Source organism: Mauremys mutica, chromosome 12, assembly GCF_020497125.1.
Source record: "Mauremys mutica isolate MM-2020 ecotype Southern chromosome 12, ASM2049712v1, whole genome shotgun sequence".
In the NCBI taxonomy this organism is placed as follows: Eukaryota; Metazoa; Chordata; order Testudines; family Geoemydidae; genus Mauremys; species Mauremys mutica.
In genome coordinates this window covers 4,285,870-4,422,450 of record NC_059083.1, presented here as the reverse complement: position 1 = coordinate 4,422,450, position 136,581 = coordinate 4,285,870, and the positions used below count along the sequence as shown (strand labels likewise).

Genomic DNA, 136,581 nt, shown 5'->3' with positions numbered 1-136,581 from the left:
GGTTAAATCCACCCTCCCAGAACCCCTGAGCCTTGAGCGGCTCCTCCAGGTCCGGACGCGTCTGGAGTCCCGGAAGCGGCTGACTGAGGAGCTCAAGGCCTGTTTCAATCTAGCGCTGAGCGAGTTCTCCCAGGAGCCGCTGTGTGTCCAGCAGAACGCCAGGATGACCATCCAAAGCGAGACCACGGTGCTGGTCTTCGTGTCCGGCACGCAGGAGAATGAAATATCCGTCTTCCACGTGGACGGGCAAGTCCAGTACAACATCAAAATGCCCCGGTGGGACACTTGTGTGGCCAGAGTCTTCAGCAGGAACATCGTGAAGACGGTGGCAGAGATGGTCAACTACATCCCGGCTGGGCCACTCTTGGAGATGGTGAAGAAGATGTATTAGCTACAGGGGTGGTTAGATCCTCGACAAGCCAAGTACAATGAACAAAAGAGGTTAATTGTGGAAGAGACTCAAGTAAACGTCCCAGATTCCCCTTCCCCCAGATAGTAGAAACCATTGTTGCTCCATTGTGGAAGACGTTCATGGGTGAGATATACTGGGTATAATTCTAATGGGTCTTGGGGGATACAGACAATGACCCAGATTCTGCTCTGAGCTTTGCTGGTGTGGGTGGAGTTTGACCTTCTCAGTGAGAGGTGAACCAGAGTGAGACTCAGGTTGATGTGACTTAAGGATTGCCTCCATTGACACTGGTGGATTCGCTCTGGATTCGTGCTGGGGTTCTTGGTCAGGATTCAGCCCTGTCTAACCACAACTGGTGCCTTTTCAGGATGGGATTCTGACCTTGTTTCCACAAAAATGGGGTTAATCCCAATTTACACCAGTCTAGTCATCTCTGTAGCCCTCCAGCGACCTTGGTCTTAGCCGCTATCTTCACTCCCTTTGGGATGGAGTCTGGTAGCTGTAAGCGCTTCCCTGGGTGGACACTGGACGTCCCCCCCCCATGAACATCTACTTCCGCTGCAACAGATCTTAACCCCATGTAAACTTCCTTTTGGTTTTAGCAGTTGCCAGGCTACCTGGGTGTCAGTCAGGGGCCCTCGAATAAAGCTTGAATATCTGTTGACTAGATGTGGATTTGGGGTCTGTTTTTCCATTGGGGGGGGGGTCTCCCCGATGGTGGGCTGGACAGGGTCCCTAGCGGGTGTGAATGGGCCGTAGCTCTGCTGGTGTGACTCCTAGTATGGGAGATCTCCAACATCCCAAGGGAACTAACCCGGGAGTTGAAACTTTGCCCCTGGAGATCCACAAGTCCCTCTCGGAGGTGGCTCCTGGTTTTCCTTTAATAAATAGCCTGAGAGTCCCTGCTGCTGGTCTCTGGGTTCACTCATGGGGGAGAGGGGGGTCCCTGCATTTCTGCAGATGGTGGGATCTGGAGGGTCCCCCAAATTGGACACATCCCCCTTTCTGGTTCTCCCTCCCCCACAGATGCCTCTTTCTCTCCACCTATCCCACCACCCTGTCCTTACACAGCCCATAGGCAGCGGTGTTCCTAGCCCCCTACTTCCCTCCCTGGCTCAAGAACATCCAGGGCACAAAACTGTGATAAGGGGCAAGTGTCCCAGGACCTGCTGTTCTGCAGTGAGTGCAGGGCTGGAAGCCCGGACTCCTGGGTTGTCTCCCCAGCTCTGGGAGGGGAGTGGGGGGCTGGTGGGTCAGAGTAGGGGAGCTGGGAGCCAGGACTCCTGGGTTCTCCTCGGCTCTGGGAGGGGAGTGGGGGCTGGTGGGTTAGAGCAGGGGGGCTGGGAGCCTGGACTCCTGGGTTCTCTCACTGGCTCTGGGAGGGGAGTATGGTTAGTGGGTAGAGTGGGACAGGGAGAGGCTAGGAGCTGAGCCCCACAAGTCCCCTTCCCAGCTCTGGGAGCAGAATGGGGTCCAGTGGTCACTACAGAGAGAGGCCCACCCTGACCCCCTTTCCTTGAGGGCTGTTTGGCTAGATCCAGGAGGGGCCCCACTGGAGCTGTGGCAGCAGAGGGAGCTGGGACTGGGCTAGCAGGGGGCTGTTTGCAGGGGGAACAGCAGGACTCACCCAGCTGCCAGGGGAGAGAAGGGGGAGGGGCTGAAACAGGGGGAGCCCCATAGAAAGTGTCCCTGCCCCCCCATGAAATGGGCACTGGCCAGCCAGGGGGTCGGACCTCCCAGCAGCTCCTTAGCACAGAGCCCCATGCAGCCACCACTCACCCAGCAGCTGCCAGGGCAGGGCCCTGGGGGAGGCCACTCCCTGCCTGCCCCCTCCTGCCCTTAGCATGAAGGCTCCTGCCCCACCAGCTGCCCCCAAACCACATCCAGGAACCAGCTCTACACATGAGCTTCACCCCATCCTCATCTCCTGCCCTGACCCAGAGCAGCAGGACCTGCTGCTGCCTGAGGTGGGTGAGGGACCCCCCGGGCCAGCCTGGCCTCCTGCTGGTGCCATGGGGCTGGCAGCTCCTCTGCAGAGCTGTGGGCACCGGAGCATCCCCAAGGCCCCAGCCCCTGCTGTGGCAAAGGGAGAACCTGGCACCTCTCCCCCACCCTGGCACACCCCAGCCCCAGGATCACCTTGCCAGCCTCCCCTCTGTGCTAGCCAATATGGCCCCCCAGGAGATGGAGATCTGGGGGCATGGCCCTGCCTCAGGGCAGAGCATGGGAGGGGTGTCTCTGCTCTGTCCCCCCCACTATGAGCCCCAACCTCACCCCCACGTTTTCTCTTCCCTTGTCCCCACTGCTCAGCTGAAGCCTGGGCTCAGTAGTGACTCCCACTTAGCGGAGGGGGCAGGCCCCCCACACCACCCACCCCCAGGGCTCTCAAACAGCCCCTGGACTCCCCAGCAAGGGTCAAGATGAAGGTGAGATCAGCCAGCCATGGGCCCACTGGAAGAGCGAGCAGGCTGGGGCCAGGGAATGGCTGCAGGGCACAGGGTCAGGTCCTGAGATGGGTTGTGGACAGAACTCAGGAGTCCTGGCTCCCAGCTGCTCCTGCTCTAACCCACCAGCCCCCACTCCCCTCCCAGAGCCAGGGAGAGAACCCAGGAGTCCTGGCTCCCAGCCCCCCCTGCTCTGACCCACCAGCCCCCACTCCCCTCCCAGAGCCGGGGAGAGAACCCAGGAGTCCTGGCTCCCAGCCCCCCTGCTCTAACCCACCAGCCCCCACTCCCCTCCCAGCACCAGGGAGAGAACCCAGGAGTCCTGGCTCCCAGCCCAATTGCTCTAACCCACCAGCCCCCACTCCCCTCCCAGCACCAGGGAGAGAACCCAGGAGTCCTGGCTCCCAGCCCAATTGCTCTAACCCACCAGACCCCACTCCCCTCCCAGAGCCAGGGAGAGAACCCAGGAGTCCTGGCTCCCAGCCCCCCTGCTCTAACCCACCAGACCCCACTTTCACAGATGAGAGCCAAATCTTCCTCCTCGATTTATTTTTGAAAAAAAGAAAATACTTCTGAACTTTTTCTGAGTTTTATGTGTGTTTTCTGAGAACGAAATATTAATTTAAACAACGCACCAAAGGCAACTAAAATCAGACTCGGTAAGAGGGAAGCGGGGGGGGGACTCAGACCAGTCCAAGGGGACCCCTGAAAAATCAAACCAAGGTGACCCTGTCCCAGGAGAGAATGGGGGATGGAGAGGGGCTGGCTTAGGAGATGGGGACCCAGGTGTCCGGGCGGAGGATCAGCGGATGGTTTTGACAGGGCTCTTGAAGTTGCTGGCGGCCTGCAGTTGCAGCTGATATGCCATGGGGTGGATCTTAAAGCCGTAGAGCCTACCGAAAGGAGAGAAAGGGGTTAACATTTGGGAGTGACCGGTGGGGATTACCGAAGCCTCAGCCATGCCCACAAGCCCCCCACAGGCACTAGGGATTTCTGCCAAGCAGGTGTTTGTGGGGACATCAGTAGGTTCCAGAGTGAACGCTCATCTGTAGGAGAAGGAAGAGCCGGAACTGGAGTATTCGTGCCCACTGGCATGGACTCTAGCTGCAGCCCTGGTTTGTGCATGGGAGAAGGCAGACACGGAACCAGATTCCCATATGCCCCCTGGAAAGGAGTCCAGCCGCAGCCACAATGGGAGAGGGAGGAGAAAACCCGGAGCCAGATCCAGGTGCCCAGCTGGAATGGACTCGGGGCACTGCCCCATGTGGGGCAGGAGGGAGGGGCCGGGTCCCCAGGGGGATGGATGGAAGACCTGGATGGATCCACTGGAATGGGCTGCCAGATACAGCTCTCCAGGGGAGATGGAAGAGCTGGAGGCGGATCCAGAGTCCACTGGAACGGACTCTGGACGTAGCCTGCAGGGGGAGGGAAGAAGTGGAGCTGGATCCCCTGGAACGGACTTGGGCTCCAGCCCAGCAGGAAGGGGAGAAAACCCGGAGCTGGATTCGCCAACTCGCCAGGATCGGACTCTGCCCCGGCCAATGGCAGCAGCTCACCTGGGGACGAACTGATTGGCTGGCCGCTTGGGCCTGTACTCAGGGTGCACCATGAAGAGCATGTGGGGGAAGCCGGTCCCGAAGTAGGCGCCGTCCGTGTGGTGGTGGCGGGAGGACTTGGGGGTGTAGACGTCCATGCACTTGGGGCAGTAGAGCTTCACCATGGCCTCGCCGGGGATGTCAGACAGGCCTGCGGGGGGGGGGAGAGGTCAGGGAGAACCCAGGAGTCCTGCCCCCCAGCATTCCTCCCACCTACCCCACCCTCCAGCTCTAACCACCGGGCCCCACTGCCCTCCCAGAGCCGGAAGGGCAATCAGGGGTCCTGGCTCCCAGCCTCTCGCCCTAACCGCTAGCCCCCATTCCCCTGCTGCACTTACCAATGGGCAGCATGGGCTGGTTTTCACAATAGACACGAGGACAGTAGCCGAAGTCTCCCTGCTGGTACTTCTCAAGCTGGGAAGGAGAGAGAAAGGATGAGACCCCAGGCTGGGAATGGGACCTCCCTCCTCTAGGGAGCGCCAGCTCCCACCAAGCCCCAGGGCGGGGACTGGCTGGCTCAGAGGGGTGGGAATGGGGCAGGGGGCCTGTCCCCTCTAGTGGCGCCGGCTCCCACACGGCCCCAGGGCGGGGACTGGCTGGCTCAGGGGGGCAGGGAATGGGGCAGGGGCCTGTCCCCTCTAGGGGGCACCAGCTCCCCCCAGCCCCAGGGTGGGACTGGCTGGCTCAGAGGGGTGGGAATGGGGCAGGGGGCCTGTCCCCTCTAGGGGGCGCCGGCTCCCATCCAGCCCCAGGGCGGGACTGGCTGGCTCAGGGGGGCGGGGGGCTGGCACTCACCATCTGGGCGATGCCGCGGTTGGTGAGGATGTACCGGGCGTGGATCAGCCCGTACAGCATCTCCGCCGCCTGTTCGATCAGGTCGCTCTGGTTGGGGTTGTCCTCCAGCTCCTCGTCTGCAAGGAAAGGGGCTGCGTGTGAGACGGGAGGGGGGGACCCACAGAGCCAGGGGCAGGGAATGCTGGGCACTCGGGGTCACCCCCTGCCTGACGGGATCGCAGGGGCCAGGACGACTGTACAGTCTGAGCTCCCACCACAGGCCATAACGACTGTCCGGAATTAATTCCTCCGACCGATCAGAGAGAAAAACCAGCCCCTCTGGATTTAACATCGCCAGCAACCGTACATCCACCCCGACCGTTCGCAAATCGTGCTGCTGCTTAACCCTCCTCAGTGCTAACAACGCGCGTGTTACTTCCCCTCTGAATTCATCTAGCATCCGTCCGCCTCCGCCCATGGGGTCCCCGTCTGCTAGATCGGAAAGCCCACTGCCAAATCTACCCTCCGCGGGGGCACCTCCAGACTGGATCAAATCCCCTCTTCGCCTTCCCTCTGCAAAGCAGAGCAGGGCTGGGATCCCCCAGGACCCGCTGCCATAATAGCAGGAGCGGGGTAAATGGACTTAATTTAGGGCAGGACTGGATGAGCAAAAATACAAGACTGCAGAAATTTGCAGGAAAACAAAAACGCACATTTAGCTATTTAGGTTGAGCCTCTTTTTAAGATTTATTTTGACCAAAAACCCCTAGCGCGGGGGCAGTTTTCCTGGTAAATGTTTTTCAAAAAGCCATAATAATCCCGACATATAAATAACTTGAATTGCACATTTCAACAGTCTGAAAACGGTGCTAAAGTGGTGTTAAAAAAACTCCCGGCTTTTTTTTTAAACTTACTTTTTATAAGCATTAAAAAAAAATGTGCTTACGGCAAAAATGTGGCAGAGTTTGGCTTGACACGTTGTGTGATCTACACACGACAACAGTTTGTCATAAACAGAATTTCAGCAGCGTAAAGCAAGTGCGCTTTTTTTTTTTAATAAAGGGTTTTTTAATTAAAAGTTTTAACATTTAAATTTAAGTGATGGATAGAAAGATTTGAGGTTGTTACAACAGGAGTTAAAGTTTTTTTTAACATGACTTAAGCACAATTTGTTTTATTCTTTTAGAGGTAAAAATTGTGTCTGAATTCCGTGTGTGTGTGTGTATGTATATATTTATTAAATGACCGTGCGGTTTTTTGGTTTTGGTACCATGGGGGAAATCTGTCTCACTCGCAGGATTTGCGGAATCTAAGGTTTTTTTGCAGGTGGAGCTGGGATAAAAATGCAAGAACCAATGCGGGAGCAGGTGGGAGTGGGTATTGCAAGTCAGAGTGAGATTAAAAAATATTCCCACGGCGGGTTTTAAAGCTCAACACAGTCAGCTCCTGGAATCTCTGTTTTCCAGTCCTTCGTGCATTCTCACAGCTCTTCGCCGGCCCCTCGCCAATCGATCACTCTCCTTCTGGAATTGCGGCCGCCAGAACCGGATGCAGGATCCTAGCAGCGGTCGCACCGGAGGGAAAAGAACCTCGTGATTCCCCTGTTTGTATCCAGCATAAATTCGTCCCAGGAGTGTAATGAACCACTGGCACAAGATCCGAGGTCGCAGGGGATTCTCCATCGCCAGCCATTTTGCAGTCAAGACGGGATGTTTTTCTAACAGATCCGCGCTAGGAATCACTGGGCTCCGGCCTGCGCAATCTGGGAGGGCAGGTGAGCTGAGCACCGTGGTCCCGTCGAACCCTGGAGTCGTTGAATTGACAACTCTCCTGGCTTTGAAATCTCTTAATCGCCATCCACGGAAGGTACAAATCTCCCTGCCAGCCTCGCATTCGCCCGCGTCGTGCGGGGAGCTTCCGTTCAGCTGATTCTCCCCCGGGACCCCTGTTGGCCGGCGGTCTTTATTCCTGGTCGTACGGGCTTATATTTGGCAATATTACAGTGGAAGGAAGAGGCGCGAGTGGGTGGGCCCCCAGTCCCAGCGATTAGGCAACGGACACCCCCGAGCCCAGCCCGTCGCATGGCTGAGACACCCACGCCGCTTTCGCACAACTGGCTGGGTGTGAATACAGCCATTGCCCAGGGAGGGGGTCATGACGAGACCCTTGTTGTCATGCAAAGGGTAGGCACATGCAATTCAGGCAGCGGTCGTGCAAGAGGGGACAAGGGGCTCAGAGTCAGGTGTGCCACGTGCAAACCACCATGTAATGGACCCACACACACCCCTCCTCACTTGTGCAAGACACACACTCACTGTGCAACACACACACTCACACCCATCCGTCATGCTTGTGCAAGACACACAACTCTGCAATAAATACACATCCCTGTCCTCCATGCTTCTGCCACACACACATGCTGTGCAACACACACAATCGCACAATGGACACACACACACACCCTTGTCCTCCATGCTTGTGCAAGACACACACTCACTGTACAACACATGCAATGGACACACACACCCATCCTCCACGCTTGTGCAAGACACACACACACACACACACACCCTGCAGCACACACAACCGTGCCACACGCAGCCCGGCCCGTCAGTCGTACGAAGGGCAGGTGCCAAGCATGCCAGGCTCAGGCCTGGCCCATTCGGTGGGGTGGGGGGCAGTGGCAGGGCCCCTGCCCACAAGGAAAGAGACAAAGGCCACATGCAAAGCGGGCAGGGAGCTGATGGGGCCAGGGGAGATCAGAGGGGGACCCCTCCCCCTGCCAGCGCTGGGACCCCCCCCGGCACCTGGCTCCAAGTCGAGGATCATGTCGAGCGCCTGCCGATAATGGGGGACCTGCTCATTCAGCCCCGTCAGGTTAAACTTGTCCTGGATGTAATCCTCGTCCACCTGGGGGGAGAGAGCCGGGCTGAGAACCCAGGAGTCCGGGTGCACTGCCCTCCCGCCTTCCCTCCCCCTCGGCCACTAGACTTCCCTCCCACAGCCAGGAGAGAGCCCAGGAGTCCTAGCTCCCAGCCCCCTCCTTTCCCAGAGCCAGGGACAGAACCCAGGAGTCCTGGCTCCCAGCCCCCTCCCCTCCCAGAGCCAGGGACAGAAACCAGGAGCCCTGGCTCCCAGCCCCCTCCCCTCCCAGAGCCGGGGACAGAACCCAGGAGTCCTGGCTCCCAGCCCCCTCCCCTCCCAGAGCCGGGGACAGAACCCAGGAGTCCTGGCTCCCAGCCTCGTCCCCATTCAGAGCCAGGGACAGAACCCAGGAGTCCTGGCTCCCAGCCCCCTGCCCTCGCACAGCCAGGAGAGAACCCAGGAGTCCTGGCTCCCAGCCCCACTGCTCACCTCACAGAAGAATTCATTTCCACGCAGGCCACAGAACCAGGAAATCCAGGACACTTCCTCAGAGCTGCTCATTTTCCCGTCCTCTGCAGAGAGAGGCGGCATCAGTCCAGCCAGCGCCAAAGCCCTGCTCACTTGTGTGATGAGCGTGGGGGGGCTCAGCCTGCAGCCCCACAAGCCAACACTCTCGCAAGCTCCCAGCACAGACAGTACAATGTCTCCCAGCCAGCGCTGCGATGCGCCCCCTCTGGGGTGGGGCAGGGGGCTAGTTATACAGGGACCCCTTGCCCAGCACTGAGATGCAGCTGGCTCTGGGGTGGGGCGCAAGAGGGGTCAGTTATATGGGGAACCCTTGCTTGGCACCAAGACACAGCTGGTTCTGGGGTGGGACCCCTCGCCTCTTACGGAGATGCAGCTGGCTCTGGGGAGGGGAAGGGAGTCGGTTATACAAGGACCCCTTACCCGGCGCTGAGATGCGGCTGGCTCTGGGGTGGGGCACAGGAGTCAATTATACACCTCTCTCTGACCCCCCGAATCAACATAGGAAATTACCACTGGCCCAGGAACGACAGGGCACCCCTGCCTCTTCCACCCTCAGGCTGGGGCTCCCCATTCCCAGCCACATGGGGGGAGGAGGGGGCTCCCTGAACCATCCACCCCTAGACAAGGGGGTCCCCCATACTGTGCAGTAGAATGACCCTCCATGACCCCCGCACCCCTTCTGCATTGCAATGGGGGAGGGGGGAATCACCGGCCCGTGGCTCCCCCCCACGGCACTGGGGGTAAGTCACCCCACCCCTCCCCCTCCAGAGGTGGGGGAGGTGAACGGCCCTTCCCCCACTGCAGAGGAGGAGGTGAGGGGTAAATCCTCCCCCGCGGTGCACTGGGGTGCAAATCCCTCTCCCCCACTGGAGGCTCAGCTCCCTCCTCCCCGCCCCCTTGGCACCGGGGGGAAGCTCCCCCCCCCGCTCGCTTTGCGCTGGGCAGATCCCCCACCCCTGCCCCCTTTACACGGGGGGGCCGCGCCCCACTCACCCCCGGGGTCTCAGCTCCCGTTCCGCAGCAGCAAGCGGTGCCCAACGCGCACAGGCCGCGGCCGCCCCGCTTGTCCCCCAGCGCGCAGACGCGCCGGCGCGCGGGGCATCACGGGGGATGTAGTTTTACAGCCGGAGGCGCCCCATAGGAGAAGACGGGAGCGGAGCCGCCCCGGAACTGCCGCTCCCACAATGCAAAGCGGGGAGACACGTGGCGGGCGAGGGGCGGGGAATGATGGGAGGCCGCGGGGCATGGCGGGAGATGTAGTTCTCCAGCGACCCGAGACTCATTGGGTTGACTGGGCAGCGGGGCCCCGCGGAACTACATCCCCGGGCGTGGGGCGAATGGGGGAGCCCCGGTACGGGGGCGGTGCCGCAAGGCAGCATGGGACTGGTAGTCCACGGGCTGCGTTGGCCTCGTAGAGTTCCATGGGCGGCGGGGTCTCCGAGAACTACATCGCTCCCCATTGCAGATAGGGGACCTGAGTGACGCAGGGTGTGCCGCAAGGCATGATGGGAGTTGTAGTGCCTGCGCTCCCTGAACTCCGTTGGTTGGAATGGGACTTTGGACTCAAACTACAACCGCCATGATACAAAAAGTGTCCGATGGGGGGGGGGGCACAATCAGGTGATGTAGCCGCAAGGCACCATGGGAATTGTAGTCCTGTAGCTGCCTGGACCTGACTGCAGTGAATGGGGGGTTGGACACTGTGAAACTACAGAGCTCAGAGGGGGGGGGCGGGGAAGGGAGGGACCCTGGGGAAGGGGCGTGGAGGCTCATAGGAACAGGAGAGCGGAGAACTAGAGGCAGAGACGTGGGGGGAGGGGGACCCGGACTCCTGGGTTCTGTCCTGGCACTGGGAGGCGGGGGTCTAGCGGGTCAGAGCAGGGGGGAACTGGGAGCCATCCGAAATGGGCGTGGCCTAATCAAAGAGGGGGCGTGGCCTCTCTTAAAGGAGTGTGCATAGTTGGGCGCGGTCTAATCCCCATGAGGGTGTGTCCTCTACTGGGGTGGGTGGGGCCTGTCCAAAGGGGCGTGGCCTGCACAGTGAATGGGCGTGGTCTAACCCCCTAGGGGGCGTGGTCTCCTGAACCCCTCGCCTTATTTTACCATCTCTGACGCTGCTGCTGCTCCGCCGGTTGCTGGCTCGGCTGTACTCCATGGTGCCCCTTATGCTCATCCGCCGCCAGAATGTTAATTAACACCCAGCATCTCCTACTGGTCAACTAACTAGTCCCCTAACGATTACTTATGAATATGTTAATTAGACCTTAATGCCTAGGTATATTTCGAATATATGTCCAAGTTAGGGTGAGGTAAATAATTCTGAGTTACTGAAGTGATATTTGGGTATCATCACATAGTTACTGGCAGTTCATATTTTTTATTTTTTTTCAGTTAATTTTTCTCATTGAAATGGGGTAAAATGACGCTATTTGGCGGGGTTTGAGGGAAAACGGCATGCTGGGAAATATGCAAATTACGTAAACGGCCGCAGGCACTACAGTTCAGGCGCCTCGCGCTGCCAGGCAGTGGCCGTTAGGAGGCTTGAGAGGGGTAGTTGGGAGATGTGCGCATGCGCCATATTTCAGTTTCTGTTCCCTCCCCAGTCGGGGGTACGTGCGCCCATTCCCTTCGTTTCTCTGCGTTCCAGTGCGCATGCGTCTAGACGCTCACAGGGCTTATTCCTGAGTGCGCATGCGTAAAACCTGCTTTTTTTACGCACTGCGCGTGGGCAGTCGCCACTTCGGGGGCGTTTAATCCGCATGCGCGCCGATCGCTATTCGTTGCCCAGAGTAACTAGCCCGCAGGAGGACGCGTCCGAGCCTCCTTCCCTATTGAGCGCGCGTGTCCAAATCCCGCGCGCCTTCCCGGTCCACCCCGCGGTTGCGCGCTGCTCTCCGACCGACGTCGGCCCTCACGCGCCACTGCCGCGGCGGCGTCTAACGCGCGTGCGCCTCCAGCGCCCCGGCGTCTTCTAATGCGCATGCGTCACCTCTTCGCCTGGGGGCGGCGGTGCGCTGCTCCGGCCTCTCTATGGTGAGTCGGGCCCGGAGGCTTCTGGGTGAAGGCCAAGGGGAGCGGGAGTTTGGTCAAGGCCGGGGCCGGGCTCCAGCCCCGCCCCCCACCGCCCCAGGGGCCTAGCCCCCCCCTGCAGGGTCACAGCCCTTCCCCTGCCCCCCAGGGACCTAACCCCGCCCCCCACCGCCCCAGGACCTAGCCCCGCCCCCACAGGGCCCCGGCCCCGCCCCTCAGGGTCACAACCCTGCCCCCCCCCGCTCCCTCCAGGGACCTAGCCCCGCCCCTAAGGGCCTAGCCCTTCCCCTGCCCCCCAGACACTTAACCCCGCCCCCTAGGGCCCCAGGGTCACAGCCCTGCCCCTCAGAGTCACAGCCCTGCTCCTGCCCTCCAGGGACCTAACCCCGCCCCCCCTGCCCCAGGACCTAGCCCCGCCCCCACAGGGCCCTGGCCCCGCCCCTCAGGGCCCCAGCCCTTCCCCTGCCCCCCAGGGACCTAACCCCGCCCCCCCTGCCCCAGGACCTGGCCCCGCCCCTCAGGGCCCCAGCCCTTCCCCTGCCCCCCAGGGACCTAACCCCGCCCCCCCTGCCCCAGGACCTAGCCCCGCCCCCACAGGGCCCTGGCCCCGCCCCTCAGGGCCCCAGCCCTTCCCCTGCCCCCCAGGGACCTAACCCCGCCCCCCCTGCCCCAGGACCTGGCCCCGCCCCTCAGGGCCCCAGCCCTTCCCCTGCCCCCCAGGGACCTAACCCCGCCCCCCCTGCCCCAGGACCTAGCCCCGCCCCCACAGGGCCCTGGCCCCGCCCCTCAGGGCCCCAGCCCTTCCCCTGCCCCCCAGGGATCTAACCCCGCCCCCACTACCCCAGGACCTAGCCCCGCCCCGACAGGGCCCCGGCCCCGCCCCTCAGGGTCACAACCCTGCCCCCCCGCTCCCTCCAGGGACCTAGCCCCGCCCCTAAGGGCCTAGCCCTTCCCCTGCCCCCCAGCCACTTAACCCCGCCCCCACTGCCCTGGGGTCACAGCCCCACCCCTCAGAGTCACAGCCCTGCTCCTGCCCCCCAGGGACCTAGCCCCACCCCAAGGGCCCAGCCCCGCCCCCCACCTCCCCAGGGTCACAGCCCCGCCCCACAGGGTCCCCTTGCCTCCTCCATACTTAACTGTAGCCCCGCCCCCACAGGGCCCTGGCCCCACCCCTCAGGGTCACAACCCTTCCCCTGCCCCCCAAACACTTAACCCTGCCCCCTAGGGCCCCACCCCAAGACACCTAGTCCCACCCCTCCCCTCACCATCTGGGCCCTGGACTAGACCACAGGGACCTAGCCCTGCCCCTCCCCCTGGCCCCCAGAGACCCCTGCCCCCCACACATCCCCCAGAGACCTGGCCCCATCTCCCACCCTCCCGAGCCCTGCACCCCCAAGAGCCAGACCTGCCCCCACCCCCATGGCCCTGCCCTCTGTTCCCCCGAGGACGCTAGTGCCCCCAGTGAGGATCACCACTCAGTGCCCTTCATCTGCTGACTTTGTTCCTGCCCCCAACAGGTTGATCCTGCCCAGTGACCCACCTCCATCCCCCGTCTCCACCGCCCGCCATGAACCACGGCCCCCAGCTCATCACCTTCACCCGTGCCCGGGAGCAGTCGGACTGCTGGAAGGATGGGCACCTCCGGAAACAGGTCGGCTCCCCTGCCAACCGCCGGGAAAAGGAGGGGGACGGGGAGGGCGAGGACGCCCGGAGCTTCTACGAGAGTCTCCTGGCCTCGGGCGAGAGCTCCAGCCTCCCACGGAAACGCAAGGCTCCACTGACGCACTCCAGGGTGCTTGAGCCACCCATCGCCCGGCCAGAGCAGACGGACCCTCGTAGAGGGAACCTCCTGCTGAGATCGGCCCAGGAGGGTGACATGGGAACCCTGCGGCGGCTGCTGGAGAAGGAGGGGTGTGATGTGAACTACCGGGACGGTTACTACTGGACGGCGGTGATGTGTGCCGCTTACGCAGGCCAGGGGGAGGCCGTGAGGTACCTGCTGACCCGGGGAGCCGCATGGGTGGGAGTGTGCGAGTCGCAGGGGCGGGACGCGGTGGACTTAGCCGAGGAAGCCGGGCACCAGGACGTGGTGAGGATCCTTCAGGAGCGTGAAACGGCTCAGCCAGAGGAGAGGATGGCCAGGTGAGTCTTCTGTTCCCCTGCCCTGCACCCAGCCAGTCCCCCCACCCTGGGGCTGGATCAGAGCCAGCACCCTCTAGAGAGGAAAGGCCCCATGTCTCATTCCTCTCATGCCTGAACCAGACAGTTCCCCCAGCTTGGGGCTGGATGGGAACCAGCGGCCCCTAAAGGGGAAAGGCCCCACATCCCATTCCCCACCTCCCTGAGTCAACCAGTATGCTCATCCTGGAAGCTGCTGACCCTGTTGTCTCCCCAGCAGGAGGACTCCAGTGGAGAGGAAATACTGCACCGTGTGCCAGACACATTACAGTGAAGACAGCGTGGAGCTCCACGAACGCTCCACTGCCCACCTCTTCAACCGGCGCGACCCGCTCCCTCCAACCCGCTACCACATCCCCGAGAGCAACGTTGGCTTCCAGCTCATGGTCAAGGGGGGCTGGGACTGCGAGGCTGGGCTGGGGCCTGAGGGCACCGGCCGTAAATTCCCCGTCCAGACTGTCCTCAAGAGGGACCAGAAGGGCCTGGGTTTCCGTAGCGACCTCCGGCCCAAGGTCACCCACTTCAACGCCAATGACCCCAGTGCCGTGGCATGGCCCAAGAAGCAGCCTAGGACGGAACGGGCAGCTACAGTGGGGAAGAGAGAGGCCCGTCGCAGAGAGGCCAAAGCAAAGGCCTGGGAGCGTGACCTCCGCACCTACATGAACCTTGACCTTTGAACTCTTGGGATCAACAGCACCTGTTGTCATTCAGGTACTGGGATTGCTTGGATGGTGCACCGTCATGAGCTTTGACCTTTAACCTTTCATGATCAGTAGCCCCTATAACCATTCAGCTATTTGGATTGCCGGGATGGTGTGTCTACACAAAGCCTGACATTTAACCCACAGTGACTAATCAATAACTCTAAAACGGTGTCACCAATTGGATTAACCAGATGGGGTCCCTTCCAGGAACTTCAACCTGTGGTACTTCTGACATCTGTACCGTTAACCAACAAACCTACAGCCTCTGAAACTGTTTAGCCAATCAGATCCCTCATGTCTACATGAACGCTGACCTTTAAACTGTGATGTCATCTCTGTGGTGCACCATTAACAATACATGCACGGTCCTTGAAAGTGTTCAGCCAGTTGACTTCCTTGACTGGTTGGACGCCAACCCCTAACACAATGTTGACCATTAACCGTGGGCATCTCAGTGGCATTGCTGTACCGTTAACCAGTGAGCCTACAGCCCTTTAAAGCATTTGGCCTATTGGATTCCTGGATTGGCAGGATGATATGACCTCACTTGTCTTAAAGGGCCAGTTGTGATCAGGGAAGAGACACATCTCTGCACTCCTGAGGGTCTTAGAACGCCAGAACTGCTGACCAAAGCAATGCGCAGAAGCTCTCGTTCCTGTAACCCAAGAGGAGATAATTCAATGATGGGAATGTGGCCTGTGCTCTGTTCTCCCTTCCGCTTAGAAAGCAGTGAGATATTTGGGTGGGAAAAGACACCAGCAGGACTTTTGGATCTCTGGGGATTTTGCTGCATTCACTGATTGGTGCGGGGCAACCAGTCTCCTCACTTGTTGTCAGGATTCTGTTTGATCAGAAATCTTTGAGAGAGAATAAATATGGTCCCTCACTGATTGTTTTAGGTCTTTAATAATTACCCCTTTCAAAGCAATCTGGATTTCCTAATTACTCTAAGATCAGACTCCAGCCCTGACTCTCTGTTACATTCCAAATTTACCCCATGTCTCCCTGACTCAGGTGGTGTCACTCTGGATTCAGTGAGGGCAGAACCAGGCCCTGCCTCCATTGACATCTGGATTTAGCTCAGGGTCACTGAGATCAGTGTCCAGACCTTTCTTTTTTATTTTTTTGTAAAGTCAACAAAACGGACCTTTTATTTCTTCCAGATGCCTTTTCTTGCTGCTGATGCTTCCTCTGCTTTGTTCACAAACCCTGACCTCATACTCTCGGTCTCTTTGATTTTTTGTTTGATAAAGACACAGAAACTCATTCGCTCACAGCCCACTACGTGGCTGTACTAACACCCAGCAGAAGCCATCAAGTTGGTTGTGACCTAGAAACATCTTTCTGCTGGTCAGTTTTATTCTTTCAAGAAAGAGGCAGCAGGGGGGAAAAAATGTAATCTCAGATTTAGAGTTGGCTGGAGAAAAGGATTTCCCCCCCCCCCCCCCATGGAAAATTTCAACACATTACATTTTACACTATCATTGATTGTTTTCTGCAGAGAATTTCAATGTTGGGGCGAAATCTCAAAAACTGAATTGTTTTGATTCAAAGCAGGGCCGTGTAGGAGTTGTCATTCCAGGGCCTTGTTCTCTTTGGGCCAGAGTGGATCTTCTATGATGCATCCCTGCTAGGGACTCCTATAACACCCACCCCTCATCCAGAGAAGAGAACATGGTGCATCATGGGAGATGTAGTTCTTCCAAAGAGCATGCCCATAGAGAATGTGGTACCTGAATTACAACTCCCATGGGCACCACTTGGAAGTTTTCTGTGGGCCAGGTTCCTGGGCTGAACTGTACCTCCCCTCTTGCTGAGAGGAGTGACACCAATTCACACCAGCTGGGGTTCTGATCCCATCAACATCCCCAGAGGAGCGGCTGATTGACACCAGCTGGGGATCTGGCCCAAAGCCTCACACATCTATCACTACGGTCATCTGTAAGTAACTGTCCAGAAGCAACAGGCTTTGTGCATAGACAGCACTAACTGTGGGAGACGCCTCCAAGGTTGTGTGATGAAGGGATCTCCTGCCATTCCCTGCATCTCCCTTTGCTTCACAGTCAGATCTGACTCTTCAGAGCCGCTGGGTCCGGACGGAAGCATATTCTGTGTGAGCCGGAGCCTTGAAAGTGATCTCAGCGTAGTGCAGATCCTTGCTCGCGTTACCACCAGCTCTGCTGTGCCCCTGTTGAAGACACAAATCAAGTCACACAAGCTCCATCTCCCGCTGCCGTCTTTCCAGCCCCGTGAGTGCATTTAAGGGGGAAATGGGTAAAATGGAGACCCCTGGCTGTGTGTTGGGGGATCCGTGTGTGCTATTGTCCCCAGCACACATAGCCCCACGCCGGTGTGACTCAGCCCTCAGAGAGACCCCCCACAAAGTGGACACAGGTCAGGATTGAGAGGCACCGGCAGACTGTGTGCAGAGAAGGGAGCCCAGGGCTGGAATAGCAGAGGGGCTGCAAGTTGAGATTCGATCTATCCACCTGTCTTTGTGCACAGTGGTCTGTATGTACATACATGTCTGCCTATCCCCATGTGCACGTCTGTCTGTCTAGATCAGGGGTTCTCAACCTCTCCAGGCTACTGTACCCCTTTCAGGGGTCTGATTTGTCTCGCATTCCCCAAGTTTCACTTCACTTAAGAACTTCTGGCTTCCAAAATCAGACATCAAAATACAACAGTGTCACAGCCGCACTATTACTGGGAAATTGCTCATTGTTACCGTATAATTCTAAAAGAAATCAATTGGAATATAAATATTGTACCTACATTTCAGTGTAGAGTGTATAGACCAGTATAAACAAGAAGCTGTATGAAATTTTAAGATTGTACTGACTTTACTGGTATTTTTTATGTAGCCTGTTGTAAACCTGTGCAAATATGTAGATGAATTGATGCACCCACTGAAGTGCTGAAAACCACTGGTCTAGATGATAGATAATCTGGTACTTTTGCAGCTTCCGTTACTGTAATATTTAACGGCTAACGCACCCCTAACCCTCTCCCGTGTTCCACTGGTCAGGTTTCTACCAGAGTCACACGGACCACGCGTCAGCACTGTCTTGAAACTGACGCCACCACCCAGTTAAACTCAGGCTCCAATTTGAATGGTCTCACCTTTGCCGGCTGCTGCTGTTGGGTGTCTGGGGAGGCTGCTGGGGAGGAAAGAAGGAGGCCTGGGTTATTGTTGGAAGAGATGACTGGAGGTGTAGGAACTGAACAGAGGACTGGAGAATGTAGATCAGGGGCTCCCGTTCCCCCTTGCACCAGTAGGACGGAAGAGAAGTACATTTTGAACACCGGAAGAACGGGCAGGTGGAGTGAGTGCGGAAGGAGGAGTAAATACCTGTGCGTCTGCGCAGCAGGAGGGCGGTAACTAAGATGATGATGCTGACGCCTGCCAGAGCAATCGTGGCTCTGTAGATGGTGAGTTCTGTGCTGGCGTCCAGCTTCATTTCCTTTCTGTCCTCTAAATAAAAGGAAGGAGGTTAATGTTTCCTGTGGCAAGAATCTCTCCTGGGAAGAGCCATAGAAAGCCATTTCCGGTGTATTTTGTTGTAGCACTGGATTCTGATCTCATTGGTACTGTACCGGTGTGAATGCAGAGTGACTCCGCTGATGCTAATGGAGTCAGGGCTGGATTCCGATGTCACTAGCCCTGGTGTGAATCCAGAGTGTCTCCATTGACACCAGTGGAGTCAGGGCTGGATTCTGATCTCAGAGCTCCCAAAGTGAATCTGGAGTAACTCCATTGCAGTGAATGGAGTCCACTCTGGATTCTAATCTCCATGACCCCAGTGTGAATCCAGAGCGACCCCACGGATGTCAGCGGAGTCAGGGCTGGATTCTGATCTCTGTGAGTCCGATGTAAATCTGGACTGACCCCACTGATGCCAAAGGAATGAGGGCCGAATACTGATTTAAGTGATTCTGGTGTGAATCCAGAGTTAGCCCACCGACACCAATGGAGTCAGTCCGGATTCTGATCTCAATGAATCTGGAGTGACCCCAGTGATGTCTGTGGAGTTGCTCCCAAATGGAGGCCACAGAGGCAGGTCCGGTTATGTTGGTGCAGCGTGTTAGTGGCCAGCTGCCCTCCTGGGGTCTGGGCTAATGGCCGGCAACCTCCATTCATACATGGGACCAACGGGAGAGAATCCCAAGTGACTGGTGCAGCAGAGCGCGTGGTGGTGCCATGTGGGTCAGGGGCTGTTCTGGTCTCTCTCTGGGTCTGTGGCTGCATGTCTATGGGGCTGTGGGTGGCTGATTTCTGGGGCTCCGTGTGCCTCTCTGGCTCTGGGGTTGTGTCTCCCTCACTCACTCCTGCATTAAACAACTAACTTCCTCTTCAACAAACTCTGCAAAAAAACTCCCCCGTCTCCACCGGCGCCTATTGCAAAGCCCTTCGCAGCTGCCGGCATGAGTCTGATCTTCCCGCAGTGAGTCACCGGGGCCGGGTCATAACCTCACTTGCAGCAGGCCAAAGAGCTCCGAGCCAACCTGGGCCAATAGCGAGAGAAGAGAGAGGCGTCTCTGGGCGAACTGTGGCTCTCGGGAGAAGTGGGGGTCTGGGTTTCTGAGCCCCTCTCTCACCTCGAGATGCTGACAGGATGTGAGACAGGCCAGAGCTGCAACCAGCGACAACTTGGCAGAAAAGCCGCCTCGAATCGGCCGGGAGATTGTTTAATATAAACCTGACACCCCCACCCCACCCCCCACAGCATGGGCGTTGGTCAGATATTCCTGATCTCCACTCCTGCTTGGAGCCAGCCCCATCTCCCATTCCCTGCTCCCAGAGCCAGCCCATCCCCAACCTTGGGGCCGGATTGGCGCCAGTGCCTCCTAGAGGGGACGGGTCCCAGGTGCGCCCCCCTCGACTCTCACCAGTCACACTCTGGTTTCTCCTCATCACTGTTAGATTGGTGCCTCCTCCCATCCCTGTCGTCTCATTGTGGATTTCGATGCAGCACTGATAGAGGCCAGAGTCTCTCTTGTCCAGTTTAGACAGCGTCAGCGTCGCCTTCCCCTTACTGATCTCATCCAGCCTGGACACATGGAGTCGCCCCTGGTAGAAGGGGTGGTTAGCATCCAGCACCACGTCTTCTCCAGAGCCCCTGAACCAAAGCACCTTGGCTCTGCTGCCATATCTGCTCTGGAAGGTGCAGCTCAGGGTCACGTTCTCCCCAGCTGTGGCGTGGAGGGATCTGGGCTCCTGAGAAATTTTCAGACTAGCTAAGGAAGAGAGAGAGAACCCGCATCATACACCGGGCAGCACCGGGCGTCAGGAGAGACCCGTCCTGGCCCTTAGAGAGAGCGTCAGCTGCTGTGTTCCTATGTGCAGAGCTAAACTTTCACCTCTCTCTAGTTTAGTAGCAGTGTCTGTCTCTCTGTTCCTGGATTCACTTTTGATTCATCCATCCATACTCTGACCCTAGATCCACCCATCCATTATCCATCCTAGCTCTAGCCATCTATAGACCCATCCAGCCATTCTCCAGTCTAGAGCCGTCCATCCAACCTTTCATTCCTAGACCCACGTCTCTCAATTCACATCTGTTCTCCATTTTTGTTCCTCGTTCCCTAGATCAACATCGATTTATCTATCTCCAGGGAAGATCTGCAATCCTAGATGCTGGACAGATCCAGTGATGTGTTCACCTTATTGAGAACCATATCCCTGAATTGTGCAGGAAACTCACCTGGTTTCTGGCCAGATGCTCCCACATTTGGGTTCGGCTCTCTCTTGCAACCAACTGGAATTTCTGCGACAGCTTCATTTGAATGCAAAAACAGGAGTGGGTGGGTGAGGTTCTGTAGCTTGCGATGTGCAGGAGGTCAGAGTAGGGAATCAGGAAGGAACCTTTTAGCTTTAAAGTCCAGGAGAAGAGTTGAGTGCGTTTCTGATGGCCGCCACCTTGGCTAACATGCTGCGGATTGAACTGGGGACTTCAACATCTGAAAGCACAAGTTGCTACAGCTTGAGCTAGAAGAGCTGGGGGCTGTAACAAGTTGTATTCTGAGTAGATCGGCACAGAGTGGGATCTCCTAACTCGCACTCTCCAGTCGTGAGACATTCAGTAAGGAAATGAATGATCCAGTCTGCACAGAAGCCCCGGGTTGGCTAATCCGATATTAAATCCAGTCTAGTTTACCCTGCTCCACATTTTCTGTTTGCAGCATGCTAAAGATTTGTGTGGGGAGCGAGAGATTAGAGACATCTCGAGGAGAGAGGGAGGAATAGATAGTGTGGGTGGAAGGATGGAGGGACAGATACTGTCAATGGAAGGATGGATGGAGAGCTAACAGAAGGATGGATAGATAGAGGGAAGGATGGGTGAATGGATAGATAACAGAAAGCTGGAGGGATACTGCAGAAGAAAGATGGATGGATTAGATGAGCTAGATGGGGATGGCTAGATATGGCTGTGGGGACGGGGAGGGATGGACAGATTGACCTGGTGGAGTAGACGGACTGACCCCCAGGTTAGCTAGCTAAGATTTGCTGACATACCTGCTGTCCAGGCGGGGATGAGGAGGACAATGCAGAGGACGGGGCTCAGAGCTTGCAGCTGCTCCATGGTCCCCACTCTCTGGGTGGCTCCGCAGGGCCCGCTCAGCTCAGCCTCAGCATCCTCCGGAAGCGTCAGTCTACGAGGGCCGGTGGAAGCATTTGTGGTCAGCACCTCTGAGATGGGCCGGATAAGGGGGGGAGGAGAGTTAGGTGTGTGCCTGTGCTACTAAACGTAACAGAGGCCTGTGTACGTATCTGTGAGCATGTGCGTCCCCTGCTGCCATGGATCAGCCTGGCTCCTCCATGGGTCGGTTTGGCCCCATGTGTTTTACTAGCAGGAGGAGGTGGATGGAAGAGGGTGGAATGCGGCAGGATGGATGGATCGATCCGTCCTCCGCGCCTTTGGTCTGTCTGTCAGTAATTCATCCCGTCCATCTGTCTGCGGAGAAGGCCCTGTCTGCATCCATCCATCCTTCGCTCTGTCCATCTGTCTGTGGTAGGGTCCTCTGTCTATCCAGCCAGCCAACCATTGCTCCATGCATCTGTATGTGGAGAAAGTCTTCCTTCCATCCATCCACCCATTGCTCCATCCATTCCACCACTCCATCCATCTGTCTGTGGTAGGGCCCTCTGTCCGTCCATCCATGGATCAGTCTGTAGCTAGAATCATAGAAGATTAGGGTTGGAAGAGACCTCAGGAGGTATCTAGTCCAACCCCCTGCTCAAAGCAGGACCAACCCCAACTAAATCATCCCAGCCAGGGCTTTGTCAAGCTGGGCCTTAAAAACCTCTAAGGAAGGAGATTCCACCACCTCCCTAGGGAACCCATTCCAGTGCTTCACCACCCTCCTAGGGAAATAGTGTTTCCTAAATGAGACCTCCCCCACTGCAACTTGAGACCATTGCTCCTTGTTCTGTCATCTGCCACCACTGAGAACAGCCAAGCTCCATCCTCTTTGGAACCCCCCTTCAGGTAGTTGAAAGCAGCTATCAAATCCCTCCTCACTCTTCTCTTCTGCAGACTGAATAACCCCAGTTCCCTCAACCTCTCCTCGTAGGTCATGTGCCCCAGTCCCCTAATCATTTTCATTGTCCTCCGCTGGACTCTCTCTAATTTGTCCACATCCTTTCTGTAGTGGGGAGCCCAAAACTGGACGCAATACTCCAGATGTGGCCTCACCAGGTAAGGCCCTGCATCTATCCATCCATCTGTAATACACTCTCTATTTGGCTATAGCTCTGTGCCCTTCTCCCTGTAATTCGCTCACTCTCTCTCCATCCCTCACATGCTGTTTTCCTTCTGCACTCCTGTCACCTCCAGCTCTACCCGAGCACCGATCTCTGCCCTGACAATGGAAACCCCTTGATGGTTCTGCCTCTCAGACCTAGCTCCCAGCTGCCCCTGGGACCGCTGATCTCCACTGATCTCCTCCTCTGGGATCCACTGGGGGATCATTTTGGGGCAGTGGGAGGGGGCTGGGACCCACGGAGCGATAAGGACACCATCACCAATGGGGTGCCCCAGCCCTACGGCCAGCGGCTGCATCAGTGAGGCCGGGGGCCCTGGGGATGCAGAAATGAGCCCGTCCTGCTGCTGAACGCAACAGCCCTGGTCAGTTTCGCTTTCACACTCACCTGCCCACAGGCCCAGTGACCTCCTGGCTGCCTGGTATCTGAGCAGGCGCCTCCCCCTCGCCAGCCACAAGAGTTTCCATCAAGCGCCCGGGCTGCTCGCTCCGGAGCAGCCGTTACATGCCGTCCCTGGGTCCCGTCTGCTCAACAGTCCTGGTCTGTGACTCCTGGGGCGACTCCCAGCCCGTGGAGAGCATGGGGCGGCTGCCAGCCCCTAGCATCATCTGCTTTATCGACTTCATCATCCCCTCCATAGCAGCTGGTGAGACAAGCTCAGATTATGGGGGGAATGAAGACAGAACCCAGGAGTCCTGGACTCCCAGCCCCCCGGCTCTAACCCACTAGACCCCTACTCCCCTCCCATAGGGGTATGGAGACATGATCTCAGAATACATAGACCGCTGAGGATGGCTAGCTGGATGGATGGAAAGGGAGGGGGAGGGATAGAGGGGAAGGGGTGTTTGGGGGTGGATGGATGGATAGGGAGAGAGGGATGGATGGATGGATAGATAGGGGAATACGTGCAGGGGATGGACAGGTTTATTCTAGAGGACTGTCTGCCCTACCATCGTTAAGGTTTAGACCAGCTTCCTCTTTAAAACTTGACTCTCCTAAGTGCTCTAAAGTCCGCACGGTTCCTTGCGTTGCCTTGAAATGCGGTGTGCTTCCCGGGGCTGCAGGCTGGGGCTCATGGGTAGTGGGGTGTGGAGGGGAACGGGTGGTGCAGGTTAGCGGCAGATGCATGGATAGACGGACAGAACTGAGCATGGATGGAGGGAAGGACAAATAACTGAGGACAGCGGGATGGACAAAGCTGAGGGTGGATGGATGGAGCTGAAGACAGCTGGACGGAGCTGAGGGTGGATGGATGGATGGAGCTGAAGACAGCCAGACGCTGGATGGATGGCAAGGTGGAGCTGAGGACAGACAGAGGAGCGGATGGATGGACAGACAGGTGGACGGACGGAGATAAGGTCAGATGGGTGGATGAATGAGAGAGCTGAGGATGAATGGATGGTTGGACGGACAGGGCTGAGAATGGGTGGGTGAGTGGATGGACAGAGGAACAGATGGATCTGAGGATGGCTGGGTGGGGCAGGCGATAAACAAGTGGATGGATGGACAAACAGCTGGACAGAGCTGAGGACAGACGGATGCACAAAGCTGATGGTGGATGGATGGAAAGTGCTGAGGACAGACAGGTCTCGGGCTGGGTAGAGCGATCGAGCGATAGATGATAGACACACAGACTCTGCTGTGGGAAGGCCAGGGGGACAGACAGACGGATGCAGCCAGCGCCCCGGGACAGAAGCGCAGTCCCTGCCCTGTGTCTGTCACGTGGCTTGTTCTGCTCCCTGCAGGTCTCGGGGTTCAGCAGCTGCCCCCCACGGCGAGCGTCCCAGCCGGGGGCAGCGTCACCCTGAGCTGCACCTTCCACAGCCGCAACCAGACCGGGACACAAGTCACCTGGGCCAGGGGCTCCCGGGAGGCCGTCGTGCTGGATCCCGCCCACCCCTTCTACCAGAGGCGGCTGGCCCAGAGCCAGCGGGACCAGCAGGGCCGGGCGGAGGCCACGGTGACCCTGTCGGAGCTGATGGAGAGGGACTCGGGTCTCTACCACTGCTACATCACCTACCCGCAGGGCGAGCAGGCGAAGGGCACCGGGACCACCCTGACTGTGATGGGCAGAGGTGACTTGGGGGCCTTGGGGCACGGGGCCTTTCCCTCTAGGGGGCATCGGCTCCAATCCGGCCCCAAGGGCATGGACTGGCTGGCCCAGGGGGGCGGGGAATGGGGAATTTCCCCTCCAGGGAGTGCCAGCCCATGAATCTCCTAACCCCTCATTTCTCTTGTCTAGAGTCCCAGGGGGACGTGAGCTCTGTTCCCAGAACAGCCAACCCGGGGCTGTTGGGTGGTCGGGTCATTCATTTGTGCATTGACTGCGCTAAGTTCTTTTATTTTTAATTCAAACGAAGCTGTTGCAGAAATTCCAGCCGGCTGCAAGAGAGCGCTGGTCCCAAATCTCGACGCGTCCGGCCAGAAACCGGGTGAGTTTGCCACGGAGTTCGGGGTAATGGCTCTTGTTGGGGTGAAGAAATAACTGGGTGTATCCAGTCTCCAGCATTGCAGCGCTTCTCTGGGGACAGAGAGAGCAGTGTGGACGGAGGGCAGGAGGGATAGAAAGGGAGGCTGGATGGCTGAATTGACAGACGGTGTGACGGGTTGGATCACAGAAAACCCCTTGGGAACTGCCAGCTGATGTTCTGAGATACCCCTAAGCCCGTTTTCCCTGCCAGCCTGGGACTTCAGTGCCCTGCCTGGTTCGAGCCAGACACGCCAGCCTGCTGCAACCCAGACCCAGGTCTGAACCACGTCCCCCAGAAGCTGCAGGCTTAACCGAAAACAGCTTCAGAAGTGCTCCCGTCTCCAGCACCTGACACCCAGGCAGCTCCCAATGGGGTCCACCCCCAAATCAATCCGTTTTACCTTGTATAAAGCTTATGCAGGGTAAACTCATCAATTGTTCACTCTCTATAACCCTGACAGAGAGAGATGCACAGCTGTTTGCCCTCCCTCTGCCATTAATATGTACTCTGGGTTAATTAATAAGTAAAAAGGTGATTTTATTAAATACAGAAAGTAGGATTTAAGTGGCTCCAAGTAATAACAGACAGAACAAAGTGAATTTCCAAGCAAAACAAAATAAAACATGCAAATCTAAGCCTAGTACCATAGGAAAGTGATCACAGATGAAATCTCACCCGCCGAGAGGTTCCAGGAAGCTTCTTTTACAGACTAGCCTCCTTCTAGCCTGGGTCCAGGAATCACTCCCAGCCCTGTCGTTACTGCCCTTTGCTCCAGTTTCTTTCAGGTTTCCTTTTGGGGTGGAGAGACCATCTCTTGAGCCAGCCTGAAGACAAAATGGAGGGGTCTCCTAGGATTTTATATAGTTCCTCTCTTGCGGGTGGACCAGGGCCGGCTCCAGGCACCAGTTTAGCAAGCAGGTGCTTGGGGCGGCCACTCTGGAGTGGGGCAGCACGTCCAGCTATTCGGCGGCAATTCAGCAGAGGATCCCTCACTCCCACTCGGAGCGACAGACCTCCCGCTGAATTGCCGCAGATTGCGATCACGCGGGGCAGGGGGTGTTGTTTTGTTTTGCTGCTTGGGGCAGCAATACCCCTGGAGCTGGTCCTAGGGTGGACACCCTCCCTTCCCCATGTAGAAATCCAGCTACAAGATGGCGTTTTGGAGTCACATGGGCAAGTCACGTGTCCATGCATGACTCAGGACTTTACAGGTGGCAGCCATTGTTCACATGCTACCTTGGTAGACTTCTTATGTGGATTGGAGCCTTCCAAGTTTCCATTGTCCGTTAAGAGTTTCTTGATTGGGCACTTAACTTGCAAATTAATTTCTTAAGAAGCTGACCACAGGCCTTACTGAGGCTACTTAAAATCAAACAAGTACACAATCAATATTCATAACTTTGAATACAAAAATGACACATGTATACAAATAGGATGGATAGATTCAGTGGCTCATAACCGTTGCAGAGATTTGTTACATGGCGTATGTAGCATAAAACATACTCCAGTTATGTCAGAGATACATTCATAAGCATATTTCCATGAAGCATTATGGGGTACAAGGTCACAGGTGGATCTAGACTGAAAGGGTGGCTAGATAGCTGAATGGATGGATGGCTCCAGGACTGGAGAATGGATGGACCTAGGGTCAGAGGATGGGTGGATGAATCAAGGAGAATCCGGGATCAGAGAGACAGACACTGCTACTAAGCTAGCGAGAGGTGAACGTTTAGCTCTACACACAGGAACACAGCGGCTGACACTCTCTCTAGGGCCAGGACGGGTCTCTCCTGCCGCACGGTGCTGCCCGGTGTATGATGCGGGTTCTCCCTCTTCCCTAGCTGGTCTGAGAGTTTCTCAGGAGCCCAGGTCCCTCCACGCCACAGCCGGGGAGAACGTGACCCTGAGCTGCACCTTCCAGAACAGAAACGGCAGCAGAGCCAAGATAATTTGGCTCAGGGGATCCGCAGAGGATCTGGAGCTGGATTCTAACCACCCCTTCTACCGGGGGCGGCTCCGTGTGTCCAGGATGGACGAGCACAGACAGGGGAAGGCGACGCTGACCCTGGCTGAGCTGCAGGAGCGGGACTCTGGCCTCTATCAGTGCTGCATCGAACTCGACCGTGGGGAGACAGGGATGGGAGGAGGCACCGAGCTGAGAGTGATGGGGAGACACCAGAGTGCGACTGGTGAGAGTCGGGGGCAGGGAATGGGGCACGGGGCCTGTCCCCTCTAGGGGGCGTCATCCCAGGGATCTCCTAACCCCTCATTTCTATTGTCTAGGGGCTCCAGGGGGACGTGAGCTCTGTCGGGACTCGGGGACCCTCTTTTACCGAGCCGTCATCTCCCTGTCGCTCGTCGTTCTCTTCTCCCTGGGAATCATCCTCAGCCTGTGGCCTTGGAACGGTACCGGCTCCACACGGGTTCTGCCTTCACTTCCTGTCCCAAATGGTTACATGGCATCATTACGTGTGCTGGTAACCAGCCCCTGCCCCACCCCAGAGCCAGCTGCTTCTCAGCACTATGCGAGTGATCCCCATGTAACCAGCCCCTACCCCACCCCAGAGCCAGCTGCTTCTCAGCACTATGCGAGTGATGCCCATGTAACCAGCCCCTGCCCCACCCCAGGGCCAGCTGCTTCTCAGCACCGGGCAAGGGGTCCCTGTATAAACAATCCCTGCACCCTACCGCAGAGGGGCTGTGTCTCAGCGTTGGGTGAGGGGTCCCTGTATAACCAGCCCCCACGTTCTACCCCAGAGGTGGCTGCATTCCATCCCTGGTGGAATCAGTCTCTCTCTGTTATTTATAGGGCTCCAGCCCCATAGCGTTTCCCCCCAGTATGTTCGGTGACGCTCTTGTTCTGTTTCCCAGGCGTCTCAGTGGATCCCGCGGTGGGTGCTGGCTCCAAGCCGCGCCCGGCACCGGGGCAGGTGTCTCTGATTTAGCCGCTCAGGGGGCCGGTCACAGGCAGGATTTTCCCAGCTCTGGGTTCAGAAGCCGTCAGACTTTGCTGGACTCTGAGCCGCCAGCCGGGGGCTCCTGTGGGGCCAGGACTTCTCCGCTCTCCTCTGCTTCTGTCTGTGGGTCTGGCCGGTACAGCTTGGGTATGAGAAGAACAGTAAAGAAAAGGAAATATTTCTCCAGAGTCATTCCTCAGGGGACAATATTTTTCCATTTACAAATCTACATTGAACGCTGTAACGGAGTCAGCTGCCAGAAAACCGAATTCTAGAGAAAATCTACCTGGTTTATACAGGACAAAACTGTCTGGAGCAGGCTTGATTGGTTAGAAGGAATTTGCTGCTTGAAAGAGAGACGTGTTGCAAAAAATAAATATATTTCAATGTGTGGAAATAAAATCTGTTACGCAAACATTCCTTTCTTCAAAATCATGTTATTCCTCGTGGGAAATAAATGACAGAAGGAACATGGCCCAGGATGAGACACCGACTGAGGACAGAACCCAGGAGTCCTGGCTCCCAGCACCACTGTACCCACTAGGCCCCACTCCTGTCTCAGAGCTGGGGAGACAACCGAGGAGTCCTGGCTCCCAGACTGAGCCCCCCTCCCCGCTCTAACCATTAGACACCACTTCCCTCCCAGTGGGATGCAGCTGCACACACGCACCAGCTGGCCCCTCACACAGGGCATAGCACACTCCCACCCCCCATCCATCCCTTGTACCCGCCTCTCACTGCCGCCATCTCAGAGGTGCTGAGCACAAAGCCTTCCACCGGCCACCCTCTGGGGCTGACGCTTCTGGAGGATGCTGGGGCTGAGCTGAGCTGGGCTGTGGAGCTGCCCAGAGAGTGGGGACCAGCTGCCAGCCCTGAGCCCTGGGAGCAGTATTGTCCTCCTATCCCCACCCGGGGAGCAGGTATGTCAGCAAATCCTGGCTAATTTAATCTGTCCACCTGCCCCACCCCTAGATCCATCTCCGTCTGTCCATCTGTCCACCTACCCAGGGCTGGCTCCTGGCACCAGCGCAGGAAGCAGGCGTTTGGGGCAGCCAATGGAAAGGGACAGCACGTGGTCTTCGGTGGCAATTCGACGGCGGGTCCCTCAGTCCCTCGGAGGGAAGGACCAGCTGCTGAATTCCCACCAAAGAATGAAGCAGCGCGGTAGAGCTGCCACCAAAATGCCGTTGACCACTCCCCCGCCCCCCCCCCACAAATGGCACCCCTGTCGAGCAGCCCCAGGGCTGCTGGTGTGATCCTTGTTCAGAGATCTCTAGGGCCAGACCCCAAGTGGTGTCAGTCGTCTGTGGCTCCTCTGGCTTCAATGCAGCGGATTGCCAGAAGCCACTTGACAGCAGCTCGGATCCTGCCCAGAGGCTTTGACAGAATAAACCTCTGTGAACTGGTCTCGGGGTGGGGTTTGAGCTGGTCTCGGGGTGCAGAGAGTTACATTTTCTGAAGGAACCCTAGAAAATCAAACCGGAATAGGCCCTTTACAGGGCCGCCCAGAGGCCCTGCAGGGGCCCCCACGAGAATAGAGTATTCTATAGTATTGCAACTGTTTTTTATGGAAGGGGTCCCCGAAATTGCTTTGCCCCAGGCCCCCTGAATCCTCTGGGCAGCCCAGGCCCTTTATGCTCGCCAGAGGGTGACACCCACGTGCTTAGCACTGCACATACACGGGGGAGCGAGTGGGGTCTTGTGGGTTCAGAGCAGGGGGCTCAGAGCCAGGACTCCTGGGTTCTCTCCCCAGCTCTGGGGTCTAGTGGGTTAGAGCCCCCCCTAAGCCAGCCCACCTCCATCACTGCCTGGATGATGCTGGGGGCGGCTCCCCCCTCTCAGAGCGACCAGCGCAGGATCTCTGCAGACTCAGGCGTGGGTCCCACCCGCCCCGGTCTGGAGAGATTTCTGTGCACCCGTGAGAGCTAGAAGCATTTTTGGGCTCTGCAAGCTGAGTGCCTGGAGATCGACTCCAGCTCGTGGACGGAAACCGTGGTCAGTTATTTGTGCATCACACACCGCCCCGACTCCAACACTTCTGTTCACCCCCAGCCCCATCTGCAGCTCCTTTGCACAAGCTGCGGCCTCGCACGATGCTGAATTTCCTGTTTCTCACCACGATACCCAGGAGCTCAAGTGCAGACGGAGCCCCAGGCCACTCGGTGCGCTCCGGCCTACCACAGAAACTGCAGCGAGTACCACAGTCAGACCTGAACTGAATAATGACAAAAGGTTCTGGACTCTCAAATCTAGAAGAGGAGTGGGGTGGAGAAGGTTAGAGCAGGGGGCCTGGAAGCCTGGGTTCTCTCCCTGGCTCTGGGAGGGGAGTGGGGACTGGTGGGCAGAGCGGGGGGGGGGGGGGGGGGGGGGCCAGGGAGAGAAGCAAGCTAAAGATAACGAGGTTAGTTCAATCAGGGAGGATGAGGCCCTCTTCTAGCAGTTGAGGTGTGTTAGCCAAAAGGGCCCGTTCTCCCCGGAGCTTACCCAATTACACCAAGGAGGCACGGAGGATCAGAGAGACGAGTACCATTATCTTTATTGATCGGTCAGCTGAGCGGGTGCTCTCATCTCGGCTCGTGCCAAAGAGAGAGACACACCTTACATGGCCAGAGGGGCTTACCTTTATACCCCGAAACAAACAACCTTGTTGACGTCTTATTTGCGTTACTTGGCTGACCCTATAGGTCCTGTAAATGTATCTATAGGGAATATTGAAGTACATAGAATACATATATCAATCAAAAAGGAACAAGATATGCATAACTGTCACAGATACATCCATCATGATAAGGGTGCAGCTGCACGGATACATTTATCATTGTAAGGAAGACATAAGATATCTCCTTTAACCTCCTATCCTATCATACTAACTACTTTTGGCTTCATGCATGAGAAGATGACCCATTAGGCTAACTGCTTTTGGCCATAAGCATAAAAGGGACAGCTGCACATATGTTATGCCAAGCGTGGGCCTAGCTGATAAGCATGAACTAGTACAAACCAAGCATAAACTGATAATAGCTGACACTTGCTTTTCTCTCTGCTTTCATATCAAGGCCTTGATTTTACTTATGCTAAAGGCCTTGATTCTACTTATGCTAAGGGCCTAGTCTTGCTAACAGGCTTGTATTGGCCTATTTTTCTAACAGCTTTCCCCCCTTAAAGCATTTTAAGAGCTTAAACTTCCCCACTCCTCTGCTTCCCTTGGCCGATCCTCAGGCCGATATAAAGTCATTATTTGCTGATAGGTAACATGGGTAGCCAGTCGTCGGACTATAGCGACCAAGCAGGGGGTAAAGCAAGCAAAGGTTACAAGGGTAACTATAACAAGCATAAAAAGCAAAAAGCCTTTACGAAGCCATCCCATTTGTGGCAACCAGGATGTGAACCAGTCTGTGTCCCACCCACCCCAGGTTTGGACTGGGACGTGGGCGAGTTTTCTCATTTCTTTGGTCAACTGTTTCACTGTTTGCCCATTGTCATCTATTTGCAGGCAGCAATTAGACTCATTAAGTTTTGCACAGAGGCCGCCTTCCTCCGCCAGCAAGTAATCAAGAGCTATATGATGTTGGAGGATGGCATTTCGCATTTGGGTTGACTGATCTGCCAGCAGATCTAACGCTGCAGCTGTCTGGTTGGTTAATATTTCCAGGATAGCTTGCAGCCTGATAATGCGGTTCAGATTGTAAATCGGTTCCCTAGCTCCCGTGACCAGCTCGGTGGGATTCCAGGTGGCAGGCCCATAATGTTTGATGATCCGCTCTGGGGGCCACTCCTGAGCTCCCCAGGCCTGGGAACTTCCGGCAGTTAAAGTGGAGTCCACAAACCGCTTTTCCCTAACGAGATCATCATATACTCTAATGCCTAATGTGTTTCCCTGGTGCTGGGGCAGGAGAAAGAATAAGGGCCGAATATATCCCACATAACATATCCCCGACCAATTTGGCGGCAATCTGCGATAGGCATAAGAGCCACAGATCCAATAATGGCCCTTTAGGGCCCAAGTCCCCTTGGCAAAAGGGCCATCCCAAGTGTCGGGGTCCAAGGGTCGTTCATAGTATATGTGGTTGCCTGTTCCTAGGGGTCCTCCGAATGGCCCCCCCATTACGGAGGACGGTACCCCATCAGAAGCACAGTATTCACATTTCCATGCACCAGCTCCTGCCTTCCATGCACACCTGCAACCGGATTTGGGTCTGTCGGTGTTAGACCAAAAGTGTCTGAAATGAGTTACCCGAGTTCCATTAGAGTGCTGCCATGCCCATTGATACCACCGTATTACATGTTTTCTGCTAGTGGTATTATCGCGTTGACAGGCTAGGAAGAGGGAATCAAAGAACCCATCTAGTCCCACTGCCTTACAACCATCACCGGTATGGTGTTGATAGGAACATCGTACCCAGCTGTTATTGGTTAATTTTACATGGGTATGGTTCCATCGCCCCCGGTATTTAGAGCAATCATAGGTGTGACAGCCAGGATGATGGTAGCAATCATATCCCCGGGATAGGGTCCAAAGACATTTACTTTCCCCCAGGGACCGGCCCCCGCGTCGTGTCCGATTAAGGCAAAAGATACCCATGCCAGCCGAATAGAGGCGCCAGGGGCTACTATCCGTGGACCATAGCTCCGTGCCATTATGCACGATGCTGAGGTTACTCAGCAAGTATTTGGGCTGCACTGGCTGGGCTACCCAGGGCCATTCATCCAATTCCCCTGGGCCGCCGCACACCCAGCAGTTAGTGAGGTTAAAGGAACTTGCAATTATTTCTCCTAACTGCAGAAACCTGTTTTCCCAACCATAAGAGCAAGCAAGGAAACAAAACAGAAACAGGAGGAACAACTTCATTGTTTCCTTCGTTTAAAGAGTCCCTTTAAGCCCTCCAGTCCTTGATACTCCCAGCTGGAATCTTCACCTGTGACACCCTGGGCGTCCGGAGCCGGGGTGAGCAGAGGGCCGTTGTCCTCTTCAGTTGAGGCGTCCTCTGGATCCGAGCTAACAAAGCGTTTAACGCGCGTGCAGTGCGTCCATTTGTCGCTTCCAAGAACCTTGACGGCAGCTTGGCTGATGAGCGAAACAGTATGTGGGCCTTCCCACCGTGCTGTAAGAGGATCACGCTTCCACTTCTTGATAAAGACCCGGTCACCGATTCGGAACGAATGCACAGGTCGATCCAAGGGAAGCGCCTGGAAGGGTGCTGCGTACCGGTGTAGCTGAAACAAGACAGATTGCAGCGCAGAGACCTGTTTCCACAAAGAGTCATTCCCTACCTCCCAGCTTACATTTTCCCGGAACCCGGGGATGAGTACTCGGGGAGGGAACCCGAAAACCAACTCAAAGGGTGAGAGTCTCAGACCCTTACGGGGGGCCCTTCGAATGCGAGTAAGCGCAAGCGGCAAGGCATCAGGCCACTTTAAACCAGACTCTATACAGAGCTTTGTTAAAGTATCCTTGAGAGTTCTATTCATTCTTTCTACCTGGCCTGAGCTTTGTGGCCTCCAAGGAGTATGCAGCTTCCACTGGATACCAAGGGCCTGTGCTACCTGTTGGACCACTTGGGAGATGAAATGACTTCCCCGATCTGACTCAATGACTTCAGGGAGGTGGTATCTGGGAAGTATTTCATGCAGCAGGGCCTTAGTAACTGCTCGAGCCTGACAGTGTCGGGTAGGGAAACACTCCACCCACCCGGTAAGCTGGTCAACAAAAACAAGCAAGTATTTGTAGCCTCGGCAAGGGGGTACTTCAGCGAAATCCACTTGCCACCTTTGAAAGGGGTAGGCAGCCCAGGGTCGGCCTCCCAGTGGAACAGGGGGGCCAGACCCCTTCTGGTTAGTGCGCTGACAAACAGAGCAATTATTGACAATTCTCTGGGCTTCTGTATGCATACCCACTGCTCTAAGGGATCGGGCAGCCAAGTCAACCATCGCTCCCGATCCTAAATGTCCCTCTTTATGCAGGGATTGAAGAATTTCCTGGAGCACCGGACGGGGTACGAATATTTCTCCCCCGGGTAGTTTCCACCACCCAGAGGGGGTTTGCCGGGCCCCTGCAGCTTGGGCGCAGGATACCTCCTCTGTCGTATAACGGGGGACAGGAGTTTCGGCCTCAGTGTCCTGGACTAAAAGAAGCCATACAGTTCCCCTGCGTGCTGCCTCCTTCGCAGCCAGATCAGCCAAACGATTATACTTGCGCTGCTCTGCATCAGGAGCTTTCCCATGTGCACGGACATGGATTACGGCGACCCGCAGGGGAAGCATTAAGGCTTCAAGCAACAATTTGATAAGGGTCCCATGGGCAATTCTCTGGCCCGAGGCTGTAATGAAACCCCTTTCTTTCCACAGGGTCCCATGAGCATGTACTACCATGTACGCATAACAACTGTCAGTGTAGAGATTTATGGTCTTCCCAGCCCCCAATCGAAGAGCCTCGATGAGAGCTACTAGTTCTGCTGCTTGAGCGGACAGAGAGGGGCTGAGTTTAAAGGGATACACCACCTCTGTGCTTTTAATTATCACAGCAGCCCCTGTGTACCGCTTCCCATCTAGTATATAACTAGAACCATCGACATATGCCTCGAGATCAGGGCTGGGCCAGGGCAAATCCGAAAGATCGGGACGGGGTTTAGTCTCTTGCTGCAGGACTTCGACACAGTCATGGGTCGGAGCAGCAACACCGGGAGCCTGAGAATCAGGCAGTAAAGTAGCTGGGTTGAGAGAACTAACTGTTTTAAAAGTTAGGTTGGGGGCTAGTAAGAGTCCCACCTCATACTTAGTGTGCCGACTGGGGTTCAAATGTCTATCCCCCGCCCCTGTTCCTAGTATCTGGGGTACTCCGTGAGGCACCACAACCTCAGTGTCCCCACCAAGGGTTAACTTTTCGGCTTCCTGTACGAGGAGAGCAGTTGCAGCAACAGCCCGCAAGCAGGCTGGCCACCCCCTGGCAACTGGATCTAAGACTCTGGAATAATAGCCGATGGGTCTCCAGGTCGGTCCTGACTTTTGACAGAGGACCCCAGACGCTACCCCGGCTCTTTCGTGGACATACAAAGTAAATGGTTTCCGTGGATCTGGGAGAGCCAGAGCAGGAGGCTGAATTAAAGCTCTCTTAAGCTCTTGAAATGCTTTCTCTTTGTCCTTAGTCCACTTCCAATGCAGCAGACCATTTTTAGTAAGGGCTTCATATAGGGGTCTGGCTTTTCCCCCATAGTCAGGGATCCAGAATCGGCAAAAGCCAGTCAGTCCCAGAAAAGCTCTTAATTCTCTGGGGTTTCGGGGCTGAGGGCAATCGAGAATAGCTTGGATTCTATCGTTACTTAAACTTCGACTCCCCTGACTAAGCCGATACCCTAGGAAAGTGACCTGCTGTTTAACCAGTTGTGCTTTTTCCTTAGAGGCTTTGTATCCCTGTGCCCCCAGGAAATTAAGAAGCTCTACAGTTTGTTCCTTACAAGTCTGCTCTGTCTCAGTACTTAAAAGTAAATCATCACAGTACTGGACTACGTTGCACGCAGGGTGTCGAGCTAGGAAGGGAGCAAGGTCCCTCCGTAGCTGACTACCAAAAATTTCCGGTGCACAGGTAAGGCCCTGCGGAACAACAGTCCAGAGGTATTGGGCTTTGTAATGGGTGTCGGGATCCTCCCACTCAAAGGCAAACAGCTTTTGAGATTCCTGATCAAGGGGGATAGAAAAGAAAGCGTCTTTTAAATCTATTACTGAGAACCAACCATGACTTTTTGGTATCTGTCCCAGGATCGTGTGGGGGTTTGGGACAACAGGATAAGGCGCCTCTATGAGCTTATTGACCTGCCTTAGATCCTGCACAAGCCGGTATTGTCCGTTGGGTTTAGGCACTCCCATTATCGGGGTGTTATACGGGGACGTGCCCTCCCTTAGCCACCCACATTGTACAAACTTTTGAATCAGAGGTTTTAACCCTATTTGAGTGGCCAACTTAAGGGGATACTGTCGGATGCGGACGGGGCAGCTCCCTTCCTTAAGGGTGATGTGTACCGGTGAGGCGTTTCTGGCACGGGCATGACCTCCCTCCTCGGCCCAAACTCTGGCATTAATGCCCGGCAGGCAAGCCTCACTAACCCCTTGGGGTGCTAGGGCAGGTGTCACAGCAGCATTAAGTAGGGCCATCTGATAGTTGGAAATTTGTTGTTTTGGGAGCCTAACCTCCATAGTCCCATCAGTGAACGAGATCTCCGCCTGTAATTTGGTGAGGAGGTCTCGTCCTAGCAGCGCAATGGGACAGGAAGGGCTGCAAACGAATTGATGGGATATTTGGTGGTCCCCTACTTTCACTAAAAGGGGGAGGGTTTTCTTTAGTGTGATGTGTTGCCCCTCTATTCCCTGGACCGTGACACACCCGTGGGCTCTGGCTCGTGGTGCCGTGTCAAGGGGTAGTAAACTAAGAGTAGCCCCTGTATCAATAAGGGCTGTAACTGGGCGGCCCTCTATCTTAATTTTTACCGTGGGATCCAGACTGGCGGGTTGTGCTGCCAGGAGGGGCCGTTGGGTCCCCCGGCCTCCCTATAGTGTGGCCCCTTCTCCCGTGCTACCATAGAAAACAGGCACAGGTGAAGTTCTATCCTTGTGTCCCTCTCCCCTAACCTGTCGGTGGGGACATTCATTCCTCCAGTGTCCCTCCTCCTTACAGTAGGCACACTGATTCCGACCCAACCGGGAGCCCTTTCCCCTGCCTATTGAGCCTGAGCGTCCTTTTCCCTTGCCCCCCTTTTCCTCTCTCCCCTCTCTTAGGGCCATAGCCAGTACGCGAGCCCCTTTCCTTTGTTCCTTGTCATCTCTGCGATCATATACTTTCACTGCAATCCCCAGAAGCTCTTCTATGTTTTTGCCTGCGGCTCCATCTAGCTTCTGTAATTTTCTTCTGATATCCTCATAGGACTGTCCAATGAAAAGGGGGATTAATACCTGCTTTCCATTGGCGGTCTCTGGATCGAGGTCAGTATACCTCCTACAGGTGTCGCACAAGCGCTCATAAAAAGCGGCAGGATTCTCATTTTTCTCTTGTCTAACATTATACAACTTGGCCCAATTTGTGGTTTTCCGAATACAACGTTTCATTCCCTGAACCACTGCCGTAGCATAGTTATGGTGCAGTGTCAGGTCTTCAGGCTTCGTATGTCCCCACTCGGGTGGTGCAGTGGGGAGCTGTGCAACCAGATCCTCCTCCGCCACCCCCGATTCTCGTAGACACTTACGGGCTTGGGAGAAAACTAAACGTCTCTCCTCTGCAGTAAGAAGGGTATTTAGGGCGACCCTCATATCCCCCCAGGTGGGCTTATGGGCTGTGACCAAGGTCTCAAAAACGGCAGTCAGCGGGGCAGGATTTTCCGTAAACGGGGGATTCTGGTTTTTCCAGTTATATAGATCACTGGTGGTAAAGGGGACATATACCATAGTCAGGACACCAGCACCCCCCTCACCGCCAGGAAGCCTAGTCTCCCGTAAGGGGCACTGAAAAACTGGGCCAGCCTTACCCGGGGAGTCCCCGAAAGGGGCAACAAACGTGGAGCTTCCTGTCCCCTGCGCCTTGAGGCTTGCCCTATGATTCTGTTTAACTCGGTCTGCCACTGAGCTACTCTTATCAGAGTGCTCTGAAACACACAGCTCACCCCCTAGCTCTGTGGCCGGGTCTGTCCCTGCAGCTTCCTGTGTGTCGGGCAAGGGTTCTACCACTACGACCGGGGCTTCCGCCTTCGGGGGAGGGAAAGCAAGAGCTTGAGCCAGTGGAGCTGCTGCAGCTGCCAAGACCGGGAGACCAGGGTAAACAGGGGGAGGAGGCATCGGGTCTGGGGCAGAAGGAAGCACAGCAGGTGGACGGGGGGTATCATAAGGGGGACAGGGCTTTTTAACAGGGGCGCGGGCTAATAAGACTCTGATAGCTTGAGCCCTGCATTCCCGTAGCCACGGGGGGGGATTGGCCACGAGATCCTGCCAAATATCTATATAGGGGTATTGATCCCAATGCCCATCCCGAGTGACAACGTTATGTGTAGCCTGCACTGTTTCCAGTTTGAGTGTTCCCCCTGCGGGCCACCCCACCCCAAACGTTGGCCATTCTAAGGTACAGAATTTCTCCAGATCATCTTTACACAGTACAATTCCATAATCTGCTTGGCGTCTAAACTCCGGCCAATTTTCTAACATACATCCTAGGGGTGTCCGGGTAGACAAGCTTTGTCCGGACCCCATTACACCTAGATATCAGCCTGGTCACGGGTTCGGCCAACTCCCCTTGCTTTCAAGATATTCCGGTCCCGGGGGAAATTCCCCTCGCGAAAGTCTTGGGGCGGCTAGAGTTGGCTTAAGTCCTAGACCAGGCTAGTGCAACCGCGGTTTCCAAGTTGTCAGTACAATGTAAAACACAAGTATTGCTATTAAAAACAAACACAAGAGGGTAGTATTTACATTCCAATATTCATTCAGCACGGTCCACGAATCAGTGGAGTTAGTAAAGTTATACATTTGCCGTGCCTGAACCTAGGTACCTTAGTCAGAAAACTTTTACCCACACACCTTCCTATCTGTGGGTTCTTTTACCATTAGGGGCCCAATGTCCCAACCCTCACTCTTCGGGGGCGTTAATCCTCAAACCCAAGAGGTAAACGCACTTACCGCGCCCGGAGTGGCCGCGTCCGGCAGGTGGACTCCCCTCTTCTGGTACTGTCTTGCTTCCGTGTCGGCTGGAGTTCTCTGTGGAGGGGGCGTAGCCGTCCCGGCCGATTGCGGCGACCCGGAGCTCGAGCAAACCAATAGCTCAAGGTGGCCACTCTCCTAAGCCGTCCTCGGCCGCCGGTCAACGCCCCCAACAGGGAGAGAAGTCCCGGCGGAGTCGCCAGTTTGTTAGCCAAAAGGGCCCGTTCTCCCCGGAGCTTACCCAATTACACCAAGGAGGCACGGAGGATCAGAGAGACGAGTACCATTATCTTTATTGATCGGTCAGCTGAGCGGGTGCTCTCATCTCGGCTCGTGCCAAAGAGAGAGACACACCTTACATGGCCAGAGGGGCTTACCTTTATACCCCGAAACAAACAACCTTGTTGACGTCTTATTTGCGTTACTTGGCTGACCCTATAGGTCCTGTAAATGTATCTATAGGGAATATTGAAGTACATAGAATACATATATCAATCAAAAAGGAACAAGATATGCATAACTGTCACAGATACATCCATCATGATAAGGGTGCAGCTGCACGGATACATTTATCATTGTAAGGAAGACATAAGATATCTCCTTTAACCTCCTATCCTATCATACTAACTACTTTTGGCTTCATGCATGAGAAGATGACCCATTAGGCTAACTGCTTTTGGCCATAAGCATAAAAGGGACAGCTGCACATATGTTATGCCAAGCGTGGGCCTAGCTGATAAGCATGAACTAGTACAAACCAAGCATAAACTGATAATAGCTGACACAGGCTTTTCTCTCTGCTTTCATATCAAGGCCTTGATTTTACTTATGCTAAAGGCCTTGATTCTACTTATGCTAAGGGCCTAGTCTTGCTAACAGGCTTGTATTGGCCTATTTTTCTAACAGGTGTGAAAACCAAGGGAGGAGAAACTGGTTTTGTAATTGGCAAGCCATTCACAGTCTTAATCCTGAGCTGATGGTGTCAAATTTGCAGATGAACTGAAGCTCAGCAGTTTCTCTTTGGAGTCTGGTCCTGAAGTTTTTTTGCTGCAGGATGGCTGCCTTTAAATCTGCTATTGTGTGTCCAGGGAGGTTGAAGTGTGTCCTACAGGTTTTTGTATATTGCCATTCCTAATATCTGATTTGTGTCCATTTATCCTTTTCCATAGGGACTGTCCAGTTTGGCCGATATACATAGCAGAGGGGCATTACTCCCTAGGCTTTCACACCTCAACTGTTAGAACAGGGCCTCATCCTCCCTGATTGAACTAACCTCGTTATCTCTAGCCTGCTTCTTGCCTGCATATATATACCTGCCCCTGGAAATTTCCATTACATGCATCCGACGAAGTGGGTATTCACTCACGAAAGCTCCTGCTCCAATACATCTGTTAGTCTATAAGGTGCCACAGGATTCTTTGCTGCTTTGACAGATCCAGACTAACACGGCTACCCCTCTGATAAATATGAATATGTTAATTAACCGTTAATTCCTAGGTATAGTGTGACTATATCTATTGGTTAGGGTGAGATAAATTTGGGTAACATCGCACAGTTATTGACAGTTAATATCTTTTTTTTTTTTTTTTTTTTTTTTGTTAATGTTCTCACTGAAACGGGGTAAAAAAGACGTCATATGGCGGGGTTTGGGGGAACGGCATGCTGGGAAATATGCAAATTGGTTAAACGGCCGCAGCGACTGAAGTTCAGGCACCCCGCGCTGCCAGGCAGAAGCCATTAGGGGGCGTGAGAGGGTTGGTTGGGGGCGGGTTACGTAGGCATGCGCCGTGCTAACCCCTAGGTCGGGACACGGCGATGTGCGCATGCGCCTGGTTTCAGTTTCGATTCCGTCCCCAATCGGTGGCACGTGCGCCCACTGGCTCGGAGTCACTACATTGCAGTGCGCATGCGTCTAGCCCGTCCCTCTCACTGGGAATATCCCTGAGTGCGCATGCGTAAAACCTGTTCTCCGACACCCCCCTTTACTGAGTACGAAGTGCATGGACAGTCGCCACTTCTGGGGCGCTTAATACGCATGCGCGCTGGAAGCTATTCGTTGCCCAGAGTAACTAGCCCGCAGGAGGACGCATCCGAGCCTCCTTCCCTATTGAGCGCGCGCATCCAAATCCCGCGCGGCTTCCCGCTCCCCACTGCGCATGTCGGGAACAGAACCCCGCGGTTGCGCGCTGCTCTCTGACCAACGTCGGCCCTCACGCGCCAGTGCCGCGGCGGCGTCTAACGCGCGTGCGCCTCCCGCGCCTTCTAAGGGCCCCAGGGACCTAGCCCCGCCCCTCTGGGTCCCCCACCCCGAGACACTTAACCCCGCCCCCTAGAGCCTCCTGCCCCTCAGGGACCCAGACCCCCTCCCCGCCAGGGACCAAGCCCCGCCCCCTAGAGCTTCCTGCCCCTCAGGGACCCAGACCCCCTACCCCCAGGGACCAAGCCCCGCCCCCTAGGGCCTTCTGCCCCCCAGGGACCCAGACCCCCTCCCCCCCGAGTCCCCTGCCCCCCACACAATGCCCCCAGCTTCGCCCCCTCCCCCCCCAGGGCCCAGCCCCTTTCCCTCCAGGGCTCCCTGCACCCCAAGAGCCAGCCCTGCCCCCTGTCCCCCTAGGATGCGAGTGCCCCCCCCGCGACGATCCCCGCTCAGTGCCCTTCGTTTGCTGACTTCCCTCCCCTCGAGTGGGGCCTGGCCTGGAACCGGCTTTCACCGGGTCAGGTTTAGTCTTTCCAGCAAGAGGCATCAGGAAAAACTGGAATCTCAGATTCAGAGTTGGCCGGAGAAAAGGATTTATTCCCCCACTGAAAACGTCAGCACATAGATTGTGCACGTTCACTGGTTATTGCCTGCGGAGAATTGCAACGTTGGGGCGAAATCTCAAAAAACAAACAGTTTTGAGTCAAAGCCGGGCCGTGGAGGAGTTGTCACTCCAGGGCCGCCTTCCTTATGGGCCAGAGTGGATCTTCTATGACGCATCCCTGCTAGGGACTCCTATAACACCCTGCCTTCATCCAGAGGGGAGAACATGGTGTATCATGGGAGATGTAGTTCTTCCGAAGAGCATGTGGTACCTGAATTACAACTCCCATGGGGCACCACTTGGAAGTTTTCTGTGGGCCAGGTTCCTGGGCTGAACTGTACCTCCCCTCTTGCTGAGAGGAGTGACACCAATTCACACCAGCTGGGGATCTGATCCCATCAACATCCCCAGAGGAGCGGCTGATTGACACCAGCTGGGGATCTGGCCCAAAGCCTCACACATCTATCACTACACTCATCTGTAAGTAACTGTCCAGAAGCAACAGGCTCTGTGCATTGACAGCACTAACCCTGGGAGATGCCTCCAAGGTTGTGTGATGAAGGGATCTCCTGCTGTTCCCTGCGTCTCCCTTTGCTTCACAGTCAGATCTGACTCTTCAGAGCCGCTGGGTCCGGACGGAGGCGTATTCTGTGTGAGCCGGAGCCTTGAAAGTGATCTCGGCGTAATGCAGATCCTCGCTCGCGTTACCACCAGCTCTGCTGTGCCCCTGTTGAAGACACAAATCAAGTCACCCGGGCTCCATCTCCCGCTGTCGTCTTTCCAACCCCGTGAGTGCATTTAAGGGGGAAATGGGTAAAATGGAGACCCCTGGCTGTGTGTTGGGGGATCCATGTGTGCTATTGTCCCCAGCACACACAGCCCCACGCCGTGTGACTCAGCCCTCAGAGGGACCCTCCCAACTGGCTATAAGTCGGGATTGAGAGGCACCGGCAGACTGTGTGCAGAGAAGGGAGCCCAGGGCTGGAATAGCAGAGGGGCTGTGAGTTGAGATTCGATCTATCCACCTGTCTTTGTGCACAGTGGTCTGTACGTACGTATATGTCTGCCTATCCCCATGTGCACGTCTGTCTGTCTAGATCAGGGGTTCTCAACCTCTCCAGGCTACTGCACCCCTTTCAGGGGTCTGATCTGTCTCGCATTCCCCAAGTTTCACTTCACTTAAGAACTTCTGGCTTACAAAATCAGACATCAAACTACAAAAGTGTCACAGCCGCACTGTTACTGGAAAATTGCTCATTGTTACCCTGTAATTCTAAAAGAAATCAATTGGAATATAAATATTGTACCTACATTTCAGTGTAGAGTGTATAGACCAGTATAAACAAGAAACTGTCTGTGTGAAATTTTAGTTTGTACTGACTTTGCTGGTGCTTTTCATGTAGCCTGTTGTAAACCTGTGCAAATATCTAGATGAATCAATGCACCCACTGAAGCCCTCAGTGCTGAAAACCACTGGTCTAGATGATAGATAATCTGGTACTTTTGCAGCTTCCGTTACTGTAATATTTAAGGGCTAACGCACCCCTAACCCTCTCCCGTGTTCCACTGGTCAGGTTTCTACCAGAGTCACACGGACCACGCGTCAGCACTGTCTTGAAACTGACACCACCACCCAGTTAAACTCAGGCTCCAATTGGAATGGTCTCACCTTTGCCGGCTGCTGCTGTTGGGTGCCTGGGGAGGCTGCTGGGGAGGAAAGAAGGAGGCCTGGGTTATTGTTGGAAGAGATGACTGGAGGTGTAGGAACTGAACAGAGGACTGGAGAATGTAGATCAGAGGCTCCCGTTCCCCCTTGCACCGGTAGGACGGAAGAGAAGTACATTTTGAACACCGGAAGAATGGGCAGGTGGAGTGAGCACGGAAGGAGGAGTAAATACCTGTGCGTCTGCGCAGCAGGAGGGCGGTAACTAAGATGATGATGCTGACGCCTGCCAGAGCAATCGTGGCTCTGTAGATGGTGAGTTCTGTGCTGGTGTCCTGCTTCGATTCCTTTCTGTCCTCTAAAGAAAAGGAAGGAGGTTAATGTTTCCAGTGGCAAGAATCCTGGGAAGAGCCATAGGAAGCCATTTCTGGTGTATTTTGTTGTAGCACTGGATTCTGATCTCAGAGTTCCCAAAGTGAATCTGGAATAACTCCATTGCAGTGAATGGAATCCAGTCTGGATTCTGGTCTCCATTACTCCAGTGTGACTCCAGAGTGACCCCACTGATGCCAAGGGAATCCGGGCCGTATACTGATCTCCGGTGTGAATCCAGAGTGAGCCCACTGACCCCAATGGAGTCAAGTATCGGGGAGTAGCCGTGTTAGTCTGTAGCCACAAAAACAATGAGCAGTCCAGTGCATCTGAAGAAGTGGGTTTTTTACCCAGAAAAGCTTATGCTCATATAAATCTGTTAGTCCTTAAGGTGCCACCGGACTCCTTGTTGTTTTTTTGACCCCAATGGTGTCAGTCCGGATTCTGATCTCAGTGACTCTGGAGTGACCCCAGTTAAGTCTGTGGAGTTGCTCCCAAATGGAGGCCACAGAGGCAAGTCTGGTTAGGTTGGTGCAGCGTGTTAGTGGCCAGCTGCCCTCCTGGGGTCTGGGCTAATGGCCGGCAACCTCCATTCATACGTGGGACTAGCGGGAGGGAATCCCAAGTGACTGGTGCAGCAGAGAGCGTGGTGGGGCCATTTGGGTCACGGGGCCATTCTGGTCTCTCTCTGGGTCTGTGGCTGCATGTCTATGGGGCTGTGGGTGTCTTATTTCTGGACCTGTGTGTGCCTCTCTGTGTCTCTGGCTTTGGGGTTGTGTGTGCCCCTCACTCACTCCTGCATTAAGCAACCATCTTCCTCTCCAACAAACACTGCAAGAAAACTCCCCCGTCTCCACCGGCGCCTATTGCAAAGGCCTTCGCAGGTGCCGGCATGAGTCTGATCTTCCCGCAGTGAGTCACCGGGGCTGGATCATAACCTCACCTGCAGCAGGCCAAAGGGCTCCGAGCCAACCTGGGCCAATAGCGAGAGAAGAGAGAGAGGCGTCTCTGGGCGCACTGTGGCTCTCGGGAGAAGTGGGGGTCTGGGTTTCTGACCCCCTCTCTCACCCCGGGGCGCTGACAGGATGTGAGACAGGCCAGAGCTGCAGCCAGCGACAACTCAGCAGAAAAGGCGCCTCGAATCGGCCGGGAGATTGTTTAATTTAAACCTGACGACCCCCCACAGCATGAGCATCGCTCAGATATTCCTGTTCTCTACTCCAGATTGCAGCCAGCCCCATGTCCCAATCCCCGCTCCCTGAGCCAGCCAATCCCCCGCCTTGGGGCCGGATCAGAGCCGATGCCCCCTAGAGGGAAAGACCCCGAGTTCCATGGCCCCCAAGTCACCTCTGTACATCACAGTCAGGGTGGTCCCGGTGCCCTTCCCCTGCTCGCTCTGCAGGTGGGTGATGTAGCAGTGGTAGAGATCTGAGTCCCTCTCCATCAGCTTTGACAGGGTCACTGTGGCCTCCGCCCGGCCGTGCTGGTCCCGCTGGCTCTGGGCCAGCCGCCCCTGGTAGAAGGGGTGGGCGGGATCCAGCATGACGGCCTCCGGGTAGCCCCTGGCCCAAGTGACTTTTGTCCCGGTCTGGTTGCGGCTGTGGAAGGTGCAGCTCAGGGTGACGCTGCCCCCGGCTGGGACGCTCGCCGTGGGGAGCAGCTGCTGAACCCCGAGACCTGCATGGAGAATGAGCCACATGTCAGGGACTTCGCTGCTGTCATGGGGCGCTGGCTGCATCCATCTGTCCGTCCCCCTGGCCTTTCCGCAGCAGAGTCTGTGGGTTTATCATCTATCGCTCGATTGCTCTACCCAGCCCGAGACCCATCTGTCCTCAGCTCTGTCCATCCATCCGTCCTCAGCTCTGTCCAGCTGTCCATCCATCCACTTGTTTATCGCCTGCCCCACCCAGCCATCCTCAGATCCATCTGTTCCTCTGTCCATCCACTCACCCACCCATTCTCAGCCCTGTCCGTCCAACCATCCATTCATCCTCAGCTTTCTCATCCATCCACCTATCTGACCTTATCTCCGTCCGTACACCTGTCTGTCCATCCATCTGCCTGTCTGTCTGTCCTCAGCTCCACCTTGCCATCCATCCACCGTCTGGCTGTCTTCAGCTCCCTCTATCCATCTCTCCTTCCATCCATCCACCCTCAGCTCCGTCCAGCTGTCTTCAGCTCCATCCATCCACCCTCAGCTTTGTCCATCCCACTGTCCTCAGTTATTTGTCCTTCCCTCCTTCCATGCTGAGTTCTGTCCGTCTATCCATGCATCTGCCGCTAACCTGCACCACCCGTTCCCCTCCACACCCCACTACCCACGAGCCCCAGCCTGCAGCCCCGGGAAGCACACCCCATTTCAAGGCAACGCAAGGAACCGTGCGGACTTTAGAGCACTTAGGAGAGTCAAGCTTTAAAGAGGAAGCTGGTCTAAACCTTAACGATGATAAGCCAGACAGTCCTCTAGAATAAACCTGTCCATCCCCTGCAGTATTCCCCTATCTATCCATCCATCCATCCTCATACACCTCCCTCTCTAACACTCCCTCCATCTCTCTAGTTATCCATGCATCCCCATCCACCCCCTCCCTTTCTCCTTATCCATCCATCCCCAAACACCCCCCTCCATCTCGCTCCCTTTCCATCCATCCAGCTAGCATCCTCAGCTGTCTATGTATTCTGAGACCATCTCTCCATACCCTTATGGGAGGGGAGTGGGGGGTTAGTGGGTTAGGGCAGGGGGAGGGAGTCCAGGACTCCTGGGTTGTATCTCTATTCCCCCCATAACTCTGAGCTTGTCTCACCAGCTGCTATGGAGGGGATGAGGAAGACGATGAAGCAGATGATGGTAGGGGCCAGCGGTCGCCCCATGCTCTCCGCAGGCTGGGAGCCACCCCAGGAGTCACAGACCGGGACTGTTGAGCAGACGAGACCCAGGGACGGCAAGTAACGGCTGCTCCGGAGTGAGCAGCCCGGATGCACAATGGAAACTCTTGTGGCTGGTGAGGGGGAGGCGCCTGCTCAGATACCAGGAGGTCACTGGGCCTGTGCACAGGTGAGTGTGAAAGCAAAACTGACCAGGGGTGTTGCATTCAGCAGCAGGACGGGTTCATTTCTGCATCTCCAGGGCCCTCGGCCTCGCTGATGCAGCCACTGGCTATAGGGCTCGGGAGCCCTGGTGTTGACGATGTCTTTCTGGCTCCGTCGGTCCCAGACCCCTCTCACTGCCCCAAAATGATCCCCCAGTGGATCCCAGAGGGAGCTGCTGGCTCCAGGGACCACTGGAGGAGCTCAGGTATCCCAGGGGCAGCTGGGAGCTATATGTCGGTGACAGGATCATCGGGGAGTTTCCACGGTCAGGGCGGAGATCGGTGCTCGGGGGGAGCTGGAGGTGACGAGGATGCAAAGGGAAAATGTGCTGTGCAGGATGAAGAGAGAGAGCATATTACTGGGGGTTGGGGGACAGAGCTGTATACAAATAGAGAGTGTGTTACAGACGGATGGACGGACAGAGGGCTCCACCCCAAACAGATGGATGGAGTGGTGGGTGTATGGATGGAACCATGGATGGAGACAGGGTCCTACCACAGACAGATGGACAATGACGGATGGATGGACAGAGCAATGGGTGGACGGATGGAGACAGGGCCTTCTCCGCAGACAGATGGACAGAATTAATTGCTGACAGCAGACTGAAGGCGCTGAGGACGGATTGATCCATCCATCCTGCCCTGTTCCACCCTCTTCCATCCACCTCCCCCACAATAAAACACATGGTGCCAAACCCGCCTACCATACAGACAGGCCAGCTGTCCCTCTGCTACATCCCAGGGCTGATGGGGAGCTATGGGGAGGTGGGGGGACCCTGTTCCCCCTTCTCCCAATTCACAGGCCACCTCATCTCTGAGTAGAGGGGAATTCCCCGCAGCTGTGGGCGGCCTGGGGTCCAAGACACAGGGAGGATCAGAGCTGATCCATCCCAGCAGGGGGCGATCATGGTCACAGACTCGTAAGGGGATAGAGAATGAGACTGAGAATATCTTATTGCCCTTATATAAATCCATGGTACGCCCACATCTCGAATACTGTGTACAGATGTGGTCTCCTCACCTCAAAAAAGATATTCTAGCACTAGAAAAGGTTCAGAGAAGGGCAACTAAAATGATTAGCGGTTTGGAGAGGGTCCCATACGAGGAAAGATTAAAGAGGCCAGGACTCTTCAGCTTGGAAAAGAGGAGACTAAGGGGGGATATGATAGAGGTCTATAAAATCATGAGTGATGTGGAGAACGTGAATAAGGAAAAGTTATTTACTTATTCCCATAATACAAGAACTAGGGGTCACCAAATGAAATTAATAGGCAGCAGGTTTAAAACAAATACAAGGAAGTTCTTCTTCACACAGCGCACAGTCAACTTGTGGAACTCCTTGCCTGAGGAGGTTGTTAAGGCTGGACTATAACAGCATTTAAAAGAGAACTGGATAAATTCATGGTGGCTAAGTCCATAAATGGCTATTAGCCAGGATGGGTAAGGAATGGTGTCCCTAGCCTCTGTTTGTCAGAGGGGGGTGATGGATGGCAGGAGAGAGATCACTTGATCATTGCCTGTTAGGTTCACTCCCTCTGGGGCACCTGGCATTGGCCACTGTCAGTAGACAGATACTGGGCTGGATGGACCTTTGCTCTGACTCAGTACGGCCGTTCTTATGTTTTTATGTACGTAAACAAACCCTGTCACGTTTAATACCACAAACACACACCCAACTCTCCTCCCCCCTTATCCGGCCCATCTCAGAGGTGCTGACCACAAACGCTCCCATGGACCCTTGGAGGCTGATGCTTCCGGAGGTTGCAGAGGCTGAGCTGAGCTGTGTTAGAATAGAGCTATTCAGGCTGCCTGTAAAGGCCTAGATTTTAAGAACTTAGGTGTATTTTTATCACTTAGCTAGTTACAGGGGTATAAAAACAAAGAATCAAAATCACCGTCTGCCTGTGTATGGGCCTTCTCTCACTAGGATAGTCTGAATCAGAGGATCATAGAAGGGACCTCAGGAGGTATCTAGTCCAACCCCCTGCTCAAAGCAGGACCAACCCCAACTAAATCATCCCAGCCAGGGCTTTGTCAAGCCGGGCCTTAAAAACCTCTAAGGAAGGAGATTCCACCCCCTCCCTAGGGAACCCATTCCAGTGCTTCACCACCCTCCTAGTGAAATAGTGTTTCCGAATATCCAACCTAAACCTCCCCCACTGCAACTTGAGACCATTCATTGCTCCTTGTTCTGCCATCTGCCACCACTGAGAACAGCCTAGACAAAAAATTCCCGCCTTGTGCAAAAGATCCATAAGGGGGTGGAGCAGAACAAAGGGGGCGTCAGTCATGAGAAATCCCCTAGTTACCAGCTGTGGTGGAACAAGGCCTGTCCCAGGGGAAGGGACGGGCCCAGGCTAGGAGGAGGCTGGTCTGTCAAAGAAGCTTATTGGATCATCTCTGCGGGTGAGATTTGCCTGCATTTATTTTTCTGCTGTATTAGGCCTAGACTTGCGTGTTTTATTTTGCTTTGCTTGGTAAGTCATGTTTGCCCACAGTCTTGGTGCATCGCTCTGCAGGGTCCGGGTGGGAAACAGGCAGCCGAAAGGGAAAGTTGCGGGGTGTGTTTGGTTCTGCAGGGGTTAAATCGCTCCAAGGGCAGCAGGTGGTGCGGGAGGGGGAGAGAAGACCGTACAGGAAGTGGACCCAAGGCAGAGCAGAAGTGGACCCGATGTGGCATCAGGACTGTAGCCCTAGATGACTTGCCCACAGTTGGGTGTGACGCTCTCGATGATCCGGGTGGGAAACACGAGGGGGAGGGTTCTGGGGTGTGGTGGGTCCCGCAGGATTTAAAGGGCGGTGGGTGAAACTGAGATTAACGCTCCAAACGGAGGGGCAGACAGCGGAAGTGGATCTCAGTGAGGGCAGAAGTAAACCGGAAGTGGCATCAACCCCTCTACCATGCTCTTTAATGAGATCCCGGTTGGAAACAGGATCCACGTTGGAAGGTTCCGGGCTGTGTTTGGGGCGGTATCAGAAAGGGGGTGAGTCCCCTTCCCCAGGCCAGGGACGGTGGGGAGTTGATAGGTGGGGAGGGGAGAAAAGTGGGGGTGGGGGGAAAGGAGGAGGGACAGAAATCCCACAAAAATGGTAAATACCCACAGGGAAAAAATCAGAGACCAATTTCCCCGGGTGTTTCAATTACTTCTCTACATTGTTGGTTGATTTGCCCCAATGATTTTTATGCCGTGCCTTTTTCTGTCTTTTCCCCTTGAAAAGGAGACTGAGAGAAGAGGGAAGTGATGGAAAATAGCACAAGTTTTTACCCAAACACATTTTTGTAAAAAGTCAGAAAGAGACAATTTTTCACACAAAGAAATTATTTAATTTTTAGACCAAAAAAAATCACTTTCTTTGAGCAATTCCAGCCGGCTGGAGCTGTCATGCTGGACACTCAGACTGACTCCACTGCCCACACGATGCTGAGGTGGGCTAGTGTTTCTCTTTCAGCTCAGTTAGGAAGAGGGACCAGATGCTGGGTTAATTACCCCCACCTGGTCATGCTCCATAGGGAGGCGTTTCAATCACTCCAGAGAGGCCAGGGAAATAACGCACAGGGGGGGTTATATAGTTATACTTCAGGAGGCCTCGGAGAAGGCATTTCCTGAGGGTAGGACCATGCCCTAGTAGATTATTCCCTGCCGTACAGAGGGGTAGTTGGGTTTTGTTGGGGTTCACAGGGACCTTCACGCCCATCATTTTCTTCTGCTGTCCCTCAAACCCTGTGAGGGTCTCCTCCTGTGGGGAATTCCCCCGTGGCTGCGTGGCTCTGGGTGTGAGGGACTCAGCGCCGCTGGCAGTGCTTGGACGTGTGGTCCCTGCGTCCTGGGGTCTGGATTTTAATCTCTGCGTAGTGCAGGTTCTCGCTGTCTGTGGCCGCCTGGCTGCCCTGGCCCTGTGTTGGACAGACACACAGTGAGGAGCCGTCACCCCACATCTGGCCTCTTAATTCTGGCCAATTTAAGCAGCTCCCAGGGAGCAAATCCCACAGTGTTACCCCAGATTGGAGGGGTTGGGAGGCTGTGAGCCAGGACTCCTGGGTTCTCTCCCCACCCTGTATTGTACCAGTCCTTATTGGCACCCGGAGACCAGACCCAAGCACTGGCTGGAACAGGGCCCAGCCTGCATTGTCTCACCTTTGGCTGCCGCTGGCGGGGCTGCGAGTGGGGCGGCGCTGCGGAAGAAGGGAGAAGGAAGGAACGTTAAAACGGAGGAGTGTGAGAGAGAGTCTGGGGTGAAGAGGGAAGCTGCAGAGATGTAGGGATGGGGGAAGAAGGAGGGAGAAGGAAGGATGGGGGGGGGGATGGATATATGGACAGACAGCCCAGCATGGACCACAGAGGAGAGACGGCCGCTCGGGGGTGTTCAGTAGCAGAGGCCCTGGCCCGTGGGGCCCAGGAGGTTAGCGGGGGGAAGGCTCCGGTTTGGTACCTCGGTGTCTCTTCAGGAGGAGGGTGGCCGCCAGGCCAAGGATGAGAAGGAGCCCCAGGGCGATGGTGACCTGGTACAGGAGCTCCCGGGCGCAGCTCTCTGAGGGGGCTGGTCCTTTATCTGGGCGATGGAGAGGAGCGTTAGGGGATTCTCAGCCCCTGGAGCCAGCCAGTCCCCTGCCCTGGGGCCGGAGCGGGGGAAGCCCCGTGCCCCCATTCCCCACCTCACCTGTGTCACTCTGGTTTCTCCCCATCACCTGCAGCTCGGTGCCTGCTCCCGTCCCGCTCTCTCCCAGGTGGATGCTGATGTGACACTGATAGAGACCAGAGTCCCGCAGCTCCAGCTCCGACAGGGTCAGCGTGGCCTCTCCTTTCTGGAGCAGATCCAGGTGGGACACGCTGAGCCGCCCGCTGTAGAAGGGATGGGCAGAATCCAGCACAACTTCGGGTGCTCTGGTCCAGGTCGCTTTGGCTATGCTGCCCTGTTTGTTCTCGAAGGAGCAGCTGAGTGTCGCGGTCTCGCCGGGGGACACTCGGAGGGCAGCAGGGCTCTGAAGGACTGTGAGACCTTCGTGAACCAGGGCAATAAACGTTATAGCAGCAAAGGAAAACTACAACGAGTGATACCGAACCACACCTCAGCCACCAGAAACCTTAGCAGCACGGAGATAAGAAGCTAAGGGGAAAGAATTGTGCGTCCGGCCCACCTTCCTATTGCTCACAACACTGTCGATCACACACTGGACAGGGCTTTCACGTCCACCTCCAGCAGAGACCCCACATCAGCACTGCGATGTGAACGGCAGATGTTCACAGAGATGCTAGATGTAAAATCCCTCAGGACAGTTACGTCCAAGGCAGATTGTGCAGAGTTGCAAAGCGACCTCACTAAACTGGGTGACTGGGCAACAAAATGGCTGATGAAACTCACTGGTGGTAAATGCAAAGTGATGCACATTGGAAAACAGAATCCCAACTATACATACAAAATGGTGGGGTCTAAATTAGCTGCTACCACTCAGGAGAGACCTTGGAGTCATTGTGGACAGTTCTCTGCAAACATCCACTCAATGTGCAGCAGCAGTGATCTAGATCTAGGGATGGGGCAGATGGACAGAAGGACAGACAGAGATGGATCTAGAGATGGACAGAAGGACAGACAGAGATGGATCTAGGGATGGGGTAGGTGGTTGGGCAGACAGAGATGGATCTAGGGGTGGGGCAGCTGGACAGAAGGACAGACACGGATCTAGGGATGGGGTAGGTGGACAGAAGGACAGACAGAGATGGATCTAGAGATGGACAGAAGGACAGACAGAGATGGATCTAGGGATGGGGTAGGTGGATGGACAGACTCAGATGGATCTAGGGGTGGGGCAGGTGGACAGATTAAATTAGCCAGGATTTGCCGACATACCTGCTCCCCGGGTGGGGATGAGGAGGACAATGCAGAGGACGGGGCTCAGGACTGGCAGCAGCTCCATGGTCCCAGCTCTCTGGCCAGCTCCGCAGCCCAGCTCAGCTCAGCCTCAGCATCCTCCGGAAATGTCACCTCTGGGGGGCTGGTGGAAAGTTTTGTGGCCTACGCTTCTGAGATGGCTGCAGCGAGAGGCTGGGGATGAGGGCCGGATGGGGGTGTGTGTATGTGCATTCCTCTGGCCCCTGCTGGGAGGGGAGTGGGGTCTAGTGGTTAGAGCAAGGAGCGACGGGGGGCTGGGAGCCAAGACTCCTGGGTTCAGTCCTCAGTTCATTGTCGCATCTTGGGTCATGCTCCTTACCCTCTCTGTGATATTTTTTCATGAGGAATAACATTACTTTACATAAAGGAATTTTTGCTCAATATATTTTATTTTCACATACTGAGGTCTATTTATTTTTTGCAACACGTATCTCTTGCAATCACCGTATTCCTTCTAAAAAACCAAACATGCTCCAGACTGATTTTATCTGCTTTACACAGAAATGTTTTCTTTAGAATTTTGTTTTCTATTACTTTCTATGATTATGAGGAGAGGCTGAGGGAACTGGGATTGTTTAGTCTGCAGAAGAGAAGAGTGAGGGGGGATTTGATAGCTGCCTTCAACTACCTGAAAGGGAGTTCTAAAGAGGATAGATCTAGACTGTTCTCAGTGGTATCCAATGACAGAACAAGGAGCAAATAGGGGATTTCTCATGACAGAAGCCCCCTTTGTTCTGCTCCACCCCCTTATGTATCTTTTGCACAAGGCGGGAATTTTTTGTCTAGACTGTTCTCAGTGGTGGCAGATGACAGAACAAGCAGCAATGGTCTCAAGTTGCAGTGGGGGAGGTTTAGGTTGGATATTCGGAAACACTATTTCACTAGGAGGGTGGTGAAGCACTGGAATGGGTTCCCTAGGGAGGGGGTGGAATCTCCTTCCTTAGAGGTTTTTAAGGTCAGGCTTGACAAAGCCCTGGCTGGGATGATTTAGTTGGGGTTGGTCCTGCTTTGAGCAGAGGGTTGGACTAGATACCTCCTGAGGTCCCTTCCAACCCTGAGATTCTATGATACGGCTGACTCTGTTGCAGCATTTAACGTTTATTTCTAAATGGAAAAATATTGTCCCACAAGGAATTAATCTTGAGAAATACTTTTCTTTAATGTTATTGTCAGGCCCAAGACATACAGGACAGATCCACAGCTGGTGTAAATAGGTGTTTCTGAGTTTATTCCAGTGGAGCTACTGCCGATTGACCCCAGCTGGGATCCCAGCAGCAGCCCTGCAGGGTGCACATTCCCCTCCCCGGACCCACCCACACCCCGGAGCCCGATGCCCAGAGCCACAGGCCATTTCCTGTACCAAGGAGAACTGTAACGGCAGCGGCCACTAGGGGGCGACAAAGCTCCAACGCTCCCATTGCTGCTGCACGGCCCCTTCGCTCGGTTCCCTGGGCCGAACGACCCACAGACAGAAGCAGAGGAGAGCGGAGATGCCCCGGCCCAGCAGGAGCCCCAGGCAGGCGGCTCAGAGTCCAGCGAAGTCTAACGGCTTCTGAACCAAGAACTGGGTGAATCCTGCCAGTGACCGGCCCCATGAGCGGCCAAATCAGAGACACCTGCCCCGGTGCCGGGCGCGGCTTGGAGCCAGCACTCACCGCGGGATCCACGAGGACACCTGGGAAACAGAACGAGAGCGTCACCGAACACGCTGGGGGGAAACGCTACGGGGATGGAGCCCTATAAATACCAGAGAGACACTGATTCCACCGGGGATGGAATGCAGCCACCTCTGGGGTAGAACGTGGGGGCTGGTTATACAGGGACTCCTTGCCTGGTGCTGAGAAGTAGCTGGCTCTGGGGTGGGGCACTAGCTGGTTACATGGGGATCCCTCACACAGTGCTGGGAAGCAGCTGGCTCTGGGGTGGGGCACGAGCTGGTTACATGGGCATCACTCACACAGTGCTGGGAAGCAGCTGGCTCTGGGGTGGGGCAGGGGCTGGTTACCAGCACGCGTAATGATGCCATGTAACCATTTGGGACAGGAAGTGAAGGCGGAACCCGTGCGGAGCCGGTACCGTTCCAAGGCCGCAGGCTGAGGGTGATTCCCAGGGAGAAGAGAACGACGAGCGACAGGGAGATGACGGCTCGGTAAAAGAGGGGCCCCGAGTCCCGACAGAGCTCACGTCCCCCTGGAGCCCCTAGACAATAGAAACGAGGGGTGAGGAGATTCCTGGACCAATGGCCCCTAGAGGGGACAGGCCCCGTGCCCCATTCCCCGTGCCCCATTCCCCGTCCCCCTGAGCCAGCCAGTCCATGCCCTGGGGCCGGATCGGAGCCGATGCCCCCTAGAGGGAAAGGCCCCGATTCCCACGGTCCCCAAGTCACCTCTGCCCATCACAGTCAGGGTGGTCCCGGTGCCCTTCTCCTGCTCGCTCTGCAGGTGGGTGATGTAGCAGTGGTAGAGATCTGAGTCCCTCTCCATCAGCTCCGACAGGGTCACCGTGGCCTCCGCCCGGCCCTGCTGGTCCCGCTGGCTCTGGGCCAGCCGCCCCTGGTAGAAGGGGTGGGCGGGATCCAGCATGACGGCCTCCGGGGAGCCCCGGACCCAGGTGACTTTTGTCCCGGTCTGGTTGCGGCTGTGGAAGGTGCAGCTCAGGGTGACGCTGCCCCCGGCTGGGATGCTCGCCGTGGGGGGCAGCTGCTGAACCCCGAGACCTAAAGGGAGAATGAGCCACATGACGGACACATGTCAGGGACTGCGCTGCTGTCATGGGGGGCTGGCTGCATCCATCTGTCCGTCCCCCTGGCCTTCCCGCAGCAGAGTCTGTGTGTCTATCATCTAGCGCTCAATCGCTCTACCCAGCCCGAGACCCGTCTGTCCTCAGCACTTTCCATCCATCCACCATCAGCTCTGTGCATCCGTCTGTCCTCAGCTCTGTCCATCTGTCCATCCATCCACTTGTTTATCGCCTGCCCCATCCAGCCATCCTCAGATCCATCTGTTCCTCTGTCCATCCACTCACCCACCCATTCTCAGCCCTGTCCGTCCAACCATCCATTCATCCTCAGCTCTCTCATCCATCCACCCATCTGACCTTATCTCCGTCCGTCCATCCATCCGCCTGTCTGTGCTCAGCTTCACCTCGCCATCCATCCACTGTCTGGCTGTCTTCAGCTCCATCCATCCATCTCTCCCTCCATCCATCCACCCTCAGCTCCGTCCAGCTGTCTTCAGCTCCATCCATCCACCCTCAGCTCCGTCCATCCCACTGTCCTCAGTTATTTGTCCTTCCCTCCTTCCATGCTGAGTTCTGTCCGTCTATCCATGCATCTGCCGCTAACCTGCACCACCCGTTCCCCTCCACACTCCACTACCCACGAGCCCCAGCCTGCAGCCCCGGGAAGCACACCGCATTTCAAGGCAACGCAAGGAACCGTGCGGACTTTAGAGCACTTAGGAGAGTCAAGCTTTAAAGAGGAAGCTGGTCTAAACCTTAACGATGATAAGCCAGACAGTCCTCTAGAATAAACCTATCCATCCCCTGCAGTATTCCCCTATCTATCCATCCATCCATCCTCATACACCTCTCTCTCTAGCCAGCCATCCAGCCTCAAACACCCCCTCCATCTCTCTAGTTATCCATGCATCCCCATCCACCCCCTTCCTTTCTCCTTATCCATCCATCCCCAAACACCCCCCTCCATCTCGCTCCCTTTCCATCCATCCAGCTAGCATCCTCAGCTGTCTATGTATTCTGAGACCATCTCTCCATACCCTTATGGCAGGGGAGTGGGGGGTTAGTGGGTTAGGGCAGGGTGAGGGAGTCCAGGACTCCTGGGTTGTATCTCTATTCCCCCCATAACTCTGAGCTTGTCTCACCAGCTGCTATCAAGGGGATGAGGAAGACGATGAAGCAGATGATGGTAGGGGCCAGCGGTCGCCCCATGCTCTCCGCAGGCTGGGAGCCACCCCAGGAGTCACAGACCGGGACTGTCGAGCAGACGAGACCCAGGGACGGCAAGTAACGGCTGCTCCGGAGTGAGCAGCCCAGATGCGCGATGGAAACTCTTGTGGCTGGTGATGGGGAGGCGCCTGCTCAAATACCAGGAGGTCACTGGGCCTGTGCGCAGGTGAGTGTGAAAGCAAAACTGACCAGGGGTGCTGCATTCAGCAGCAGGACGGGTTCATTTCTGCATCTCCAGGGCCCTCGGCCTCGCTGATGCAGCCACTGGCTATAGGGCTCGGGATCCCTGGTGTTGACGGTGTCTTTCTAGCTCCGTCGGTCCCAGACCCCTCTCACTGCCCCAAAATGATCCCCCAGTGGATCCCAGAGGGAGCTCCTGGCTCCAGGGACCACTGGAGGAGCTCAGGTATCCCAGGGGCAGCTGGGAGCTACATGTCGGTGACAGGATCATTGGGGAGTTTCCACGGTCAGGGCGGAGATCGGTGCTCGTGGGGAGCTGGAGGTGACGGGGGTGCAAAGGGAAAATGTGCTGTGCAGGATGAAGAGAGGGTATTACGGGAGGGTTGGGGGGGGACAGAGCTGTATACAAATAGAGAGTGTGTTACAGACGGATGGATGGACAGACGGACAGAGGGCTCCACCCCAAACAGATGGATGGAGTGGTGGGTGTATGGATGGAACCATGAATGGAGACAGGGTCCTACCACAGACAGATGGACAATGACGGATGGATGGACAGAGCAATGGGTGGACGGATGGAGACAGGGCCTTCTCCGCAGACAGATGGGCAGAATTAATTGCTGACAGACAGACCAAAGGCGCTGAGGACGGATCGATTCATCCCTCCTGCCCTGTTCCACCCTCTTCCATCCACCTCTCCCACAATAAAACACATGGTGCCAAACCCGCCTACCATACAGACAGGCCAGCTGTCCCTCTGCTACATCCCAGGGCTGATGGGGAGCTATGGGGAGGTGGGGGGACCCTGTTCCCCCTGCTCCCAATTCACAGGCCACCCCATCTCTGAGTAGAGGGGAATCCCCCGCAGCTGTGGGCGGTCTGGGGTCCAAGACACAGGGAGGATCAGAGCTGATCCATCCCAGCAGGGGGCGATCATGGTCACAGACACGTAAGGGGATAGAGAATGAGACTGAGAATATCTTATTGCCCTTATATAAATCCATGGTACGCCCACATCTCAAATATTGGGTACAGATGTGGTCTCCTCACCTCAGAAAAGATATTCTAGCACTAGAAAAGGTTCAGAAAAGGGCAACTAAAATGATTAGGGGTTTGGAGAGGGTCCCATATGAGGAAAGATTAAAGAGGCTAGGACTCTTCAGCTTGGAAAAGAGGAGACTAAGCGGGGACATGATAGAGGTATATAAAATCATGAGTGATGTGGAGAAAGTGGATAAGGAAAAGTTATTTTCTTATTCCCATAATATAAGGACTAGGGGTCACCAAATGAAATTAATGGGCAGCAGGTTTAAAACAAATAAAAGGAAGTTCTTCTTCACACAGTGCACAGTCAACTTGTGGAACTCCTTGCCTGAGGAGGTTGTGAAGGCCAGGACTATAACAGCGTTTAAAAGAGAACTGGATAAATTCATGGTGACTAAGTCCATTAATGGCTATTAGCCAGGCTGGGTAAGAATGGTGTCCCTAGCCTCTGTTCGTCAGAGGATGGAGATGGATGGCAGGAGAGAGATCACTTGATCATTGCCTGTTAGGTTCACTCCCTCTGGGGCACCTGGCATTGGCCACTGTCGGTAGACAGATACTGGGCTGGATGGACCTTTGCTCTGACTCAGTGCAGCCGTTCTTATGTTCTTATGTACGTACACAAACCCCTGTCATGTTTAATAACACAAACACACACCCAACTCTCCTCCCCCCTTATCCGGCCCATCTCAGAGGTGCTGACCACAAACGCTCCCACCGGCGCTCGGAGGCTGATGCTTCCGGAGGCTGAGCTGAGCTGTGTTAGAATAGAGCTGTTCAGGCTGCCTGTAAAGGCCTAGACTTTAAGAACTTAGGTGTATTTTGATCACTTAGCTAGTTACAGGGGTAAAAAACAAAGAATCAAAATCACCGTCTGCCTGTGTATGGGCCTTCTCTCACTAGGAGAGTCTGAATCATAGGATCATAGAAGATCAGAGTTGGAAGGGACCTCAGGAGGTATCTAGTCCAACCCCCTGCTCAAAGCAGGACCAACCCCAACTAAATCATCCCAGCCAGGGCTTTGTCAAGCCTGACCTTAAAAACCTCTAAGGAAGGAGATTCCACCACCTCCCTAGGGAACCCATTCCAGTGCTTCACCACCCTCCTCGTGAAATAGTGTTTCTGAATATCCAACCTAAACCTCCCCCACTGCAACTTGAGACCATTGCTCCTTGTTCTGCCATCTGCCACCACTGAGAACAGTCTAGACAAAAAATTCCTGCCTTGTGCAAAAGATCCATAAGGGGGTGGAGCAGAACAAAGGGGGCGTCAGTCATGAGAAATCCCCTAGTTACCAGCTGAGTTGGAACAAGGCCTGTCCCGGGGGAAGGGACGGGCCCAGACTAGGAGGAGGCTGGTCTGTCAAAGAAGCTTATTGGATCATCTCTGCGGGGGAGATTTGCCTGCATTATTTTTCTGCTGTATTAGGCCTAGACTTGCGTGTTTTATTTTGCTTTGCTTGGTAAGTCATGTTTGCCCACAGTCTTGGTGCATCGCTCTGCGGGGTCTGGGTGCAAAACAGGCAGCCGAAAGGGAAAGTTGCGGGGTGTGTTTGGTTCTGCAGGGCTTAAATCGCTCCAAGGGCAGCAGGTAGTGGGGAGGGGGAGAGAAGACCGTACAGGAAGTGGACCCCAGGCAGGGCGGAAGTGGACCCGATGTGGCATCAGGACTGTAGCCCTAGACGACTTGCCCACAGTTGGGTGTGACGCTCTCAATGATCCGGGTGGGAAACACGAGGGGGAGGCTTCTGGGGTGCGGTGGGTCCCGCAGGATTTAAAGGGCGGTGGGTGAAACTGAGATTAACGCTCCAAACGGAGGGGGAGACAGCGGAAGTGGATCTCAGTGAGGGCAGAAGTAAACCGGAAGTGGCATCAACCCCTCTACCGTGTTCTTTAATGAGATCCCGGTCGGAAACAGGATCCAGGTTGGAAGGTTCCGGGCTGTGTTTGGGGCGGTATCAGAAAGGGGGTGAGTCCCCTTCCCCAGGCCAGGGACGGTGGGGAGTTGACAGGTGGGGAGGGGAAAAAGTGGGGGTGGGGGAAAGGAGGAGGGACAGAAATCCCACAAAAATGGTAAATACCCAAAGGGAAAAAATCAGAGACCAATTTCCCCGGGTGTTTCAATTACTTCTCTACATTGTTGGTTGATTTGCCCCAATGATTTTTATGCCGTGCCTTTTTCTCTCTTTTCCCCTTCTTCCCACGCTCGTCAGTATAAAAATATAACATTTGCATGGGGGACAAAATCCCAATTTACAGGAGAAAAAAAATTCAGAAAAAAATTAAATTTTTATAAAAGATATTGTTTTTTGGGGGGAGGGAAGTGTCCCAATTTTCAGGGATAAAATGACACTTTCATTGGGGAAAAAATCATGTTCTAAAAATATCAAATTTACAGGAAAATATCTTTTTTTTTCATGGGGAAAAAACATGATTTTCGAAAAAGCAAATTTTAAAAAACCCTTGTAAGATTTTGGAATATGACAAGGAGACTGAGAGAAGAGGGAAGTGATGGGAAATAGCACAAGTTTTTACCCAAACACATTTTTGTAAAAAGTCAGAAAGAGACAATTTTTCACACAAAGAAATTATTTAATTTTTAGACCAAAAAAAATCACTTTCTTTGAGCAATTCCAGCCGGCTGCAGCTGTCACGCTGATCACTCAGACCGATTCCACCGCCCACACGATGCTGAGGTGGGCTAGTGTTTCTCTTCCTGCTCAGTTAGGAAGAGGGACCAGATGCTGGGTTAATTACCCCACCTGGTCATGCTCCATAGGGAGGCGTTTCAATCACTCCAGAGAGGCCAGGGAAATAACGCACAGGGGCGTGATATAGACTTCAGGAGGCCCCAGAGAAGGCATTTCCTGAGGGTAGGACCATGCCCTAGTAGATTATTCCCTGCCGTACAGAGGGGTAGTTGGGTTTTGTAGGGTTCACAGGGACCTTCACGCCCATCATTTTCTTCTGCTGTCCCGCAAACCCTGTGAGGGTCTCCTCCTGTGGGGAATTCCCCCGTGGCTGCGTGGCTCTGGGTGTGAGGGACTCAGCGCCGCTGGCAGTGCTTGGACGTGTGGTCCCTGCGTCCTGGGGTCTGGATTTTAATCTCTGCGTAGTGCAGGTTCTCGCTGTTCGCGGCCGCCTGGCTGCCCTGGCCCTGTGTTGGACAGACACACAGTGAGGAGCCGTCACCCCACATCTGGCCTCTTAATTCTGGCCAATTTAAGCAGCTCCCAGGGAGCAAATCCCACAGTGTTACCCCAGATTGGAGGGCTGGGAGTCAGGACTCCTGGGTTCTCTCCCCAGCTCTGGGAGGGGAGTGGGGTCTAGTGGGGTAGAGCAGAGGGGGCTCAGAGCCAGGACTCCTGGGTTCTCTCCCCACACTGTATTGTACCAGTCCTTATTGGCACCCGGAGACCAGACCCAAGCACTGGCTGGAACAGGGCCCAGCCTGCATTGTCTCACCTTTGGCTGCCGCTGGCGGGGCTGCGAGTGGGGCGGCGCTGCGGAAGAAGGGAGAAGGAAGGAACGTTAAAACGGAGGAGTGAGAGAGAGTCTGGGGTGAAGAGGGAAGCTGCAGAGATCTAGGGATGGGGGAAGAAGGAGGGAGAAGGAAGGATGCGGGGGGGGATGGATATATGGACAGACAGCCCAGCATGGACCGTAGCAGACAGAGGGCCGCTCGGGGGTGTTCACTAGCAGAGGCCCTGGCCCGTGGGGCCCAGGAGGTTAGCGGGGGGAAGGCTCCGGTTTGGTACCTCGGTGTCTCTTCAGGAGGAGGGTGGCCGCCAGGCCAAGGATGAGAAGGAGCCCCAGGGCGATGGTGACCTGGTACAGGAGCTCCCGGGCGCAGCTCCTTGAGGGGGCTGGTACTTTATCTGGGCGATGGAGAGGAGCGTTAGGGGATTCTCAGCCCCTGGAGCCAGCCAGTCCCCTGCCCTGGGGCTGGAGCGGGGGAAGCCCCCTGCCCCCATTCCCCACCTCACCTGTGTCACTCTGGTTTCTCCCCATCACCTGCAGCTCGGTGCCTGCTCCCGTCCCGCTCTCTCCCTGGTGGATGCTGATGTGACACTGATAGAGACCAGAGTCCCGCAGCTCCAGCTCCGACAGGGTCAGCGTGGCCTCCCCTTTCTGGAGCAGATCCAGGTGAGACATACGGAGCCGCCCGCTGTAGAAGAGATGGGCAGAATCCAGCACGACTCCGGGCGCTCTGGTCCAGCTCGCTTTGGCCATGCTGCCCTGTGTGTTCTCGAAGGAGCAGTTGAGCGTCACGGTCTCACCAGGGGACGCTCGGAGGACAGCAGGGCTCTGAAGGACTGTAAGACCTTCGTGAACCAGGGCAATAAACGTTATAGCAGCAAAGGAAAACTACAACGAGTGATACCGAGACACGCCCCAGCCGCCCGAAGCCTTAGCAGCACGGAGATAAGGAGCTAAGGGGAAAGAATTGTGCGTCCGGCCCACCTTCCTATTGCTCACAACACTGTCGTTCACCCACTGCACAGGGCTTTCACGTCCACCTCCAGCAGAGACCCAACTTCAGCACTGCTATTGCACGGCTGATGTTCACAGAGATGCTAGATGTAAAATCCCTCAGGACAGTTACGTCCAAGGCAGACTGCGCAGAGTTGCAAAGGGATCTCACTAGACTGGGTGACTGGGCAACGAAATGGCCGATGAAACTCACTGGTGGTAAATGCAAAGTGATGCACATTGGAAAACAGAATCCCAACTATACATACAAAATGGTGGGGTGTAAATTAGCTGCTACCACTCAGGAGAGACCTTGGAATCATTGTGGACAGTTCTCTGCAAACATCCACTCAATGTGCAGCGGCAGTGATCTAGATCTAGGGATGGGGCAGATGGACAGAAGGACAGACAGAGATGGATCTAGGGATGGGGTAGGTGGTTGGGCAGACAGAGATGGATCTAGGGGTGGGGCAGCTGGACAGAAGGACAGACACGGATCTAGGGATGGGGTAGGTGGACAGAAGGACAGACAGAGATGGATCTAGAGATGGACAGAAGGACAGACAGAGATGGATCTAGGGATGGGGTAGGTGGATGGACAGACTCAGATGGATCTAGGGGTGGGGCAGGTGGACAGATTAAATTAGCCAGGATTTGCCGACATACCTGCTCCCCGGGTGGGGATGAGGAGGACAATGCAGAGGACGGGGCTCAGGACTGGCAGCAGCTCCATGGTCCCAGCTCTCTGGCCAGCTCCGCAGCCCAGCTCAGCTCAGCCTCAGCATCCTCCGGAAATGTCACCTCTGGGGGGCTGGTGGAAAGTTTTGTGGCCTACGCTTCTGAGATGGCTGCAGCGAGAGGCTGGGGATGAGGGCCGGATGGGGGTGTGTGTATGTGCATTCCTCTGGCCCCTGCTGGGAGGGGAGTGGGGTCTAGTGGTTAGAGCAAGGAGCGACGGGGGGCTGGGAGCCAAGACTCCTGGGTTCAGTCCTCAGTTCATTGTCGCATCTTGGGTCATGCTCCTTACCCTCTCTGTGATATTTTTTCATGAGGAATAACATTACTTTACATAAAGGAATTTTTGCTCAATATATTTTATTTTCACATACTGAGGTCTATTTATTTTTTGCAACACGTATCTCTTGCAATCACCGTATTCCTTCTAAAAAACCAAACATGCTCCAGACTGATTTTATCTGCTTTACACAGAAATGTTTTCTTTAGAATTTTGTTTTCTATTACTTTCTATGATTATGAGGAGAGGCTGAGGGAACTGGGATTGTTTAGTCTGCAGAAGAGAAGAGTGAGGGGGGATTTGATAGCTGCCTTCAACTTCCTGAAAGGGAGTTCTAAAGAGGATGGATCTAGACTGTTCTCAGTGGTATCCAATGACAGAACAAGGAGCAAATAGGGGATTTCTCATGACAGAAGCCCCCTTTGTTCTGCTCCACCCCCTTATGTATCTTTTGCACAAGGCGGGAATTTTTTGTCTAGACTGTTCTCAGTGGTGGCAGATGACAGAACAAGCAGCAATGGTCTCAAGTTGCAGTGGGGGAGGTTTAGGTTGGATATTCGGAAACACTATTTCACTAGGAGGGTGGTGAAGCACTGGAATGGGTTCCCTAGGGAGGGGGTGGAATCTCCTTCCTTAGAGGTTTTTAAGGTCAGGCTTGACAAAGCCCTGGCTGGGATGATTTAGTTGGGGTTGGTCCTGCTTTGAGCAGAGGGTTGGACTAGATACCTCTTGAGGTCCCTTCCAACCCTGAGATTCTATGATACGGCTGACTCTGTTGCAGCATTTAACGTTTATTTCTAAATGGAAAAATATTGTCCCACAAGGAATTAATCTTGAGAAATACTTTTCTTTAATGTTATTGTCAGGTCCAAGACATACAGGACAGATCCACAGCTGGTGTAAATAGGTGTTTCTGAGTTTATTCCAGTGGAGCTACTGCCGATTGACCCCAGCTGGGATCCCAGCAGCAGCCCTGCAGGGTGCACATTCCCCTCCCCGGACCCACCCACACCCCGGAGCCCGATGCCCAGAGCCACAGGCCATTTCCTGTACCAAGGAGAACTGTAACGGCAGCGGCCACTAGGGGGCGACAAAGCTCCAACGCTCCCATTGCTGCTGCACGGCCCCTTCGCTCGGTTCCCTGGGCCGAACGACCCACAGACAGAAGCAGAGGAGAGCGGAGACGCCCCGGCCCAGCAGGAGCCCCCGGCAGGCGGCTCAGAGTCCAGCGAAGTCTGACGGCTTCTGAACCAAGAACTGGGTGAATCCTGCCAGTGACCGGCCCCATGAGCGGCCAAATCAGAGACACCTGCCCCGGTGCCGGGCGCGGCTTGGAGCCAGCACTCACCGCGGGATCCACGAGGACACCTGGGAAACAGAACGAGAGCGTCACCGAACACGCTGGGGGGAAACGCTACGGGGATGGAGCCCTATAAATACCAGAGAGAGACTGATTCCACCGGGGATGGAATGCAGCCACCTCTGGGGTAGAACGTGGGGGCTGGTTATACAGGGACTCCTTGCCTGGTGCTGAGAAGTAGCTGGCTCTGGGGTGGGGCACTAGCTGGTTACATGGGGATCCCTCACACAGTGCTGGGAAGCAGCTGGCTCTGGGGTGGGGCAGGAGCTGGTTACATGGGCATCACTCACACAGTGCTGAGAAGCAGCTGGCTCCGGGGTCGGGCAGGGGCTGGTTACCAGCACGCGTAATGATGCCATGTAACCATTTGGGACAGGAAGTGAAGGCGGAACCCGTGCAGAGCCGGTACCGTTCCAAGGCCGCAGGCTGAGGGTGATTCCCAGGGAGAAGAGAACGACGAGCGACAGGGAGATGACGGCTCGGTAAAAGAGGGGCCCCGAGTCCCAACAGAGCTCACGTTCCCCTGGAGCCCCTAGACAATAGAAACGAGGGGTGAGGAGATTCCTGGACCAATGGCCCCTAGAGGGGACAGGCCCCGTGCCCCATTCCCCGTGCCCCATTCCCCGTCCCCCTGAGCCAGCCAGTCCATGCCCTGGGGCCGGATCGGAGCCGATGCCCCCTAGAGGGAAAGGCCCCGATTCCCACGGTCCCCAAGTCACCTCTGCCCATCACAGTCAGGGTGGTCCCGGTGCCCTTCTCCTGCTCGCTCTGCAGGTGGGTGATGTAGCAGTGGTAGAGATCTGAGTCCCTCTCCATCAGCTCCGACAGGGTCACCGTGGCCTCCGCCCGGCCCTGCTGGTCCCGCTGGCTCTGGGCCAGCCGCCCCTGGTAGAAGGGGTGGGCGGGATCCAGCATGACGGCCTCCGGGGAGCCCCGGACCCAGGTGACTTTTGTCCCGGTCTGGTTGCGGCTGTGGAAGGTGCAGCTCAGGGTGACGCTGCCCCCGGCTGGGATGCTCGCCGTGGGGGGCAGCTGCTGAACCCCGAGACCTAAAGGGAGAATGAGCCACATGACGGACACATGTCAGGGACTGCGCTGCTGTCATGGGGGGCTGGCTGCATCCATCTGTCCGTCCCCCTGGCCTTCCCGCAGCAGAGTCTGTGTGTCTATCATCTAGCGCTCAATCGCTCTACCCAGCCCGAGACCCGTCTGTCCTCAGCACTTTCCATCCATCCACCATCAGCTCTGTGCATCCGTCTGTCCTCAGCTCTGTCCATCTGTCCATCCATCCACTTGTTTATTGCCTGCCCCATCCAGCCATCCTCAGATCCATCTGTTCCTCTGTCCATCCACTCACCCACCCATTCTCAGCCCTGTCCGTCCACCCATCCATTCATCCTCAGCTCTCTCATCCATCCACCCATCTGACCTTATCTCCGTCCGTCCATCCATCCGCCTGTCTGTGCTCAGCTTCACCTCGCCATCCATCCACTGTCTGGCTGTCTTCAGCTCCATCCATCCATCTCTCCCTCCATCCATCCACCCTCAGCTCCGTCCAGCTGTCTTCAGCTCCATCCATCCACCCTCAGCTTTGTCCATCCCACTGTCCTCAGTTATTTGTCCTTCCCTCCTTCCATGCTGAGTTCTGTCCGTCTATCCATGCATCTGCCGCTAACCTGCACCACCCGTTCCCCTCCACACCCCACTACCCACGAGCCCCAGCCTGCAGCCCCGGGAAGCACACCGCATTTCAAGGCAACGCAAGGAACCGTGCGGACTTTAGAGCACTTAGGAGAGTCAAGCTTTAAAGAGGAAGCTGGTCTAAACCTTAACGATGATAAGCCAGACAGTCCTCTAGAATAAACCTGTCCATCCCCTGCAGTATTCCCCTATCTATCCATCCATCCATCCTCATACACCTCTCTCTCTAGCCATCCATCCATCCTCAAACACTCCCTCCATCTCTCTAGTTATCCATGCATCCCCATCCACCCCCTCCCTTTCTCCTTATCCATCCATCCCCATCCACCCCCTCCCTTTCTCCTTATCCATCCATCCCCAAACACCCCCCTCCATCTCGCTCCCTTTCCATCCATCCAGCTAGCATCCTCAGCTGTCTATGTATTCTGAGACCATCTCTCCATACCCTTATGGGAGGGAAGTGGGGGGTTACTGGGTTAGGGCAGGGGGAGGGAGTCCAGGACTCCTGGGTTCTATCTCTATTCCCCCCATAACTCTGAGCTTGCCTCACCAGCTGCTATCGAGGGGATGAGGAAGACGATGAAGCAGATGATGGTAGGGGCCAGCGGTCGCCCCATGCTCTCCGCAGGCTGGGAGCCACCCCAGGAGTCACAGACCGGGACTGTTGAGCAGACGAGACCCAGGGACGGCAAGTAACGGCTGCTCCGGAGTGAGCAGCCCGGATGCACGATGGAAACTCTTGTGGCTGGTGAGGGGGAGGCGCCTGCTCAGATACCAGGAGGTCACTGGGCCTGTGCGCAGGTGAGTGTGAAAGCAAAACTGACCAGGGGTGTTGCATTCAGCAGCAGGACGGGTTCATTTCTGCATCTCCAGGGTCCTCGGCCTCACTGATGCAGCCACTGGCTATAGGGCTCGGGAGCCCTGGTGTTGATGGTGTCTTTCTAGCTCTGTCGGTCCCAGACCCCTCTCACTGCCCCAAAATGATCCCCCCACTGGATCCCAGAGGGAGCTGCTGGCTCCAGGGACCACTGGAGGAGCTCAGGTATCCCAGGGGCAGCTGGGAGCTACATGTCGGTGACAGGATCATCGGGGAGTTTCCACGGTCAGGGCGGAGATCGGTGCTCGTGGGGAGCTGGAGGTGACGAGGATGCAAAGGGAAAATGTGCTGTGCAGGATGAAGAGAGAGAGCGTATTACTGGGAGGGGGTGGTGGACAGAGCTATATACAAATAGAGAGTGTGTTACAGACGGGTGGATGGACAGACGGACAGAGGGCTCCACCCCAAACAGATGGATGGAGTGGTGGGTGTATGGATGGAACCATGGATGGAGACAGGGTCATACCACAGACAGATGGACAATGACGGATGGATGGACAGAGCAATGGGTGGACGGATGGAGACAGGGCCTTCTCCGCAGACAGATGGACAGAATTAATTGCTGACAGACAGACCGAAGGCGCTGAGGACGGATTGATCCATCAATCCTGCCCTGTTCTACCCTCTTCCATCCACCTCCCCCACAATAAAACACATGGTGCCAAACCCGCTTACCATACAGACAGGCCAGCTGTCCCTCTGCTACATCCCAGGGCTGATGGGGAGCTATGGGGAGGTGGGGGGACCCTGTTCCCCCTTCTCCCAATTCACAGGCCACCCCATCTCTGAGTAGAGGGGAATCCCCCGCAGCTGTGGGCGGTCTGGGGTCCAAGACACAGGGAGGATCAGAGCTGATCCATCCCAGCAGGGGGCGCCCATGGTCACAGACACGTAATGGGATAGAGAATAAGACTGAGAATATCTTATTGCCCTTATATAAATCCATGGTATGCCCACATCTCGAATACTGGGTACAGATGTGGTCTCCTCACCTCAAAAAAGATATTCTAGCACTAGAAAAGGTTCAGAAAACGGCAACTAAAATGATTAGGGGTTTGGAGAGGGTCCCAGCCTGGAAAAGAGGAGACTAAGGGGGGATATGATAGAGGTCTATAAAATCATGAGTGATGTGGAGAAAGTGAATAAGGAAAAGTTATTTACTTGTTCCCATAATATAAGAACTAGGGGTCACCAAATGAAATTAATGGGCAGCAGGTTTAAAACAAATACAAGGAAGTTCTTCTTCATGCAGCGCACGGTCAACCTGTGGAACTCCCTGCCTGAGGAGGTTGTGAAGGCCAGGACTAGAACAGGGTTTAAAAGAGAACTGGATAAATTCATGGAGGTTAAGTCCATAAATGGCTATTAGCCAGGATGGGTAAGGAATGGTGTCCCTAGCCTCTGTTTGTCAGAGGATGGAGATGGATGGCAGGAGAGAGATCACTTGATCATTGCCTGTTAGGTTCACTCCCTCTGGGGCACCTGGCATTGGCCACTGTCAGTAGACAGATACTGGGCTGGATGGACCTTTGCTCTGACTCAGTACGGCCATTCTTATGTTCTTATGTACGTACACAAACCCCTGTGTGTTTGTGCTATTAAACGTAACACCCAACTCCCCTCCCCCCTTATCCGGCCCATCTCAGAGGTGCTGAACACAAACGCTCCCACGGACCCTTGGAGGCTGATGCTTCCGGAGGTTGCAGAGGCTGAGCTGAGCTGTGTTAGAATAGAGCTATTCAGGCTGCCTGTAAAGGCCTAGATTTTAAGAACTTAGGTGTATTTTTATCACTTAGCTAGTTACAGGGGTATAAAAACAAAGAATCAAAATCACCGTCTGCCTGTGTATGGGCCTTCTCTCACTAGGAGAGTCTGAATCATAGGATCATAGAAGGGACCTCAGGAGGTATCTAGTCCAACCCCCTGCTCAAAGCAGGACCAACCCCAACTAAATCATCCCAGCCAGGGCTTTGTCAAGCCGGGCCTTAAAAACCTCTAAGGAAGGAGATTCCACCCCCTCCCTAGGGAACCCATTCCAGTGCTTCACCACCCTCCTAGTGAAATAGTGTTTCCTAATATCCAGCCTAGACCTCCCCCACTGCAACTTGAGACCATTGCTGCTTGTTCTGTCATCTGCCACCACTGAGAACAGTCTAGACAAAAAATTCCAGCCTTGTGCAAAAGATCCATAAGGGGGTGGAGCAGAACAAAGGGGGCTGCAGTCATGAGAAATCCCCTAGTTACCAGCTGTGGTGGAACAAGGCCTGTCCCAGGGGAAGGGACGGGCCCAGACTAGGAGGAGGCTGGTCTGTCAAAGAAGCTTATTGGATCATCTCTGCGGGTGAGATTTGCCTGCATTTATTTTTCTGCTGTATTAGGCCTAGACTTGCGTGTTTTATTTTATTTTGCTTGGTAAGTCATGTTTGCCCACAGTCTTGGTTCATCGCTCTGCGGGGTCCGGGTGGGAAACAGGCAGCCGAAAGGGAAAATTGCGGGGTGTGTTTGGTTCTGCAGGGGTTAAATCGCTCCAAGGGCAGCAGGTGGGGGGGGGAGGGGGCGAGAAGACCGTACAGGAAGTGGACCCCAGGCAGGGCGGAAGTGGACCCGATGTGGCATCGGGACTGTAGCCCTAGACGACTTGCCCACAGTTGGGTGTGACGCTCTCGATGATCCGGGTGGGAAACACGAGGGGGAGGGTTCTGGGGTGTGGTGGGTCCCGCAGGATTTAAAGGGCGGTGGGTGAAACTGAGATTAACGCTCCAAACGGAGGGGCAGACAGCGGAAGTGGATCTCAGTGAGGGCAGAAGTAAACCGGAAGTGGAATCAACCCCTCTACCGTGTTCTTTAATGAGATCCCGGTCGGAAACAGGATCCAGGTTGGAAGGTTCCGGGCTGTGTTTGGGGCGGTATCAAAAAGGGGGTGAGTCCCCTTCCCCAGGCCAGAGGCGGTGGGGAGTTGATAGGTGGGGAGGGGAGAAAAGTGGGGGTGGGGGAAAGGAGGAGGGACAGAAATCCCACAAAAATGGTAAATACCCAAAGGGAAAAAATCAGAGACCAATTTCCCCGGGTGTTTCAATTACTTCTCTACATTGTTGGTTGATTTGCCCCAATGATTTTTATGCCGTGCCTTTTTCTCTCTTTTCCCCTTCTTCCCACGCTCGTCAGTATAAAAATATAACATTTGCATGGGGAACAAAATCCCAATTTACAGGAGAAAAAAATTTCAGAAAAAAATTAAATTTTTATAAAAGATATTGTTTTTGGGGGGGAGGGAAGTGTCCCAATTTTCGGGGATAAAATGACACTTTCATTGGGGAAAAAATTATGTTCTAAAAATAGCAAATTTACAGGAAAATATCTTTTTTTTTTCATGGGGAAAAAAGATAATTTTCGAAAAAGCAAATTTTAAAAAATCCTTGTAAGATGTTTGGAATATGACAAGGAGACTGAGAGAAGAGGGAAGTGATGGGAAATAGCACAAGTTTTTACCCAAACACATTTTTGTAAAAAGTCAGAAAGAGACAATTTTTCACACAAAGAAATTATTTAATTTTTAGACCAAAAAAAATCACTTTCTTTGAGCAATTCCAGCCGGCTGGAGCTGTCACGCTGGTCACTCAGACCGACTCCACCACCCACACGATGCTGAGGTGGGCTAGTGTTTCTCTTCGTGCTCAGTTAGGAAGAGGGATCAGATGCTGGGTTAATTACCCCACCTGGTCATGCTCCATAGGGAGGCGTTTCAATCACTCCAGAGAGACCAGGGAAATAACGCACAGGGGCGTGATATAGACTTCAGGAGGCCCCGGAGAAGGCATTTCCTGAGGGTAGGACCATGCCTAGTAGATTATTCCCTGCCGTACAGAGGGGTAGTTGGGTTTTGTAGGGTTCACAGGGACCTTCACGCCCATCATTTTCTTCTGCTGTCCCTCAAACCCTGTGAGGGTCTCCTCCTGTGGGGAATTCCCTCGTGGCTGCGTGGCTCTGGGTGTGAGGGACTCAGCGCCGCTGGCAGTGCTTAGACATGTGGTCCCTGCGTCCTGGGGTCTGGATTTTAATCTCTGCGTAGTGCAGGTTCTCGCTGTCTGCGGCCGCCTGGCTGCCCTGGCCCTGTGTTGGACAGAAACACAGTGAGGAGCCGTCACCCCACATCTGGCCTCTTAATTCTGGCCAATTTAAGCAGCTCCCAGGGAGCAAATCCCACAGTGTTACCCCAGATTGGAGGGCTGGGAGTCAGGACTCCTGGGTTCTCTCCCCAGCTCTGGGAAGGGAGTGGGGTCTAGCGGGGTAGAGCAGGGGGGGCTTGGAGCCAGGACTCCTGGTCTCTCTCCCAGCTCTAGGATGGGAGTGGTGTCTAGTGTTCACAGCAGAGGGGGCTCAGAGCCAGGACTCCTGGGTTCTCTCCCCACACTGTATTGTACCAGTCCTTATTGGCACCCGGAGACCAGACCCAAGCACTGGCTGGAACAGGGCCCAGCCTGCATTGTCTCACCTTTGGCTGCCGCTGGCGGGGCTGCGAGTGGGGCGGTGCTGCGGAAGAAGGGAGAAGGAAGGAACGTTAAAACGGAGGAGTGTGAGAGAGTCTGGGGTGAAGAGGGAAGCTGCAGAGATGTAGGGATGGGGGAAGAAGGAGGGAGAAGGAAGGATGGGGGGGGCATGGATATATGGACAGACAGCCCAGCATGGACCACAGCGGACAGAGGGCCGCTCGGGGGTGTTCAGTAGCAGAGGCCCTGGCCCATGGGGCCCAGGAGGTTAGCGGGGGGAAGGCTCCGGTTTGGTACCTCGGTGTCTCTTCAGGAGGAGGGTGGCCGCCAGGCCAAGGATGAGAAGGAGCCCCAGGGCGATGGTGACCTGGTACAGGAGCTCCCGGGCGCAGCTCCCTGAGGGGGCTGGTACTTTATCTGGGCGATGGAGAGGAGTGTTAGGGGATTCTCAGCCCCTGGAGCCAGCCAGTCCCCTGCCCTGGGGCTGGAGCGGGGGAAGCCCCCTGCCCCCATTCCCCACCTCACCTGTGTCACTCTGGTTTCTCCCCATCACCTGCAGCTCGGTGCCTGCTCCCGTCCCGCTCTCTCCCAGGTGGATGCTGATGTGACACTGGTAGAGACCAGAGTCCCGCAGCTCCAGCTCCGACAGGGTCAGCGTGGCCTCCCCTTTCTGGAGCAGATCCAGGTGTGACATACGGAGCCTCCCGCTGTAGAAGGGATGGGCAGAATCCAGCACGACTCCGGGCGCTCTGGTCCAGGTCACTTTGGCCACGCTGCCTTGTCTGTTCTCGAAGGAGCAGTTAAGTGTCATGGTCTCGCCGGGGGACGCTCGGAGGGCAGCAGGGCTCTGAAGGACTGTGAGACCTTTGTGAACCAGGGCAATAAACGTTATAGCAGCAAAGGAAAACTACGAGTGATACCAAACCACACCTCAGCCACCAGAAACCTTAGCAGCACGGAGATAAGGAGCTAAGGGGAAAGAATTGTGCGTCCGGCCCACCTTCCTATTGCTCACAACACTGTCGATCCCACACTGCACAGGGCTTTCACGTCCACCTCCAGCAGAGACCCCACATCAGCACTGCGATGTGCACGGCAGATGCTCACAGAGACACTAGCCATAAAATCCCTCAGGACAGTTACGTCCAAGGCAGATTGTGCAGAGTTGCAAAGCGACCTCACTAAACTGGGTGACTGGGCAACAAAATGGCTGATGAAACTCACTGGTGGTAAATGCAAAGTGATGCACATTGGAAAACAGAATCCCAACTATACATACAAAATGGTGGGGTCTAAATTAGCTGCTACCACTCAGGAGAGACCTTGGAGTCATTGTGGACAGTTCTCTGCAAACATCCACTCAATGTGCAGCGGCAGTGATCTAGATCTAGGGGTGGGGCAGATGGACAGAAGGACAGACAGAGATGGATCTAGAGATGGACAGAAGGACAGACAGAGATGGATCTAGGGATGGGGTAGGTGGTTGGGCAGACAGAGATGGATCTAGGGGTGGGGCAGCTGGACAGAAGGACAGACACGGATCTAGGGATGGGGTAGGTGGACAGAAGGACAGACAGAGATGGATCTAGAGATGGACAGAAGGATAGACAGAGATGGATCTAGGGATGGGGTAGGTGGATGGACAGACTCAGATGGATCTAGGGGTGGGGCAGGTGGACAGATTAAATTAGCCAGGATTTGCCGACATACCTGCTCCCCGGGTGGGGATGAGGAGGACAATGCAGAGGACGGGGCTCAGGACTGGCAGCAGCTCCATGGTCCCAGCTCTCTGGCCAGCTCCGCAGCCCAGCTCAGCTCAGCCTCAGCATCCTCCGGAAATGTCACCTCTGGGGGGCTGGTGGAAAGTTTTGTGGCCTACGCTTCTGAGATGGCTGCAGCGAGAGGCTGGGGATGAGGGCCGGATGGGGGTGTGTGTATGTGCATTCCTCTGGCCCCTGCTGGGAGGGGAGTGGGGTCTAGTGGTTAGAGCAAGAAGCGACGGGGGGCTGGGAGCCAGGACTCCTGGGTTCAGTCCTCAGTTCATTGTCGCATCTTGGGTCATGCTCCTTACCCTCTCTGTGATATTTTTTCATGAGGAATAACATTACTTTACATAAAGGAATTTTTGCTCAATATATTTTATTTTCACATACTGAGGTCTATTTATTTTTTGCAACACGTATCTCTTGCAATCACCGTATTCCTTCTAAAAAACCAAACATGCTCCAGACTGATTTTATCTGCTTTACACAGAAATGTTTTCTTTAGAATTTTGTTTTCTATTACTTTCTATGATTATGAGGAGAGGCTGAGGGAACTGGGATTGTTTAGTCTGCAGAAGAGAAGAGTGAGGGGGGATTTGATAGCTGCCTTCAACTTCCTGAAAGGGAGTTCTAAAGAGGATGGATCTAGACTGTTCTCAGTGGTATCCAATGACAGAACAAGGAGCAAATAGGGGATTTCTCATGACAGAAGCCCCCTTTGTTCTGCTCCACCCCCTTATGTATCTTTTGCACAAGGCGGGAATTTTTTGTCTAGACTGTTCTCAGTGGTGGCAGATGACAGAACAAGCAGCAATGGTCTCAAGTTGCAGTGGGGGAGGTTTAGGTTGGATATTCGGAAACACTATTTCACTAGGAGGGTGGTGAAGCACTGGAATGGGTTCCCTAGGGAGGGGGTGGAATCTCCTTCCTTAGAGGTTTTTAAGGTCAGGCTTGACAAAGCCCTGGCTGGGATGATTTAGTTGGGGTTGGTCCTGCTTTGAGCAGAGGGTTGGACTAGATACCTCTTGAGGTCCCTTCCAACCCTGAGATTCTATGATACGGCTGACTCTGTTGCAGCATTTAACGTTTATTTCTAAATGGAAAAATATTGTCCCACAAGGAATTAATCTTGAGAAATACTTTTCTTTAATGTTATTGTCAGGTCCAAGACATACAGGACAGATCCACAGCTGGTGTAAATAGGTGTTTCTGAGTTTATTCCAGTGGAGCTACTGCCGATTGACCCCAGCTGGGATCCCAGCAGCAGCCCTGCAGGGTGCACATTCCCCTCCCCGGACCCACCCACACCCCGGAGCCCGATGCCCAGAGCCACAGGCCATTTCCTGTACCAAGGAGAACTGTAACGGCAGCGGCCACTAGGGGGCGACAAAGCTCCCACGCTCCCATTGCTGCTGCACGGCCCCTTCGCTCGGTTCCCTGGGCCGAACGACCCACAGACAGAAGCAGAGGAGAGCGGAGACGCCCCGGCCCAGCAGGAGCCCCCGGCAGGCGGCTCAGAGTCCAGCGAAGTCTGACGGCTTCTGAACCAAGAACTGGGTGAATCCTGCCAGTGACCGGCCCCATGAGCGGCCAAATCAGAGACACCTGCCCCGGTGCCGGGCGCGGCTTGGAGCCAGCACTCACCGCGGGATCCACGAGGACACCTGGGAAACAGAACGAGAGCGTCACCGAACACGCTGGGGGGAAACGCTACGGGGATGGAGCCCTATAAATACCAGAGAGAGACTGATTCCACCGGGGATGGAATGCAGCCACCTCTGGGGTAGAACGTGGGGGCTGGTTATACAGGGACTCCTTGCCTGGTGCTGAGAAGTAGCTGGCTCTGGGGTGGGGCACTAGCTGGTTACATGGGGATCCCTCACACAGTGCTGGGAAGCAGCTGGCTCTGGGGTGGGGCAGGAGCTGGTTACATGGGCATCACTCACACAGTGCTGAGAAGCAGCTGGCTCCGGGGTCGGGCAGGGGCTGGTTACCAGCACGCATAATGATGCCATGTAACCATTTGGGACAGGAAGTGAAGGCGGAACCCGTGCAGAGCCGGTACCGTTCCAAGGCCGCAGGCTGAGGGTGATTCCCAGGGAGAAGAGAACGACGAGCGACAGGGAGATGACGGCTCGGTAAAAGAGGGGCCCCGAGTCCCAACAGAGCTCACGTTCCCCTGGAGCCCATAGACAATAGAAACGAGGGGTGAGGAGATTCCTGGACCAATGGCCCCTAGAGGGGACAGGCCCCGTGCCCCATTCCCCGTGCCCCATTCCCCGTCCCCCTGAGCCAGCCAGTTCATGCCCTGGGGCCGGATCGGAGCCGATGCCCCCTAGAGGGAAAGGCCCCGATTCCCACGGTCCCCAAGTCACCTCTGCCCATCACAGTCAGGGTGGTCCCGGTGCCCTTCTCCTGCTCGCTCTGCAGGTGGGTGATGTAGCAGTGGTAGAGATCTGAGTCCCTCTCCATCAGCTCCGACAGGGTCACCGTGGCCTCCGCCCGGCCCTGCTGGTCCCGCTGGCTCTGGGCCAGCCGCCCCTGGTAGAAGGGGTGGGCGGGATCCAGCATGACGGCCTCCGGGGAGCCCCGGACCCAGGTGACTTTTGTCCCGGTCTGGTTGCGGCTGTGGAAGGTGCAGCTCAGGGTGACGCTGCCCCCGGCTGGGATGCTCGCCGTGGGGGGCAGCTGCTGAACCCCGAGACCTAAAGGGAGAATGAGCCACATGACGGACACATGTCAGGGACTGCGCTGCTGTCATGGGGGGCTGGCTGCATCCATCTGTCCGTCCCCCTGGCCTTCCCGCAGCAGAGTCTGTGTGTCTATCATCTAGCGCTCAATCGCTCTACCCAGCCCGAGACCCGTCTGTCCTCAGCACTTTCCATCCATCCACCATCAGCTCTGTGCATCCGTCTGTCCTCAGCTCTGTCCATCTGTCCATCCATCCACTTGTTTATTGCCTGCCCCATCCAGCCATCCTCAGATCCATCTGTTCCTCTGTCCATCCACTCACCCACCCATTCTCAGCCCTGTCCGTCCACCCATCCATTCATCCTCAGCTCTCTCATCCATCCACCCATCTGACCTTATCTCCGTCCGTCCATCCATCCGCCTGTCTGTGCTCAGCTTCACCTCGCCATCCATCCACTGTCTGGCTGTCTTCAGCTCCATCCATCCATCTCTCCCTCCATCCATCCACCCTCAGCTCCGTCCAGCTGTCTTCAGCTCCATCCATCCACCCTCAGCTTTGTCCATCCCACTGTCCTCAGTTATTTGTCCTTCCCTCCTTCCATGCTGAGTTCTGTCCGTCTATCCATGCATCTGCCGCTAACCTGCACCACCCGTTCCCCTCCACACTCCACTACCCACGAGCCCCAGCCTGCAGCCCCGGGAAGCACACCGCATTTCAAGGCAACGCAAGGAACCGTGCGGACTTTAGAGCACTTAGGAGAGTCAAGCTTTAAAGAGGAAGCTGGTCTAAACCTTAACGATGATAAGCCAGACAGTCCTCTAGAATAAACCTGTCCATCCCCTGCAGTATTCCCCTATCTATCCATCCATCCATCCTCATACACCTCTCTCTCTAGCCATCCATCCATCCTCAAACACTCCCTCCATCTCTCTAGTTATCCATGCATCCCCATCCACCCCCTCCCTTTCTCCTTATCCATCCATCCCCATCCACCCCCTCCCTTTCTCCTTATCCATCCATCCCCAAACACCCCCCTCCATCTCGCTCCCTTTCCATCCATCCAGCTAGCATCCTCAGCTGTCTATGTATTCTGAGACCATCTCTCCATACCCTTATGGGAGGGAAGTGGGGGGTTACTGGGTTAGGGCAGGGGGAGGGAGTCCAGGACTCCTGGGTTCTATCTCTATTCCCCCCATAACTCTGAGCTTGCCTCACCAGCTGCTATCGAGGGGATGAGGAAGACGATGAAGCAGATGATGGTAGGGGCCAGCGGTCGCCCCATGCTCTCCGCAGGCTGGGAGCCACCCCAGGAGTCACAGACCGGGACTGTTGAGCAGACGAGACCCAGGGACGGCAAGTAACGGCTGCTCCGGAGTGAGCAGCCCGGATGCACGATGGAAACTCTTGTGGCTGGTGAGGGGGAGGCGCCTGCTCAGATACCAGGAGGTCACTGGGCCTGTGCGCAGGTGAGTGTGAAAGCAAAACTGACCAGGGGTGTTGCATTCAGCAGCAGGACGGGTTCATTTCTGCATCTCCAGGGTCCTCGGCCTCACTGATGCAGCCACTGGCTATAGGGCTCGGGAGCCCTGGTGTTGATGGTGTCTTTCTAGCTCTGTCGGTCCCAGACCCCTCTCACTGCCCCAAAATGATCCCCCCACTGGATCCCAGAGGGAGCTGCTGGCTCCAGGGACCACTGGAGGAGCTCAGGTATCCCAGGGGCAGCTGGGAGCTACATGTCGGTGACAGGATCATCGGGGAGTTTCCACGGTCAGGGCGGAGATCGGTGCTCGTGGGGAGCTGGAGGTGACGAGGATGCAAAGGGAAAATGTGCTGTGCAGGATGAAGAGAGAGAGCGTATTACTGGGAGGGGGTGGTGGACAGAGCTATATACAAATAGAGAGTGTGTTACAGACGGGTGGATGGACAGACGGACAGAGGGCTCCACCCCAAACAGATGGATGGAGTGGTGGGTGTATGGATGGAACCATGGATGGAGACAGGGTCATACCACAGACAGATGGACAATGACGGATGGATGGACAGAGCAATGGGTGGACGGATGGAGACAGGGCCTTCTCCGCAGACAGATGGACAGAATTAATTGCTGACAGACAGACCGAAGGCGCTGAGGACGGATTGATCCATCAATCCTGCCCTGTTCTACCCTCTTCCATCCACCTCCCCCACAATAAAACACATGGTGCCAAACCCGCTTACCATACAGACAGGCCAGCTGTCCCTCTGCTACATCCCAGGGCTGATGGGGAGCTATGGGGAGGTGGGGGGACCCTGTTCCCCCTTCTCCCAATTCACAGGCCACCCCATCTCTGAGTAGAGGGGAATCCCCCGCAGCTGTGGGCGGTCTGGGGTCCAAGACACAGGGAGGATCAGAGCTGATCCATCCCAGCAGGGGGCGCCCATGGTCACAGACACGTAATGGGATAGAGAATAAGACTGAGAATATCTTATTGCCCTTATATAAATCCATGGTATGCCCACATCTCGAATACTGGGTACAGATGTGGTCTCCTCACCTCAAAAAAGATATTCTAGCACTAGAAAAGGTTCAGAAAACGGCAACTAAAATGATTAGGGGTTTGGAGAGGGTCCCAGCCTGGAAAAGAGGAGACTAAGGGGGGATATGATAGAGGTCTATAAAATCATGAGTGATGTGGAGAAAGTGAATAAGGAAAAGTTATTTACTTGTTCCCATAATATAAGAACTAGGGGTCACCAAATGAAATTAATGGGCAGCAGGTTTAAAACAAATACAAGGAAGTTCTTCTTCATGCAGCGCACGGTCAACCTGTGGAACTCCCTGCCTGAGGAGGTTGTGAAGGCCAGGACTAGAACAGGGTTTAAAAGAGAACTGGATAAATTCATGGAGGTTAAGTCCATAAATGGCTATTAGCCAGGATGGGTAAGGAATGGTGTCCCTAGCCTCTGTTTGTCAGAGGATGGAGACGGATGGCAGGAGAGAGATCACTTGATCATTGCCTGTTAGGTTCACTCCCTCTGGGGCACCTGGCATTGGCCACTGTCAGTAGACAGATACTGGGCTGGATGGACCTTTGCTCTGACTCAGTACGGCCATTCTTATGTTCTTATGTACGTACACAAACCCCTGTGTGTTTGTGCTATTAAACGTAACACCCAACTCCCCTCCCCCCTTATCCGGCCCATCTCAGAGGTGCTGAACACAAACGCTCCCACGGACCCTTGGAGGCTGATGCTTCCGGAGGTTGCAGAGGCTGAGCTGAGCTGTGTTAGAATAGAGCTATTCAGGCTGCCTGTAAAGGCCTAGATTTTAAGAACTTAGGTGTATTTTTATCACTTAGCTAGTTACAGGGGTAAAAAACAAAGAATCAAAATCACCGTCTGCCTGTGTATGGGCCTTCTCTCACTAGGAGAGTCTGAATCATAGGATCATAGAAGGGACCTCAGGAGGTATCTAGTCCAACCCCCTGCTCAAAGCAGGACCAACCCCAACTAAATCATCCCAGCCAGGGCTTTGTCAAGCCTGGCCTTAAAAACCTCTAAGGAAGGAGATTCCACCACCTCCCTAGGGAACCCATTCCAGTGCTTCACCACCCTCCTAGTGAAATAGTGTTTCCTAATGTCCAACCTAAACCTCCCCCACTGCAACTTGAGACCATTGCTGCTTGTTCTGTCATCTGCCACCACTGAGAACAGTCTAGACAAAAAATTCCAGCCTTGTGCAAAAGATCCATAAGGGGGTGGAGCAGAACAAAGGGAGCTGCAGTCATGAGAAATCCCCTAGTTACCAGCTGTGGTGGAACAAGGCCTGTCCCGGGGGAAGGGACGGGCCCAGGCTAGGAGGAGGCTGGTCTGTCAAAGAAGCTTATTGGATCATCTCTGCGGGTGAGATTTGCCTGCATTTATTTTTCTGCTGTATTAGGCTTAGACTTACGTGTTTTATTTTGGTTTGCTTGGTAATTCATGTTTGCCCACAGTCTTGGTTCATCGCTCTGCGGGGTCCGGGTGGGAAACAGGCAGCCGAAAGGGAAAATTGCGGGGTGTGTTTGGTTCTGCAGGGGTTAAATCGCTCCAAGGGCAGCAGGTGGGGGGGGAGGGGGCGAGAAGACCGTACAGGAAGTGGACCCCAGGCAGGGCGGAAGTGGACCCGATGTGGCATCGGGACTGTAGCCCTAGACGACTTGCCCACAGTTGGGTGTGACGCTCTCGATGATCCGGGTGGGAAACACGAGGGGGAGGGTTCTGGGGTGTGGTGGGTCCGCAGGATTTAAAGGGCGGTGGGTGAAACTGAGATTAACGCTCCAAACGAAGGGGCAGACAGCGGAAGTGGATCTCAGTGAGGGCAGAAGTAAACCGGAAGTGGCATCAACCCCTCTACCGTGTTCTTTAATGAGATCCCGGTCGGAAACAGGATCCAGGTTGGAAGGTTCCGGGCTGTGTTTGGGGCGGTATCAGAAAGGGGGTGAGTCCCCTTCCCCAGGCCAGGGGCGGTGGGGAGTTGATAGGTGGGGAGGGGAAAAAGTGGGGGTGGGGGAAAGGAGGAGGGACAGAAATCCCACCAAAATGGTAAATACCCAAAGGGAAAAAATCAGAGACCAATTTCCCCGGGTGTTTCAATTACTTCTCTACATTGTTGGTTGATTTGCCCCAATGATTTTTATGCCGTGCCTCTTTCTCTCTTTTCCCCTTCTTCCCACGCTCGTCAGTATAAAAATATAACATTTGCATGGGGGACAAAATCCCAATTTACAGGAGAAAAAAATTTCAGAAAAAATTTAAATTTTTATAAAAGATATTGTTTTTGTGGGGGAGGGAAGTGTCCCAATTTTCGGGGATAAAATGACACTTTCATTGGGGAAAAAATTATGTTCTAAAAATAGCAAATTTACAGGAAAATATCTTTTTTTTTTCATGGGGAAAAAAGATGATTTTCAAAAAAGCAAATTTTAAAAAATCCTTGTAAGATGTTTGGAATATGACAAGGAGACTGAGAGAAGGGGGAAGTGATGGAGAAAAGCACAAGATTTTACCCAAACACATTTTTGTAAAAAGTCAGAAAGAGACAATTTTTCACACAAAGAAATTATTTAATTTTTAGACCAAAAAAAATCACTTTCTTTGAGCAATTCCAGCCGGCTGGAGCTGTCACGCTGGTCACTCAGACCGACTCCACCGCCGACAGGATGCTGAGGTGGGCTAGTGTTTCTCTTCGAGCTCAGTTAGGAAGAGGGACCAGATGCTGGGTTAATTACCCCACCTGGTCATGCTCCATAGGGCGGCGTTTCAATCACTCCAGAGAGGCCAGGGAAATAACACATAGGGACATGATATAGTTATACTTCAGGAGGCCCCAGAGAAGGCATTTCCTGAGGGTAGGACCATGCCCTAGTAGATTATTCCCTGCCGTACAGAGGGCTAGTTGGGTTTTGTTGGGGTTCACATGGACCTTCACGCCCATCATTTTCTTCTGCTGTCCCGCAAACCCTGTGAGGGTCTCCTCCTGTGGGAAATTCCCTCGTGGCTGCGTGGCTCTGGGTGTGAGGGACTCAGCACCGCTGGCAGTGCTTGGACGTGTGGTCCCTGCGTCCTGGGGTCTGGATTTTAATCTCTGCGTAGTGCAGGTTCTCGCTGTCTGCGGCCGCCTGGCTGCCCTGGCCCTGTGTTGGACAGACACACAGTGAGGAGCCGTCACCCCACATCTGGTCTCTTAATTCTGGCCAATTTAAGCAGCTCCCAGGGAGCAAATCCCACAGTGTTACCCCAGATTGGAGGGCTGGGAGTCAGGACTCCTGGGTTCTCTCCCCAGCTCTGGGAGGGGAGTGGGGTCTAGTGGGGTAGAGCAGGGGGGGCTCGGAGCCAGGACTCCTGGGTTCTCTCCCCACACTGTATTGTACCAGTCCTTATTGGCACCCGGAGACCAGACCCAAGCACTGGCTGGAACAGGGCCCAGCCTGCATTGTCTCACCTTTGGCTGCCGCTGGCGGGGCTGCGAGTGGGGCGGTGCTGCGGAAGAAGGGAGAAGGAAGGAACGTTAAAACGGAGGAGTGTGAGAGAGTCTGGGGTGAAGAGGGAAGCTGCAGAGATCTAGGGATGGGGGAAGAAGGAGGGAGAAGGAAGGATGGGGAGGGGAGGTGGATATATGGACAGACAGCCCAGCATGGACCACAGCGGACAGACGGCTGCTCGGGGGTGTTCAGTAGCAGAGGCCCTGGCCCGTGGGGCCCAGGAGGTTAGCGGGGGGAAGGCTCCGGTTTGGTACCTCGGTGTCTCTTCAGGAGGAGGGTGGCCGCCAGGCCAAGGATGAGAAGGAGCCCCAGGGCGATGGTGACCTGGTACAGGAGCTCCCGGGCGCAGCTCCCTGAGGGGGCTGGTACTTTATCTGGGCGATGGAGAGGAGCGTTAGGGGATTCTCAGCCCCTGGAGCCAGCCAGTCCCCTGCCCTGGGGCCGGAGCGGGGGAAGCCCCGTGCCCCCATTCCCCATCTCACCTGTGTCACTCTGGTTTCTCCCCATCACCTGCAGCTCGGTGCCTGCTCCCGTCCCGCTCTCTCCCCGGTGGATGCTGATCTGACACTGGTAGAGACCAGAGTCCCGCAGCTCCAGCTCCGACAGGGTCAGCGTGGCCTCCCCTTTCTGGAGCAGATCCAGGTGGGACATACGGAGCCGCCCGCTGTAGAAGGGATGGGCAGAATCCAGCACGACTCCGGGCGCTCTGGTCCAGGTCGCTTTGGCCTTGCTGCCTTGTCTGTTCTCGAAGGAGCAGTTAAGTGTCATGGTCTCGCCGGGGGACGCTCGGAGGGCAGCAGGGCTCTGAAGGACTGTGAGACCTTCGTGAACCAGGGCAATAAACGTTATAGCAGCAAAGGAAAACTACAACGAGTGGTACCGAACCACGCCTCAGCCACCCGAAGCCTTAGCAGCCGGAGATAAGCTAAGGGGAAAGAATTGTGCGTCCAGCCCACCTTCCTATTGCTCACAACACTGTCGATCACACACTGCACAGGGCTTTCACGTCCACCTCCAGCAGAGACCCAGCATCAGCACTGCTATTGCACGGCAGATGCTCACAGAGACGTTAAATGTAAAATCACTCAGGACAGTTACATCCAAAGCAGACTGCAAGGAATTACAAAGTGACCTCACTAAACTGGGTGACTGGGCAACAAAATGGCCGATGAAACTCACTGGTGGTAAATGCAAAGTCATGGACATTGGAAAACAGAATCCCAACTATACGTACAAAATGGTGGGGTCTAGATTAGCTGCTACTACTCAAGAGAGACCTTGGATAGTTCTCTGCAAACATCCACTCAATGTGCAGCGGCAGTGATCTAGATCTAGGGTTGGGGCAGATGGACAGAAGAACAGACAGAGATGGATCTAAGCATGGGGCAGATGGACAGAAGGACAGACACGGATCTAGGGGTGGGGCAGGTGGACGGATGGACAGACTCAGATGGATCTAGGGGTGGGGCAGGTGGATGGACAGACTCAGATGGATCTAGGGGTGGGGCAGGTGGACAGATTAAATTAGCCAGGATTTGCCGACATACCTGCTCCCCGGGTGAGGATGAGGAGGACAATGCAGAGGACGGGGCTCAGGGCTGGCAGCAGCTCCATGGTCCCCGGTCTCTGGCCAGCTCCGCAGCCCAGCTCAGCTCAGCCTCAGCATCCTCCGGAAATGTCACCTCTGGGGGGGCCGGTGGAAAGTTTTGTGGCCTGCGCTTCTGAGATGGCTGCAGCGAGAGGCTGGGGACGAGGGCCGGATGGGGGTGTGTGTATGTGCATTCCTCTGGCCCCTGCTGGGAGGGGAGTGGGGTCTAGTGGTTAGAGCAAGGGGAGACGGGGGGCTGAGCCAGGACTCCTAGGTTCAGTCCTCAGTTCATTGTCTCATCTTGGGTCATGCGCCTTACCCTCTCTGTGATATTTTTTCATGAGGAATAACCTTGGTTTAGATAAAGGAATTTTTGCTCAATATATTTTATTTTCGCATACTGAGGTGTATTTATTTTTTGCAACACGTATCTCTTGCAATCGGCGTCTTACTTCTAAACTACCAAACATGCTCCAGAGACTTTTTATCTGCTTTACACAGAAATGTTTTCTTTAGAATTTTGTTTTCTATTACGGCTGACTCCGTTGCAGCATTTAACTTTCATTTGTAAATGGAAAAATATTGTCCCACAAGGAATTAATCTTGAGAAATACTTTTCTTTAATGTTATTGTCAGGCCCAAGACATACAGGACAGATCCACAGCTGGTGTAAATAGGTGTTTCTGAGTTTATTCCAGTGGAGCTACTGCCGATTGACCCCAGCTGGGATCACAGCAGCAGCCCTGCAGGGTGCACATTCCCCTCCCCAGACCCACCTGCACCCCGGAGCCCGACGCCCAGAGCCACTGGCCATTTCCTGTACCAAGGAGAACTGTAACGGCAGCGGCCACTAGGGGGCGACAAAGCTCCCACGCTCCCATTGCTGCTGCACGGCCCCTTCGCTCGGTTCCCTGGGCCGAACGACCCACAGACAGACAGGGCCGCCCAGGGGGGGGGCAAAGGGGGCAATTTGCCCCGGGCGCCGCAGGGGCCCCCAAGAGAAGAGCGGACGCTCCCGCCTCCACCCCTCTCCTGGAGCCTCAGCGCATCAAGCGCCGAGTCTCCTCCGGGGCCCCTGAGCTCCGCCCCGCTCCGAGCGGCGTGGGGAAGGGGCGGGGCAGCTCCCTCCGCTCGGTGTGGAGCTCATAGCCCCGCCCCCTCACCACGCGGCTCTAAGCGGGGCGGGGCTCAGGCCCCGCCGGAGACGCGCTCGGGTAAGAGGCTGGGGCCGGGGCGGGGGGGGGGAGCGGGACCCGCCGCCGAAGCGCAGCCCGGTCTTCGGCGGCGGGGGGCCCCTTCTGTTCCGGGACCCGCCACCGAAGTGCCCCGAAGACCCGCGGCGGGGACCCCCCCCCGCCACCGAATTACCGCCGAAGACCGGGCTGCGCTTCGGCGGCGGGTCCCGCTTCGGCGGCAATTCGGCGGCGGGGGGCTCCCGCCGCGGGTCTTCGGGGCACTTTGGCGGCAGGTCCTGGAACGGAAGGGCCCCCCCACTGCCAAAGACCCCGAGCCCCCGGAATCCTCTGGGCGGCCCTGCAGACAGAAGCAGAGGAGAGCGGAGACACCCCGGCCCAGCAGGAGCCCCCGGCAGGTGGCTCAGAGTCCAGCGAAGTCTGACGGCTTCTGAACCCGGAGCTGGGAAAATCCTGCTGGTGACTGGCCCCCTGAGCGGCTAAATCAGAGACACCTGCCCCGGTGCCGAGCGCGGCTCGGAGCCAGCACCCACCGCGGGATCCACGGGGACGCCTGGGAAACATAACGAGAGCGTCACTGAACACACTGGGGGAAACGCTACGGGGATGGAGCCCTACAAATACCACAGAGAGACTGATTCCACCGGGGATGGAATGCAGCCACCTCTGGGGTAGAACGTGGGGGCTGGTTATACAGGGACCCCTCACCCAGCACTGAGACACGGCCCCTCTGGGGTGGGGTGCAGGGACTGTTTATACAGGGACCCCTTGCCCGGTGCTGAGAAGCAGCTGGCTCTGGGGTGGGGCAGGGGCTGGTTACCAGCACACGTAATGATGCCATGTAACCATTTGGGACAGGAAGTGAAGGCGGAACCCGTGCGGAGCCGGTACCGTTCCAAGGCCGCAGGCTGAGGATGATTCCCAGGGAGAAGAGAATGACGAGCGACAGGGAGATGACGGCTCGGTAAAAGAGGGGACCCGAGTCCTGACAGAGCTCACGTCCCCCTGGAGCCCCTAGACAATAGAAATGAGGGGTTAGGAGATTCCTGGACCAAAGGCCCCTAGAGGGGACAGGCTCCGTGACCCATTCCCACCTCCTGAGCCAGCCAGTCCCCCACCCTGGGATCGGATTGGCACCAGCATCCCATAGAGGGGGAAGTCCCCGTGCCCCCTTTCCCCACCTCACCTGTGTCACTCTGGTTTCTCCCCGTCACCAGCAGCTCGGTGCCTGCTCCCGTCCCGCTCTCTCCCCGGTGGATGCTGATGTGACACTGGTAGAGACCAGAGTCCCGCAGCTCCAGCTCCGACAGGGTCAGCGTGGCCTCCCCTTTCTGGAGCAGATCCAGGTGGGACACGCTGAGCCGCCCGCTGTAGAAGGGATGGGCAGAATCCAGCACGACTCCGGGCGCTCTGGTCCAGGTCGCTTTGACTACTCTGCCCTGTCTGATCTCAAAGGAGCAGCTGAGTGTCGCGGTCTCGCCGGGGGACGCTCGGAGGGCAGCAGGGCTCTGAAGGACTGTGAGACCTTCGTGAACCAGGGCAATAAACATTATAGCAGCAAAGGAAAACTACAACGAGTGGTATCAAGACACGCCTCAGCCACCCAAAGCCTTAGCAGCATGGAGATAAGGAGCTAAGGGGAAAGAATTGTGCATCCGGCCCACCTTCCTATTGCTCACAACACTGTCGTTCACACACTGCACAGGGCTTTCACGTCCACCTCCAGCAGAGACCCAGCATCAGCACTGCGATGTGCACGGCAGATGCTCACAGAGACGCTAGCCATAAAATCCCTCAGGACAGTTACGTCCAAGGCAGACTGCGCAGAGTTGCAAAGGGATCTCACTAGACTGGGTGACTGGGCGACGAAACGGCCGATGAAACTCACTGGTGGTAAATGCAAAGTGATGCACATTGGAAAACAGAATCCCAACTATACATACAAAATGGTGGGGTCTAACTTAGCTGCTACTACTCAAGAGAGACCTTGGAGTCATTGTGGACAGTTCTCTGCAAACATCCACTCAATGTGCAGCGGCAGTGATCTAGCTCTAGGGGTGGGACAGATGGACAGGACAGACAGAGATGGATCTAGGGGTGGGGCAGCTGGACAGAAGGACAGACACGGATCTAGGGATGGGGTATGTGGACAGAAGGACAGACTCAGATGGATCTAGGGGTGGGGCAGGTGGACAGATTAAATTAGCCAGGATTTGCCGACATACCTACTCCCCGGTTGGGGATGAGGAGGACAATGCAGAGGACGTGGCTCAGGGCTGACAGAGGCTCCATGGTCCCCGGTCTCTGGCCAGCTCCGCAGCCCAGCTCAGCTCAGCTCAGCATCCTCCGGAAATGTCACCTCTGGGGGGGCCGGTGGAAAGATTTGTGGCCTGCGCTTCTGAGATGGCTGCAGCGAGAGGCTGGGGACGAGGGCCGGATGGGGGTGTGTGTATGTGCATTCCTCTGGCCCCTGCTGGGAGGGGAGTGGGGTCTAGTGGTTAGAGCAAGAGGAGACGGGAGGCTGGGAGCCAGGACTCCTGGGTTCAGTCCTCAGTTCATTGTCTCATCTTGGGTCATGCTCCTTACCCTCTCTGTGATATTTTTTCATGAGGAATAACATTGGTTTACATAAAGGAATTTTTGCTCAATATATTTTATTTTCACATACTGAGGTCTATTTATTTTTTGCAACACGTATCTCTTGCAATCGGCGTATTACTTCTAAACTACCAAACATGCTCCAGACCGATTTTATCTGCTTTACACAGAAATGTTTTCTTTAGAATTTTGTTTTCTATTACGGATTACTGCATTGCAGCATTTAACTTTCATTTGTAAATGGAAAAATATTGTCCCACAGGAATTAATCTTGAGAAATACTTTTCTTTAACGTTATTGTCAGGCCCAAGACATACAGGACAGATCCACAGCTGGTGTAAATAGGTGTTTCTGAGTTTATTCCAGTGGAGCTACGGCCGATTGATCCCAGCTGGGATCACAGCAGCAGCCCTGCAGGGTGCACATTCCCCTCCCCAGACCCACCCACACCCCGGAGCCCGATGCCCAGAGCCACAGGCCATTTCCTGTACCAAGGAGAACTGTAACGGCAGTGACCACTAGGGGGCGACAAAGCTCCCACGCTCCCATTGCTGCTGCACGGCCCCTTCACTCGGTTCTCTGGGCCCATCGACCCACAGACAGAAGCAGAGGAGAGCGGAGACGCCCCGGCCCAGCAGGAGCCCCCTGCGGGCGGCTCAGAGTCCAGCAAAGTCTGACGGCTTCTGAACCAAGAACTGGGTGAATCCTGCCAGTGACCAGCCCCCTGAGTGGCTAAATCAGAGACACCCGCCCCGGTGCCGGGCGTGGCTCGGAGCCAGCACCCACCGTGGGATCCACGGTGACACCTGGGAAACAGAACGAGAGCGTCACCGAACGTACTGGGGGGAAACGCTACGGGGATGGAGCCCTACAAATACCAGAGAGAGACTGATTGCACCGGGGATGAAATGCAGCCACCTCTGGGGTGGAGCAGGGGCTGGTTATACAGGGACCCCTTGCCCGGCGCTGAGACACGGCCCCTCTGCGGTAGGGTGCAGGGATTGTTTATACAGGGACCCCTTGCCCGGTGCTGAGAAGAAGCTGGCTCTGGGCAGGGGCAGGGGCTGGTTACCAGCCCACACAGCGATGCCATGTAACCGTTTGGGACAGGAAGTGAAGGCAGAACCCGCGCAGAGCCGGTACCATTCCAAGGCCGCAGGCTGAGGATGATTCCCAGGGAGAAGAGAACGACGAGCGACAGGGAGATGACGGTTCGGTAAAAGAGGGGCCCCGAGTCCCGACAGAGCTCACGTCCCCCTGGAGCCCCTAGACAACAGCAATGAGGGGTTAGAAGATTCCTGGACCAATGGCCCCTAGAGGGGACAGGCCCCGTGCCCCATTCCCACCTCCTGAGCCAGCCAGTCCCCCCACCCTGGGATCGGATTGGCACCAGCATCCCATAGAGGGGGAAGTCCCCGTGCCCCCTTTCCCCACCTCACCTGTGTCACTCTGGTTTCTCCCCGTCACCTGCAGCTCGGTGCCTGCTCCCGTCCCACTCTCTCCCCGGTGGATGCTGATCTGACACTGGTAGAGACCAGAGTCCCGGAGCTCCAGCTCCGACAGGGTCAGCGTGGCCTCCCCTTTCTGGAGCAGATCTGGGTGGGACGCACTGAGCCGCCTGCTGTAGAAGGGATGGGCAGAATCCAGCACGACTCCGGGCGCTATGGTCCAGGTCGCTTTGGCCACGCTGCCCTGTCTGTTCTCGAAGGAGCAGCTGAGTGTCACGGTCTCGCCGGGGGACGCTCGGAGGGCAGCAGGGCTCTGAAGGACTGTGAGACCTTCATGAACAAGGGCAATAAACGTTATAGCAGCAAAGGAAAACTACAACGAGTAGTATCAAGACACGCCTCAGCCACTAGAAACCTTAGCAGCACGGAGATAAGAAGCTAAGGGGAAAGAATTGTGCGTCCGGCCCACCTTCCTATTGCTCCCAACACTGTCGATCACACACTGCACAGGGCTTTCACGTCCACCTCCAGCAGAGACCCAGCATCAGCACTGCTATTGCACGGCAGATGTTCACAGAGATGCTAGATGTAAAATCCCTCAGGACAGTTACGTCCAAGGCAGACTGCGCAGAGTTGCAAAGGGATCTCACTAGACTGGGTGACTGGGCAACGAAACGGCCGATGAAACTCACTGGTGGTAAATGCAAAGTGATGCACATTGGAAAACAGAATCCCAACTATACATACAAAATGGTGGGGTCTAACTTAGCTGCTACTACTCAAGAGAGACCTTGGAGTCATTGTGGACAGTTCTCTGCAAACATCCACTCAATGTGCAGCGGCAGTGATCTAGATCTAGGGATGGGGCAGATGGACAGAAGGACAGAGATGGATCTAGGGATGGGGCAGCTGGACAGAAGGACAGACACGGATCTAGGGATGGGGCAGCTGGACAGAAGGACAGACAGAGATGGATCTAGGGATGGGGTAGGTGGACAGAAGGACAGACTCAGATGGATCTAGGGGTGGGGCAGGTGGATGGACAGACTCAGAGGGATCTAGGGGTGGGGCAGGTGGACAGATTAAATTAGCCAGGATTTGCCGACATACCTGCTCCCCGGGTGGGGATGAGGAGGACAATGCAGAGGACGGTGCTCAGGACTGGCAGCTGCTCCATGGTCCCCGGTCTCTGGCCAGCTCCGCAGCCCAGCTCAGCTCAGCCTCAGCATCCTCCGGAAATGTCACCTCTGGGGGGGGCGGTGGAAAGTTTTGTGGCCTACGCTTCTGAGATGGCTGCAGCGAGAGGCTGGGGACGAGGGCCGGATGGGGGTGTGTGTATGTGCATTCCTCTGGCCCCTGCTGGGAGGGGAGTGGGGTCTAGTGGTTAGAGCAAGAGGTGACCGGGGGGGGGGAGGGGGCTGGGAGCCAGGACTCCTGGGTTCAGTCCTCAGTTCATTATCTCATCTTGGGTCATGCTCCTTACCCTCTCTGTGATATTTTTTTTCATGAGGAATAACATTACTTCACATAAAGGAATTTTTGCTCAATATATTTTATTTTCGCATACTGAGGTGTATTTATTTTTTGCAACACGTATCTCTTGCAATCGCTGTATTCCTTCTAAAAAACCAAACATGCTCCGGACTGATTTTATCTGCTTTACACAGAAATGTTTTCTTTAGAATTTTGTTTTCTATTACGGATTACTGCATTGCAGCATTTAACTTTCATTTGTAAATGGAAAAATATTGTCCCACAAGAAATTAATCTTGAGAAATACTTTTCTTTAATGTTATTGTCAGGCCCAAGACATACAGGACAGATCCACAGCTGGTGTAAATAGGTGTTTCTGAGTTTATTCCAGTGGAGCTACGGTCGATTGACCCCAGCTGGGATCCCAGCAGCAGCCCTGCAGGGTGCACATTCCCCTCCCTGGACCCACCCGCACCCCGGAGCCCAATGCCCAGAGCCACCGGCCATTTCCTGTACCAAGGAGAACTGTAACGGCAGCGGCCACTAGGGGGCGACAAAGCTCCCACGCTCCCATTGCTGCTGCACGGTCCCTTCGCTCGGTTCCCCGGGGCTGATTGACCCACAGACAGAAGCAGAGGAGAGCGGAGACACCCCGGCCCAGCAGGAGCCCCCGGCAGGTGGCTCAGAGTCCAGTGAAGTCTGACGGCTTCTGAACCCGGAGCTTGGAAAATCCTGCCTGTGACCGGCCCCCTGAGCGGCTAAATCAGAGACACCTGCCCCGGTGCCGGCGCGGCTCGGAACCAGCACCCACCACAGTATCCACGGGGACGCCTGGGAAACAGAACGAGAGCGTCACCAAACATATTGGGGGGAAACGCTACGGGGATGGAGCCCTATAAATACCAGAGAGACTGATTCCACCAGGGATGAAATGCAGCCACCTCTGGGGTAGAACGTGGGGGCTGGTTATACAGGGACCCCTCACCCAGCGCTGAGACACAGCCCCTCTGGGGTGGGGTGCAGGGACTGTTTATACAGGGACCCGTTGCCTGGTGCTGAGAAGCAGCTGGCCCTGGGCTGGGGCAAGGGCTGGTTACCAGCCCACACAGCGATGCCATGTAACCGTTTGGGACAGGAAGTGAAGGTGGAACCCGTGCGGAGCTGGTACCGTTCCAAGGCCGCAGGCTGAGGATGATTCCCAGGGAGACGAGAACGACGAGCGACAGGGAGATGACGGCTCGGTAAACGAGGGGACCCGAGTCCTGACAGAGCTCACGTCCCCCTGGAGCCCCTAGACAATAGAAACGAGGGGTTAGGAGATTCCTGGACTAATGGCCCCTAGAGGGGACAGGCCCTGTGCCCCATTCCCACCGCCTGAGCCAGCCAGTCCCCTGCCCTGGGGCTGGAGCGGGGGAAGCCCCGTGCCCCCATTCCCCACCTTACCTGTGTCACTCTGGTTTCTCCCCGTCACCAGCAGCTCGGTGCCTGCTCCCGTCCCGCTCTCTCCCCGGTGGATGCTGATGTGACACTGGTAGAGACCAGAGTCCCGCAGCTCCAGCTCCGACAGGGTCAGTGTGGCCTCCCCTTTCTGGAGCAGATCCAGGTGGGACATACGGAGCCGCCCGCTGTAGAAGGGATGGGCAGAATCCAGCACGACTCCGGGTGCTATAGTCCAGGTCGCTTTGGCCACACTGCCCTGTGTGTTCTCGAAGGAGCAGCTGAGTGTCACAGTCTCGCCGGGGGACGCTCGGAGGGCAGCCGGGCTCTGAAGGACTGTGAGACCTTCGAGAACCAGGGCAATAAACATTATAGCAGCAAAGGAAAACTACAACGAGTGATACCGAGCCACGCCCCAGCCACCCGAACCCTTAGCAGCACGGAGATAAGAAGCTAAGGGGACAGAATTGTGTGTCCAGCCCACCTTCCTATCGCTCACAGCACTGTCAATCGCACACTGCACAGGGCTTTCACGTCCACCTCCAGCAGAGACCCCACATCAGCACTGCTATTGCACGGCAGATGCTCACAGAGACGTTAAATGTAAAATCACTCAGGACAGTTACATCCAAAGCAGACTGCGAGGAATTACAAAGTGACCTCACTAAACTGGGTGACTGGGCAACAAAATGGCCGATGAAACTCACTGGTGGTAAATGCAAAGTCATGGACATTGGAAAACAGAATCCCAACTATACATACAAAATGGTGGGGTCTAGATTAGCTGCTACCACTCAAGAGAGACCTTGGAGTCGTTGTGGACAGTTCCCTGCAAACATCCACTCAATGTGCAGCAGCATTTGAAAAAAGTCACCAGCCTGTTAGCATCCATTAGGAAGGAGATAGCTAATAAGACAGAAAATAACCTATTGCCTCTCCATAAATCCAAGGTGCACCCACACCTTGAACACTGCGGGCAGATGTGGTCACCTCAAATCAAAACCAGATACATTAGACTTGCAAATGGCACAGAGAAGGTTAACAAAAACCATTCGGGGTATGGAACGGCTTCCCCCTTACAAGGGCCAGGAAACCCCGTCACAAAGTAAAGTGGCAGCTTGTCGTTTTAACCATTTTAAATACAGCACAGACACAGGCCTCCACTTTATACAATTTGTGCTTCAAACTAGAGGGGTCAGAATTTTCCCTGACGGAATGTTTTTCTCTTGGGAAAAGCCGCCTCATTGAAAGGACAACAATTGATCTAAACATGGGGGAGAGGAAGCGTTTTGATAGGGTCAAAAGGGAATGATTTGGTTTTGCATTTCCAGACCTATTTGATTTGATATTATTAAAAGGAGTCAATACTGGAATGAAATATGTGTTTTATGGACACAGAATACCTGATATGACACATCCATATCTATCTATGCATCCATGCACGCATCCTCCACCCCTAGATCTGTATTGATGGATAGATGGATATTATTTTGGGGGTGGGATGGATGGGTACATAGATAAAGAGATAGATGAGATGGATGTAGGGGTAGGGATGAATGGGTAGAGAGAGATGGATCCAGGGATAGGGTATATGGACAGACGGACAGACAGAGATGGATCTAGGGGTGGGGCAGATGGACAGAGATGGATCTAGAGATGGGGTAGGTGGCTGGATGAACACATTAAATTAGTACCTGCTCCCCGGGTGGGGATGAGGAGGACAATGCAGAGGACGAGGCTCAGGGCTGGCAGCTGCTCCATGGTCCCTGCTCTCTGGGCAGCTCTGTGGGGCCAGCTCAGCTCAGCCTCAGCATCCTCCGGAAGCGTCAGCCCCAGGGGGTGGTGGAAAGTTTTGTGGCCATCGTCTGAGATGGCTGCAGTGAGAGGCGGGGGACAAGGGCCGGATGGGTGTGTGTGTGTTTGAGCATGTGCTATTCACTGTGTGAGGGACAGGCTGGTGTGTGTGTGTGTGCACGCATCCCACTGCCCCTAGAATCATCCGCATTTATCTGTGTCTCCTAGCCCCTGTACTGCTTATGACTGAGGAGGATTCCACTTACTTAGACTGGGGCAGTTGGCGTGTTTAGAGCTGGAGCATCTGGTCTGATGCCCCGCCCAGCTTCCCTGGCACAGGGTCAGCACAGCAGCAGCTGGCATCTTCTGGAGCATCCTGGCTCGGTGGTGGTCCCCAGGAGCAGCTCCCTGGCCAGGGCTGCGTCCTACACTGGGCCACCAATCCCTGCTCTGCTCTCACACCAAGGGGGCCGAGGGGCATGAATTCCCACCCTGGGTCGGCAATCTGGCCCTGTCAATTATACACGTCTTTTTCATCGGCTCTGTCACGAGACATTTCTAACCAGACCTGTCCTTACCGGCACGACCTTGAATGGTTGGCCGATAGCTACGCCACACCGCAGGTTGCAGGTAGTTGTGATGGGGATTTGGGGATAATTTGGAGTCATTATCTGTCCGAAGCGACTCCACCAAATTGTACATGTGGCTGCGGGTGGGTAAAATCTTCCCGTCAGCAGCTGTATTTCAGTCACCCCCCCCCCCCCCGGGTCGCCTCCCATCTCCCTTTACCTCAGGGAAGTCATATTTTCTTGGCTGAACTGATCTCCGCTGGCTGAGACATGCCAAGGTGCCATCGCTCCCACCCACCGCCGCGCCAATCACCCCCAGCTCGGGTGGCCAGTTTTGGTTGGAGGTTCCATCCCATGACATAACCCTTAATTAGAGATTAGCCCCAAATTCCTGGAGACTCCAGGACAATGGTGGCAGATTGGCAGCCCTAGTCCTCAGATGACAGCCTGGTTGTGGACAGGGATGGGCGGGGAAGGGATGCCGCCTAGCGACTCAGAGTGAAGGTGTCGGGTGGTAGGTGGGCTCCCGGGAAGGGGTCTGAGAGTGGAGGGGCAGACGGGGCGGTTGTGTTGAGGGGCTGTGGTTCCTTGCTTTCGTGAGGTGTTGTTTTGTCCACTGATCCTGGTTGTTTCACGACCTGCTTTGGGTGTTAAATTTGACAAGGGGTGCTTGTGAATTTCTACCGATGGGGAAATCTAGCCGCATGTGATGTTATGAGTGTAATATAATCGCTTCTCGGCTCTCTGAGCTAAGAGGTGAAAACATTATCTAAAAGTAATATCCCATTGAAGGGTGACAGGGCCAGAAAAAGTTAATTAACTCACAGACTGACCTGACCCATGGGTGAACTTTAGAGATGGGTTAGAAAGATCTGTAAATGAACAGAGCTTTGAAATGCAGCCGGCACTGCTAGAGGTAGAAGGGGATGTCAGCAAACAAGTCTGGTCTATCGCTAGAGCTTTAATTCAAAGATCAAAACAGGAATATTAACAGTTTTGATGACACTTGAGTGAAATAATATTATTGTCTCTATGTCTCTTTGAAGGTTGTGATAAATTGTAGCCGATATTAAACTTACTCTCTCAGGCCAAGAGGCTCTGGAAAATGTCTAAAAACACTGGGACACGATCCTGTTATATCTCAGATTTGCTTTGGGTTTCAAGAAGGGGAAACCCTGAGCCATAAGGATTGAGATCCCCAGTCACTGACTGGAGTCACCCTGAATATGGACATTGGACTGTAACCTCTGGACTATTTCTAAAAGGACTTTTCGCAACTACAAACTCATCTCTGCTTTGTATATGAACCTCAAGATTTGAATTCAAGTCTGTCTGTATAGTGATCTTTTAACCAACACTCTCTCTTTTCCTGTTAATAAATGTTAGTTTCGTTAGTAAGAATTGGCTGTAGTGTGTATTTTGAGTAAGACCTTAGTTATAATTGGACCTGGGTGTGTGGCTGATCCTTTGGGGTTGGAAGAACCTTTTCTTTTATATGATGAGATCAGATTTTCAGGAATCATCATCATATCTGACGTGTGTGTTGGATGGAGGCCTGATGCTGGGCACTTCAAGGGAACTGCGGGCTTTGGACTCTGAGTAACCAGTGAGGTGCTACAGACGCTGTTTTGTGCTGGTTGGTAAATCTAAGTATTGGAATAACCACCAGCGTTTGGGATTTGTCTGCCCCGGTCTGTTTGCAGTTCACCCTGATTGAGTGACCTCAGCTGGCTCCCACGGGCAGCACCGTCACAGTGGTGTAGTTTTGCAAGGATCCACAGAACCAGGTGAGTTGAGCTTTGGGTCAGAACCTCACGCTATCCACATTGGAATTTTGATATTGAGAGTTTGGTTGGTTAAAGAGCAGTTGCAATGGATGAGGAAAGCGCATATGAGACCTTGGCAGATTTGTGTTCAGAACAGGGGATAAGCTTTAGAAAGCTACAGCTCAAGAACTGAGAGAGCTGTTAATGGCCAGTGACAGGAGGCAGGAGCACAGCCCCTACCTGAGGCTGCAGAAGCGATTAGAGTGCAAAAGGCAGCAAGCAAACTGCAGCTTGAGCATGAACAGAAACTAGCAGATCTTCGATGGCTGGGAAAGTAAGAAGTAGCTGAGCTAGGAGGAGAAGCTGCTGAGAGAGAGAAAGAAGCTGATAAGAGAAAGGAGGAGGCTGATGAGAGAGAAGAAAGGGCTCGGAGGCGGGTGCACGGAGCTGTTGGCTGCAGACGAGAAGGCCCACTGACCTCGGCTCCAAGTAATGGAAGAGCGGAGAAAGTCATCGCCACCTGGTACTCACTGCCCCCCCACTGGAGAGGATGTGTCCCATTTACAACAATACTGAGGATATAGGGGAGTTTTGTCTGCCTTTGAACGCCTCTGCAATCTGTACCAGATCCCCGCGGGTCAGCGAGTGCCCGTCCTGCTGACCAGACTGACCGGAAAGCCAGGGAGGTATTTGATGAATCGGGGGAACAGGAGGCCTTGGATTATGAGCGGTTTAAAGATTCTGTGCTAAGGCAGTTCAAGGTTACTCCTGATCCTTACAGAGTGAAATCTAGGAAATGTAGCATGTCTAATGATTGTACTTTGGTGCAATGTGCCCATAGGCTGATGGGTTTTGTTAAAAAGTGGGTTGTGGGAGCAAAGGCACATGGGAGTTTTGAAAAACTGCTGAATGTAATAACTTTGGAAGAGTTGTTAGACATTGTGCCTGACCATGTTAAAGCTGCTGTTTGTGCTAGAGACCCTGAGTCAGTCCTACGGGCTGCAGAAATTGCGGCTGCCCATACCCGAAACAGGGCTCGGGAAGGTGGAAATCCCCTCGGAAAGCTAATCACCATTTGCCCCTGTTCAAGAGGAGGGAAGGGTTTAAAAGTAAACCTGGCCCTGACTCATATAAAGGAGCTCATGGGAGCTGAGCAGAAAAACTCCTACTCCAAGGGGAAACAAGTGCTCTGTCATTTGTGTGGTCCATACACCTGGGCACATCAAACCAGAGTGTCCAACTGTGAAAAACAACCCCTCAAACCCAGCAAATGCTAATCCTGTTGTTATAAACTCACGACCAGCCGCACTCAGCCCAGCGCTGGGGCCCTGTGTGGAAATGCTGTTCCTGTGGTCTCTGAAGAATTCAACCTTAAAACTCATATTAAAACTAAATATGGGAAAAAATACTGCAGAGTTATTAGCAGCGCAGCAGTGACTGGAGTGAGGTGTGTGGCAGGAGGGACACGCAGCAGATATTTCTCTGGTTAAAGCGAGTCTTGTCGGGAAGGAAGAGTATTGGCCAGGTGAAAGTGTAACTGTTGTAGCCTTAGCTGAGCATTTTGTCAGGGTGCCCTTGGCTGAAATCCACCTTCAAGGGAAGGGATCGGAGGGCAGCATGGTTGTGGGAGTGAAAACACAATCCCTGAGGAGCTTACAAGCCGTGTTCAGTCAAGTTAACATATCCAGGCACAGGGGAGCATTAATCCCGAGGTTGTGTCTAGGGAGGGTTTCTCCAAATGTTTGTCTTTGCAGAAGAGCTGTCTGGCTGTGAATGAAGTTTCTGAACATCTGAAGGGGCCTTTCAGCCTGTGATGGCTGGGAATAGTGCAGTTGTCTCAGAGTTGGTTGTGGATACAGCTAAAGCCCAGGAAGGGAATGGCCCTAAGTTTGTGTCTGCTGGGGAGACTGGCCCTGTGACTAGGGTGCATCCAGTTAGTGTCGTAGCAAAATCCCAGAGACCAGACAATTCTGGTGCTGGTAGTTTGCCAGTTGCTAATGTGCGGTTGGAAAGGGTGCAGCAGCTCTGTCTGCTCAGGGTGATACCCCAGCCAGGGCACAAGGAGAGCAGGAAGGTGATTTGATTGTGTTACCTACTGACAGTTTAACAACTTGTAGCAAGAAGGAAAAGATTCCTGCGCTTGTGTGTGGCCAAGGGAAGGAGAATGCTATGAAATCCAGCAGTTTGCCTGAAAGGGGATGGGGCAGGAATCCGCCTGATGGGCGACAGATGATCCTGGGTGAAGGTGAAACCCAGACAGTGTCTGTTGTTGCTCAGGGACGTGTTCCTTTAGAGCAAGCCCTAGGTGAAGAGGGTAAGGGCAGAATTTCTGGGAGGGGTGAACTGTTGCATAGAGAAGCCAAGGCCGACAAGAGGGAGGGAAGCTGGTACAAATTACTGGGGCCCGGTGGTCTGGAAGGGGGTCCAGGGCTCGGCTTTGTCGGCCCTGTTTAGCTGGTCCACCCTTGCTGGGGGGCCTGAAAATTGTTTTTCACCGGGGCCCGAACCCGCTGTTGGTGGCCCTGAGAGAAGCTCCTAGGGAACGGAATCCTCATGGTAACCTGGGCAAGCTGTTTGGGCGTGAAAGTGATTTAATCAAGAAAAAAGATTGAGGAGTAATTTATGTTGGTCTCTAAGGTGCCACAAGTACCCCTCCCTCTTTTTGCTGATACAGACTAACCCGGCGACCACTCTGAAATTAATCAAGGAAGTTTCAGTTCCTAACAGCCAGAACTGTTCTGTTGTGAATGGATCCACTGACTTTCCTTTTGAAAGATCCAGTGTGGGGAGCTCTGAGAAGGTCTCGGATGGAGTAAAAGCTGTTAAGGGATTCACACAGCCCTGTGACCAAGTGGCTGGGTTTGGCCAGCTTGTTGGGGAGACAGTGGTGTTGGAACAGGAATGTCTCCATGTAGATTCTGTGAGTGAACAGTCTGTGTCTCGGGTTCAGAGGGAAGACTGGGTCGCTCGACAGGCAGAGCAGAACAGCTGTGTAGTTAATCTCTCGAGAATGCAGGGGATGGCAGGTACGGTCTCATCTTTAGACACTTCAGAGAAGTAGTTTCTCAGTGGATTTAACATCTGATCCCATGTGGAAGCCGAGATTGGAATGAAAGGACAACAGAACCTTGCATCTGACATGCTAGTAAAAATGGATGGTATCTCTTAAAGACAGAGTCCAGCCTTAACATTCGTAGCAGCTGAGAATCTAAAAGCTAGTGTCTGGGCAGGTCTACACTACGGGGGAAAATCGATATAAGATACACAACTTCAGCTACGTGAATAACGTAGCTGTAGCTGAAGTCGAAGTATCTTATATCGAATTACTTACTGTCCTCACAGCGCGGGATCGATGTCCGCGGCTCCCCATGTCGACTCCGCTACCGCCGTTCGGGTTGGTGGAGTTATGGAGTCGACAGGAGCGCGTTCGGGGATCGATATATCGCGTCTAGATGAGACGCGATATATCGATCCCCGAGAAATCGATTGCTACCCGCCGATACGGCGGGTAGTGAAGATGTACGCTCTGTGTTGATGCAAATTACCTGACTGACTGGGGGAAGAAAGACTTGCCACAAATACTCCTGTTCTTTTTGCTAATAGCTGTTAGCACAGAGAGCCCACCCCCCCTCAGCCAGTGAATTTCTGTTAAGCAAGAGGAATCAGGGTTCGATCCTTCAGAACAAGGAGGAAAGAGAGAACTTAATTTTGCAAAGGGAAGCCACAGGGTAACCCTAAAATGCCAAACCCCCAATGGTATTGGGCCAAAGGTGCGACATGACAACAACAATTATAAATGGACACTTGCGATACATTTGTTGTTATTGCTAATGATGGGTTTTGTAAGTAATGTGTTGCTATTACCAAAAACTGTAAAAATGTACAATGGGCCTAATCTTTTGGCAAATCCCTTAGATATGTTAAAGTGATACATGAGAACACACTTTATGTTAGGAGGGCTTGTAATGCTAATGTTGCACTGTTAGTGCCTGTAAACAGTATTGGAACTTTTCACAGGAGAAAAGACGTTCCAGACCTGATGTGCTGTATACGAAGGGACACTGAGGCACCTGACCATATTGCTTTCACGGCCAAATGCCAAGATTCCTACACTGTGGACAACATTAACATCTACACTGACCTAAGGTTAATTGGGTTCCAAATGTTTGCCAGAGCTTGTATGGATAAAGTAGCTGTTTTCTTTAGCTCCTGGCAAGATCCCATGAGCCATCCAGGAATCCAGCTGCAACAGCAGATCCAATCCACGGTTGTTCTAACCAAGTTTTACCTTGAGTTTGTAAAGAGATTCAATCATGTTATTGAACATGACTTGGATAAACCGTTTCTGTTATCCACTGGTACGGCCTCTAGCCCAACACTAGCTGCAGTGAGACAGACCCAAGGATGGGGAGCTCTTGGGATGCACTCGGCGATGTTTTGTCATCCCTTCCAGCATCAATTTTGCGTTGGGGGTGTGACGTTATGAGTGAGTGTAATATCTCATTGAAAGGTGACAGAGCCAGAAAGAGTTAATTACCTCAGACTGACCTGACCCATAGCCGAATTTTAGCGACTGGTTAGGAAGATCTGTCAATGAATAGAGCAGGGGTAGGCAACCTATGGCACGCGTGGGCACCTGAGCTGATTTTCAGTGGCACTCACACTGCCCGGGTCCTGGCCACCGGTCCAGAGGACTCTGCATTTTAATTTAATTTTAAATGAAGCTTCTTAAACATTTTAAAAACCTTATTTACTTTACAGACAACAATAGTTTAGTTCTATATTATAGACTTATAGACAAAGACCTTCTAAAAATGTTAAAATGTATGGCTGGCACGCAAAACCTTAAATCAGAGTGACTAAATGAAGACTCGGCACAGCATTTCTGAAAGGATGCCAACCCCTGGAACAGAGCTTTGAAATGCAGCCGGCATTGTTAGGGGTAGAAGGGGAGATGTTTCCTCAGGTCTTGGGATGTCAGCAAACAAGTCTTGTCTATTGCTAGAGCTTCAATTCAAAGATCAAAACAGGAATATTAACATTTATGATGACACTTGAGTGAAATAATATGATTGTCTCTATGTCTCTTTGAAGGTTGTGATAAACTGTATCTGAACTGATTAATGGATAAATGAGCCTGTGCTAATTGCCAGGGTGGTTGGGAGACAGAAGATTAAGCTTATTCTCTCTGGCCAAGAGGCTCTGGAAAATGTCTAAAAACCCTGGGACACGATCCTGTTATATCTCAGATCTGCTTTGGGTTTCAAGAAGAGGAAACCCTGCACCATAAGGATTGAGATCCCCAGTCACTGACTGGAGTCACCCTGAATATGGACATTGGACTATAACCTCTGGACTATTTCTAAAAGGACTTTTCGCAACTACAAACTCATCTCTGCTTTGTATATGAACCTCAAGATTTGAATTCACGTCTGTCTGTATAGTGATCTTTTAACCAACACTCTCGCTTTTCCTGTTAATAAATTTTAGTTTCGTTAGTAAGAATTGGCTGTAGTGTGTATTTTGGGTAAGATCTAAGTTATAATTGGACCTGGGTGTGTGGCTGATCCTTTGGGGTTGGAAGAACCTTTTCTTTTATATGATGAGATCAGATTTTCAGTAATCATCATCATATCTGACGTGTGTGTCTGGATGGAGGCCAGAGGTTGGGCACTTCAAGGGAACTGCGGGGTTTGGATTCTGAGTAACCAGTGAGGTGATACAGACGTTGTTTTGTGCTGGCTTAGTAAATCTAAGTATTGGAAGATCCACCAGCGTCTGGGGTTTGTTTGCCCCGGTCTGTTTGCAGTTCACCCTGACTGAGTGACCTCAGCGGGCTCCCACTGGCACCATCGTCACACTGCAGCTGTGGGGAGAGAGTGAGGAGAGGTGGAGCTGGGGGGAGGGCTGGGAGTCAGGACTCCTGGGTTCTATAGTAGGTTATAGTAGTGGGGGTGGGGTGGGGTCTATGTGTTACTGGTACTTTCTGCAGTTTCTCTGGTGGGCTGAAACGTGCCGAGTTGATCGGGGCTCTGTCTTCACGTTCACCCCGAGCGTCGTGGTGAGAAACAGGAAATTCAGCATCTTGCACGGCCACAGCTTTTGCAAAGGTGGCGGCAGGTGCGGCTGGGGGAGGGGGTGAGTTACAATCAGCTACAGAAGTGTCGGGGTCGGGGGCATGTGCGATGCAAAATTCTCGGAGGTTAGCCCCCCCCGCCCTCGAGCCAGCCCAGCCCCATCACTGCCTGGATCACACGTGGGGCAGCTCCCCGCTCTCAGAGCGACCAGCTCAGGCTCTCTGCAGACTCAGGCGTGGGTCCCACCTGCCCTGCTTTGGAGAAATGTCTTTGCACTCCTGAGGGCTAGAAGTATTTTTTGGCTCTGCAAGCTGAGCACCTGGAAACCGTGGTCAGTTATTTGTGCATCACACATGGCCCCGACTCCGACACGTCTGTCGCTGATTGTAAATCACCCCCTGCCCGCACCTGCTGCTGCCTTTGCAATAGCTGCAGCCGTGAACACCGCTGAATTTCCTGTTTCTCACCAGGAGCTCAAGTGCACACAGAGCCCTGAGCCACACGGCGCGCTCCGGCCTGCCACAGAAACTGCAGCCGTAGCCAATGGAGGGGCCCCGGGCACCACACAGATCCCCTGAGAAATACCGGGGCTCTGTGGTGCCAGGTGCAGCACAGATCAGCGCCCTTGTTCAGCCAGGCTCTGCACAGACCTGAACTGAGCAATGGCACAGGGACCTGGACTCCTGGGTTCTGTCCCACAGCTAGGGGAAGAGTGGGGCTGAGAAGGTTTGGGGGGCTGGGAGCCAGGACTCCTGGGTTCTCTCCCCGGCTCTGGGAGGGGAGTGGGGGCTGGTGGGTTAGAGCAGTGGGGGGCTGGGAGCCAGGACTCCTGGGTTCTCTCCCTGCTCCTGGGAGGGGAGTGGGGTCTAGTGCTTAGATCAGTGGGGGGGCTGGGAGCCAGGACGCCTGGGTTCTCTCCCCGGCACGGGGAGGGGAGTGGGGGCTGGTGGTTAGAGCAGGGGGGGCTGGGAGCCCAGACGCCTGGGTTCTCTCCCCGGCACGGGGAGGGGAGTGGGGGCTGGTGGTTAGAGCAGGGGGGGCTGGGAGCCAGGACTCCTGGGTTCTCTCCCCGGCTCTGGGAGGGGAGTGGGGTCTAGTGGGTTAGAGCAGGGGGGGCTGGGAGCCAGGACTCCTGGGTTCTCTCCCTGCTTCTGGGAGGGGAGTGGGGTCTAGTGCTTAGAGCAGTGGGGGGCTGGGAGCCTGGACTCCAAGTGACAGTTGGCCCCGCCCCCTCCGGTGATAGTTGGCCCCTCCCCCTCTCTCAGGTGACAGTTGGCCCCCTTCCCATACTTCTCGTGACAGCTGAACCCGCCCCTTCAGGTGACAGATGGCCCCGCCCCCTCCCACCCTCTAGGGGACAGTTAGCCCCTCCCCCAGGTGACCATTGGTCTCCTCAGATGACAGTTGGCTCCTTCCCCTCAGGTGACAATTGGTCCCGCCCCCTCAGGGGACAGTTGGCCCTTCCCGCCCGTTTTTATCTCCGCGATTCCTCCCTCGTGCTGCCCCGGCTGACTCTGTCCGGCAACTAGTGATGCTCAAACACGACGGCGCCTTCTGATTGGCTGCCCCGCCCGAGCCAGCGAAGGAAAGGGAGGAGCCTGGGAGGAGAATAAGGAGGCGGGGCCACAGAGAGGGAGGGGCTAATGAGCGGGAGGGAGGGGCAGGGAGCAGGAGTGTGGCTAATAGGAAAGGGGCAGGGAGGGGGAGGGGCTATTGGCAGAGGGGCCATTGGGGGGCAGGGATGAGGGGGTAGTTGGGGGGCTCTGTCCTCCCTTCTGTTCTCTCTCCCCGCCCATCCCCCCTGTCACTCATTAGCCAGGCCCAGCAGTCAGGGCTCCCCATGGCCCCAGGGCGGCGCGAGGGGCTGGGCTGCAGGGGGCGGGTTGGGGGCAGCAGGGGGCTCCCCCCCCGGGCAGTCAGGGCTCCCCATTGCCCCAGGGTCGTGCTAGGGGCGGGGGCTGTGGGGGGGCGGGGGCAGCGGGGGGCTCTGCCCAGGCAGTCAGGGCTCCCCATTGCCCCAGGGTCGTGCTAGGGGCGGGGGCTGTGGGGGGGCGGGGGCAGCGGGGGGCTCTGCCCAGGCAGTCAGGGCTCCCCATGGCCCCAGGGCGGCGCTAGGGGCTGGGCTGCAGGGGGCGGGTTGGGGGCAGCAGGGGGCTCCCCCCCCGGGCAGTCAGGGCTCCCCATTGCCCCAGGGCGGCGCTAGGGGCTGTGCTGGGAGCAGCGGTACCCAGGCCAGAGGAGATGGAGGGGGCTGAGAGTCGGGACAGGGCCGGGTTCTGACCCTGCTGCCGGGGCTCCCCCTCCCGCGCTGCCCCCGCTCCCCGACTCACTCTGCCCGGATTGGCTCGGGCTGGCAGCTGCGGGGACAGAGCTGAGCAGAGACAGACAAAGGGAGAAGTTGGCAGAGAGGTTTGCGTCCTGGGAGGAACCGAGAGCACATGTGTGCAGCTCTGGGCCCCGGCCTCGTCCCGCTGCCCTGACGTCTGCCTGAGCCCGGATTCCCCTGCCGGGATGCTGCTCCCTCTGCTGCTACTCCCCTTGGCATGGGGGGCTCTGGCTGGTAAGTGGGGACACCCCCCCTTTTTGCTACTGGGGTGGGGGGGTATGGAGGGTGTAATGCCAGGATGGGGCAGCACCACGCTGGGCTAGTGACCCTTGCCAGGGGTGTAGGAGGAGGAGGGAGGTGGGTTGGGGTCAGCAGGGAGCGTTAAGGAGACTCATTAATCTCTCTCCCCCCCTGCTTTATCCCCCATGTGTTTCCTCTCCCCTCCCCCCAGCCTCCCCTCCTGTCCCCCCAGAGTCTCTCACCCTCCGGGTGCTCCAAACCATCATCTTCCACAATGCCAGCTCCACGGACATGGAGGGGACGGCCCTGCTGGGCGACCTGGAGACCCACTCCCTGGCCTGCAGCACCTGCAAGATCTGCTTCCTGCAGCCCTGGGCCCGGCAGGGCCTGACCCCGAAGGAGTGGCAGGACCTGGAGGAGCTGATCTATCGCTACCTGTCTGACTTCATCCGTCTGGTGAAGGCACTGGCTGCGGAAGAAGGAGAGGGCTGTGAGTATGGCGCGGTCTGAGGGGGTCCCTTCCCGCACCCACCGGGGAGCCGAGAACTGACACGCTCACAGCAGCAACTGAGTGTGTCCTGACAGGGTGGATCGGGGGCAAGACAGCCAGTCCCTGGCCCTTAGGGTGAATGGAGCCAGCGTCCCCTAAAGGGGAAGGGCCCCGTATCCCATTCTCCACCCCACTGAGCCAGTCCCCTCTCCGGGGCTGGATTGTAGCCTGTGCGCCCCAAAGGGGAAAGGCCCCATGTCCCAGCCCCTGACCCTAGGCTCATGGTCTTTCACGCCCACGTGCGCTACCAAAGGCCTCTGTCGAAGGAGGGGGAAGTGGAAACGAGGGGGGAGGCTGCTCAAGGTGCCACCTGTCCTGCCTCAACCGTGAAAACTGGCACATGGGCAGGAAATGCAGAGCTAAGCTAATGCCTCCCCCAGGGCATGGGACAGAACCCAGCTCGGCTCTGCTCAGCGGCTCAGCCCAGGGTCTGCGCTGGGTGTCTGATGCTGGAGCACTCAGAGCAGGTCCTCGGGCGAGACTTTCTCTCAGGAACCCCTTCACCACCTGCCCCCAAATCTGCTCCACAAAGTCTCCCCTGCACCTTGCTGGGCGGAGTTGGATTCACAGCAATCTGCCTGGGCACGTCTGTTTCACACACAGAAGCAAGGCCCAGGGGACTTCTGTAACCTTGGGAAGCCAAACGTGTCCTTGCTACCGGTGCGGCTCTGAGCTCAGGGGAGCCCAGGGGTGTGAGTGTGTGAGGCTCAGGGCCACAGTTTTCTCTAGAGCATCACAAATAACGTTCTAAATAATTAAGCATTTATTTGGGACGGGGTCTCTGTCTCCAGATCCCCCTGATGAAGGGACCCCAAATTAGCCCCAGAAACTCTGCCTCAGGCCCCGATGTCTCACAGCGATTGTGGAGCCAATCCGGCTATGCATGTGGAGGTTAGAACACTTTGAAAAATCAGCTTTAAACAGAACCTGCAACGTACCCTGACCTCGAACCAGGGTCCCCCCACAATCCCACCACCATCTTGTGGCCAAACATTGCCCCTGACATTATGCCTTTATTTCCCCCACCACCACCACCACTGTCCCGGTGACCTCTGGGAGGCCTGTCCTCATCACTCCTGTCCTTCCTGTTCCAGACCCCATTGTTACCCAGTTCTCCATCGGCTGCGAGCTGCACCCCAACGGCTCCTCGAGGCGATTCTGTGATGCTGGGATGAACGGCGAGGACTTTGTCAGCTTTGACACGGACAGCGGCAAATGGGTCACTCGGCAGGGGAATAAACTGACGCTCAAAGCCCGGGAGATTCTTAACTACAACAAGGTTGTGGCCATCACGCTTCAGTTTCTCCTGAGAACAACGTGTGTCAATCAGATCAAGAGCTTTGTCCAGCATGGGAATGAGTCTCTGGCGAGGCAAGGTGAGGCAGGACACCACTAAGCTCACTGCATGCAGCCACCTCTGGGGTAGGGCGTGTTTGCTGTTTACACACGGATCCCGCACCCAGTGCTCATGTGCAGCCACCTCTGGGGTGGGGCAGGGGGCTGGTTATCCAGGGCCCCCTTGCCTGGAGTACAAATGCAGCTATAGCTGGGGTGCAGCACATTAGCTGTTCATAGCCGCACTGCCCAGCAGTTTAGGACAGGAAGTGAAGGGGGATCTGTCACCACTGGTAACTGCAGGGGGCAGAATTGGCGTCTGGCCAGGACAGTGGGGCCAACGCCTGACCCCGGGGAGCGGAGCTGGGCTTGGCTAGTGAGTCCCTGAGGCTCAGGCTGAATTGTCCCCTCTCTCCCGCCCCGTCTCTCTCCTCCTGTCTCAGAGCGGCCGGTCGCCGTGGTGTTTGCCCGAGCGCCTCCCCCAGCCGGGACCCCCGCGCCGGTACTGCTGGTTTGCCGGGTTACCGGTTTCTACCCCCGGCCCGTCCGCGTGGCCTGGCTGCAGGACGGGGAGGAGGTGGTGCCGGGCTGGTGGCTGAACTCCAGCGGGATCCTGCCCAACGCGGACCTGACCTACCAGCTGCGCAGCTCCCTGGGCGTGGAGCCGGGCGCCGGGCACAGCTACGCCTGCCGGGTGCAGCACAGCAGCCTGGGGGGCCAGAGCCTGCTGATCCCCTGGGGTAGGTGCACGTCCCCGGTGGGGGGGAGGGTCATGGTCTCTGGGGGCTTTTCCTGCATGTCCTGAGTGGGACGGGGGTGGGTGCAGGCAGCGGGATTGGGGTGCAGGGAGGTTGAGGGTGTCGGTGGGTGTGTGGGGATGGGCCGGGGGAAGCAGGGTGGAGGAACTGAGGGGGACCCGACTGGGACGGGGGAGCAGGGTGGGGGCTGAGGGAGACAGGACAGGACTGGGACGGGGGAGCAGGGTAGGGGCTGAGGGGAGCATGAATGGGACAGGGTAGAGAGAGCTGTGTGGAGTGGGGCAGGGGAGGATTCGGGGGTTGGGCAGAGGGACAGGGTCTGGAGGGGATGAGACAGAGGGGAGCAGGACTGGAATGGGGGGAAGTTGAGGGGGTGGGACAGCAGGGGGAGCGATGGGAATGGGATGGTGGGGGAGGCTGAAGGAAGAGATTTGGGGTAGGGCAAAAGCTGAGGGCAGTGAGTCGGGGCAGGGTGATTGGGGGATACTGTGGGGGAGGCTGAGGGAGCAGGGTCAGAGTCTGGGGGCTGAGGGCAGTGGGGTGGGGTGATGGGCACAGGGGGGACAGGGGAGGCTGAGGGAACAGGGTGGGGAGCTGAGGGCAGTGGGTTGGGGGTGAGGGGCACAGGGGGGACACGGGGGAGCCGAGGGAACAGGGCCCACACTCCTGTCCCCGGTCCCAGCCCGGCCCCCCCTGTTTTACAGAGCAGAGCAGGCCCTGGGGCCCCGGCCTGGCCGTGGGCATCACCCTGGGGGTTGTGGCCGTAGCCGCCGTGGCCGTGGTGCTGTGGCGGAGCAGACGCAGGTGAGTCCTCCCCTCTCGGGGGTGGGGGTGGGCAGGGGCGTTACACCCCCTAACCCATCCCCTCTGCTCTCTCCTTCCAGGGGCTACCAGGACGTTAGACCAGGGGAGTCCAGGCCCTGAGGGGGCGGCACCGGCCCGGGCGTGGGGATCGGCCCCTCCCTGGGGACATGGACCTTGGGGCTGGATCCCTGCCCGGCTCCAGAGCTGAGGGCCCCAAGAACAGGACTGGATCAAAGCGCTGGGAGATCGGGGCCCTGTGTGGGGGGTGGGATTCTCCTCCCTCTGGGACATTCAGGGACACTTGGGGGACTGTGAGATCGCTGGGTTCCAGGATCTGCAGGGAGCCGGCACTGGCCTCTTCCATTCAATAAACCCTTCCGGGAGGGGCTGCCCAGTGGACCCCACCGGGGGCTGTAGGAGCCGGGGCCTGGCTGCAGGGGTCAGACACAGCTACGTACACAAAGGGGGTGGGGGGGTGGGAACCAGGAGGGCCCTGGCAGGGGGTTCAGGCTGAGCTGAGGTGCCCGGAAAGCATGCGAGTTGCCCGTGGGACATAGGCCCAGTAACGCCCACAGAGCCCTGACCACACTACGGCCTTTGGGGCGCTAGGGAGGCCGCTCCAAGTTGCTGGCTGGGCTGGGCTGAGAGCTCCTGGGGGCAGGGCCCCCCCAGAGCTGGGTGTGAGGGACCCCGTGACGGGGTTTTACCTCTCAGGGATTGAAATGAAACGGTTCGAGAACGGGCAGGAGCAGACGGCCGGGGTGGTGTCCACGGAGCTGCTCCACAACAGAGACTGAACCTTCCAGATCCTGCTGGTGCTGGCGATGACCCCCCGGCGCAGGGACGTCTACACCTGCCAGGTGAAGCACGTCAGCCTGCGGGGGCCCCTCACTGTGCAGTGGGGTAAGAGCCTCTGAGTGTAGGGCAACCCCTGAGCCCGCTGGGGCACCCCTAGCTCTGTGGAGCCCCCTCAGGGGATGGGCCGGGTCAGATCCCCATCCCCACCCCGGGGGCAGACAGCGGGGACGTGACAAGGGGAAAGAGAAGCTGGGCTCCTGTTTTCACAGAAGCACCAACTGACTCTGCCAGGGGCAAGATGCTGGCTGGGGTCGGGGGCTCCGTGCTGGGGTTGCTCTTCATGGTCCTGGGATTGCTCGTCTGCCTGAGGAACGGTGAATGGCTCCGGGATGGGGCCGGCAGCCCCAGGAAATGAGCCAACAGTGGGGCCATGGCCCAGTAGCACTGGCGGGTTTCACTAGAATGTTGATTCACCGCAATTTACATTAGCTTCCCCTTCAGGCTCAAATCCAGTTTTCTAGCGACCGAGCAACTTCCTGCCCATCTCTCGGCCCACGTCCAGGGCTTCCCATACATCTGAGTCAGACCTTTCAAACTCTGAGCTACGGTTGTGGCCTCCTGGCCTCCCCTCCACTTCTCCTCTCCTGGAACCTCAGGTAGTTACAGACACAGCTGAAGTGTTCGCAAATCAGTCAGTTCCTCTCTAGTTATGAAACAAATACACTTCCCCTTTGAAAAATATGGAGACCAAACTCACCTGAGAAACGCACCAGAAACTGATGAACTCTTGAATCTGAATTTTGAGACTTTTTTATGTTACCCTCTAAGCTGCTTCCCTTTTTGCCTAAACGTGAGAAACAACGTGCAATAACTTGCAGGTCAAAATCCTGAGTGGATGATGCTGATACCGGAGAAATTCCCCAGACTCCATTTTGTATCCCTGGCTTCCATTTTAAGTAAGCAAGAGTCACTCCTCTATTTGAAGCTGCAGGTCACATAGCTGTAAAAATAGAATTGGCGGGAAAACCAAAGTAGGGGAAAGGTCAGCAGATCATAACAGTGAGGTAAACAATGGTGGCAGACTGAAAACAGAACAGACTGTTTGGAATGTGGGCAGTTGTCATGTGCAAGAAAGTCCTGACGGGTCGGTATAAAAGTCAGTGTGTCAGCAGACAGCCATGGGGTAGGTGGAGAGCGAGTGGATGGTGAAGAGGAGGAGAGAAAAACAGAGAAGTGAGTGGCCCATCTGTCCAACAACCGAACGGAGAGCTGATGGAGCAGCAGGAGAGTGTCCTGTCCTGTCCAGCAGCAGAGGGAGAAGACACACAAACCCAAGGAGAACCCAGCAGTGGAAGGAGGCAGAGAGAGCGCAGGAGAAGCAGTCAGCAAACAGGGTCAATCGGTTGTAGATCCACTGGAAGCAATGGGACCAGAGCCCCAGCTTGTGTCAATCAACCGTAGGTCCGTCGGAGTCAATGAGGCCAGCCCCCTAGTTGGTGTCTATCGTCTGTAGCTCTTCTGACTTCAATGGAACTGATTTACAGACGCTCAGTACCTGCCCCACTGAGGTCAGTGCAGGTGCGGCTGCTTGACACCAGCTGGGATCTGGCCCCAACTTTTTCCTTAGCTTATTTAGAAATGGTTCTGTCAAATTAAACATTTCTGGGGAACAATAACTTGTGAGAAAACGTTATTTCAGTGTGTTTTAAATGCAGCATTTTTAATGAAAGCTGTCTGCTGGGAAATGTTCTTCCTGTGCTGAAAGAGCTTTGAACAGAAAACGCATCTTTGTGAACTAGTCTTCTTGACAAAAACGCTGTCATTTGAAAAAGGAAAATACTTTGGGGAAGATGTTTCTCTTTACAAACAATATTTTCAGAAAAATTCATGATGGAAAATAATGTTTTTCCTTGTGGACAAAAAGTTGAGTGTGTGTGTATATAATATAATATACACACACAATTTGTTTTTATTTGTGTATGTTTATATCTATATGTAACAGCTCACTGATATGTTCCACCCCAGTCGTAGTTACATTTATGGAACATATTTTCTTTTCCTTACAAATATTTCAATGTTATTGAAATAAACACTTTTGCACTAGGAAATATATCTGTCTCGTGAATGTACGACACACCTTGCTAAGAGGAAATTTCCAGCGGAAACAATGGGGAGAGTTTTTTAAGGCTTCCGACTTTTTGCCCAGTGCAGATGTGTTTGTTTCAAACACATTGTGGGGTGAGACTCCTGGTGGAGGAGAGATTGCAGTACAGAGGAGAGACGGTGATATGGCTGGAAAATAATGCTGTTCACGAGCAGGGATCTTGGCTGGAATTTCAAGTGCTCCCAGTTCAGATGTTAAAAAAATAGACTTTCCATCTATTTTTTAACACTTATTTTTCTTCTGAACCGGGACATGTGGGTGAGAAATTGGAAATTTGGGTGGAATGTAAAGTTCTAAAACAGGTTCTGTTTGGAAATGAAACATTTTAAGCAGTTGGATCAAAACAAGCAATTCCAGCCGTGACGCTTGGCCAGAAAGGGTTACCCGTCCTGCCAAATAAATTACTCAAATTCAACCCTTAAAGACATATGTGAAGATCATGTTTGTGGTTTTGTGTATTTACATATATACCGGTAGTGGTGAACAATGTAATCAACAGTCCTTGTCTATGCTGTATTCTGATAATTCAGAGATCAAAAGAACATCCTGGCATGTAAATGAATTGTAAACACGGCGTATCTCGGTATTCATCTCTCTTCGAAGTGGTGGAGGAACACGCCTTATGTTAATTCATATAGACTCACAGAATATCAGGGTTGGAAGGGACCTCAGGAGGTATCTAGTCCAATCCCCTGCTCAAAGCAGGACCAACCCCAACTAAATCATCCCAGCCAGGGCTTTGTCAAGCTGGGCCTTAAACACCTCTAAGGAAGGAGATTCCACCCCATCCCTAGGGAACCCATTCCAGTGCTTCACCACCCTCCTAGTGAAAAAGTTTTTCCTAATATCCAACCTAGACCTCCCCCACTGCAACTTGAGACCATTGCTCCTTGTTCTGTCATCTGCCACCACTGAGAACAGCCGAGCTCCATCCTCTTTGGAACCCCCTTTCAGGTAGTTGAAGGCTGCTATCAAATCCCACCTCACTCTTCTCTTCTGCAGACTAAAATAGCAAAGTACCAGTGATGAACCTATTTCAAAGTTGCCCTAATTACCTATGGTTCCCCGAGGGACTCCAGCTTGTCAAAGAAGGCTTGAAATTGTATAAAAGATCCTTTGGTCCCAATTCTTGTTATCTCAGATCTGCTTAAACTTCATCCCCCTCTCACAGCAACCAGCTCAGGCTCTCTGCAGACTCAGGCGTAGGTCCCACCCGCCCCGGTTTGGAGAAATTTCTTTGCACCCATGAGGGCTAGATGTGTTTTTGGCTCTGCAAGCTGAGCGCCTGCAGAGCGACTCCGGCTTACGGGACGGAAACCGTGGTCAGTTATTTGTGTGTTGCACACGGCCCCGACTCCAACACTTCTGTAGCTGGTTGTAAATCACGCCCCACTCGATGTGCTGCTGCCTTTGCAACAGCTGTGGCCGTGAACGCTGCTGAATTTCCTGTTTCTCACCAGGAGCTCAAGTGCACACAGAGCCCTGAGCCACTCGGCGCGCTCCGGCCTGCCACAGAACCTGCAGCCGTAGCCAATGGAGGGGCCCCGGGCGCCACACAGATCCCCTGAAAAATACCGGGGCCCTGTGGTGCCAGGTGCAGCACAGATCAGCGCCCTTGTTATGCCAGGCTCTGCACAGACCTGAACTGAGCAATGGCACAGGGACCTGGACTCCTGGGTTCTGTCCCACAGCTAGGGGAAGAGCGGGGCTGAGAAGGTTTGGGGGGCTGGCAGCCAGGACTCCTGGGTTCTCTTCCCTGCTCTGGGAAGGGAGTGGGGTCTAGTGCTTAGAGCAGGGGGTGCTTGGAGCCCGGATTCCTGGGTTCTCTCCCTGCTCCTGGGAGGGGAGTGGGGACTGGTGGTTAGAGCAGGGGAGACTGGGAGCCAGGACTTCTTGGTTCTCTCCCTGGCTCTGGGAGGAAAGTGGGGGCTGGTGGTTAGAGCGGGGGGGGGGAGGGAGGTAAGGGGCTGGGAACCAGGACTCCTGGGTTCTCTCCCTGCTTGGGGGGGAGGGGAGGGGAAGGGGGGCCAGGTGGATAGAAGGGGGGCTGGGAGCCAGGACTCCTGGTGACAGTTGGCTCCTAACCCTCAGGTGACATTTGGCCCCGCCCCCTCAGGGGACAGTTGGCCCCGCCCCCTCAGGGGACAGTTGGCCCTTGCCCGCTCGCACTGTCAGCGGCCGTTAGCGCCTCGCGGCGCTTCCCCTCCCGTTTCCCGCCCTTTTTTATCTCCTGCCGCCCCGGCTCACACTGCCCGGCAACTAGTGACCTAAAAAAACACGACGGCGCCTTCTGATTGGCTGTCCCGCCCGAGACAGCGAAGGAAAGGGAGGAGCCTGGAAGCAGCAGAGGCCTGGGAGGAGAATAAGGAGGCAGGGCCATGGAGTGGGAGGGGCTAATGAGCGGGAGGGAGGGGCAGGGAGCAGGAGTGTGGCTAATAGGAAAGCAGGGAGGGAGGGGGAGGGGCTATTCGGAGGGGAGGGGCCATTGAGATGGAGCGGGAGGGGCTATTGGGAGGGGCTATTGGCAGAGGGGCAATTCGGGAGCAGGGATGAGGGGGCAGTTGGGGGGGGCTCTGCCCTCCCTTCTGTTCTGTCTCTTTCCCCCCATCCCCCACGTCACTCATTAGCCAGGCCCAGCCCCACGGGACAGGACCCGGCTGTGGGGTGAGGGGGGGGCGGGTTTGCTTTCCACCCCCCCAAGTCTCCCCCCCCACGCCAGGCCAGGTCCGGGGTGCGGCGCCAGGTCACAGGGGGCAGCTGGGGGCAGGTGGAGCCCCTGGGTGGGGTGAGGAGGGGGAGGCTGGCCTGTAATTTTGGGGCCACCCCCCACCAATTCGGGGCCTAGGGCCCTGCCTGGTTTGTCTGTGGGTGAATCTGGCCTGAGCGGGGGGCTCTGCCCGGGCAGTCAGGGCTCCCCATGGCCCCAGGGCGGCGCTAGGGGCTGGGCTGCAGGGGGCGGGGTGGGGGGCAGCAGGGGGTTCTCCCCTGGCAGTCAGGACTCACCCCATTGCCCCAGGGTGGCGCTAGGGGCTCTGCTGGGAGCAGCGGTACCCCATGCCAGAGGAGATGGAGGGGGCGTCTCACACACACTTGTTGCCGACTCAAAGAGCCCAAGGCGGAGCAACAGCGGGATTCGTTGCCCGGTGTGCGTCGCACTAATTATCACACCAGGGTGGAGAAGCAAAACCAGGTTTATTTGAGCCCCAAATAAGGTGTCAGGGAGAATAGCATTCTCAAATCCTGCACACCCGCGCGCAGGCGGGGTCCCAGCATTTATACCCCCCTTGTTTGTGTAAGCCTTTTGTTCGGTTTTCCCCCTCACCCCTCCCTTCCCAGCAGCAGCTACATTAGGTATTACATTTCAGCGTGTTAGAAAAGGTTCTCATGCACAAGCTTATCTATGGCCTTCACAGAACAAACGCATACAGATTTTCCTTCCCCCTCTCCCCCTCCTCCCCGCCGCTTCTGCTGTTTCAAACTCCTACATTTGCAAGCGGAGATTGCTGACAGCTACACATTTTGCTTGCAGTCTGTTAGCATCTTAGGCTGGTTAAAGTTCACAGCATGTAAGAACTTTGGTTCACTTCAGGCCCAAAGTCACAACTTTGGTTTACTCAGGCCTAGTGGCACCAACAATTCCCCCCTTTGAGAATACTCAACAAACTTTTGGCGAGTTTTCTCAAACTTTAAAAACAAAAAAACAATGAAGCTTTACAGATATATGTACAACTGCTCTTTTGAGCTTAGTTACTCCCAACCCAGGAATGAATGCATGGACAAAAGAGTGGAATGTTTATTTAACAACTAAGGGATTGGGACACTGACTATAAATCAGGTAGGTATACCAAGTGGTTTAATTTTCCAGATGTCTCGGTGAATAATTCAGTCCCATATGCATGCTCCCCATGGACCCAGCAGGATTCGGTATGTGGGAACCACACCCACCCTAACCGGTCCATATGCTTGGAAGGAGCACTGTGAATGTCCCCACTTCCATCCAGAAAGTGTCCAAGTATGTCTTCATGACCACAGATCAGATGGTACTCCTGATGCATCTGTAAGGGCAGTGGGCCAAGTCTGGTCTAGATCCCACTGCAATACCTTCCCAGCCTCAGTGATATGCAATACCATCTCTGTCAGTAACTTCTGGGTTATAGAACTAAGGGCTGAAATGACATGTAACTCACCAACTCCAGCCTGTATTTAAGATAGCTGAGTTTCAAAAATAAGGCTAGTAGCCTTTTCTAGTTGGCCCAATTTCTTATTATGTTCTTGTCTTTTAAGATATTGGCCCTAGCCCACAGGGATCTGCTCAATTTTCTTTTTTTCCAGAGGAAATAACCCAGGCCCTCTGTTGTGCTAATCTAATGGCATCCCCTTGTGAGCAATCTGGGTATGTAGAAGTGATTTGAAAACTTGATAAGGGCAATGTCATTTAAAATCCAATTAGGAGGGCAATACATACTGAAGGATTTATCCAAAACACAGGGCACAGCCTGTAGATTAAACCCCAAAAGTCAATTAACACCACATTCTCAATCATGGGTTTTATAAATTTTTTTCTTGCCAGTGTACAATTCTTTGTTTCTTCACCAGGGTCAGTTCTCAATGTCCTTTTAGTCAGGAATTCCTGGACTTTGGCAATGTCAGTGGAGTGAGTGTTTCTTCTTCTTTCCCAAAACAATTGTGGTTTAGCATCCTACAGGGGAGAGGTTTCCAGCACATATCACTCTGTAATAGCTTTGCTTTTTCTAGAAAAGTCTAAAGGCACAGTTGGTCTGTCAGTGGACAAGGGAGAGGTTGTCCAGAAGCTGTCCAGAAGCACAGTAGAACTAGAAGAAAGAATAGGCTAATCATCAATAGGAAAATTCTTCTGATGTGGAGGGGTCTTTTTGCAGTGAGAATCCTGGGTCTAAGCAGTCAGTCTTTGGCACTTCACAGCAGTGTTGGTAGACAGGAGGACTTGGAAAGGGCCTTTCCAGCGTGGAGCCAAGGCAGTCTTTTGTTGATGGATCTTTATGTAGACCCAGTCTTCTGGTTCCAAGGAGTGGGCAGGGCTGCTAGGATCTTTGGGTTGTTTCTTCTTTACCTGTGAGAAAAAAAACCTAACACATTGCATTAGTGTTTTTGCAGATTTTACAAATTTTATAGTTGCATGGGCAAATTTAAGTCCCCCCTTTTTCTGGTTTTTAGCCAAGTAATGGTTTTTATACTTATTAGTGCCAAAGGAAGGGCATCTGGCCACTTTAAGTTTGTCTCAGCACAAATCTTGGCCAGTTTATTTTAGCATGTTAGCTATTATTTTTTTCTTCAGTTAACTCATTCTTTTTTTTTTTCTCATTTTTTTTTTTAACTTATAAAGGAAACTTTTACTTATACACCTTTTGTTAACAATAAACACATACACAGTACATTAGTTTTATTTAATGTATGCCACATATACCCTTTTAATAAAATAACCTTATTACAGAGCTTTAGAACAACAGGCCAGGACAAGCACACCCACTTTGATGAGTTCACTTAATATAACCTCTAGTCCAATAGCTTTCCACCATCCCAGCCCTCTGGCTAGAAGTCTGAGGTAGCCAGAAGGATCCCATGTACAATATGGGGAGTGGGTTAACTTTCCATGTCCTTGCTTTCAAAGACTGTTAGTATGCAAATTTTAATAACAATTCTTAATTAAAAGATTTGGCTAATAAAGTTTCTTTCTCTTACTTAGGAAAATGTATTAGACTTTAGTATATCACATTTTTCTGATATATCCAAACACTTTGTATTTTAAATTGAACAAAACAAGTATCTGCATTTCAATTTAACACTGCCACTTGATTTTAAATTAGATCATCCCATAAAAATATTAAACACAACAATTTTGGCCACTTGAGACAGACACCACAAGACAGAACATAGAACACAAAACATAATTGTTACTCTGTCAGTAAATGCATGATTTGTTGAATGCTGTTCAGCTGGCATTAGTTTTCTTTGATTATCTGAAAAACAAAGCAAAAGTCTACCCCCTTCTGGGCAGTTAATCATTACTTAAAATATACGAATACTCTTGTTAATTCAGGAGAATTACCCCATATTTTCTTTGCCTGAATTTATTTACAAACATTTTAAAGACACCAAAAACTTCTCTTTAGCATTTTTACAAAGTTCAACTGCTGTTCCCTCCAGCAACTAAAGAGTTAACTTTTTACTTTTCCTTAAAAATCACATGCTCCTCCTTTAAATTACTTGCTTTTTCCTTCAGCAGCCACTTACCAATTCAAATTATCATTTCAAATATCCTCTTGAGTATTTGAAATTTTCATGCTTATACTTACTTACTTCTTTTTTTACTACACCCTTAAAAGTTTTTAACCTGTTTTCCCATCTCTCTGTTGCCTGCCTCGCCTGGGCCCGATCCTGCTTTTCTCGCTGAATTGTCCCTATCCTGGACACAAACTTATTCCATTACCAGTTTAGCTAGGAGGGTGGGCTTTACAACTAGCCCCCACCCTTCTGGTCTTTTCCCTAAAACATTTTACTCCTAAAACTACTCAAGTCTTCCCTAGTAAGGCTTGCCACCTGGCAAAAATACACGGCCATTGGGTAAAGGCCATTTACTTAACACACAATCCAAACTCTTAAAGGGGGTCTACTCAGAGACCCACCCATTTGTCTGCTGACACTTAAACAGAAAAGAAAATTACACAGAGAGCAGAGAAAATTACAGTCAAAGCCAGATTTTTTCACTTCTATTACATTGTCCGTCACAGGGGGCGGGACAGAATTATCTCAATACAACCTCAGAGCTTCATCGCACACATGGCTTCCACCCTGAGGAATTACGAACGAGAAGTTTAGTTCCGCCCACACACCCAACGCCCAAATGAACAGAGCAGAAAAACCAACAGTAACCGGTTAAACAGAACAGAGCTAAAACTAGATAGTGCACCAAAACCAGATAGTGTTTCCTTATTCTATTAGGGCTCACCTTTAACCATACAATCCTTATTATATAATACTAAACAATACCAAACAAAGCAAACATAAAATAACAAGGGTAAAACAGATGGTGTAAATTCTGCAAGGCTTCCCAATTCTCTATTGCTCACCAAACTGACAAATTTCTGTTACGAATTATCCCTTATGTCAGGTGATCAAACTGACATTGCAGGACTGGGGGGGGGGTAGAGAAATCACACCATATATCCAAATTTTAAAGCTTCATTAAAAATAATAAAACAACAATGGAAAGTATTGGGAACACTCCCACATCACTCAGGAAAAAATATGAATGCTCCAAGCCTTAAGCCACTTTAATACTTACACATATCCAGACTGGCATGTCTGTGTATAATGTTCAGAGAAGGGAAATAGGTGGACGGGAGATTATCCTGTATACAGCTTGTCCAGCATTTCCAACATGCTTCCACTCTTGGGATGGCTGTTTTTTTACACCCTGGAATTTTCTGCGGCGTCTCTTTCAGAGATTCCAGTTCAGGTCAGCTGCCTGTCCGGCTTCAGGGTTGCAAAAACTGTTGGATCTCACTGAACCGTTAAGCTTTGCAAATGCAATCTCAGTTCTGTAACTTATACTACCCTTGGTTTGCCTCTGTTTATTTTCCACAACCAGCTGGGGCTGAAAGCAATTTTACTTAGCATAGTCTGTGTGCTGGCTCTTGACCTTGTAGCAGAGCAGCTCTCTCTTTATCTCTGGGGTTAGCCGAGTTTCAAATTAACCCGTTCCTAGACAAATTGCTCACACTGTGTCAGAGGCTTTTCTTTGTGATTAAAAGCTCCTCTGAGATATATGATCTTATCTAGATTGAAGATACCTTCTAATGGGCACTGTTTAGATGGATTTTCACACATGTGAAGATTCCAATTCTCTAAATACCTGCAGGTTTTAGGACCATAATGTACGTACATGGAACATGCTGGGGTACCCTTAGGGGGTGAGGTAGAATTTTTAGACTGTCCCTTTACCCACTTTCCACTTGCACACACAGAGAGGGTACCCTGTCCGCACTAGCGGCTCATAAACTAAGAATCTCTCCCTACAGAACAGTCACACAGGGGAGACTAACAAGGATGACTGACTTTCCTACATCCCCTTTCAGCAAAGAGCGTCGGCTAGTCTCTGGGAGACACAGCGCCGTATACTCTAATTGCATCCAATGAGATGATCAGACTGTCAGTAGCCCACACGGAAAGGAAGGGGGGGGAGGGAAGATGGGTTCACACATTCCTAGACCCAGGCAGCTTCCTCGCCGGACAATGCCAGGCTGAGTCAGCCCACCGTGGGTTGGATCTCCTAAAGATCCACTAGTTACTGGGCTTGCGTTAGACTACTCCTGATCATTAGCAATCGCTTCACAGGGCAATCTGGGCGTCTTCCAGCAACGAACACTCACACAGGTATACACACACACACACACACACCAAGGCCATTGTTTCCTATTACCACGATGCATTTTATCTTGCTGCACAGTCAATAAATTCAAATGGCATGAGCCCAGCAGAGACAGACATTCCCACGGACAGTTCTCCTCCCAGTGCAGCTCTGGGGCATATGATGAGGGATTTTTACAAGAGCTCTACATACAAACAGCTTCAGAAGCTACCCATTCGCTGACAAAACAGAAATAATTGAAGGATCATGTTGTAATTAAGTGATCCTTCTGGTGGCCACCTTTCCTGGCTCTCTAGCTGATACTGAGGCCAGTCTACTGTACAAAATCTTTTCAGTTCACTTTTAGTCATTGGATCTGATTCAAACACTCTCCAATTCATCAGAATGCATTCTAAGGGTGTACACCATACCCTGCCTGTACTCTGTTCCTGCCCCATACCACGGGCTTGCCCTTGACCCACTATAGGACGCTCTCTTGTCTAGTGGGAATTACAACGGCTGGGCGTCCCCAGCCTCAGGCAAAAGTCCACACCACTGGACTGTTCCTACCTTCTCCACAGGACCGGTTCCTCACCGTCGCCCGCAGCTGCTTCTCCACTATCTGAGTGCGTTGCACCGTTGTGTCCTCCAAGGTCAGCCTGACGTGTCTCTGCCGAGGCCCCCGGTAAAGACACCAGTGCGCGCTAGGCATCGGCTGTGACCATCGTCCACCGGCCATTGGAGGAGTCCGGGCAAGGCACAATTTTGCCTCGAGCCCACCCAGGGACGCCAAAACTGTTGCCGACTCAAAGAGCCCAAGGCGGAGCAACAGCGGGATTCGTTGCCCGGTGTGCGTCGCACTAATTATCACACCAGGGTGGAGAAGCAAAACCAGGTTTATTTGAGCCCCAAATAAGGTGTCAGGGAGAATAGCATTCTCAAATCCTGCACACCCGCGCGCAGGCGGGGTCCCAGCATTTATACCCCCCTTGTTTGTGTAAGCCTTTTGTTCGGTTTTCCCCCTCACCCCTCCCTTCCCAGCAGCAGCTACATTAGGTATTACATTTCAGCGTGTTAGAAAAGGTTCTCATGCACAAGCTTATCTATGGCCTTCACAGAACAAACGCATACAGATTTTCCTTCCCCCTCTCCCCCTCCTCCCCGCCGCTTCTGCTGTTTCAAACTCCTACATTTGCAAGCGGAGATTGCTGACAGCTACACATTTTGCTTGCAGTCTGTTAGCATCTTAGGCTGGTTAAAGTTCACAGCATGTAAGAACTTTGGTTCACTTCAGGCCCAAAGTCACAACTTTGGTTTACTCAGGCCTAGTGGCACCAACACACTGACCCTGGGAGTCGGGACAGGGCCTGGTTCTGATCCTGCTGCCAGGGAGCCCCCTCCCCAGGGTGACCAGACAGCAACTGTGAACAATCAGGACAGGGGTGGGGGGTAATAGGAGCCTATATAAGAAAAAGACCCAAAAATCGGGACTGTCCCTATAAAATCAGGACATCTGGTCACCCTACCCCTCCCGCACCGCCACCACTCCCCAACTCACTCTGCCCGGATTGGCTCGGGCTGGCAGCTGCGGGCACAGAGCTGAGCAGAGACAGACAAAGGGAGAAGTTGGCAGAGGGGTGTGGGCTGAGGAGGAACTGAAAGCACATTGGGATCCCGGACCCCTCGTCTCTCTGCCCCAACACCCACCAAAGCCCGGATCCCCCTTTTCCTGCCAGGATGCTGCTCCCTCTGCTGCTCCTCCCCTGGGCATGGGGGGCCCTGACTGGTAAATGGGGACCCCCCCTGCTGTTTTTTCTACTGGGGGGGGTGGGGTAATGCCAGGATGGAGCAGCACCACGCTGGGCTAGTGACCCTTGCCAGGGGTGTAGGAGGAGGAGGGAGGTGGGTTGAGGTCAGCAGGGAGCGTTAAGGAGACTCATTAATCTCTCTCCCCCCCTGCTTTATCCCCCATGTGTTTCCTCTCCCCTCCCCCCAGCCTCCCCTCCTGTCTCCCCAGAGTCCCTCACCCTCCGGCTGCTCCAAACCATCATCTTCCACAACGCCAGCTCCACGGACATGGCGGGGACGGCCCTGCTGGGCGACCTGGAGACCCACTCCCTGGACTGCAGCACCTGCGAGGTCCGTTTCCTGCAGCCCTGGGCCCAGCAGGGCCTGACCCCGAAGCAGTGGCAGGACCTGCAGGAGTTCATCTATAACAATCTGTCCAAATTCATCCGTCTGGTGAAGGCACTGGCTGCGGAAGAAGGAGAGGGCTGTGAGTATGGCGCGGTCTGAGGGGGTCCCTTCCCGCCCCCACCGGGGAGCTGAGAACTGACACACTCACTGCAGCAACTGAGTGTGTCACTGGGGCAAGACAGCCAGGCCCTGGCCCTTAGGGTGAATGGAGCCAGCGTCCCCTAGAGGGGAAGGGCCCCATATCCCATTCTCCACCCCACTGAGCCAGTCCCCCTCTCCGGGGCTGGATTGTAACCTGTGCGCCCCAAAGGGGAAAGGCCCCATGTCCCAGCCCCTGACCCTAGGCTCATGGTCTTTCACGCCCACGTGCGCTACCAAAGGCCTCTGTCAAAGGAGGGGGAAGTGGAAACGAGGGGGGAGGCTGCTCAAGGTGCCACCTGTCCTGCCTCAACCGTGAAAACTGGCACATGGGCAGGAAATGCAGAGCTAAGCTAATGCCTCCCCCAGGGCATGGGACAGAACCCAGCTCGGCTCTGCTCAGCGGCTCAGCCCAGGGTCTGCGCTGGGTGTCTGATGCTGGAGCACTCAGAGCAGGTCCTCGGGCGAGACTTTCTCTCAGGAACCCCTTCACCACCTGCCCCCAAATCTGCTCCACAAAGTCTCCCCTGCGCCTTGCTGGGGCAGAGGTAGTTTCACAGCAATCTGCCTGGGCACGTGCGTTGCACGACAGAGTGACAGCCGGCCGTGCGATCACAGCTCACAGCCGCAGGAACCGCTCGGTGACAGGGCTTGGATGGATCCTCCGGGGGCTCCGAGGTTGCAGCCTCTCCTGCCGAGCGAGTGTGGGACTCGGTGTATCACACCCTGTGTCGCTGCTAAGGAAAGAATCCCTCGCAGGGGTGTGAACTGTCTGTGGGCAGAGGTGCCACCGCCCGGCGTCCCGCTCCACACACAGAACCAAGACCCAGTGACTTGTGTAACGTTGAGAAGCCAAACATGTCCTTGCTACCGGTGCGGCTCTGAGCTCAGGGGAGCCCAGGGCTGTGAGTGGATTGAGGCTCAGGGCCACAGTTTTCTCTAGAGCATCACAAATAACGTTCTAAATAATTAAGCATTTATTTGGGACGGGGTCTCTGTCTCCGGATCCCCCTGATGAAGTGACCCCAAATTAGCCCCAGAAACTCTGCCTCAGGCCCCGATGTCTCACGGCGATTGTGGAGCCGATCCGGCTATGCATGTGGAGGTTAGAACACTGGAAATCAGCTTTAAACAGAACCTGCAACGTAACCTGACCTCGAACCAGGGTCCCCCACAATCCCACCACCATCTTGTGGCCAAACGTCCTCATTGCCCCTGACATTATGCCTTTATTTCCCCCACCACCACCACTGTCCCGGTGACCTCTGGGCGGCCTGTCCTCATCCCCCCTGTCCTTCCTGTTCCAGACCCCTTTGTTACCCAGTTCTCCGTCGGCTGCGAGCTCCACCCCAACGGCTCCTCAAGGGGATTCTGTGATACTGGGATGAACGGCGAGGACTTTGTCAGCTTTGACACGGACAGCGGCAAATGGGACACTCAGCAGGGGAATAAACTGATGCTCAAAGCCCAGGAGATTCTTAACTGCAACACAGTTGTGGCCATCACGCTTCAGTTTGTCCTGAGAATGACGTGTGTCAGTCAGCTCAAGAGCTTTGTCCAGCATGGGAATGAGTCTCTGGCGAGGCAAGGTGAGGCAGGACACCACTCCCCGCTCACTGAGATGCAGCCACCTCTGGGGTGGGGCATGGGAGCTATTTACATGGGGGATCCCTTGCCTAGCTCTGAGGTGCTGCCACCTCTGGGGTGGGGCAGGGGGCTGGTTATCCAGGGCCCCCTTGCCTAGTGTACAAATGCAGCTATAGCTGGGGTGGAGCACATTAGCTGTTCATAGCCGCACTGCCCAGCAGTTTAGGACAGGAAGTGAAGGGGGATCTGTCACCACTGGTAATGCAGGGGGCAGAATTGGGGTCTGGCCAGGACAGCGGGGCCAACGCCTGACCCCGGGGAGCGGAGCTGGGCTTGGCGAGTGAGTCCCTGAGGCTCAGGCTGAATCGTCCCCTCTCCCCCCCGCCCCGTCTCTCTCCTCCTGTCTCAGAGCGGCCGGTCGCCGTGGTGTTTGCCCGAGCGCCTCCCCCAGCCGGGACCCCCGTGCCGGTACTGCTGGTTTGCCGGGTCACCGGTTTCTACCCGCGGCCCATCCGCGTGGCCTGGCTGCAGGACGGGGAGGAGGTGGTGCCGGGCTGGTGGCTGAACTCCAGCGGGATCCTGCCCAACGCGGACCTGACCTACCAGCTGCGCAGCTCCCTGGGCGTGGAGCCGGGCGCCGGGCACAGCTACGCCTGCCGGGTGCAGCACAGCAGCCTTGGGGGCCAGAGCCTGCTGATCCCCTGGGGTAGGTGTACGTGGTCGTGGTCTCTGGGGGCTTTTCCTGCATGTCCTGAGTGGGACGGGGGTGGGTGCAGGCAGCGGGATTGGGGCGGAGGGAGGCAGAGGGTGTGGGTGGGTGGGTGGGGATGGGCCGGGGGAAGCAGGTGGAGGAACTGAGGGGGACCTGACTGGGACGGGGGGAGCAGGGTGGGGGCTGAGGGAGATGGGACAGGACTGGGACGGGGGAGCAGGGTAGGGGCTGAGGGGAGCATGAATGGGACAGGGTAGAGAGAGCTGTGTGGAGTGGGGCAGGGGAGGATTCGGGGGTTGGGCAGAGGGACAGGGTCTGGAGGGGATGAGACAGGGGAGCAGGACTGGAATGGGAGGAAGTTGAGGGGGTGGGACAGCAGGAGGAGCGATGGGGGTGGGATGACGGGGGAGGCTGAAAGAAGAGACTTGGGGTAGGGCAAGGCTGAGGGCAGTGGGTGGGGGGGGCACACCGGGGACTGTGGGGGAGGCTGATGGAACAGGGTGGGGGGCTGAGGGGGATGGGTTCAGGGTGGGAGGGACAGGGGGGAGTGCGGGGGAGGCAGAGGGAACACGGTCCGGGGGGCTGAGGGCCGGGGGGTGGGAGGCACAGGGGGGACGGCGAGGGAGGCAGAGGGAACAGGGCCCACACTCCTGTCCCAGCCCAGCACCCCCTGTTTTACAGAGCAGAGCAGGCCCTGGGGCCCCGGCCTGGCCGTGGGCATCACCCTGGGGGTTCTGGCTGTAGCCGCCGTGGCCGTGGTGCTGTGGCGGAGTAGACATAGGTGAGTCCTCCCCTCTCTGGGGTGGGGGTGGGGCCGTTACACCCCCTAACCCATCCCCTCTGCTCTCTCCTTCCACGGGCTGTCAGGACGTTAGACCAGGGGAGTCCAGAAATTGGGGGGGTGGCACAGGCCTGGGCGTGGGGATCAGCCCATCTCTTGGGGACCTGGACCTTGGAGCTGGATCCCTGCCCAGCTCCGTGAGGGCCGGTCTGGATCAAAACCGCTGGGAGATCGGGGCCCTGGGTGGGGGGTGGGATTCTCCTCCCTCTGGGACGTTCGGGGGGTGTGACGGAGCGATTCTGGCGGGACCCAACTGAGGTGCCAAATCAGGACCAATTGCTTAAACAGGGCAGTTACAGCCCTAGGCTGGGGTTTTTCCACTTCTAAGGCAAACCAAACCAGCCAGACAAAAAGGACTTTGGTCTCACCCCACTGGCTAACCACAAGTCACACAAGCAATTTCCTTAGACACTCCAGTCTCCCAGTATCCCCACCAGTGCACTCGTCCTGGGGATAAATGGTTATGAAAACCAACACCCCAATAAAAGAAAAAGGTTCTCTCAATCCCAAAGGACCAAGCCCCAGACCCAGGTCAATATACACATCAGATCTTACCCACAAATCACGCTGTTGCCAATCCTTTAGAATCTAAAATCTAAAGGTTTATTTACAAAGGGAAAAAGGTAGAGATGAGAGGTAGAATTGGTTAAATGGAATCAATTACATACAGTAATGGCAAAGTTCTTAGTTCAGGCTTGCAGCAGTGCTGGAGTAAACTGCAGGTTTAGATTAAGTCTCTGGAACATCCCCCGCTGGGATGGGTCCTCAGTCCCTGGTGTAGAGCTTCAGTTTGTAGCAAAGTCCTTCCAGAGGTTAGAAGCAGGATTGAAGACCAGATGGAGATGATGCATCAGCCTTATATAGACTTTTCCAGGTGTAAGAATCCCTTTGTCCTCACGGTGGAAACTTACAGCAAAAATATGGAGTCTGGAGTCACATGGGCCAGTCCCTGCATACTTTGCTGAGTCACAAGGCGTGTCTGCCTTCTCTCCATGGGTCAATTGTGTAGCTGATGGCCCTTTAATGGGCCATCAAGCCAGCTATGCCGGGCTAACATCAGCTTTGTCTGGGACACTTCCCAGAGGCAGAGCATAATACAAAATATAGACATTACAGAGCCAATACTTATACTTAAACTACAAAATGATACACAGACATACAGACAGCATAATCATAACCAGCAACCCAGAACCTGGTCTTAGACATCTTATATGACCCCCTTTACTTAGGATTTGGTGCCACCACAGGACCTTGGTTGCAACCCATGTTCTATATGGTTCCCATTTATATCAATAACGTCACAGGGGGTGTTGGACACTTGGGGACGCTGTGAGATCGCTGGGATCCAGGAACCGCAGGGAGCCAGCACTGGCCTGTGCCATTCAATAAACCCTTCAGGGTGGGGCAGCCGAGGGGAAGAGGGTTTGAGCAGGGGTGTTGGGCGCCAGGACTCCTGGGTTCTATCCCCATTTCTGGGAGGAGAGTGGAGCTCCTGCTCAATCAATGACAATAACCGTTATTTACTAATTCCCATTTGCATGGAACAGCTGCATCCTCCCCTCAGGGCCTTGTGCATCACTGTCTGTTCCCGGAGCTCTGCCCTGCCCAGCTCCCTCTTTTCTATGGTCCTGATTTGTGATCAGATGGAGGGGGAGGGTGGGACATAGAGACAGGCGGGGCCAGGGGGGTAGGAGCAGACCCTGGTCCCGAGACCCCATCTCCCCGGGGCCAGAGAGTTAGACAATCCCTGTCTCTGTGCCCATGGGCGTTTCCCCTATGAAATAGGGGTCCCAGCCCCACCCCGACCTCCTGGTTTGCTCCGTGACGGGGTTTTACCTCTCAGGGATTGAAATGAAACGGTTCGAGAACAGGCAGGAGCAGACGGCCGGGGTGGTGTTCACGGAGCTGCTCCACAACAGAGACTGCACCTTCCAGATCCGGCTGATGCTGGCAATGACCCCCCGGCGCAGGGACGTCTACACCTGCCGGGTGGAGCACGTCAGCCTGCGGGGGCCCCCTCACTGTGCAGTGGGGTAAGAGCCTCTGAGTGTGGGGCAACCCCTGAGCCCGCTGGGGCACCCCTAGCTCTGTGGAGCCCCCTCAGGGGATGGGCCGGGTCAGATCCCCATCCCCACCCCGGGGGCAGACAGCGGGGACGTGACAAGGGGAAGGAGAAGCTGGGCTGAGCCCGAACCACCCGTGCTCTTGTTTTCACAGAAGCACCGACTGACTCTGCCAGGGGCAAGATGCTGGCTGGGGTCGGGGGCTCCGTGCTGGGGTTGCTCTTCATGGTCCTGGGATTGCTCGTCTGCCTGAGGAATAAGAAAGGTGAATGGCTCCGGGATGGGCCCAGCTGTTGGACCACAGAACAGGAACGGAGTCTGACAGCCAAAATGCGATTGTAAGCAGAGCTCTCTTTATTCTATCCCAGCATGCTTTTATACATAGTTTCATTCAGCAATCAGGTAATGATCAATTGGTTAATTAAGGTAACAGAAACAACTGTAACTAGTTGGGATAATTAACATCCGACACACCTGTCTAGCTCCTTCTCCTAATTACAGTTAATTAACTAATGAAAACAAACCCAGAGCCAGGTCTTTACACGCAGATCCAGCATAATTAATTTATCTCAGAAGCAAAACAACCTCAGTGTTTCTCATTACTTATCCCACATCTCCCCCCTTTATTCAAAATCAAAAAGAAAAAAGAGAGAGGAAACATTCCCAACTCATAATAACATAACGCTATAACCTATCACACAAAAAAAAATAAGGATTAATAAAATCAACCTGTATGACCATACAATCCTTGGCATAATTCCAAAAAACATCAAACGAACAAAACAAAGACACAATAAACAGAAGATGAGAAAAATTCTACAAACCCCCCCCCCCTTTTTTTTTTTTTTTTTTTTTTTTTTTGAATTGTATCCCTCAGCTGTCAGGTGATCAAGCTGACACTGAGGGTGGGGGGTCTTTAAGAAAGACACATCAAATCACATGACAACACGACAACGATTCTGGCCAGAAAACAGACAACACAAAACATAACAGAGAACACAAAACATCATGGTACACTAAATACCTATATAGCCACACAAATTTTCTTTCAGACACAAATCATTCCAAGCGAGTAACTGATTCACGGAGGATCAGACTGAAAAAGTCCTGGCAAAGCTAACAAACAGCTCTCCTCCGGGGGCTCTGGTTCCGCGACGTCTGAGCGCGTCTCGTGAGGCTCCTCCGCATCTGCCTGCCGTCGCTCCGGAGGACGCAGCCAAGGCCGGACCCACTTCGCTGGTATCCACCTGGGACCTGTATCAGTGGCAACACACGCATAACCCCTGCCCCATGTTAGCAAGTCAACTGGTCCTTTCCATATTTGCTGCTGATAGTCAAACCACTTGACCAAGGGTCGGGGGGCCATACCCTGCTCTTCCCCAGTCATCCCGCTGATATGTTTAATTGCAGGGGGTACCTGGTTGTTTTTACCAACATGTAACCAGTTAAGTACATAAAGAGCTTTCAGTAAGCGAGCGGCAGGCGTCTTGTCCAAAGCGTCTGCCCGTTCACTACGAATCCCCCCTTTTTGTCTTAAGAGGAGCGCCTTCAAAGAGGCGTGAGCACGCTCAATAATAGCTTGCCCAGTAGAATTGCCAGGTACACCCGTAGAATGCTGCACACCCCAGTGGGAAAGAAACTGGGCAGTGCGATGAGAAACATAACCCCCGCCATTATCAGTCTTAATGAGGGCAGGAACCCCCATCACGGCAAAGCATGCTTGCCAATGCTTAATCACATCACGAGAGCTAGTAGAGGCCATAGCTGTCGCCCAAGTAAAGCCAGAAAAGGTATCAATGGTAACATGAATATTGCGCAAGGTGCCGAACTCAGCAAACGTGGTAACATCAGACTGCCAAACTTGAAGTGACAATAGGCCACGGGGATTAACACCAGATACAAGGGGCAATACATGCTGTTGACAATCAGGGCAGGAGGCCACGATAGCACGAGCGTCAGTAATAGAAATCGCAAACTGACGTGCTAAAGCACGGGCAGACTGATGAAAAAATTCATGGGAAATCCGTGCCTGGGCAAATGAATTCGGAACATGGGCAACGCCAACTAACTGATCAATCAGCGCATTGCCCTCGGCAAGACCATCTTGTAATCCAGAGTGGCTCCTAATATGCATAACAAAATAAGGGCACCGTCGAGCATTTAAGAGATGCCATAACTGAAGAAGAGCAGTCCATAAAACAGAATTCGTAACACGGCCCAACAGGGAGCGTTCTAAACGCTGAAGCACACCTACAGCATACAGAGAGTCACTGACAATATTCAAAGGGGCATCGGGCCATTTTTCAAAAGTGCGAACAATAGCACGAAGCTCTAGAACCTGCAGGGAGCCTTCAGCAAGAACAAACTCGTGATGCCAATGGCCGTCAATAAACCAAAGAAGTCCTGCACGCTGGGCACTGCCACTGGCATCGGTGAAAACGGTGAGACCAGCAACTGGACTAGATCGCAACATTAGGGCTTTTTCCAGAGGAAGCGTGGTAGCAAAAATTCGGTGTGAGGGAAAATGGCTACTAAAGTAACCGGCGTAATCCATGGTGGCAAGTACAAAAGAAAGGTGAGTAGCAAGCAACTGAGTCACAGTAACATCATCAAAGGGCAAATAAATGGTATGAGGGTCAATACCTGCAATGGCCAGCAAACGGCATCGGGCCATAGAAATGAGGTGAGCAATTGCATCAAGCCGCGTAGTCACAGTTGTGGTATAGTGCGAAGGTGGAAAAAGCCATTCAATGCCCACCAGTGGATCGGAAAGGGCCTCATGCCATTGAAAAAGTAAAGCTTCCAAAGAGGCATCTTTGGAAAAAATTGCCAAAAAAATGGGCAAGTCCGGATAAATACGCCCCGAATAACGTGTTGCAAGTTTATCTGCAATATTTCGTAAGGCAACCTGGTGCTGATTCTGCAGAGAGCGAGGTTCATCCGGAGCACGTCCACCTTGAAGCAGTTGAACCAAGGGTGCAAGATCCTCATTAGTTATACCACAAAGACCGCGAACCCACTGCAAATCGCCCACCAAGCGCTGAACGTCATGTAAATTATGAATATCCATCCGAAAGGTCAAATTCTGCGGGCGTACAATTGAATCCGTAATTTCCATACCAAGATACCGATATGGGGCTTGCCGCTGAAGTTTTTCTGGAGCAATTACCAGCCCAGCCTTTCGCAAAACTGAGTCAATTTCAGCAATCGCCACATCCACAGCAAAATGGGCGCCAGTAAACAAAAGATCATCCATATAATGATAAATAATCCAATCAGGGTGCACCAATCGCAGGGGTGCTATAGCCCAAGCAACATAAGATTGACAAATGGTAGGAGAATTTTTCATACCTTGTGGTAGAACAGTCCATTGATACCGCCGGGCAGGTGCAGCCTTATTTATAGAAGGCACAGAAAAGGCAAATTTCTCGCGGTCCGCGGGATGCAAGGCAATGGTAAAAAAGCAGTCCTTTAAATCAACAACAAGCAGAGGCCATCCATGCGGAAGCATAGTAGGTGTGGGCAGCCCAGGCTGGAGGGCACCCATATCCTTCATAACAGCATTGACAGCGCGTAGATCTTGTAACAAACGCCAATGCCCAGACTTTTTGGGAATGGTAAAAATAGGGGTATTCCAAGGGCTAACAGAAGGTTCAAGGTGGCCCATAGCCAATTGTTCCTGCACAAGTTCATGCACCCGGGCGAGCTTATCTTTAGGCAGCGGCCACTGAGCGACCCAGACCGGCGTGGTGGTTGTCCATTCCAGTTGTAGGATCGGTCGCCCCTCAGTGGCCGCTAAGCAAAAGGTGAATTTTGCAACACAATGCCCCACTGACTTAAACAGTCCCGACCTAAAAGCCATATCGGAGCCGGCATTACATAGGGGCGAACTTTTGCGCTTGTGGCCGGATCTTCCACATCAGAAATGGTAATGAAATTTACACTAATGCGAGTCAATTGAGTCCCACCAATGCCGGTCACCGGTGTGGCGGCATCCCGCAAGGGCCAAGATTCCGGCCAAAACCGAGCGGGGACTATAGTCACATCGGCCCCTGTATCCAGCAAGGCGTCATGAATAATCTGCCGCCCATCGGACCCTTGAAGCCGAACAGTACGGGTGGGCTTGCGCGAAGTAATGTCCATAACAAAAGCAATTTGGGGAGGGCTAGTGGATCCAAATCCTCGGGACCCACGATCAATCGGGGTCGATCGGGGTACACATCCCTTGAAGGGTATTAGTTGAGCAATGCGCGTACCAGCAATTATAGTTACAGGGGGGCAGAGGGCACGTACCATTATCCCAATGTTCCCGGTATAATCAGCGTCAATAAGGCCAGGTAAAACAAAAATACCCTGTTTTGATGTAGACGAACGGCCAATCAAAAGAGCACTTAGTCCAAATCCTAATGGGCCATCAGTGTTAGAAGGAAGAATTTGAACTTTATCAGTCTCTAGAACTACATCTGATGCTGTGGCCAGGTCCACTCCGGCACTGCCACGGGTTGCTCCGGTGAGGTGTTCCAGGCAGCCGGGTTGGTAGGTGGAGGTACTTGTATCGTCGCGCTCCTCCGAGGGGCGCTCCGTGATCCGTTTCCCGGCAGCGGTGTTCCATCTTTCTTGTAACGCGCCCAGCAATCATTGGCATGATGTCCGAACTTATTACATCGTGCACAAGCACCAGTTGCAGAGTTAGGAGACATATCAGAGGTTCGCTGCCCAAACCTATTACGTCGTGTACAAGCGCCTGTTGCAGCTCTAGATGACATATCAGAGGTTCGCTGCCCATTTTGCATTGGGCAATCCCGCCAGAGGTGCCCGGGTTTTCCACAACTAAAACAAGGGCCAGCCGGCCGGGTCGATCTTTTTGCCCCCCATCGTCGCCCGAGCAGAGGTCGTAACGTCACGGCTAGTGCAGAGGCCTGTGCCTCAGCATGAATTGCTGCCTTATCCGTCTCCTCAAACATAGTGGCCTTATTACATGCTTCAATCATTTCCATTAGGGACGCAGTTTTGGGCAAAGTAGCTAAGATACGGCGGCAAGTGGGATTCGCATTCTGGGTGGCGAGATCAAGGCCAACTGCAGTCCTGGCTTCTGGCGTCAGATTAGGGGATCTATCAATAGCTTCTCGGAGACGATCCAAAAAGGTGGAATATGGTTCTGATAGGCCTTGAGTAATTTTAGCGTAGGGCGGGTTCGGCTTCCCCATCTGGGGCACCGCCTTAAAGGCAGCCAAAGCTAGTTCCTGTGATTGCTGCAGTATTCGGGGGTCCAGATGGGCTTGCAGATGTGGGTCAGCAAAACGACCGGCTCCCAAAAGCATCTCAGTAGTGGCCACGTGCCGGGGATCACCGTCCGGTAGATCCAGATTGTGGACAAGGGCCAAGTCGATTCTCTTGGCCCAATCATCTTTCCACAACAGTTTTTGCGTGGGTGTAAGAAGTAGATCAGCTAGTTTAATTGCATCATATGGACACATCGCCTGGCCCGTAAATACCTGTTCAATAAGAGACTGTACATATAGATTATCTAGTCCATAAGCCATAATTGATTTCTGTGCCTCACGGATCAATTTCCAATCCAAAGGGGCCCATTGTCGGTGATTAGGATGTTGAGGGTCTGGCGTAATTACTGGAAAGGCCTCAGGTGTCAGTCCTTCAAGGATGGCTTCCTTTATGACCCCATGCCAACGCTGTACTGGGTCCGGAGGGTCCCCGGGGTCAGGTGGGGCAGAAGGGCAAGTCGGACGAAAACACTCGTGAAGACTTGACCGTGATGATCCAGCTGGAAAACCTTGTTTTTGATCCAATTTGTTAAAAATGGCCTGCAGTTGTCGACCCTGGCGCTGCAGTTCCTCATAAAGAGCATCAGACCGGGTAAACTGAGTGAAATCAGAACATGGCTGTGATGGCATATGTTTCACCCGAGCCTCCTCTGCTTCCCCGCATTCATGACACCCCCAAGTCCCGTGGATACGGCACGGCTTTGAAAGGGGTGCATATGGCAAAGTTGTCTCCATAGGCTCGGGTGTATCAGGCGGTAGCGGGACCGAAGCAGGATCAATTATATCAGGGCCAATAGCTACGTTGGAGGGTAATGGCATCGTAGCAGAGGCAACATCGTCCATAGGGAAGGGGTCGGAAGCCAAGGGTATTACTGTGTCTTCACCACCAAAAAAATCCCTGGCTCCAACCGGCAAAACGGAGGGTATTCCGGGCGTTGGGTGACAAAGGTCTGAGAGAGCCGCCTGTACTCCTGCCTCGGCTGCAAAGGCTTCCACTATCTCTGTTGTCTTCTTCCATATTGGACTCAGGGAGAAGGCTTCCTTGTCACCCTGAGCCACTGATTTCCAAAGTTCACAGCCCATCCGCTCCCACACAGTTTTATCAAATATGGTATTGGGTGAAACAGAAAGTCCCCTTGAACGTCCCCACTGTAGTAAGCGGGATAATGCATCAGAGGGGAACTTTTCTCCCCGTCGCTCCGTGATGCGTGTCAGAATTTCATGCACCATTTTCTCCTCTGCAGACGCAGCGGCTCCCATTTTTAGTGCTCACCTCTAGATTCAGGTGTGCCCCCTTTTTTTTTTTTTTTTTTTTTTTTTTTTTTTTTTTAAACGCCCTGCAGCTTACCGCTCGGCACTGGGCTTCAGGTGCTTCTCTCCGTTTGGACGCTTTATGGTTCCCAGCCGTACAATTCTGTTCAGATGCGTCCTTCTTCTTTGGACGCCCTGCAGCCGCCGCTTGACACTCAGGGGCGCTTTTCTTTTTCGGACGTCCTGCGGCTTTTTTTTTTTTTTTTTTTTTTTTTTTTTTTTTTTTTTCTCTCTCTCTCTCTCTCTCTTGGACGCCCGACGCTGAAACTTCAGGCGCGTCCCTCTTTTTCTTTTTATCAACTCAGGCCACCAACACTATCTTCAATCATCACATCGGGGTCACCATTTGTTGGACCACAGAACAGGAACGGAGTCTGACAGCCAAAATGCGATTGTAAGCAGAGCTCTCTTTATTCTATCCCAGCATGCTTTTATACATAGTTTCATTCAGCAATCAGGTAATGATCAATTGGTTAATTAAGGTAACAGAAACAACTGTAACTAGTTGGGATAATTAACATCCAACACACCTGTCTAGCTCCTTCTCCTAATTACAGTTAATTAACTAATGAAAACAAACCCAGAGCCAGGTCTTTACACGCAGATCCAGCATAATTAATTTATCTCAGAAGCAAAACAACCTCAGTGTTTCTCATTACTTATCCCACACCCAGCAGCCCCAGGAAATGAGCCCCCAATGGGGCCATGGCCCAGTAGCACTGGCGGGTTTCACTTGAATGTTGATTCACCGCAATTTACGTTAGCTTCCCCTTCAGGCTCAAATCCAGTTTTCTAGCGACCGAGGAACTTCCTGCCCATCTCTCGGCCCACGTCCAGGAAGTGCGGAGCTAATCCCAGCCCCTGGCTTCCCATACATCTGAGTCAGACTGTTCAAACTCTGAGCTACGGTTGTGGCCTCCTGGCCTCCCCCCGACTTCTCCTCTCCTGGAACCTCAGGTAGTTACAGACACAGCTGAAGTGTTCGCAAATCAGTCAGTTCCTCTCTAGTTATGAAAAAAATACACTTCCCCTTTGAAAAATATGGAGACCAAACTCACTTGAGAAACGCACCAGAAACTGATGAACTTCTGAGCCTGAATTTTGGGACTTTTTTATGCTACCCTCTAAGCTGCTTCCCTTTTTGCCTAAACGTGAGAAACAACGTGCAATAACTTGCAGGTCAAAATCCTGAGTGGATGATGCTGATTCCAGAGAAATTCCCCAGACTCCATTTTGTATCCTTGGCTTCCATTTTAAGTAAGCAAGAATCACTCCTCTATTTGAAGCTGCAGGTCGCATAGCTCTAAAAATAGAATTGGCGGGAAAACCAAAGTAGGGGAAAGGTCAGATCATAACTCTGAGGTAAACAACGGCTTCAGGCTGAAATTAGATCAGACCGTTTGGAACGTGGGCAGTTGTCATGCGCAAGAAAGTCCTGACGGGTCGGTATAAAAGTCAGTGTGTCAGCAGACAGCCCAGGGGTAGGTGGAGAGTGAGTGGACGGTGAGGACAAGGAGAGAAAAGCAGAGAGGAGCTTTCTTGAGCCGTCCATGCATCCGACAGCCGAATGGAGAGCCGGCGGAGCAGCCGGAGAGTGTCCTGTCCTGTCCAGCAGCAGAGGGAGAAGACGCAGAAACCCAAGGAGAACGCAGCAGGGGCAAGAGCAAGCACAGGAGAAACAAGCATCAAGGGAGTCAATTGGCCGTAGCTCCATCCAAGTCAATGGGGCCAGATCCCTGCTGGGATCAGTCGGCCGTAGCCCTTCTGACTTCAGTGGAACGGATTTCCAGAAGCTCAGTACCTGGCCCCACTGGGCTCAGTGCAGGCGCGGCCACTTGACGCCGGCTGGGATCTGGCCCTGAGGTTTTCCCTTAGCTTATTTTAAAACAGTTCTATCATGTCAAACATTTCTGGAGCACAAGAGCTTGTGATAAAATGTTATTTCAAAATGTTTTAAATAAAGCATTTTTAATGAAAACTCTCTCCTGGGAAATGTCCTTTCGGTGCAAAAAATGGCTTTCAACAGAAAAAATATCTTCGTGAACTATTCTCATTGACAAAAACAATATTTTAAAAAGGAAAATTCTTTGGGAACAATGTTTCTCTTTAGCAAAATTATTTTCAGAAAAAATCATTGTGGAAAATGATGTGTTTTCCCGTGGACAGAAAGTGTGTGTGTGTATATGCGTATATGTGTGTGTGGTTACCTCTCTATATAATAGCTGACACAGTATGCTCCACCCCAGTGCTAGCTGCATTTATGGGAAATAATTATTTTTCTTGTGAAAAATAATGTTATATATATATATAAATACGTGTCAAGCTTCACCCCACTGGTAGTTGCGTTTATGGAACATATTTTCTTTTCCTAATATCAATGTTATTGAAACAAACACATTTGCACTTGGAAAATATATCTTGTGAATGTGTGACACACCTTGCTAAGAGGAACGTTCTAGCAGAAAGAAAGGGGTGAGTTTCTTCAGGCGTCTGACATTTTCCCAGTGCAAATGTGTTTGGTTTGAAAACACTGTAGGTCCAGACTCGGTGTAGGAGGAGAGATTGAAACAGAGAAGAGGAGGTGAAAGAAGGCCAGAAAATAAGGCTGTTCACTCTGTCAAGCTACATGAGAAAGGGATGTTGGGTGGAATTTAAAGCACTCCCAGTGCAGAAGTTCAGAAAACAGATTTTCCATCAATATTTTAACACTTGTTTTTCTCCTGAATTGGAACAAAAAGGTGAGAAATTGGAAATTTGGGTGGAAAGTAAAATTCTAGCAGGTTAGACCCCATTTGCGCCATCCCACTCCCATCGCTGCCTGGATCACACTGGGGGCAGCTCCCCTCTCTCAGAGTGATCGGCTCAGGCTCTCTGCAGACACAGGCATGGGTCCCACCCGCCCCTGGTTAGAGATTTCTTTGCACCTGTGAGAGCTAGAAGCATTTTTGGCAGTGCAAGCTGAGCGCCTGGAGATCGACTCCAGCTCACGGGACGGAAACCGTGGTCAGTTATTTATGCATCGCACATGCCCCCGACTCCGACACTTCTGTAGCTGATAGTAACTCACCCCCTCCCACAGCCTCACCTGCCGCCACCTTTGCAAAAGCTGCAGCCGTGCAAGATGCTGAATTTCCTGTTTCTCACCACGACGCTCGGGGTGAACATGAAGACAGAGCCCTGAGCAACTCGGCACATTTCAGCCCACCAGAGAAACTGCAGAAAGTACCAGTAACAAATGGATCACCCCATGGGGCTAAGTGCTGCACAGACTCCTCCCCCCGAGAAAGATCGGGGCCCCTGTCATGCCAGGCTCTGCCCAGACCTGAACTGAAGGATGGCAAAGGGTCTGGACTCCTGGGTTCTCTCCCAGCTCTGGGAGGGGA

General features: G+C 54.3%; 10 protein-coding genes, 1 long non-coding RNA gene and 1 pseudogene across 15 annotated transcripts; 4 read left to right on the top strand and 8 right to left on the bottom strand.

Moving 5' to 3' along the window:
* Positions 1-3,411: 3,411 nt before the first annotated feature.
* On the bottom strand, positions 3,412-10,868 carry CSNK2B (casein kinase 2 beta). Of its 2 annotated transcripts, none has more exons than XM_044983998.1 (7): positions 10,722-10,868; positions 8,580-8,662; positions 8,033-8,135; positions 5,247-5,362; positions 4,790-4,865; positions 4,413-4,602; positions 3,412-3,749 (listed from the first exon to the last, which is right to left on the bottom strand). In XM_044983998.1, exons 1-7 carry the CDS (start codon positions 10,789-10,791, stop codon positions 3,659-3,661), a joined length of 729 nt encoding a protein of 242 aa, XP_044839933.1. In that variant the 5' UTR covers positions 10,792-10,868; the 3' UTR covers positions 3,412-3,658. The 2 variants fall into 2 exon arrangements, with proteins under 2 accessions (XP_044839933.1, XP_044839934.1); XM_044983999.1 differs by lacking the exon at positions 10,722-10,868 and adding an exon at positions 9,612-9,755.
* A 2,221-nt stretch (positions 10,869-13,089) lies between these two features.
* On the top strand, positions 13,090-16,489 carry GPANK1 (G-patch domain and ankyrin repeats 1). 2 transcript variants are annotated; one of them, XM_044981300.1, is made up of 2 exons: positions 13,090-13,790; positions 14,044-16,489. In XM_044981300.1, the coding sequence occupies exons 1-2, from the start codon at positions 13,216-13,218 to the stop codon at positions 14,501-14,503; spliced, it is 1,035 nt and encodes a 344-aa protein (XP_044837235.1). In that variant the 5' UTR covers positions 13,090-13,215; the 3' UTR covers positions 14,504-16,489. The 2 variants fall into 2 exon arrangements, with proteins under 2 accessions (XP_044837235.1, XP_044837236.1); XM_044981301.1 differs by having other exon boundaries at positions 13,096-13,790; positions 14,047-16,489.
* LOC123344825 lies at positions 15,973-22,754 on the bottom strand. Its single transcript, XM_044981302.1, has 7 exons — positions 22,683-22,754; positions 21,048-21,221; positions 20,236-20,307; positions 19,421-19,768; positions 17,883-18,005; positions 17,654-17,691; positions 15,973-16,718 (listed from the first exon to the last, which is right to left on the bottom strand). The coding sequence occupies exons 2-7, from the start codon at positions 21,112-21,114 to the stop codon at positions 16,608-16,610; spliced, it is 759 nt and encodes a 252-aa protein (XP_044837237.1). The 5' UTR covers positions 21,115-21,221; positions 22,683-22,754; the 3' UTR covers positions 15,973-16,607.
* LOC123345824 lies at positions 22,141-27,711 on the top strand. Its single transcript, XM_044982880.1, has 6 exons — positions 22,141-22,941; positions 24,041-24,370; positions 24,656-24,727; positions 26,608-26,955; positions 27,050-27,430; positions 27,638-27,711. The coding sequence occupies exons 1-6, from the start codon at positions 22,800-22,802 to the stop codon at positions 27,709-27,711; spliced, it is 1,347 nt and encodes a 448-aa protein (XP_044838815.1). The 5' UTR covers positions 22,141-22,799.
* A 23,002-nt stretch (positions 27,712-50,713) lies between these two features.
* On the bottom strand, positions 50,714-52,230 carry LOC123345823. Its single transcript, XM_044982879.1, has 4 exons — positions 52,164-52,230; positions 51,454-51,509; positions 50,976-51,357; positions 50,714-50,867 (listed from the first exon to the last, which is right to left on the bottom strand). Exons 1-4 carry the CDS (start codon positions 52,228-52,230, stop codon positions 50,719-50,721), a joined length of 654 nt encoding a protein of 217 aa, XP_044838814.1. The 3' UTR covers positions 50,714-50,718.
* Positions 52,231-61,095: 8,865 nt separating this feature from the next.
* Positions 61,096-66,560, bottom strand: LOC123345822. Its single transcript, XM_044982878.1, has 6 exons — positions 66,494-66,560; positions 64,962-65,291; positions 64,652-64,774; positions 64,231-64,250; positions 61,381-61,762; positions 61,096-61,272 (listed from the first exon to the last, which is right to left on the bottom strand). The coding sequence occupies exons 1-6, from the start codon at positions 66,558-66,560 to the stop codon at positions 61,124-61,126; spliced, it is 1,071 nt and encodes a 356-aa protein (XP_044838813.1). The 3' UTR covers positions 61,096-61,123.
* Positions 66,561-70,798: 4,238 nt separating this feature from the next.
* Positions 70,799-77,044, bottom strand: LOC123345821. Its single transcript, XM_044982877.1, has 8 exons — positions 76,978-77,044; positions 75,446-75,775; positions 75,136-75,249; positions 74,715-74,734; positions 71,833-72,214; positions 71,605-71,724; positions 71,313-71,350; positions 70,799-70,930 (listed from the first exon to the last, which is right to left on the bottom strand). The coding sequence occupies exons 1-8, from the start codon at positions 77,042-77,044 to the stop codon at positions 70,820-70,822; spliced, it is 1,182 nt and encodes a 393-aa protein (XP_044838812.1). The 3' UTR covers positions 70,799-70,819.
* On the top strand, positions 76,909-109,242 carry LOC123345446 (antigen-presenting glycoprotein CD1d-like). 3 transcript variants are annotated; one of them, XM_044982337.1, is made up of 6 exons: positions 76,909-77,228; positions 104,485-104,763; positions 105,918-106,199; positions 106,602-106,898; positions 107,621-107,720; positions 109,020-109,242. In XM_044982337.1, exons 2-6 carry the CDS (start codon positions 104,565-104,567, stop codon positions 109,096-109,098), a joined length of 957 nt encoding a protein of 318 aa, XP_044838272.1. In that variant the 5' UTR covers positions 76,909-77,228; positions 104,485-104,564; the 3' UTR covers positions 109,099-109,242. The 3 variants fall into 3 exon arrangements, with proteins under 3 accessions (XP_044838272.1, XP_044838270.1, XP_044838271.1); XM_044982335.1 differs by lacking the exon at positions 76,909-77,228 and adding an exon at positions 103,914-104,267; XM_044982336.1 differs by lacking the exons at positions 76,909-77,228; positions 109,020-109,242 and adding exons at positions 103,916-104,267; positions 107,801-108,178.
* Positions 80,918-83,378, bottom strand: LOC123345820. The gene is made up of 5 exons (XM_044982876.1): positions 83,304-83,378; positions 82,247-82,628; positions 82,019-82,138; positions 81,725-81,762; positions 80,918-81,416 (listed from the first exon to the last, which is right to left on the bottom strand). Exons 1-5 carry the CDS (start codon positions 83,376-83,378, stop codon positions 81,306-81,308), a joined length of 726 nt encoding a protein of 241 aa, XP_044838811.1. The 3' UTR covers positions 80,918-81,305.
* On the bottom strand, positions 90,828-91,892 carry LOC123345819 (natural cytotoxicity triggering receptor 3-like). Its single transcript, XM_044982875.1, has 3 exons — positions 91,508-91,892; positions 91,233-91,355; positions 90,828-90,895 (listed from the first exon to the last, which is right to left on the bottom strand). Exons 1-3 carry the CDS (start codon positions 91,869-91,871, stop codon positions 90,828-90,830), a joined length of 555 nt encoding a protein of 184 aa, XP_044838810.1. The 5' UTR covers positions 91,872-91,892.
* LOC123345447 lies at positions 100,397-107,229 on the bottom strand. The gene is made up of 3 exons (XR_006572790.1): positions 105,931-107,229; positions 104,516-104,742; positions 100,397-100,637 (listed from the first exon to the last, which is right to left on the bottom strand). It is a non-coding gene; the product is annotated as an uncharacterized LOC123345447 (long non-coding RNA).
* Positions 109,243-120,411: 11,169 nt separating the features above from the next.
* On the top strand, positions 120,412-135,116 carry LOC123345818 (annotated as a pseudogene).
* Positions 135,117-136,581: the final 1,465 nt, after the last annotated feature.

Coding starts and splice junctions, on each gene's coding strand:
- LOC123345819 (XM_044982875.1), bottom strand. CDS start 91,871: ATGTTTATTGCCCTGGTTCTCGAAGGTCTCACAGTCCTTCAGAGCCCG. Junction 91,356..91,507: donor GAGAAACCAGAGTGACACAG/GTAAGGTGGGGA, acceptor TCTATTGTCTAG/GGGCTCCAGGGGGACGTGAG. Junction 90,896..91,232: donor CAGCCTGCGGCCTTGGAACG/GTACCAGCTCCG, acceptor TCTGTTTCCCAG/GCGTCCCCGTGGATACTGTG.
- LOC123345820 (XM_044982876.1), bottom strand. CDS start 83,378: ATGGAGCTGCTGCCAGCCCTGAGCCCCGTCCTCTGCATTGTCCTCCTC. Junction 82,629..83,303: donor CCCGGGGAGCAGGTATGTCG/GCAAATCCTGGC, acceptor CACTCGTTGTAG/TTTTCCTTTGCTGCTATAAC. Junction 81,417..81,724: donor CCCGCCAGCGGCAGCCAAAG/GTGAGACAATGC, acceptor TGTCCAACACAG/GGCCAGGGCAGCCAGGCGGC.
- LOC123345822 (XM_044982878.1), bottom strand. CDS start 66,560: ATGGGGCGACCGCTGGCCCCTACCATCATCTGCTTCATCGTCTTCCTC. Junction 65,292..66,493: donor CATCCCCTCGATAGCAGCTG/GTGAGGCAAGCT, acceptor TTCTCCCTTTAG/GTCTCGGGGTTCAGCAGCTG. Junction 61,273..61,380: donor GAGAAACCAGAGTGACACAG/GTGAGGTGGGGA, acceptor TCCATCGCCCAG/ATAAAGTACCAGCCCCCTCA.
- LOC123345446 (XM_044982335.1), top strand. CDS start 104,219: ATGCTGCTCCCTCTGCTGCTACTCCCCTTGGCATGGGGGGCTCTGGCT. Junction 104,268..104,484: donor GGCATGGGGGGCTCTGGCTG/GTAAGTGGGGAC, acceptor CCCTCCCCCCAG/CCTCCCCTCCTGTCCCCCCA. Junction 107,721..109,019: donor CTGTGGCGGAGCAGACGCAG/GTGAGTCCTCCC, acceptor CTTCCCCTTCAG/GCTCAAATCCAGTTTTCTAG.
- CSNK2B (XM_044983998.1), bottom strand. CDS start 10,791: ATGAGCATAAGGGGCACCATGGAGTACAGCCGAGCCAGCAACCGGCGG. Junction 8,663..10,721: donor CAGCAGCAGCGTCAGAGATG/GTAAAATAAGGC, acceptor CTCTCTCTGCAG/AGGACGGGAAAATGAGCAGC. Junction 3,750..4,412: donor GCCAATCAGTTCGTCCCCAG/GTGAGCTGCTGC, acceptor TCCTTTCGGTAG/GCTCTACGGCTTTAAGATCC.
- LOC123345823 (XM_044982879.1), bottom strand. CDS start 52,230: ATGGAGCTGCTGCCAGTCCTGAGCCCCGTCCTCTGCATTGTCCTCCTC. Junction 51,510..52,163: donor CATCCCCACCCGGGGAGCAG/GTATGTCGGCAA, acceptor TCTCTGCTGGAG/GTGGACGTGAAAGCCCTGTC. Junction 50,868..50,975: donor GAGAAACCAGAGTGACACAG/GTGAGGTGGGGA, acceptor TCCATCGCCCAG/ATAAAGGACCAGCCCCCTCA.
- LOC123344825 (XM_044981302.1), bottom strand. CDS start 21,114: ATGGAGCAGCTGCAAGCTCTGAGCCCCGTCCTCTGCATTGTCCTCCTC. Junction 17,692..17,882: donor CCTGCTGCGCAGACGCACAG/GTATTTACTCCT, acceptor TTTCCTCCCCAG/CAGCCTCCCCAGACACCCAA. Junction 16,719..17,653: donor AACAGCAGCAGCCGGCAAAG/GTGAGACCATTC, acceptor TGTCTTCAACAG/GGGCACAGCAGAGCTGGTGG.
- LOC123345824 (XM_044982880.1), top strand. CDS start 22,800: ATGCCGTCCCTGGGTCCCGTCTGCTCAACAGTCCTGGTCTGTGACTCC. Junction 26,956..27,049: donor GAGACACCAGAGTGCGACTG/GTGAGAGTCGGG, acceptor TCTATTGTCTAG/GGGCTCCAGGGGGACGTGAG. Junction 27,431..27,637: donor GCACCGGGCAAGGGGTCCCT/GTATAAACAATC, acceptor TCTGTTTCCCAG/GCGTCTCAGTGGATCCCGCG.
- GPANK1 (XM_044981300.1), top strand. CDS start 13,216: ATGAACCACGGCCCCCAGCTCATCACCTTCACCCGTGCCCGGGAGCAG. Junction 13,791..14,043: donor CCAGAGGAGAGGATGGCCAG/GTGAGTCTTCTG, acceptor TTGTCTCCCCAG/CAGGAGGACTCCAGTGGAGA.
- LOC123345821 (XM_044982877.1), bottom strand. CDS start 77,044: ATGGGGCGACCGCTGGCCCCTACCATCATCTGCTTCATCGTCTTCCTC. Junction 72,215..74,714: donor GTGTCCTCGTGGATCCCGCG/GTGAGTGCTGGC, acceptor TATCACTCGTAG/TTTTCCTTTGCTGCTATAAC. Junction 71,351..71,604: donor CCTCCTGAAGAGACACCGAG/GTACCAAACCGG, acceptor CTTCTTCCGCAG/CACCGCCCCACTCGCAGCCC.